At 40.2% G+C, this 144,179-nt stretch overlaps 1 protein-coding gene, 1 long non-coding RNA gene and 1 pseudogene across 7 annotated transcripts; 2 read left to right on the plus strand and 1 right to left on the minus strand.

Annotated features, from left to right (window-relative positions):
* Positions 1-30,291: 30,291 nt before the first annotated feature.
* Positions 30,292-48,536, minus strand: LOC133043879 (uncharacterized). Its single transcript, XR_009689778.1, has 3 exons — positions 48,394-48,536; positions 47,147-47,244; positions 30,292-30,388 (listed from the first exon to the last, which is right to left on the minus strand). It is a non-coding gene; the product is annotated as an uncharacterized LOC133043879 (long non-coding RNA).
* Positions 48,537-48,675: 139 nt separating this feature from the next.
* RESF1 (retroelement silencing factor 1) lies at positions 48,676-76,097 on the plus strand. 6 transcript variants are annotated; one of them, XM_061125240.1, is made up of 8 exons: positions 48,676-48,760; positions 50,380-50,471; positions 53,119-53,253; positions 57,974-58,111; positions 61,379-61,440; positions 66,923-71,939; positions 73,113-73,196; positions 75,362-76,097. In XM_061125240.1, exons 6-8 carry the CDS (start codon positions 66,980-66,982, stop codon positions 75,526-75,528), a joined length of 5,211 nt encoding a protein of 1,736 aa, XP_060981223.1. In that variant the 5' UTR covers positions 48,676-48,760; positions 50,380-50,471; positions 53,119-53,253; positions 57,974-58,111; positions 61,379-61,440; positions 66,923-66,979; the 3' UTR covers positions 75,529-76,097. The 6 variants fall into 6 exon arrangements, with proteins under 6 accessions (XP_060981223.1, XP_060981221.1, XP_060981226.1 ...); XM_061125241.1 differs by having other exon boundaries at positions 48,690-48,756; XM_061125238.1 differs by lacking the exon at positions 53,119-53,253.
* An 11,148-nt stretch (positions 76,098-87,245) lies between these two features.
* LOC133043319 (integrin beta-1-binding protein 1-like) lies at positions 87,246-87,849 on the plus strand (annotated as a pseudogene).
* The last annotated feature ends 56,330 nt before the right edge of the window (positions 87,850-144,179 follow it).

The raw sequence follows: 144,179 nt of genomic DNA on the forward strand, positions 1-144,179 counted from the left end.
GCAATGTTTTGGCCAAGTGAGTCTTAATAAAGCCATTAGTGTGTTCAACTAAACCAGAGGATGGAGGATGGTAAAAGAGGAAACTTCGTTCTTCCTGCTGATCTCTGCTATCACCCAAGGACATGAGAGCTCCTCCTTCTGGTCTCCCAGTTCTGTTTACTTGAAGTTTCTATTCATTAATTTTTTATCCATGGTCTGAGCAATTCTGTGACACCAGCTGGGTGTCCTACAACTTAATTCTGATAGTATACCTAGAGATAGCATTAGAACCTTTAAGAACTTAGTCTCACAAGACTCTTCCTTCACCTCCACTTCAGAGTCCAACTGCTAGTCCAGGGGGTCACCTGTGTTTCTGACAAACCAGCTGTAAATTAGAGTTTCTCATCACTTCCTCCTTGGGTTTGATTAATTTGCTAGAGAAGCTCATAGAACTCAGGAATACAGTTTACCAGTTTATTACAAGGATATTAAAGGATATGGATGAACAGTTAGATTGAAGAAGGAATTCATAGGGCCTGGACTCCATCTTAGACCTGTTCATGCTGATCATGCTCAGCCTTATCTCCAATGGACTCTGAATTTTGTGTTTAGTGTCTATTGAAACGACAACAGAAGGATAAGTCCCCCTCCGGACAGGGGAAACTTGAAGATCATACCCAGGTTACTCATCGCCTAAGAGAACACATACACTAATCACCCCTTCCTCCAGACAGGCCATAAATTTTTCTGTACCTATCGGAGTCAGGCTTATTGATTATTGGCTAATTGTTTAACTGTCTGAGCACATGGCACATGAATGATGGGGTTATTGGGATTGTATTTACCCTTCCTTTGCTTATGTAAGTCTCAAGGAATTTGGGGTGGTGGGTTCAGACACGTACACATGGGGTATAAAAGATTTTCACAAATGCTGGTAAGGGTCGTTGGCTAAGAGAAGAATCTGCCTTGGGCCCCCCGGTGTACTAAACTGCCCTCCAGTATCTGCATTGTCCTTCTGAGTGAGTTTGTTTCCCAGAACGCGTGGCTACAACAAGATGAACAGATACACGGGCAAGATTGGGGAGAAAGGTGGGAAAGTGTGTAGAGTTCCTATGCACTCTTACATGTGTCAACCTATCAGCATTTTCATGCATCCAGCCTGGAAGCTCTCCGAACCCTGTAGTTCATGCTTCATTACTTTGACATGACTGGTCAAATCACTGGTCACTGATGACTGATTCAACATTCAGTCCCTCTTCCCTCCCCAGAGATGGGTGGTGGGGTGAGACTGAAAGATCCAACTGTGTAAATCACCAGCTAGTTTCCCTGGCCACCAGCTCCACTTTAGGAGTTTACCAAAAGTTGTCTCATTAACATAAACTCCTGCTTGATTAAGAGAGGCTAGTGATGTGAAAAATAAAAGACACCCATCTTACCTTCCTCTAGAGTTATTTCAAGACCTGGGAACACAACTAAATGTTAAAACAAAAATTGGAAATCTTATATTGGAAATTACAAGGGTTTTGCCAGGAACAATGCACCAAGACTGAAAACTAATCAAAGGAAACCTCAAATAAAGTTAGAGTTGGGGAGCCCTGTAAAGAGGGCTCTCACACCCTACCACTCATCCTCAGTGACATGACAGGTGTGAAGGAGAGAGGCCTAGAGCCTAGGTTTCCATTCTGAATTCTTAACTTGTGTTTTTCTTAATTTTCTAACACATAGAGGAGATTTTCTAGTTATCATTTTATTTTTTTAAATTTGTGGCACAGCAGGTGGGATCTTAGTTCCCCAACCAGAAATCAAACCTATGCCCCTGCAGTGGAAGCTTAGAGTCCTAACAACTGAACCACCAGGAAAGTCCCTAGTTATCATGTTAACTTATGTTATATGTGATTGTAGTCTTGTGAGTTTTGTTAAGATTTGTATTATGGCCATATAAATGGTGTCATTTGTGCCAAAGGAGAAATTTATTTATTTATTTGCAGTGCAATACAGTGTTCTATGTTTCTATTACATCAAATTTTGTAAATCATAGAACTCAAATCATCTATGTTCTTTTTTCATAATATGAATATTTTACTGATTAACTGAAGTATTATTGATTGACAACATCAGTTTCTGGGACTTCCCTGGTGACCCAGTAGTTAAGAATCCATGCTTCCCATGCAGGGAATGTGGGTTCAATCCTTGGTGTGTGAATCTTATATGTCATACTGTGTAGTCAAAAAAAAAAAAAGATTATACTTCATTAAAAAATGGCTATATTTCCCAGTGCTGTACAAAAATCTTCTGTGTTCTTGCCAAACATTTTTTTTTGTCAATTACTAAACTCTTCCATGGTGATTATAGATTTATTTGTTTTTTTCTGGTAATTATGTTAGTCTTTCTTTTATATGTGTGTGTGTGTGTGTGTGTTTGTTTATTTTAAGGCTATGATTTTATTTTCTTGGGTTCCAAAATCACTGTGGACCGTGACTACAGCCGTGAAATTAAAAGACACTTGCTACTTGGAAGAAAAAAATAAGACAAACCTAGACAGTGTGTTAAAAAGCAGACAGTCTCTTGGCTGACAAAGGTCTGTATAGTCAAAAACACCGATTTCCCAGTAGTCATGTGCAGATGTAAGATTTGGACCATAAAGAAGGCTGAGTGCCAAAGAACTGATGCTTTTGAATTGTGGTGCCAAAGAATGAGAGGCCATGGAATTGCAAGGAGATCAAACCAGTCAGTCCTCAAGGAAATCAACACTGAATAGTCATTGAAAGAGCTGATGCTGAAGTTCCAAGACACTGGTCACCTGATTCTAAGAGCCAACTCATTAGGAAAGACCCTGATGTAGGGAAAGATTAAGGGAAAGAGGAGAAGGGGATGACAGAGGATGAGATGATTGGATGGCATCACCAACTCAGTGGACATGAGTCTGATTAAACTCCAGGAGATAGTGAAGGTAAAAAATATATGTCAATATTGGATAAATTAAACAAATGTCAACTACAAAATAATAATATACTAATAATTAAATTTAAAAGGAAAAATCCAAAATAAAATTAAAATATATAGCAGATTCATCTTTTGGAAGAAACAAAGGTATTAATTAACTTTAGACAATATAACTTAAGTAATCATATTGCAATGTATAGAATAAATACCATCAGAGAACAAAAACCACATTCTAAATACAAATATGATGTAAAACTTTCAAAGTAATAGGAAAATAATAAAATTATGCTAAAAGAAGGCAAAAGAGAATAGGGAGTAAAAGAGCATAAGCTAGGATAGGAAATTTTTAGGTGACTATTTCCTAAAAGATGAATGAACTTGATTCCTTAATAGTTAAAAATCAGCTCAGTTCAGTTCAGTCACTGTCATGTCCAACTCTTTGCAACCCCATGGATGACAGCATGCAGACTTCCCTGTCCATCACCAGCTCCCAAAGCTTATTCAAATTCATGTCCATCAAGTCGGTGATGCCATCCAATCATCTCATCCTCTGTCGAACCCTTCTCCTCCTGCCTTCAATCTTTCCCAGTATCAGGGTCTTTCCCAATGAGTCAATTCTTCACATCAGGTGGCCAAAGTATTGGAGTTTCAGCTTCAGCATCAGTCCTTCCAATGAATATTCAGGATTGATTTCCTTTAGGAGTGATTGGTTGGATCTCCTTGCAGTCCAAGAGACTCTCAAGAGTCTTCGCCAACACCACAGTTCAAAAGCATCAATTCTTCAGCGCTCAGCTTTCTTTCTATTCAAACTCTTACATCCATACATGACTACTGGAAAAACCACAGCTTTGACTAGACGGAACTTTGTTGGCAAAGTAAGGTCTCTGCTTTTTCATATGCTGTCTGGGTTGGTTATAGCTTTTCTTCCAAGTAGCAAGCATCTTTTAATTTCATGGTTGCAGTCACCATCTTCAGTGATTTTGGAGCCCCCCAAAATAAACTCAGGACAGGAAAACGTTAGTTTTCATTCCAATCCCAAAGAAAGGCAATGCCAAAGAATGTTCAAACTACCACATAATTGCACTCATCTCACACACTAGCAAAGTAATGCTCAAAATTCTCCAACCCAGGCTTCAGCAGTACCTGAACCATGAACTTCCAGATGTTCACACTGGATCTAGAAAAGGCAGAGAAACTAGAGATCAAATTGCCAACATCCACTGGATCAGCAAAAAAGCAAGAGAGTGCCAGAAAAACACCGACTTCTGCTTTATTGACTATGACAAAGCCTTTGACTGTGTGGATCACAATAAAGTGTGGAAAATTCTGAAAGAGATGGGAATACCAGACCACCTGACCTGCCTCCTGAGATATCTGTATGCAGGTCAAGAAGCAACAGTTAGAACCGGACATGTAACAACAGACTGATTCTAAATCGGGAAAGGAGTACGTCAAGACTGTATATAGTCAACCTGCTTATTTAATTTATATGCAGAGTGTATCACAAGAAACACTGGGCTGGATGAAGCACAAGATGGAATCAAGACTACCAGAAGAAATATCAATAACCTCAGATATGCAAATGACACCACCCTTATGGCAGAAAGTGAAGAAGAACTAAAGAGCCTCTTGATGAAAGTGAAAGAGGAGAGTGAAAAAGTTGGCTTAGAAGTCAACATTCAGAAGACTAAGATCATGGCATCTGGTCCCATCATTTCATGGCAAATAGATGGCGAAACAATGAAAACAGTGACAGACTTTATTTTGGTGGGCTCCAAAATCAGTACAGATGGTGACTGCAGCCATGAAATAAAAAGACGCTTGCCCCTTGGAAGAAAAATTATGAACAACCTAGGCAGCACATTAAAAACCAGAGACACTACTTTGCTAACAAAAGTCCGTCTAGTCAAAGCTATGATTTTTCCAGTAGTTATGTATGGATGTGACAGTTGGACTATAAAGAAAGCTGAGTGCCAAAGAATTGATGCTTTTGAACTGTGGTGTTGGAGAAGACTCTTTAGAGTCCCTTGGACTGCAAGGAGATCCAACCAGTCCATTCTAAAGGAAACCAGTTATGACTATTCACTGGAAGGACTGATGCTGAAGCTGAAACTCCAATACTTTGGCCACCTGATGTGAAGAACTGATTCACTGGAAAAGACTCTGATGCTGGGAAAGATTGAAGGCAGGAGGAGAAGGGGACAACAGAGGATGCAATGGTTGGATGGCATCTCCGACTCGATGGACATGAGTTTGAGTAAGCTCTGGGAGTTGGTGATATACAGGGAAACCTGGTGTGCTGCAGTCCATGGGTTCACAAAGAGTTGGGCATGACTGAGGGACTCAACTGAACTAAAAAGTAAAGTCTCTCATTGCTTCCATTGTTTCTGCATCTATTTGCTATGAAGTGATGGGACTGGTTGTCATAATCTTGGTTTTTTGAATGTTGAGTTTTAAGCCAGCTTTTTCACTCTCCTCTTTCACTTTCCTCAAAAGGCTCTTTAGTTCCTGTTCACTTTTTGCCATAAGGGTGGTGTTATCTGCATATCTGAGGTTATTGATATTTCTCCTGGCAATCTTGATTCCAGCTTGTGCTTCATCCATCCAGGCATTTCTCATGATGTACTCTGCATATAAGATAAATAAGCAGGGTGACAATATACAGCCTTGAAGTACTCCTTTCCAGTTTGGAACCACTCAGTTGTTCCATGTCTGGTTGTAACTGCTGCTTCTTGACCCGCATACAGATTTCTGAAGAGGCAAGTAAGGTGATCTGGTATTCCCATTTCTTGAGGGCTTTCCCACAGTTTGTTGTGATCTTCACAGTCAAAGGCTTTGTCGTAATCAATAGAGCAGAAGTAGATGTTTTTCTAGTATTCTGTTGCTTTTTTGCTGATCCAATGCATGATGGCAATTTGATCTCTGGTTCCTCTGCCTTTTCTAAATCCAACTTGATCGATCATCTAGAAGTTCATGGTTCACATACTGTTGAAGCCTGGTTCAGAGAATTTTGAGCATTACTTTGCTAATGTATGAGATAAGTGCAATTTTGCTGGGCTTTAAAGTCTATTCCAGAGTCTGCCTGCATAACTTTAGAAATGTTGAAAGAAAATAGTAATAGGAAAGAATAGAATAGAAATAAATAGATGTAAAACTTTTACCAGGCAAAATGAAGCCAGTATATACACATTAAAATCAGAAAACAATACAGTTCAATACAAGTAGAATTACTAGAAACAAATAGGTGCTAACACTGACTGAGATAAAAAGCATAAGGACTTCCTGGTGGTCCAGCGGTTAAGAATCTGCCTGCCAATCCAGGGGACACTGGTTTGATGCTTGGTCCTGGAGGACCTCACATGCCTTAGGGCAACTAGGCCCATGTGTCACAACTATTGGTCTGAGCTCCTAGAGTCTGTGCTCCGCAACATGAGAAACCACCACAATGAGAAGCCTGAATACCGCAACTAGAGAGTAACTCCCACTTGCTGCAACTAGAGAAAGCCAGTGCACAGCAATTAAGATTCAGCACAGCCAAAAATAAATAAATATATTTTTAAAAAAGATAAAAACATAAAATTGTTATTGGTTCACTAATTCTTGTCATTTTATAATTTGATCCAACATGGTGGTATGTCATACCTTCCATTATCAAAACAAAGATTTGTTCATAAAACTTTGTCTTTCTTCTTCAAATTTCTTATTCTCCCTCTCCCCCTCTCCCTTCTCTTCTTCATCCTCCAACCATCCTCCATTTTTATTTCAATAAACCACCAACATTAATCTTATAGGGAGAAAAGCATTTCAATATTTTACTTGGAATTTCTGCTATTACTTGTAAGGTTGAAAAAAAGTGACTGGGCAATTTTTTCTTTTTCTTTTTTAGTATTTATTTTTCTTTGGCTTCTCTGGTTTTCCCTCAGGATCCTAAATACTCACTGAAGCGTGTGAATGCCCAGCAGCAGTGTGTGGGATCCAGCTCCCTGACCAGGGATCAAACCCATGCCCCCTGCATTGCCAAAAGGGTGCCCTGGCCCTGGACCACCAGGGAAGTCCTGAACATATTATCTTTTTTTGGCATTTGGGTTTCCTCTTTTCTGTATTATTGTCTCACAGGCTTTGCATATGTATCTAATGGCATAATTACACATTTATATATAAATTATTGAAAAGGGGAGACTACCACTCTATACCTGTAACTAAACAGATGAATTTATGACTTAAGAAAGGCAGAACTGTTAAGAAACCACTGACTTGAAACAGTTCGCTTTGCCCAGGCAGGACGACAACTACCTGTCTGAGTTGTCTCACAACAAGAGGTTCTGATAAAGAAGGTGCAGCTGCCTCTTAAAACTAACGTGGAGAATTCAGGAGGGATCAAAAGGAGGAAGGAGGCACCAGCCTATTGTATGTCTTATAAAACTAACCTGAAAATTTGGGAGGGGCCAAAATGTGGAGGGAGGAGACAATATATCCTGCCAATCTATCAGAAGCCATGAAAATGGAATCCATCTTGACTGAGAGAGGGAAGGACTCTGAGTCAGATCAAATACAGGTACAAGAAACATGATCGGCCAGAGGCAATCTGGAAACTAACCCCACTGTCATAAAAACTGAAACTGAGAGTCACATGACAGAGTAGTTCTCCTGGGTTCTGTTACACTGAGGCTCTCTTCCTGAGTGTCCCCTTCCCAAAAAAGTCATTGGCATCAGTACATTTGTCTTTTCAGACAATTTATTTCAGAGTGTTAGACAAGGGTTAGAAAAAGAAATGCAAAAAGGCAAAATGGTTGTCTGAGGAGGCCTTACAAAGAACTGTGAAAAGAAGTGAAAGTCAAAAGAGAAAAGGAAATATATTCTCATTTGAATGAAGAGTTCCAAAGAATAGCAAGGAGAAAAAATAAAGCCTTCCTAAGTGAACAATGAAAAGAAATAGAGGACTAGAGGTCTCTTCAAGAAAATTAGAGACACCAAAGGAACATTTCATGCAAAGATGGGCACAGTAAAGGACAGAAATGGTATGGACCTAACATAAGCAGAAGATATTAAGAAGAGGTGTCAAGGATACACGAAAGAACTATACAAAAAAGATCTTAATGGCCCAGATAACCATGATGGGGTGGTCACTCACCTAGAGCCATACATCCTGAAGCTAGTGGACATGATGGAATTCCAGCTGAGCTATTTCAAATCCTAAAAGATGATTCTGTTAAAATGCTGGTACTCAATATTCCAGCAAGTTTGGAAAACTCAGCAGTGACCACAGGACTGGAAAAGATCAGTTTTCATTCCAATCTCAAAGAAAGGCAATGCCAAAGAATATTCAAACTACTGCACAATTGGACTCATTTCATATGCTAGCAAGGTAATGCTCAAAATCCTCCAAGTGAGGCTTCAACAGCAGTGAACCAAGAATTCCAGATGTACAAGCTGGAGTTCAGAAAGGCAGAAGAACCAGAGATCAAATTGCCAACATATGCTGGATCATAGAAAAAGCAACAGAAATCCATAAAAGCATCTACTTCTGCTTCATTGACTACACTAAAGCCTTTGAATATATGGATCATAACAAACTGGAAAATTCTGAAAGAGATGGGAATACCAGACCACCTTACCTACCTCCTCAGAAACCTGCATTCAAGTCAAGAAGCAACAGTTTGAACCAGATATAAAACAACAGACTGGTTCCAAATCGAGAAAGGAGTATGTCAAGCTTGTATATTGTTACCCTGCTTATCTAACTTCTTTGCAGAGTATATCATGCGAAATGTCAGGCTGGATAAAGCTTAAGCTTCAGTCAAGATTGCCCAGAGAAATATCAATAACCTCAGATATGCAGATGACACTACCCTTATGGCAGAAAGTGAAGAGGAACTAACAAGCCTCTTGATGAAGGCAAAAGAGGAGAGTGAAAAAGCTGGATTAAACTCAACATTCTAAAACAAAGACTGTTCCATGTGGTCCCATCGCTTCATGGCAAATAGGTGGAGGAACAGTGCAAACAGTGACAGGCTATTTTCTCGGGCTCCAAAATCACTGCGGTCGGTGACTGCAACAGAGGGAAAGACACTTGTTGCTTGGAAGCTATGACAAACCTAGACAGGGTATTGAAAAGCAGAGACTTTACTTTGCCAAATAATGTCTGGATAGTCAAAGCTATGGTTTTTCCAGTAGTCATGTATGGATGTGAGAGTTGGAGCATAAGGAAGACTGAATATTGAAGAACTGATGCTCTTGAGCTTTGGTGTTGGAGAAGACTCTTGAGAGTCCCTTAGACTGTGAGGAGATCAATCCAGTCAATCCTAAAAGAAATCAACACTGAGTATTCATTGGAAGAACTGATACTGAAGCTGAAGCTCCAATACTTTGGCCACCTGATGAGAAGAGCCCTCTCATCGGAAAAGACCCTGATGCTGGGAAAGACTGAAGGCAGGAGGAGAAGGGGATGCCAGAGGATGAGATGGTTGGATGGTATCACTAACTCAATGGACTTGAGTTTGAGCAAGCTCCAGGAGATAGTGAAGGACAGGGAAGCCTGGTGTGCTGCAGTCCATGGAGTCACAAAGAGTCAGGACCAGACTGAGCAACTGAACAACAGACCAGGGCTCACTCTTGGGCCCTGGAAGAAGTGCCCTTTCCTGCAACAAAACTGTTGTAGGAAAGGGGACCCCTTCCAGGGTCCAAAATTGGGCTCTTGTCTAACACTCAGAAATGAATTGTCTGAGGAGACACATGTGCTGGCAAAGCAAGAGATTTTATTGGGAAAGGCCGCCTGGATGGAAAGCAGGAGGATAAGGGAAACCAGGAGAACTGCTCTGTCACGTGGCTTGTAGCCTCAGGTTTTATGGTGATGAGATTAGTTTCCCGGTTGTCCTTAATCAATCATTCTGACTCAGAGTCCTTCCCAGTGGTACACGCCTTGTTCAGCCAAGATGGATGCCAGAGAGAAGGATTCCAGGAGATGGTCGGACAGGTGGTGTCTCCTTTGACCTTTCCCGAACTCTTCTGGTAGGTGCAGGCTTATTAGTTCCCTGTTCCTTACCAGGACCTCCTGTCGTAAAACAACTCATGCAAATAGTTACTATGGTGCCTGGCCAGGGTGGGCAGTTTCAATCAGCGTGCTTCCCCTAACAACTCCCCCCTGAGAGACTTTATACTCAAGATACTTCTTGGGAATTGGGGTGGAAGACTCTTTCTTCTGTAACTTCTTCCTGCTGTGCGTGGGCAGAGGCATGACTAGCAAAGCAGAAGTCTCTCTCAACCTGATCTAAGTCAAGGTATTTTTTGCCTGAAACCAGCATTCACCCTTGTAATAAGAGCAATTTAGTTTGAAACTGTTGGCTCCTCTCTGAAATGAAATAGAAAGGGGTCAAACAGGAGACCTAACAGGATGGTCATCACTGGTCCCCAGAAACGGGAGAAAACATTTGGGGTGAGGACTGCAGGGTTTGTGACTTTTTTTTTTTTTTTTTGATTGGTTGGTGGTGAAGCAACAGAGTTATGCCCCAGGAATCTTGTGTTTAGTCTGAAGTTACCATCTTCCACCTGGGTGGGGGCTTCGGTTCTGTAGAAGAACTCAAAGACATTGTTATGCATATTTTTTTCAATAGGAACCAGGACCCTGTCTCAAGGCTGTACCACCATCTGATTGTTTCTCCTCTTTCTGTATCCCCTCCCTTCCCTGATTAGCAATTGTTTGAATCCACCCGTTGGAACTCAGGGAAGGTCAAGGAGGCTGAATGAAGTCTATATCCTACAGATAAGAAATGGAGAATACACAACAGATCTGTACTCCAGAGCCCAACAGAGTCCTGCTCAGTTTTAATTTAGGGAACTGGGCAACTATGACTGTAATAACTTCCTATCAAAATGGGGCATAGGACTGCCTCAGCTTGGTGAATAGACACTGAATTGGAAGTAGTCCTAGATCTGAGCCTTGTATGATTAAAATCTCAATCCCTTGGTCTGCCATTTTGTTGTAACCAACCCAATTAGAAGTAGCTGGAGGAAGGATAACTGGAATTTTAATAGACAAAATAAATCTCATTTCTTTTTAGAAGAATAGGCCTGAAACCCAGTCTGGACCTGGCACTTCAGGGAGACTTGCAGCCGGATAGCCAGTTGCCTAGTTTTGTAAAAAGTAAGGTTGCAGTTACTAGCTTCCAGCAGACACTGTTTTGAGAATGGTGGCATCTAAACTTCCCTGGAGGCTCAGAGGTTAAAGCATCTGCCTGCGTCCACCTGCAATGCGGGAGACCTGGGTTCGACCCCTGGGTTGGGAAGATCCCCTGGAGAAGAAAATGGCAACCCACTCCAGTATACTTGCCTGGAGAATCCCATGGATGGAGGAGCCTGGTGGGCTACAGTCCGTGGGGTCGCAGTGAGTTGGACATGACTGAGCGACTTCACTTTCACTTTCAAGCCTGACACGACTGAGAAAACTCAAGTGTTTAGCAATACAACATCTAATCTGAAATTATACCCATAGTATCACCTAGTTATTTCCCTGGATGTCTGAACCATAGTTACTCTATTTTGACTTTTAATTGTAAAAAATTTCTTAATAGCCAAAGCAGATGTAACCATTAATGACGTCAGTGTTTTTCTAGGTATGAGAAGATGCAAGAAATGAAACTCATAAAATCTTCTCCTGAAAAGATCTAACTGCCAGAAGACCTGTTCTGCCAGTTTTTCCCAGAGCACAGAGTGCCTCATTCCTGATTTTCACCCCGAACTCCTTTCAGGGGCGTTGAAAGTCAGCAGTTGCTGTGGCCATGATTTAATCTTTGTAGATATAGATGGCAAGTTTCAGTCTTCAGTTGGTAGAACCCCCTTTTGCTCATAAATTTGACCATGATTTTGAGGGGGGCATTTCATGACCATTTTATCCCAAGGTGCTGAGAATGTCCATTCTCAGGTTTGGCAAAGATTTTGTTGACAGGCCACTCAATGTGCTGTTACTGGACTAGGCCATAAAATAGTATCCAAAATTCTCTGGACCCCCTGTCTTACTAGGCTCTTGGTCCAGGAAAATATTCCCTCTTGTTGCTTCTTCCCATATCTAGAGTTACACTGTTACCAACATTGATGTCATATGGGACTATATATTATGCTATTAGAGGCCTCAGACACACATTTGGCAGTGTAAGAAACAGCAATTTTGTAAAACAGGTGAAATACAAATAACATAGCCAGCAGTGTTAGTAAAGCCACAAGTAAGACTTAAGTTAAGAGCTTCCATTAGATGTAGCCCAGTATATCTCAGGTCATCTGACTTAGTCTACTCTGTAGAATCTTTATCTTCCAGGGAAATTATATATTGGCACCACCATGTATAAGGCACATAGCCCAGTTTTCTAGTGTTACTAGACTGATTATCCTTCAGTTCAGTTCAGTTCAGTTCAGTCGCTCAGTCATGTCCGACTCTTTGCGACCCCATGAATCGCAGCACGCCAGGCCTCCCTGTCCATCACCAACTTCCAGAGTTTACTCAGACTCATGCCCATCTGTGATGCCATCCAGTCATCTCATCCTCTGTCGTCCCCTTCTCCTCCTGCCCCAATCCCTCCCAGCATCAGGATCTTTTCCAATGAGTCAACTCTTCGCATGAGGTGGCCAAAATATTGGAGTTTCAGCTTCAGCATCAGTCCTTTCAATGAACATCCAGGACCGATCTCCGTTAGGATGGACTGGTTGGATCTCCTTGCAGTCCAAGGGACTCTGAAGAGTCTTCTCCAACACCATAGTTCAAAAGCATCAATTTTCCAGCGCTCAGCTTTCTTCACAGTCCAACTCTCACATCCATACATGACCACTGGAAAAACCCTAGCCTTGACTTACATGGACCTTTGTTGGCAAAGTAATGTCTCTGCTTTTAAAAATACTATTTTTCCTTAAAGGAGTAAGTGTCTTTTAATTTCATCGCTGCAATCACCATCTGCAGTGATTTTGGAGCCCAAAATAATAAAGTCTGACACCGTTTCCACAGTTTCCCCATCTATTTCCCATGAAGTGATGGGACCAGATGCCATGATTGTAGTTTTCTGAATGTTGAGCTTGAAGCCAACTTTTTTACTCTCCTCCTTCACTTTCATCAAGAGGCTTTTTAATTCCTCTTCACTTTCTGCCATAAGGGTGGTGTCATCCACATATCTGAGGTTATTGATATTTCTCCCAGCAATCTTGATTCCAGCTTGTGCTTCTTCCAGCCCAGCGTTTCTCATGATGTACTCTGCATATAAGTTAAATAAGCAGGGTGACAATATACAGCCTTGATGTACTCCTTTTCCTATTTGGAACCAGTCTGTTGTTCCATGTCTAGTTCACATGTGGTTTCCTGACCTGCATATAGGTTTCTCAAGAGGCAGGTCAGGTGGTCTGGTATTCCCATCTCTTTCAGAATTTTCCACAGTTTATTGTGATCCACACAGTTGAAGGCTTTGGCATAGTCAATAAAGCAGAAATACATGTTTTTCTGGAACTCCCTTGCTTTCTTGATGATCCAGTGGATGTTGGCAATTTGATCTCTGGTTCTTCTGCCTTTTCCAAAACCAGCTTGAACATCTGGAAGTTCTTGGTTCATGTAATGCTGAAGCCTGGCTTGGAGAATTTTGAGCATTACTTTACTAGCATGTGAGATGAGAGCAATTGTCTGGTAGTTTGAGCATTCTTTGGCATTGCCTTTGTTAGGGATTGGAATGAAAACTGGCCTTTTCCAGTCCTGTGGCCACTGCTGTGTTTTCCAAATTTGCTGGCATATTGAGTGCAACACGTTCACAGCATCATCTTTCAGGATATGAAAGAGCTCACCTGGAATTCCATCACCTCCACTAGCTTTGTTCGTAGTGATGCTTCCTAAGGCCCACCTGACTTGACTTCACATTCCAGGATGTCTGGCTCTAGATGAGTGATCACACCACTGTGATTATCTGGGTCATGAAGATCTTTTTTGTACAGTTCTTCCGTGTATTCTTGCCACCTCTTAATATCTTCTCCTTCTGTTAGGTCCATATCATTTCTGTCCTTTATGGAGTCCATCTTTGTATGAAATGTTCCCTTGGCATCTCTAATTTTCTTGAAGAGATCTCTAGTCTTTCCCATTCTGTTGGTTTCCTCTATTTCTTTGCATTGACCACTGAGGAAGGCTTTCTTATCTCTCCTTGCTTTTCTTTGGAACTCTGCATTGAAATGGGAATATCTTTCCTTTTCTCCTTTGCTTTTTGGTTCTCTTCTTTTCACAGCTATCTGTAAGGCCTCCTCAGACAACCATTTTGCCTTTTTGCATTTCTTTTCCTTGGGGAAATTGTTTTCACTATTTCTTTTAATTTAGAGGCTCTTCAAATGTACAAATCTATAGTTTGTCAAATGTCCTTTTTTTCACTTCTGGCCAAGACCTACCTGCACCTTTCAGGATCTTAGTATCTGACCAGGGATTGAACTCATGCCCCCTGCTGTGGAAGCCTGGAGTCCCAACCACTAGACTGCCAGGGAAGTCCCTTCTTATCTTTGTTATGTTTCCTATCTTTTTAGTTTAAAATCCGTCACCACTAATGGCATGAGATAAGTGTTTTCCACTTTAAATAATTAAAAAATAAATTATTAAATTTTAAATAATTTAAATAAAATAAATAATTTCCACTTTAAATAATTGAAATAAATAATTTCAAAGAACTCTTTATATTGATTTATAATAACTTCATGTCTCCATATCTTGCTTCCTCTAAAGTTCCAGGATCCATGAGATCAGGGTTTGTATTATATTTTCCCTCCCATAGTACATATTACGTGTATGTGAGGTATATGAGACTGCAGTGTGAAGCCTGGGATGATACAGAGTATGTAATTAACTGTAAATTGAAATGTTTTCTGCTCTATACTCTACCAGTAAACAAGCCTTTTCCAAATGCAAATTTCTGAGCCCAGGTGAAATAAAGCCAGCTATTTAAGCCATTAGCCACTTCCTCCTCAGTGAACACTGAGGAGTTGGGGGGAGGTGGCCATCCCCCATATTCACCATCTTTTACAGTAAACAAGGAATTAGTATGTGAACAATAAAGAAAGCAGGATTGGCCCCAGATAGCTAGATGCATATGAAAGTAATTATTTTGGCACACCTGGATGCTTGCTTCTTCCCATGCATAGAAGATAGCTAAATCTCTTCACGTGAGAGATTTAGTTTTCTCTTCATTAACAGTAATCTTTTAATATTCAGATTACCTGCCCCTTGCTCCAAACTTGCATATAGCCTGGCTCTTCCCTATTCTTCTTGGAGTCAGCTCTCTCCAGATCACCTGAGATACTGTCTCCCAGGCTCAAATGCTAACATTCCCACTAAATAAAGTCTAATTCCCAATATTTGTGTTGCATGTATTTTTTAATTGATATAAATTTGAGAGATAATAGACTATCAACTGGGATAAGAGTTAATAAGGACTGATGTAAAACAAGGATAAGTTGTGTTGCAGGAAGAGGGACCCCTTCCAGGGCCCGAAAGTGGGCTCTTGTCTAACACTCAGAAATGGATTGTCTGAGGAGACACATGTGCTGACAAAGCAAGAGATTTTATTGGGAGAGAGTGCCCAGGTGAAGAGCAGTAGGGTGATGGAACCCAGAACTGCCCTGTCTTGTGGCTTGGGTTTTATGGTGATGGGATTAGTTTCATGGTGGTCTTTGGCCAATCATTCTGACTGAGAACTTCCTGGTGGTGCACACATTGCTCAGCCAAGATGGATACCAGCATGAAGGATTCTGGGAGGTGGTTGGATACATGGTGTCACCTTTTGACCTTTCCTGAGCTCTTCTGGCTGTGGCTTATTAATTCTGTGTTCCTTACCAAGACCTCCTGTCTTAAAGTAAATCACACAAATGATTACTATGGTGCCTGGCCAGAGTGGGTGGTTTCAGTTCATGTGTGTCCCCTAACAGTTGAATGTGGGAAAAGATTCTGGAAGGGATAACTGAGGATGCAAACTTGATACAACTCAACAGGTCAACAAAACTTTTTCTTTTGGGCAACATAAATTTCTATCATATTTTTAAAAAAAAATTCTGCCCTTTATTTGGCATTAGTTCAGTAGATTGCAAATAGTGGAGTCCTCTTGTGGGATTTTAGTAAGGGAAGATGATTAAGCATAAAGACTGGTCTTGTAAAAAGAGCCCCTAACAACTGAACTTAATAAATCCTCAGGGAGGATTAGAAGACTCAGGACTCAGGTGGCAGCTTTATTTAAATGGCTATTCTAAACCTAAAAGTTTTAGGTTTAACCATGATTAGTGGTTAAAAAGTACCCATGATTAAAAGTAACCATGATTAGTGTGCTTACCCTGGGGTGATTCCCAAAGGTGTATAAATCCCTAAGTCACACCTAGGACATCCCTACAGATAAGTGAAATGAAAAGTTGCTTTCCATTCCCCAAAAAATTCTCAAAAAAATGTGTGAAATTGTATTATGTTAAAAGGCAGAAAGGCCTACATCTGGACCTCACATTACATGAGATTAAAAAATTTCTGCATGGTGATGAAAGAAGGGGAAAAAAGGAGGGAACAGAAGGGAGGGAGGGAGGGAAGAAAAGAGAAAGGGAAAGAAGCAAAGAAGGGAGAGAAAGGGGAAGGAAAGAAAGAGAAGCAAAAGGAAAAGCAAGCAGCTTAGAAATTAAAACTCACATCCAATTAATTGGTAGATGTGAAGGAGAGAGGCCTGGAATCTGGGTTTCCTTAAGAAAAGTGCTCTGCCTATTTTAGGCTAATTGTATAGTGCTGTTTTTTGACAGGCAAAGATATCTGGAAGCAACCTAGTTCAACTACCTGAATTTTTTAAATAAAAAAATCAAATGCTCAAAGGTTAAGTTACTTATGAAAGTTTAGTACCAAAGTTGGAGCTTTAATTGAGATCTTCTGATTTATAAACTAATAGCAGGTACTTTACAATATGCTTTACTACACCCCACAACCTCAACATCTAATGAGTAAGAGAGGACAAACTCAGCTAAACAAAGATGTTTAGCTATATCTTAAAGATTCTGCATAAGATTATCCCTTTGGATGAATTCCCAAGAATGTAAATTAATATTTCCCAGGAGTACTAAAGTCAAATTTTAAATTTCTTCCTTTTTTTTTTTTAATTTTTAATTTCTTATGCACCTCATATGGTCAAATTTTGCTAGGCCCTAGGAAGAAGATAAATCACTTATGATGATTCTAACAAATGTAGCCTTTTAGCCCGATAACTTGCAAAATAATTAATTCGGTTCATTTCAGTTCAGTTGTTCAGTCGTGTCCGACTCTTTGCAACCCCATGAACCGCAGCACACCAGGCCTCCCTGTCCATCACCGCCTCCCGGAGTTCACCCAAACCCATGTCCACTGAGTCAGTGATACCATCCAACCATCTCATCCTCTGTCGTCTTTGAGAATCCCATGAACAGTATGAAAAGGCAAAAACAACCCAAGAGATGACTCTACACATAGACATCGCCAAATAGTCAGTATAGAAATCAGATTGATTATGTTCTTTGCAGCCAAAGATGGAGAAGCTCTATATAGTCAGCAAAAATAAGACCTGGACCTGATTGTGGCTCAGATAATGAACTCCTTATTGCAAAATTTAGGCTTAAATTGAATAAAGTAGGGAAAACCACTAGGCCATTCAGGTATGATCTAACAAATGCCTTATGGTTATACAGTGGAAATGACAAATAGATTCGAGGGATTAGATCTGATAGACGTAGTACCCGAAGAACTGTGGATGGAGGTTTATAACATCATACAGGAGGCAATGACCAAAACCATCTCCAAGGAAAAGAAATGCAAGAAGGCAAAGTGGTTGTCTGAGGAGGCATTACAGACAGCTGAGGAAAGAAGAGAAGCAAAAGGCAAAGGAGAAAGGGGAAAGATATACCCAACTGAATGCAGAGTTCCAGAGGATAGCAAGAAGAGAAGAGAAGGCCTTCTAAAATGAACAATGCAAAGAAATAGAAGAAAATAATAGAATGGGAAGGACTAGAGCTCTCTTCAAGAAAATTAGAGATATCAAGAAAATATTTCATGCAAGAATGGACATGATAAAGGACAGAAACAGTAAGGACTTCACAGAAGCAAAAGAGATTAGAAGAGGTAACAAGAATACACAGAACTATACAAAAATGTTCCTTATGGTTAGATAACCATGATGGTGTGGTCGTTCACCTAAATCTGGACATTCTGGAGTGTGAAGTCAAGTGGGCTTTAAGAAGCATTACTTTGAACAAAGCTAGTGGAAGTGATGGAATTCCAGCAAACTGTTTCAAATGCTAAAATCTGATGCTGTGACAATGCTGCACTCAATATGTCAGCAAATTTGGAAAACTCAGCAGTGGCCACAATACTGGTAAGTGTCCCTTTTGACTCAAATCCCAAAGAAGGGCAATACCAAAGAATCTTCCAACTACCGTATAGTTGCACTCATTTCCCATGCTAGCAAGGTAATGCTCAAAATCCTTCAAGTTAGGCCTCAGCAGTACTTTAACCAAGAAATTCCAGATGAACAAGCTGGATTTAGGAAAAGCAGAGGAACCAGAGATCAATTTGCCAACGTTCGTTGGATCATGGAGAAAGCAAGGGAGTTCCAGAAAAATATCTACTTCTGTTTCATTGACTATGCTAAAGCCTTTGACTATGTAGATCATAACCAAAATTCTTAAAGAGAAGAAAATTCTTAAAGAGAAGAGAGTATCAAAACATTTTATCTGTCTCCTAAGAAACTTGTATGTAGGTCAAGAAGTAACAAAATCAGACATGAAACAACTGACTTGTTCAAAGTTGGAAAGGAAATATGACAAGGTTTTATATTGTCACCCTATTTATTTAACTTATATTACTTCATGGAAAATGCTGGGGTGGATGAATCACAAGCTGGAAACAAGGTTGCAGGAAGAAATATCAACAACCTCAGATATGCAGATGATACTACTCTAATGGCAGAAAGTGAAGAAGAATTAAGAGCCTCCTGATGAAAGTGAAGGAAGAGAGTGAAAAATCTGGCTTAAAGCTCAACATTCAAAAAACTAAGATCATGGCATCCAGTCTCATCACTTTAAGGCAAGTAGAAGGGGAAAAAGTGGAAGCAGTGACAGATTTTATATTGTTAGGCTCCAAAATCTCTGAGGACAGTGAATGCAGCCATTAAATTAAAAGATGCTTGCTCCTTGGAAGAAAAGCTATGACAAACCTATGTAGCATACTAAAAGCAGAGACATCACTTTGCTGACAAAGGTGGGCAACTAGAGAAGAGTGGGCATAACAATGAAGCCCCAGCACTGCCAAAAATTAATAAAACACTTAAGAATAAGAAACAGACAGGAAAGGAGATTGATTTTATTCAGATCGGAGTACCTCAGCAAGGTGGTCTTGCGTTAGACTTTTATAGGTAGGGAAAAGTAAGTATTATTGGGGGTGATTTACGGTTGATGTTGTTTGGCAAGCAAGGTAAATCTTAGTCCAATTGGTGGAACAAATATTTTCCTCTCTAGTTAGCTAGCTTCAGGGAGGCAAATAGTTCTAATCTTAGCTGAAAATCAGAAGACAAAGAATGAGAAGTTGGTTGGATACAAAGCAGGTTCAGACAGATGAGAAGAGACTGTGTCTGCCCTTGTTGCAGCCTTTTCCCAATCAACAATTATTGGATCGCTGATTTTTTTTTTTTCATTAAACTATATTCCTCAAGTAATCAAATCCTTTATTGCTTTGATTTAAGTTTGATGGAAAGCTCTCAGTTAAAAAATTAATTTATGGAAAATAGAACAATTTGCTGTGAATGCCTTTAAGTTTTTAGTTATCAATGTTTTTGCAAAGTGAAATTGTCTAAAAAGAGCTCTCAGAGTGGATAGACTTCAGTAATGTATGCAGGAATTACATAAATACAATATAGAAAAAAATCAGGTCCTCCCTGGTAACTCAGTGGTGAAGAATTTGTGGGTCAGTGCTGGAGACACTGGTTCTATCCCTGATCCAGGAAGATCTCATATGCTGCAGTGCAACTAAGCCTGTGTGCCACAACTACTGAGCCTTTGCTCTACAGCCCATGCTCTGAAACAAGCGAAGCCACCACAATGAAAAGCCAGTGAACACAAACTAGAAAGTTGCCCCTGCTTGCCACAACTACTGAAAAGCCCATACAGCAATAAAGACATTGCAGCGCCAAAAATAAATTTACAAATTTATTTTTAAAAAAGGAAAAATCAGAGGATAGTATGATGGTGATAGTTGTACATTGTGAATGTACTTAATGATACTAAATTGTACATTTAAAATGGTATATTTTTGTCACAGGTATTTTACCGCTGTTCTTTTAAGTATATAGAAAAAAAGATGAAATCGGAAAACATAATTGGAAAAATCTTTATAACAGCAAGAGAAACCAGACTATCTTCGAAGAAAATTATAACTGTATAAAAAGGCATAAAACATGAAGATAAAGAGAAAAGAAAAAATAAAGAATAAAAAAAAAAAAGAGAGAGAGAGAAAAGAATAACAAAACATGAAGACAAATGGAGAAATTTACTATGCTCCTGGATTAGAGGACTCAACGTTAAAAAAAAAAAAAAAAGGAAAACCTAGTCTAGTGGTTAAGTCTTCAGGCTTCTACTAGACAGGGAAGTTCCACGTGCTGTGAGGTATGGCTAAAAACTAAAACAAACGAACAAGCAAGGAAGTTCTCCAATATACCTATGCACTTTATGTAATGTAAAATGAAGTCTCTCAGTCACATCCGACTCTTTGCGACCCCATGGACTGTAGCCTACCAGGTTCCTCCATCCATGGGATTTTCCAGGCAAGAATACTGGAGTGGGTTGCCATTTCCTTCTTCAGGAGATCTTCCCGACCCAGGGATTGAACCCAGGTCTCCCTCAAGGTAGGCAGACGCTTTATCATCTGAGCCACCAGCGAGGCGTATGTAATGTAATGGAAGTCTTAATAGAATTTATATACACCCATTCCCACCAGAGACGCTCAGAGGGCTCAAACAAACCTTGTGCACACCAGGACCCAGGGATCCCACAGAGACTGAGATAGAACTGTGAGCATCTCCTGAGGAGGTATGGGTTGGCAGTGGTCTGCCACAGGGAGAGAGACTCTTGGTGTGGGTATGGCATAAGTCCTCTTGGAGGAGGTAAACATTAACCCCACCATAGAGCTGCCAGAACTTACACAGGACTGAGAATAGACTCTTGGAGGGCACAGCAGAACCTTGTGCACCAGGACCCAGAGAAAGGAACAGTGATCTCACAGGAGATTGTCCCTGACTTGCCTGTGGGTATCCAGCAGTCTCCGACGAAGGCGTGGGTCGGTGGTGGCCTGATGCAGGGTTGGGGGCATGGACTGTAGCAGTACATGCATGGGATCTTTTGAGGGAAGTCACCACTATCTTCATTACCTCCACCATAGTTTGGCCCCAGGTAAATAGCAGGGAGGGAACAGAGCTCCACCCATTAATAGAAAATTGGATTAAAGATTTACTGAGCATGGCCCCGCCCATCAGAACAAGACCCCTCAGTCAGTCTATACCATCAGGAAGCTTTCATACCCTCTTGTCCTTCTCCATCAGAGGGCAGACAGACTTAAAACCACAGTCACAGAAAACTAATCAATCTGATCACATAGACCACAACCTTGTCTAACTCAGTGAAACTATGATCCATGTCATGTAGGGCCACCCAAGATGGACTGGTCATGGTGGAGAGTTCCGACAAAATATGGTCCACTGGAGAAGGGAATGGCAAACCACTTCAGCATTCCTGCCTTGAGAACTCCATGAAGATTAAGAAAAGGCAAAAAGATAAGATACTGAGAGAGGAACTCCCCAGGTCAGTAGGTGTCCAATATGCTACTGGAGATCAGTGGAGAAATAACTCCAGAAAGAATGAAGAGACAGAGATAAAGCAAAAACAACACCCAGTTGTGGATGTGACTGGTGATGGAAGAAAGGTCTGATGTTGTAAAGAGCAATATTGCATAGGAAACCTAGAATGTTAGGTCCATGAATCAAGGCAAATTGGAAGTGAACAACAGGAGATGGCAAGAGTGAACATCAACATTTTAGGAATCAGTGAACTAAAATGGACTGGGATGGGTGAATTTAACTCAGATGACCATTATATCTACTACAGCAGGCAAGAATCCCTTAGAAGAAATGGAGTAGCCATCAGAGTCAACAAAAGAGTCTGAAATGTAGTACTTGGATGCAGTTTCAAAAACGACAGAATCATCTCTGTTTACTTCCAAGGCAAACCATTCAATATCACAGTAATCCAAGTCTATGCCCCAACCAGTAATGCTGAAGAAGCTGAAGTTGAATGGTTCTATGAAGATCTACAAGACCTTCTAGAAGTAACACCCCAAAAAGATGTCCTTTTCATTATAGGGGACTGAAATGCAAAAGTAGGAAGTCAAGAAACACCTGGAGTAACAGGCAAATCTGGCCTTGGAGTATAGAATGAAGTAGGGCAAAGGCTAATAGAGTTCTGCCAAGAGAATGCACTGGTCATAGCAAACACCCTCTTCCAACAACACAAGAGAAGACTCTACACATGGACATCACCAAATGGTCAACACCGAAATCAGATTGATTATATTCTTTGCAGCCAAAGATGGAGAAACTCTATACAGTCAGCAAAAACAAGGCCAGGAGCTGACTGTGGCTTAGTTCATAACCTCCTTATTGCCAAATTCAGACTTAAATTGAAGAAAGCAAGGAAACCCACTAGACCATTTAGGTACGACCTAAATCAAATCCCTTACGATTATACAGTGGAAGTGAGAAATAGATTTAAGAGACTAGATCTGAGAGACAGAGTGCCCGATGAACTATGGTCAGAGGTTCATGACACTGTACAGGAGACAGGGAGCAAGACCATTCCCAAGAAAAAGAAATGCAAAAAAGCAATATGGCTGTCTGAGGAGGCCATACAATAGCTGTGAAATGAAGAGAAGTAAAAAGCAAAGGAGAAAAGGAAAGATATACCCATTTGAATGCAGAGTTCCAAAGAATAGCAAGGAGAGATAAGAAAGCCTTCCTCAGTGATCAGTGCAAAGAAATAGAGGAAAACAATAGAATGGGAAAGACTAGATCTCTTCAAGAAAATTAGAGATACCAAGGGAATATTTCATACAAAGATAGGCTCAATAAAGGACAGAAATGATATGGACCTAACAGAAGGAGAAGATATTAAGAGGTGGCAAGAATACACAGAAGAACTGTACAAAAAAGATCTTCATGACCCAGATAATCACAGTGGTGTGATCACTCATCTAGAGCCAGACATCCTGGAATGTGAAGTCAAGTCAGGTGGGCCTTAGGAAGCATCACTACGAACAAAGCTAGTGGAGGTGATGGAATTCCAGTTGAACTATTTCAAATCCTAAAAGATGATGCTGTGAACGTGTTGCACTCAATATGCCAGCAAATTTGGAAAACTCAGCAGTGGCCACAGGACTGGGAAAGGTCAGTTTTCATTCCAATCCCTAAGAAAGGCAATGCCAAAGAATGCTCAAACTACTGCACAATTGCACTCATCTCACACACTAGTAAAGTAATGCTCAAAATTCTACATGCCAATCTTCAACAGTACATGAACCATGAACTTCCAGATGTTCAAGCTGGTTTTAGAAAAGGCAGAAGAACCACAGATCAAATTGCCAACATCCCCTGGTTAATTGAAAAAGCAAGAGAGTTCCAGAAAAACATGTATTTCTGCTTTATTGACTATGCCAAAGCCTTTGACTGTGTGGATCACAATAAACTGTGGAAAATTCTGAAAGAGATGGGAATACCAAATCATCTGACCTGCCTCTTAAGAAATCTGTATGCAAGTCAAGAAGCAACAGTTAGAACTGGGCATGGAACAACAGACTGGTTCCAAATAGGGAAAGGAGTACATCAAGGCCATATATTGTTACCCTGCTTATTTAACTTTTATGCAGAATACATCATGAGAAGCACTGGGCTGGAGGAATCACAAGCTGGAATCAAGATTGCCAGGAGAAATATCAATAACCTCAGATATGTGGATGACACCACCCTTATGGCAGAAAGTGAAGAAGAATAAAGAGCTTGATGAAAGTGAAGGGGGAGAGTGAAAAAGTTGGTTTAAAGCTCAACATTCTGAAAACTAAGATCATGGCATCTGGCTCCATCACTTCAAGGCAAGTAGATGGAGAAACAGTGGAAACAGTGGCAGACTTGATTTCCTTGGGCTCCAAAAGCAGTGCAGATGGTGGCTGTAGCTATGAAATAAAAAGACGCTTACTCCTTGGAAGAAAAGTTATGACCAACTTAGACAGCATATTAAAAATCAGAGACATTACTTTGCCAACAAAGGTCCGTCTAGTCAAAACTATGGTTTTTCCAGCAGTCATGTATGGATGTGAGAGTTGGACTATAAAGAAAGCTGAGTGCTGAAGAATTGATGCTTTTGAAGTGTGGTGTTGGAAAAGACTCTCGAGAATCCCTTGGACTGCAAGGACATCAAACCAGTCAATCCTAAAGGAAATCAGTCTTGAATATTCATTAGAAGAACTGATGTTGAAGCTGAAACTCCAATACACCAGATGTGAAGAGCTGACTCATTTGAAAAGACCCTGATGCTGGGAAAGATTGAAGGCAGGTGTAGAAGGGGACGACAGAGGATGAGATGGTTGGATGGCATCACCAACTCAATGAACATGAACTTGAGTAAACTCTGGGAGTTGGTGATGGATAGGGAGGCCTGGTGTGCTACAGTCCATGGGGTCGCAAAGAGTCAGACATGACTGAGTGACTGAACTGACTGACTGATTGACACTATTGATAGATAAGCATACATAAACATGTAAAAGTATTGATTCCATATTATCAATTATCTGGAATGAATGAGTAGTGTTATGAAAAATGACTAACTGGAAAGTGATAGTTGAACTCCTACAACTGAAACCGTGTAACCAGGGCTTGAACCAACTTGGCTGGGACTCGAACCTGGCCATACCCATGGTCTTCCAACTGAGATCACACACCTAGTTTTAGCAGTTAATGAAGCTCATGTTCTTGATGTCTCATCACAGAAAGAACTCAATGAGACACAACATGATAGGTAAGAAGTGGATTTATTGAGAGAGAAATACACTCCACAGACAGAATGTGCACCATTGCAAAAGGCTAGAGCAGCCTTGGTATGTGGTGTGGTTAGCTTTTATGGGCTGGGTAATTTCACAGGTTAGTGAGTGGGAGGATTAATCCAACTATTTTGGGGAAGGAGTGGAGATTTCCATGAATTCAGTCACCACCCACTTTGTAGTCTGTGATGGTTGGCCATGGAACTGTCATGGTGCCTGTGGGTGTGTCACTTAGCTTGCTGGTATATTACAGTGAGCTTGTATACTGAGGCTCAAGTCTATTGGAAGTCTGCCATCTTGAGCCCATTTAGTTCTAATCAGCTTATGTTGTGTCTTTGGTCTATGCTTTATTTTAAAGTTTGTGTCCTGCCCCCTTCCGTCCTGCTTCACAACTTACCTTACACAAAAATCAATTCCAGGATGATCAATAAAATCTAGATTTTTTTTTCTCCAAATGTACTAAAAGCTTAAACAGGCATCACATTGATGGTGAAATTTGGCCTCTGTACACTAGTGGGTGCTCAGTCGCATCCGACTCTTTGCAACCCCATGGACTGTAGCCTGCCAGGCTCCTCTATCCATGGGAATATCCCAGCAAGAATACTGAAGTGAGTTGCCATTTCTTACTCCAAAGGATCTTCCTGACCCAGGGATCAAACCCAAGTCTCCTGTATCTCCTGCATTGGCAGGCAGATTCTTTACGATTGTGCCACCTGAGATTGAATGTCAGATACAGAGTATTGGGTGAATTAGAAAAGAACAGCTTTATTGCTTTGCAGGCAAAGGGATCCCCTGTGTCCCAGTTCAGGTGCAGGGGTGGGGGGGAGGGATGAGTTGTGAGGAGTTTTATGGTCAAGGGGTGGAGTTGTTGATAAGGATCAAGGTGTGTCCAAGGCCTGCATTCCTTCTTCCTTTTGAAGATCTTCTGGTATCAGGTGGTCTCCAGATCTGTTGTTCCTGAGGTTATTGAATTGTGACCTTCTCTTGAATATCTTCCATTTGGTGGGGGTTTTAGTTTTTAGCTGCAGAAAAGCTCAAAGATACTAAGTATATCCCTTGAGGAGAAACCAAGACACTGCCCTAAGGCTGCCGTATTGTTTCTCCTCCCTGTCTCTGTGTCCCCTCCCTTCCCTGATTAGCAACTTCTTGAACCTGCTCTTTGGAACTCAAGGAAGGGGACACTGAAGGGCTTTTGTGCCCAGGAGCCTCAAAGGGTCCTGCCCAGTTTCAACATCAAATAGAAATTCCAGGAGGAGGAATGGAGTGGCAGGTTGCCTTAGCATATGTAAACTTTTATATATAGAATGAATAAACAGCAAGGCCCAACTGTATAGCATGTGTACTTGCTCAGTCACTAAGTCAAGTCTGACTCTTTGGGGTCACATGGCCTGTAACCTACCATGCTCCTCTATCCATAGGATTTTCCCAGCAAGAATACTGGAATGGGTAGCCATTTCCTCCTCCAGGCCTATTGTATAGCACAGAAAACTATATTCAATATCTTATGATAAATTATAATGGAAAGAATATAGAAAAAAATGTATAAATATGTATTACTGAATCACTTTGCTCTATAGCAGTAATTAACACAACATTGTACATTAGCTATACTTAAAAATAAATATAAATAAACAGAAATTCCAAACAGCAAATAGGTTAAGGTGCTCATCAATTCCCATAATAATTAGTAAAATCACAATAAGTTATGTCTATATATGCACCAGAATGATTTTCAAAAGACTGATTAAAAAAACCACATATTGGTAAAAAAAAAAAAAAAAAACATTGGCAATAGGAAACTTTATGCTCTGCTGTTGGGAGTGTAAACTGATACAGCTTCTTTGAAAAACAGTTTGAAATTGAACATACACAATAACTCTAAAATCCTTCTTCTATCACTTCAAAAGAATATGATTTGTTAATTAAAAAACAAAAACAAAAACACATTGGGAAGAGTAAGTTCACATAAAGGGAGACATACCAGGCTTCTGCCCCAAAAAACTATGTGTCCCCATCACAGAGGATTTGATGAAGGGTTTTATAACAGTGGTTCAAAGTGGGGTCTCTGACAAGATTAGGGTGTGAGAGGGACTTGTAGCCCCTTATTCTCTAGTGATTGGTCTCCTAATCTTGATGAATTTCTCTGGTCCCCTTAATCTTGCTTCAGGTGGTTTCTTGGCTACTCCTCCCTAGATCAGCAACTGTTGGAATCCATCTTTGAAACTAAAGAAAGATCAAGGATGCTGGAATTTTGCCTACAAGAAATGGAGGACAGAAAAGTGTCTTCATGCCTAGAAGCCCCACAGGGCCTCGTTTGGTTTCACTTCCCCAACAAGGGATTGAACATGTACCTTGTGCATTGTAAGTGGGTAGTCTTAACTACTTGCTCGCCAGGAAGTCCCCGAACAGTTTTTTTAAGAAAACAGCACTGGAGACTTCCCTGGTGATCCAGTGGCTAAGACTTCGTGCTCCCCATACAGGGGGCCTGGTTTGATCCTTGGTCAGGGAACTAGATTCCACATGCTTAGTTATGACTAAGAGCTCACATGCGACAACTAAAGATCCTGCATGCTACAACCAAGATCAAAGATTCTGCGTGCTGCAACTAAGACTCATAAATACATTTTTCAAATATATAGAAATAAAAACGATGCATAGTAGAGAAAATGTGAGAAGAAAAACTTCACATCAAAGAAAAATTAATGAATAGTTGATTTATGGGAGAAATAGAGAATTTTATTCAAGTCAATTTGAGGATTGTAACCCAGGTGACAGTCTTTTAGGAAACTCTGAGGACCTTTCCACTTGTTAGAAGTCAAAGGTAGAGTTTTATACATTTTGGACACAAAAGATGTCCACTGTCACTTTACATGAAGTTCACCAAAGATACTTAGTCTTGACCTACAGGCACCAAGAGTGTAGCAGGTCACCATGATTACTTACAGCATTAAGAAAAGAATGTTATCTTCTAATTGTTGTGGAATCAGGAGTCATGAAACACACCTCAGAGGACACTCAAGACAGTGGAGTACAGTTTATTACACCAGTGGGTCCAAGGGGAATCAGTTCCCTGTTACAAGGACCCTGATGTTTCTGAGAAGCCCAGTTTTATACCCCGCACTACATGACTGGTTACATGTTAACAACCTCTTTGTTATATATAATTGAGTTTTACAACAAGTAAGTGCTAGGAGAACAAACAATTAAGGTTAAAGAGGGGTAACAATGAGTATACATCAAGGGGATGTGTCTCCATGGTTAATCTAACAGGTGCAGCCTGACCTCAGCTACAATCTTGGTTTCCTCAGCTACAATCTCCGTTTGTCATCTGTAGGGAGGGAAGTCTTCAGGAGAAGTGGTTTTCACTAGCAACAGTTTCCTCACTCTTAGGCAGGGTTCAGGCCCAGTTCACATTCTGTCTTTAAGGTGGATGACAGGTTTCAAGATGGAGTCTCTCCTGTTTTCCTCACACTGGCCCCAACATAAGTAGTTATGTTTCTAGAGTCAGAAGAAGGGGAAAAAATTGATATATATGGATGTCTGGTTGAATGTATAATGCTGGTTGAATGTATAATGCTGATGCACTGATGAACTGGACCTTTAAGGATGTCTGGTTAATGTATAATGCTGATGCACACTGCACATTTAGGGAAGGCCCAATACAGACAGCTAATATGTTCTGCTTAATTTTCTTATCCCATCTTAAAACATGAATTTTACTTCATCAATCAGTATATGAATATATATATTTGAGAAATAGATTATTAATAATATTTTATTAAACAATTTTTTTCTCATTGTCTAATGAGCATTTATTATTTTTTAAATTATTTATTTTACTTTTGGCTGTGCTGGGTTTTCATTGCTGTGCACAGGCTTTCTCCAGCTGTGGTAAGTGGAGGCTTCTCTCTAGTTTTAGTTCATGGGCTTCTCATTGTGATGGCTTCCCTTGTTTTGAAGCATTGTCTCTAGGCACACAGGCTTCAGTAGTTGTGGCTCACTGGCTTAGCTGCCCCACTGCATGTGGAATCTTTCCACACCAGGGATCAGACACAGAAAGTCCTATTATTTTTGTAAGGAGGAAAATGGTGGTACAAACAAAACACAGCATGTTTCAGCATGTCCTGACTCTTCTTTTAAGATGTGTGATGCAATAAGCTGGTCTCTTGTGGCTTTTACAAAAACACGTAGTTTGTGTTCTTCCCCATACCTGAGAATTTTACCTCATATAATGAGCATTTGGTAGTTATGTCTGTAAAACAGGGCAAGTTAGTGCTTTAAACTGTGATTGAATTACACAGAAAGCAGGTCTTTTCCAAGTTTTGACTAGGAAGACATTTCTGTACTGTGTTGTTAATCAAAGCAACTTCTTTGGATGGTTTACTTGGAAAACAGTTAGTTTAACTTAAGGCAGTGAGAGGAAAAACCCTACTTGAAAAGGTTTATTGCCTGGAGGTGTGCTAATTAAACTAACAAAAGACAGATTAACAGGAGAAAAAAAAAAATTTTTTTTTTAATGTGAGTAGGAGTTCACAGAAAAGAAGTGAAACTCAAAGAAGCGGAGTTTCATCAAAAGAAAGGGGGGTTTGAGGGACTTCCCTGGTTATCCAATGGTTAAGATCCTGCACTTCCAGTGGGTATGGGTTTAATCCCTGGTCAGGGATCTAAGATTCTACATGCCACTAGGGTAGCCAAACAAACAAGCAAACAAAAAAAGTGGAGCCTGGGAAGGATTGAATTTCAAGGGACAAAAACTCCTAGGAAAGTGAAACTGATGAAAGAAAAAGGCTATTTTAGAAAGAATTTGTTTATGCAAATTGGCACTCTTTTCTCCCTGTTGGGGTGGGAGGGCGGGGGTAGGGGGTGGAAGTGTTTCTTAATGTCTTCAGCTCAAAATAGTCTTTATATCAATGTGGCATATTTAGAGGTGTCATATTCTGATCCGTTTCAAACCTTTATCCTACAAAATAAAACAACCAGTTATTTGACCAGTATAATGGGTTTATTCAAGAATAGGAGAGGAATTGCAATTAGAGACAAGAAATTTATAGCAAAAACCATAGATAAGCCCAATTAGCAAAGGAGAGCAAATTTTATTTTATAGAGAAAGACGAGGAAGTTGGGAGGTGTAGTTTTGAACAAAAGTCCGTTGGAAAAAAGTAAGAATCAGGGTGGCGAAGCTTTTCCCATCAGCTGGACTTAATTCCTGGGCAAGAAGAACTCTTCCTGTTTAGATCTGTAATTGACGGTTCCTGTTGGGATTTGTAATTGATGACAAGTGGTAGTGCAGAGGGCTCCCTATTCTGGCCCCTTAACTCCATTTAAAATGAGGTTTCCTTTATTCTGTTTCAAAAAACAAAAATGAATAAAGTCAAAATACCCATGAAGTAAAAAAAGAAATTATCATTCTGTGTCCAGAAATCACTGTGCAGAGTTTATGCCTCTTGGGGAGGCAGGATGACACAGTAGTTTTGAGTAGAAGCTCTCAATTGCCCAGCTTTTGATATTCTAGCAGTGTGCTCTTGGGCAAATTTATTAATCTCTTCGAGTTTAATTTCTTTATCTGGAAAATAGTGTTGTAGTAGAGATCAAAAGAGATAAGACACACTTAGTAAAATGTCTGGCGCATAGCACTCAATGAATGAACCAAATGTAATTTTATGTCCCTTCTTTGTTGTTGTTCAGTTGCTCAGTCATGTCCAACTCTTTGTGACCCCATGGACAGCACACCAGGCTTCCCTGTCCATCATTGCCCAGAGCTTGCTCAAACTCAAGTGCATTGTGTCGGTGATACCATCCAACTATCGAGTCCTCTGTCATCCCTTCTCCTCCCGCCTTCAATCTTTCCCAGCATCAGGGTCTTTTCCAATGAGTCAGCTCTTTGTATCAGGTGGCCAAAGTATTGGAGCTTCAGCTACAGCATCAGTCCTTCCAATGGATATTCAGGCCTGATTTCCTTTAGGATTGATCGGTTTGATCTTCTTGCAGCCCAAGGGACTCTCAAGAGTCTTCTCCAACACCACAGTTCAAAAGCATCAGTTCTTTGGCACTCAGCCTTCTTTATGCTCCAACTCTCACATCCACACAGGACTATTGGAAAAACTATAGCTTTGATTATCTGGACCTCTATTAGCAAGGTAATGTCTCTGCTTTTTAATATACTGTCTAGGTTTGCCTGGCATGCTGCAGTCCATGGGGTCTCAAAGAGTTGGACACAACTGAGTGACTGAACTGAACTGAACTGAGGTTTGTCATAGCTTTTCTTTCAAGGAGCAAACATCTTTTAAGATGTTTTTTGCATATGTGTACTGACCTCTTGTATCAGGCAGAGTTTGAAGACAGAAGCAGAAACACCATGGATAATTCAATAAGAAATTTATTATAGGTGTTAGACCTTAGACAATTAGTAGCTGATTGAAAAGTCTGTGCAAGGCTGTTGGCTCTGTATTGTGTAGGACTTGAAGTCATCCAGGCTAGTAACCAAGGGAGCTGGATATTAAAGTAGGGATGAGTAAGCAGTAGAATCTATAAGGATAAACTAGAAACCACAAGGGTAAATCATGATGTTGAGTGAACTGCAGGAGAAGCCAGTGCCCTTCACCATGAAACTACCTATGCATTTGACCCAGGATTAGGAAAAGTTGAATGAGGAGATATGGGTTTGCGTGAGGAACTGTGCGTTGGGTACCACTGTAACTCTCACAACGTGCATTAGCAGATCAGTGACAATATGTGCTCACTACGACAATGCCTGACACATTATACTGACTTTCAATGTGAACAAACATGACAGTTAATTCACTCAGGCCTTCCAAAAATTGCTCATGCGTCTCCTGTGGCCAGCTGTAACTCAGAATCATGCAGGGAAAGAAATTTAGGGAAAGTTGGTTTTAACTTAGCTAAGTTGACATACTACAAAGACATCATACTACTTATATTGTTTATGATCCTGTCTACTTTGGTCTGAAACTGAAAACTTGGAGGAAAAAACACAACATAACATTCAGCATTCTTTTATTTTGAAATCTGGGGCCTTAAAATAGCAAAAACCATTACCTTCTTTGTTCTATTTAATGAATTTTTAGTTAAGAAAACAAATATTATTTCTTCAAAAGATATAATTTTTGTTTTTTGGGGTCATGCCACATGATTTGTGGGATCAGGAACACCCTGATCAGGGTGTTGGGCCACTGGCCCCAACAGTGAAAGCCCAGAGTCCTAATTACTGAGCCTCCAGGGTACTTCAAAAATGTAATTTTTATCATATAACATAATTTGTTTCAGAAAAGACTGTCAAACTCTTGTGCAGATTTGGCCTCTGGTAGAGAGAGGTTTTGAGTGCATGCTAAGTCACTAAGACTTAAATGTTCAATTCTCTTCAACCCTATGGACTGTAGCCTGCCAGGCTCTTCTGTCCACGGGATTCTGCAGGCAAGAAGACTAGAGTGGGTTGCCATGCCCTCCTCCAGAGGATCTTCCTGACCCAAGGATCAAACCCATGCCTCCTGCAGCTCCTGCACTGCAGGCGGATTCTTTACCGCTGAGCCACTGGGAAAGCAAGCCTGAGTACGTTGTGCCAGCATGTCTAGCTTGACTGCATCCTTGAATACCAAAGGTACTCAACTAGTGCCCATCCACACAGATGTGGACGTTTAAAGGAGTTTCAAAGAAGTCAGAATGAGGCAGGTAAATTCCCAAATAAGCACATGACAGTTGTGAGGTCTGCCTTCCAGAGTGAGACAGAACAGCGGTGGAGCCTAGCGTATTTCTGCGACGGATGACATACGTGCAGGAGGAGAGGAGATGGTTTTTTAGGATGGCAATCTAGAGGCAGAAAAATGAAAGGTATTTTTGTCAAAAATAGGATCTGGGAATTTCCCTGATGGTCCAGTAAGAATCTGTCTTGCGGTGCATCAGATGTGAGTTCAATCACTAAGATCCCACATGTGTCAGGGCAGCTAAGCTGGTGCTGCAACTATTGCATTTACACACTCCGGGGCCCATGGGCTACAACTAGAGAATCTGTGCACTGCAATGAAAGATCCTGCATGATGCAACAAATATCCCTTATCCCATAATTAACTAATTAATTAAAAAAGCAGGGTCTGAACAAGAAAAGAAACAGACGAACAAAAAATATAATAAGGTCTGAACTGCATCAGGGACCATGAAGTTGAATGTAAGTACTAAAGTTTAGTTCCAGCTGCTGCCATTGCACCCAACATTGTTGGATGGGCTTTTGCTACAGGGTCAAAATAGGGGGATATAATAAACTGATCTCTGATTCCATTTTGCTATTGTTAAGAGCCCTAGAATTTGTCCTGGTATTTTATGTACAAATAGAAAGAAGGGCTTATGATAATTAGGGAGTCCGAGGGTGGTGAATCTATTCAGGGCAAGGATTCAGGTCTGTCTACTAATCAAGATCTTACAAAAAGGCAGCCAGTAGAGAAAGTTAGGAATCCATGTCTACCATGCCCCATGCATTAAGAACTCTTCCAAATGACGCTTTAGTAATTAGCTAGGTAAAGTTATGAAGAGTTTCCATTCTCTGAAGTGAAAAATACTTTCCATTTTATATGGTGATGTCATGACTAACACAAAGAACTTTGACTTGAAAATTGTAGTTTATCCATTGAGAACTTGCATCTCTCATGTGATAATACTATCAGCGAGTGGAGAGAATCAATTATTCAAGAACTTTCTATCTGGAGAGCATAACAGAAGGCCTACACATTATACTAGAGTTTCCCCATCTCTGGGTCTCATAAATAGATGAACTAATTGGTGGAGTTTAGACATTCCATAGAGGGCTTCCCTGGTGACTTAGTGGTAAAGAATTCCTTTGCTAATGCCAATGCAGTTCCATCCCTGGGTCGGGAAGATCCCCTAGAAAAGGAAACGGCAACCCACTCCAGCATTCTTGCCTGGGAAATCCCACGGACAGAGGAGCCTGGATAGCTACAGCCCATGGGGTCTCAAAGAGTCAGACCCAACTTAGCGACTAAATAGCAACAAGAGAAATTTCTCTCTTTCCTTAGGAGGATTTAGACAGTTCTTTTTTTTTTCTCTCAAACACTTACCATTTTGTTGTTTTAATAGCAAATATATATATATGTGTATATATATATATATATATATATATATTTTACATACATACAGTATTCATTTATATATTCAAAATAACCCCCACATGGTCCCGCAGAAGGTGCTGCAGGGTTTGTGGGGACCCAGCCCTGTGCTTGGCCAGACTCCTGACAGGGCCCCTACTCTCTCTGCAGGAGCCCCTCCCAGCTTCGGAGTGTGCTCACGGACCCGGTGTTTTTGTCATTGTTTAGTTTCAGCGACAGACAATAGAAAGGCCAACTCTGTTCTGGGGGAAATGGTGTTTAATGATGCTTGTCTGTTAGCCTTAAAAAATAGCCTTGGTGCGTTCATTCTTAGAAAACCTTTCCTTTCCATTACATGCAGACAGGTTGGTCCTAAAGCTGCTGGGGGCAGCACTCACGGAAGTGGGCGCTAGGGAAGCAGTCATGGGGGCGGGAGGAAGGCGGATGTGTGGCTCCATTTGCTCGTCTGCAATGTGGGTGAGAACTGCCTCCTGTCTCCTGGTCTGGCGGCTCCAAGGAGTTGAGCACACCACCCCTCCATTTCCGGGTACGTTCCAACAGACACAGGTGAATTTCAGGGGGAAAAAAAAAGGCAGATCACTCCTCGGGATGGTGGCTGAGCCAGCGGAGGGCCCCGGAGGGCACACAGCCTCTTCCGGGCTTGCTCACCGTGAGCGGCAGGAACACTGAGGCGCCTTCCTGAGCTGCTCGCCCAGCAAAGAGCACTGTCCACTCGCGGAGCGATAAGACAGTATCAGTCCTTAAAAGGGATGGGGATAGGGGGACAAAAGTGTGTCAAGCTGCCTCAAGGAGTAGCCACTCTGGTCCAGCCCTTGGAGCAGCTGTCCTGGGGCAGGATTTCCACTGCCCCACCTCTCTGTATAACTGAACTGGGCTGGGTGGGGGCGGCGCTGAGGTGCTTCTGTGCCCTAGGATTTATGCTCATCGCAAGCGCAGTGAAGCTCAATATTCCTCCTCGCTCATCGGTCAGGCCCTCATCGAGATCTCCAGCATCGGAAGCGTGCGCGACGCCCCTTGAGTGCTGCTGTGCCTAGTAAGGGGCGCGGGGCCCTCAGGGAGGCTGCTGCAATGCACAAGAGCAGGGCGAGGCCGGGGGCATCCCGCAGCACCGGGGAGGGGTGAGCAAATGGAGGGGACCTTGTCCCCAGACATCCGAGGGTCAAGCCACAGACTTGTCCGAGCGGTGGGCACAGTGTAAGGTGTCACATCCATAGCTCGCCATCCTCGCCCAGAACCTGGGGTAGGGGCAGCCAAGGTGGGATCTGGCGGAAGGCCTGACCACAGCCACTTCCAGCCACGTGGCTTTCCGCAAGTGACCTCACTCTCTGAGCCTCAACTTCCTCCAGTGGAAAGGGATAAAACTTTACCTTTTCAAGGTTATCTTGAGGGTTAGAGAAAAAGTGAGTAGCTGGCACAAGTAGAGTCCCAGTAAGCAAGAACTGGTATCATCAGAGGACACTGGCCTCTCTTTATACTCAGTTGGAAGAATCTAAACCTGACCCTGCCCTGGGCAGAGAACACAGTCAGAGCCCCCACACCATCCTCTACAGAACTGAAAGATTGTAAACCAAGCCAGGGAACAGTGACATGAAACTTGTTCCACCTTTCCATCTTGATAACCTAGAAGGCAGTTTTAATTAATTTAGAATTCTTAGCTTTCTTGGAGTTCTACCAGAAAGATGAGCCCCATCTGGGCCCTGTCTGGTACAGGGGGACTGCTCGCACTGCATCCGTTGTTGTTTAGTTTCTTAGTCACCTCGGACTCTTTGCGACCCTATGGACTGTAGCCTACCAGGCTCCTCTGTCCATGGGATTTCCCAGGCAAGGATCCTGTAATGGTTGCCATTTCCTTGTCCATAAAGTGAAAGTGAAAGTGAAGTCACTCAGTCATGTCTGACTCTTTGAGACCTGGTGGACTGTAGCCTACCGGGCTCCTCCGTCCATGGGATTTTCCAGGCAAGAGTACTGGAGTGGTTTGCCATTTCCTTCTCCAGGGGTCCTCCTGGAGGATCTTCCTGACCCAGGGATTGAACCCAGGTCTCCCACACTGTAGGTACACGCTTTACCGTCTGAACCACCAGGGAAGATCCTTCTTCTCCATAGATAGTTGTTAATGACATTATGCAAACCTGATCTTGACCAAGCTTAAAGCTGTGAGGTCAGCACACTTGGTCATCATCGTTACCTCTGATATAAGACATGAAGGGACATTGTTTGGTGAAAGGGATATGTTTAAAAAGGAGCAATGGAGAGAAGGGAAGAGAATCTAGGGAAGGTACAGGAAAATGAGGATGAGCAGAATGAGAGGTAGGAGGAAGAGGAGGTACAGGGGTCAAGGAGGAAAATCAATTTAGGTTTGGATCAGAAGAAAGAGAAGAGATTTTAATATTGGATTTTAGATCTCCCACATGTTTATTAGCCTTTCCTGAGGCATCATTAATGGCAGGAATTTTGGAATTTTCTTTTAGAGGGTTCTTCATACTGTTGCCAGACTCAGTGAGTCTGTGCCAACAAACACGCTAAGTACTTTCTGTCAAAGCAGATTTATTACTTGTGACAAGTAAAGAGGTGAGGAAATAGCTCTCAAAGCACTGTCTCTCCAAACAGCAGGATCAGGAAGTTCTAAGCTAAGGGCATCTGCATATTCAAGAAAGGATGAGTGTGATCTTCCACTAGAGGTGGAGTTCTAGAGGTGATTGTGCAGTGTGACAACAGGCTCAAACAGATGTTGCTGTTTAAAGCACAGCAGCTATCCCTGCCCTTGGGGTGGAGATTTTAACTTTAAAATGAGGCAAAGTTTACTCTAGGTTGACAAAATCCAGGCATCTAATTGAGAGAAGTCAAGAGGGTCAGCAAAGGTCAGCATCATCAATCCTTAGGCTCCACTTAGTCTGGTGGTTAAGTGCTCTGGGGGGTTTGGATCCTGCAAAACAGCTTGTGAATGTGCTTCAGACTGATCTTTGCCTTTGAAACAGAACTAGAAGTCTTTATGACTGATTTATTATCTTTGCTGTGGCTACTTCTCTTTCCTGCTAATAGTCATTTGCTCTTGTTCTTTGTTCCTTTTAAAATCATTAATTGCTGAGATCTATTCTTTGTTTCCACAGGAACACCAAGGAACCCATAGCTTATCTTTCCCCCAGTCATCAGCAAAGAGAACACAGAGTTCTGAAATAAGCTTGTCCAGTGCATGCTACTATGATATTTCTCTTATTACCTGTTATTCTACTTCTGCAAGATATGATACAATCTGGTTCAATCCCATCCCTTCCTTACTAACAATGCTCATTTGAAAATGCAAATGGTTAAATTTTTAGAATCTTTCAACCACTGTTTCTAAGGTAACAAGCAAATGAATTGTCTTATTGCCCCAGAATAACCGCTGAAGTTCTGAAGTGTCCTTGGTGAGGGACTTCCCTGGTGGTCCAGTGGTTAAGACTCCCCATTTCTACTGCAGAGGCATGAGTTCGATCCCTGATTAGGAAACTGAGATCCCAGATGCATGTGCTGCAACCAAAAGGAAAGAAAGAAAGTGTCCTTGGTAAGATCCTGCCAGAGCTTCCAATATTGAATACTTGTTGCCCCCACAATTTTGATCCCATTTTCAAATGACAAGAGCAAAAAAGAATAAGTGGGCCAGGAAGGTGTCTTGGAGCTATCAGCCCAGTTCATCTGTGAGAACCTGAAATAGTGAAAACAAATCAGGAGGCTTGCATCACAGATAATAAAAAGAATAAAGTTTTAGGTGGTGCTTCGATACAGACAGCAGATCAGGAGCAGGGCTCCTTGCAATGTGAAGGGAGGAAAAAGGGGTCTCAGGCATGTTCTTTTCTCCTTCTTGTGGCCGGGGTCTGAGTAGCAAAGAGTCCAGTCCTCATTGGAACTGAAGTGCCACAATTTTAGTGAAGGAGTCTTTTGGGCCTAGAAAAGAGAACAACAGTCTCAAAGGCCCCTTGCTGAATCATCTAACTTCGGAGAAAACAAAGCATAATTTTAGTTCCATCCTGATGCTCCAGGCCAGTTGCATCTATCTGGGACTTATCACCCCCTGTCCGGAAACCTACCACCCCCTACACCCACCAAGAAGACTTATCACCCCCTGCCCAACTACAAGCGTCATCTCAACAAAGAATATTCAAAATATCCCGCCTGATTGACGTTTCCCTTATCGCTTCCACAAACCTCCCTATAAGTATGAAGCCTCCCTGATCCCTTTCGGCGCTCAGCCTGGTCGTTAGGCCGACTGTCGCCCCTCCTTGCCTGAATAAAGGTAACCTACTTCTGTTGAGGTCGTCTTTCCTTTTCTGCCTCACCGGAACTGTACCTTACATTTTGAAAATGGGCCGGAACACTGTTTGCATAAACTTGTATTGAAGAATGCTGGGTGTGGGCAAGGATGGCATTTTAGTAAGAGGGGCCCATTGAAATTTAGCCAATTTGAGAAACAGATGGCCAAAGATGGGTCCTTGAGAAAAAGGAATGATTCTTAAGTATTGGTAGCCACTGTTTGGTCAAGAGGAATTGGGGGGCGGTGATAGGTAAGGGTTATGGTCATGTGCAAGAAGGGGTAAGGAGGAACCACTGTGGGGACAAGGACACGAGAAGGCCACTCACGTCCTTCAGTCTCACCTTGGATATCACCACTGACAGAATGGGGTTAAAGTAAGGTCTTTAACAACCAAGTTGAATTTATCCTCCTTAATCATGAATCTTTAAAGAATAGTAGCTTCAACAAAGAGTTAATTGATTAGCAGCATCAGTCTCCAAGACTCAAAGCTTTTAGCACCTGAATTGCTGGGCTAGTTTCCTTTTTGATTGCTGAATCCTGTGGCTACCTTCTCACGTTTTTGTTCTTTGTTTTCCAAATTAACCTTGAATTTTGTTTTCCAGTTGGTATTTCAACTCACCAGATCTTTTTGACTGTTCAAATACACACAACAATGAGATCACTTTACCTAGATTGAGACGTTAATACCTATTGTCAATCATAGGGAAAGAATAACTTTCTTGGCACGACTGAAAACTGTTCTAGCCTTTAAAGGAAGTAATCTGGCAATATCTGTTATATTGAAATTACAGTCCGTCCTAGCAATTCTCTTCCTGGGAATTGTTCTAGTACTTGTGGATTGTTCACAGGTGGCAAAAGTTGGAAACAAACAAGTTTCATTAGAATAATAATGAATTTTAGGTAATTATTAAAAATGACTTAGAGCTATTACTATAACCTGGAGGGATTGCTATGGCTTGTTGAATAAAGTAAGAATCAGAGAAAAGTGAACCATGTTCTATTTAATAAAATGGTAATATCTCTGTATATGTATATTAATATATGGTTAAATGAGCATGGATAAAAGTACTGATGTACACATGGATTAGGGGAAATTAGTGGTTTATACTTACACCAATACCACACTTCTTGGTTATTATATAGCATGTCTTTAAATCAGGTTGTGAAAGTCCTTTTTAACTGTTCTTCAGGACTGTTTTCATTGTTCTTGGTCCTTTGCATTTCCAGGCTCAGGTCTCCAATTATTCCACTTCTTGTCAAATCCAAAGAATATTTTCCAGTTTATTCTTAAATTGATCTTTAAGAGGACTGAAAGTTTTTTTTTTTTTACTTACGTGAACTGCTCTCTCTCTCGCCTCTGTGAGTATTCTTCTGGTTTTCCTTCTGTTTTTCTGGCTGTTCCCATTTCTCTTTAAGGTATATCTTCCTCCCTTTCTATTAAACACTAGAATTTTTCAAGACTTGGTCTGGACACTTTCTTCATTACACACTTCATGTAAACTAATATTGTTTCATAACCAGAACTTTAATCAACTTATAAATGAGAGAAATTTTTTTTTTCTCTGTAATAGTCCTTTCCTGGTGGCTGGCTTAGTGATAAAGAATCCACCTGCCAATGCAGGAGATGCCAGTTTGATCCCTGGAAATGGAAATGGCAATCCATTCAAGTATTCTTGCTTGGAAAATCCCATGGACAGAGGAGCCTGGTGGGTTACAGTCCATGGAGTTACAAAGGAGCTGAATACAACCGAGCAACTAAACAACAATAGTAATAGTGTAGCTGGTCCCCCAGCTGGTGGAAAGCTCTTCTTTACAGAACTTTCAGTACCTAGTTTACTTCTATTTTGTTCCTTAAAGATTCCCTTGGGCAGAGGTTATAACATGGAGTCCATTATATTGATTTTCTGTTGCTGACACAACAAATCACCACAATCTCAGCTGCTTTGAATAACACCTACTTGTTATCTCACAGTTTCATCTCCAAGCTTTTCAGGTTGTTGGCATAATTTGTTTCCTTCTCATGCTTTCCACTTGGCCCCTCCATATTTAACCAGCAACAGCTGAGCCCTCCTCATGCTTTCATTCTCACATACTCCCTGTGCCAGAGAAGGAAATGGCAACACACTCCAGCATTCCTGCCTGGAGAATCCCATGGACAGAGGAGCCTGGTGGGCTACAGTCCATGGCGTCACAAGAGTCGGACATGACTTAGCAAATAAACCACCCACCACCACAACCTGTGCCACCTCTCTCTGGCTTCCTCTCCTATCCTCACTGTTTGGGTTTTAAGGTTCAAATGATTATGCTGGGCTGGTGCACCTAGATCCAGATAACTTAAGCCAATCTGCCTATTTTAAGGTCAGCTGATTAGTGATTTTAGTCATATCGGCAAAGTCCCTTTTGAATGTAAGCAATCACTGCAGATGGTGATTGCAGCCATGAAATTAAAAGATGCTTACTCCTTGGAAGGAAAGTTATGACCAACCTAGATAGCATATTAAAAAGCAGAGACATTACATTGCCAACAAAGGTCCAGCTAGTCAAGGCTATGGTTTTTCCAGTGGTCACGTATGGATGTAAGAGTTGGACTGTGAAGAAAGCTGAGCAGCGAAAAATTGATGCTTTTGAACTGTGGTGTTGGAGCAGACTCTTGAGAGTCCCTTGGACTGCAAGGAGATCCAACCAATCCATCCTAAAGGAGATCAGTCCTGGGTGTTCCTTGGAAGGACTGATGCTGAAACTGAAACTCCAATACTTTGGCCACCTCATGCGAAGAGTTGACTCATTGGAAAAGACCCTGATACTGGGAGGGCTTGGGGGCAGGAGGAGAAGGGGACGACAGAGGATGAGATGGCTGGATGGCATCACTGACTCGATGGACATGAGTGTGAGTGAACTCCGGGAGTTGGTGATGGACAGGGAGGCCTGGCGTGCTGCGAAGATTCATAGGGTCTCAAGGAGTCGGACATGACTGAGTGACTGAACTGAACTGAATAATAACCAACCAGACTTAAATTGAAGCAAGTAAGGAAAACCACTACACCATTCAGTTTGCTATGACCAGTGCATTCTCTTGGCAGAACTCTATTAGCCTTTGCCCTGCTTCATTCTGTACTCCAAGGCCAGATTTGCCTGTTACTTCAGGTGTTTCTTGACTTCCTACTTTTGCATTCCAGTCCCCTATAATGAAAAGGACATCTTTTTGGGGTGTTACTTCTAGAAGGTCTTGTAGATCTTCATAGACCCATTCAACTTCAGCTTCTTCAGCATTACTGGTTGGGGCATAGACTTGGATTACTGTGATATTGAATGGTTTGCCTTGGAAATGAACAGAGATAATTCTGTCATTTTTGAAACTGCATCCAAGTGCTACATTTCAGACTCTTTTGTTGACTCTGATGGCTACTCCATTTCTTCTAAGGGATTCTTGCCTGCTGTAGTAGATATAATGGTCATCTGAGTTAAATTCACCCATCCCAGTCCATTTTAGTTCACTGATTCCTAAAATGTTGATGTTCACTCTTGCCATCTCCTGTTGTTCACTTCCAATTTGCCTTGATTCATGGACCTAACATTCTAGGTTTCCTATGCAATATTGCTCTTTACAACATCAGACCTTTCTTCCATCACCAGTCACATCCACAACTGGGTGTTCTTTTGCTTTGGCTCTATCTCTCCATCTTTCTGGAGTTATTTCTCCACTGATCTCCAGTAGCATATTGGGGCACCTACCGACCTGGCTGCGTGGTGCAGGAGCAGCGGCTGTGCGGCTTAGGATCAGAAGAAAGGAGATATCCCACATCCAAGGTCAGGAGTGGTGGCTGTGAGGAGCTACCCCATGTCCAAAGTAAAGACAAGTGGCTATGCTTTGCTGGAGCAGCCGTGAAGAGATACCCAACGTCCAAGATAAGAGAAACCCAAGTAGGATGGTAGGCGCTGAGAGAGGTCATCAGAGGGCAGACAGACTGAAACCACAATCACAGACAACTAGTCAGTCTGATCACATGGAGCACAGCCTTGTCTAACTCAGTGAAACTAAGCCAGGCCATGTGGGGTCACCCAACACAGACAAGTCACGGTGGAGAGGTCTGACAGAATGTGGTCCACTGGAGAAGGGAATGGCAAACCACTTTAGTATTCTTGCCTTAAGAACCCCATGAACAGTATGAAAAGACCATTCAGGTATGATCTAAATCAAATCCCGCTGCTCCTGCACCACGCAGCCAGGTCGGTAGGTGCCCCAATATGCTACTGGAGATCAGTGGAGAAATAACTCCAGAAAGATGAAGAGATAGAGCCAAAGCAAATACAGTGGAAGTGACAAATAGATTCAAGGGATTAGATCTGTTAGACAGAGTGCCTGAAGAACTATGGATGGAGGTTCATGACATTGTACAGGAGGCAGAGATCAAGACCATCCCCAAGAAAAAGAAATGCAAAAAGGCAAAATGGTTGTCTGAGGAAGCCTTAAAAATAGCTGTGAAAAGAAGAGAAGTGAAAGGCAAAGGAGAAAAGGAAAGATATACCCATTTGAATGCAGAGTTCCAAAGATAGCAAGCGGAGATAAGAAAGCCTTCTTCAGTGATCAGTGCAAATACATAGAGGAAAACAATAGAATGGGAAAGACTAGAGATCTTTTCAAGAAAATAAGAGATACCAAAGGAACATTTCATGCAAAAATGGGCACAATAAAGGACAGAAATGGTATGGACCTAACAGAAGCAAAAGATATTAAGAAGAGGCCTGGAAAACACCAGTTTTCATCCCAATCCCTAAGAAAGGCAATGCCAAAGAATGCTCAAACTACTGCACAATTGCACTCATCTCACACGCTAGTAATGATCAAAATTCTCCAAGCCAGGCTTCAGCAATATGTGACCTGCGAACTTCCAGAAGTTCAGGCTGGTTTTAGAAAAGGCAGAGGAACCAGAGATCAAATTGCCAACATCTGTTGGGTCATTGAAAAAGCAAGAGAGTTCCAGAAAAACATCTATTTCTGCTTTATTGACTATGTAAATCCTTGAACTATATGGACCACAATAAACTCTGGAAAATTCTTGAAAACACAGGAATACCAGACCACCTGACCTGCCTCCTGAGAAACCTGTATGCAGGAAGCAATAATTAGAACTGGACATGGAACAACAGACTGGTTCCAAATTGGGAAAGAAGTATGTCAAGGCTGTATATTGTCACCCTGCATATTTAACTTATATGCAGAGTTCATCATGTGAAATGCTGGGCTGGATGAAGCACAAGCTGGAATCAAGACTGCCAGGAGAAATATCAATAACCTCAGATATGCAGATGACACCACCCTTGTGGTGTCAGTGAAGAAGAACTAAAGAGCCTCTTGATGAAAGTGAAAGAGGAGAGTGAAAAAGTTGGCTTAAAAGTCAACGTTCAGAAAACTAAGATCATGGCATCTGGTCTCATCACTTCGTGGCCAATAGATGGGGAAAGAGTGGAAACAGTGACAGACTGTATTATTTTGGGCTTCAAAATCATTGCAGATGGTTACTGCAGCCATGAAATTAAAAGATGCTTGCTCCTTTGAGGAAAAGTTATGACCAACCTAGACAGCATATTAAAAAGCAGAGGCATTACTTTGCCAACATAGGTCCATCTAGACAAAACTATGGTTTTTCCAGTAGTCATGTATGGATTTGAGAGTTGGACTATAAATATAGCTGAGTACCAAAGAATTGATGCTTTTGAACTGTGGTGTTGAAGACTCTTGCGAGTCCCTTGGACTGCAAGGAGATTCAACCAGTCCATCCTAAAGGAAATCAGGTCTGAATATTCATTGGCAGGACTGATCTGAAGCTGAAACTCCAATACTTTGGTCACCTGATGCAAAGAACTGACTCATTGGAAAAGACCCTGATGATGGCAAAGATTGAAGGCAGGAGGAGAAGGGGACAACAGAGGATGAGGTGGTTGGATGGCATCACTGACTCAATGGACATGAATTTGAGTAAACTCCGGGAGTTGGTGATGGACAGGGAGGCCGGGCATGCTGCAGTCTATGGGGTTGCAAAGAGTCAGACACAACTGAGAGACTGAACTGAACTGAATAATAACCATGGAGTAACACCAGGAGGTGAAAGTCATATGGTCCAAACTTATGCTTACCACATCAATGGACAGAATTCAGGAATACCATGAATTTGGATGGCAGACAATTAACTTTATTTTCACTAAGCATTTTATGGAAAGATACCATTTCCTTCAGATGTAAATGTTGGCAACAAAGCCACAGAAATATAGCACTATTAATGTTTTTTCACCAGAGAAATCACAGGTATTCTTATGTTATTAGTGTTAATGCAGATAATCTTAAATGGCTTTTATGTCCATCACTTTCAAAATCACAGCTGCTATTAGGTCCGCTACTAGATCTCATTTATTTTGTTAATACAGAAACATTATCATATCACACATTTGTTTTTTAAAATATTTTGTTAAGTTTTTATACTCAATTCGTTTCTTTTGTAATTGTATATATTTTATTTTAAGCATTCCAAAACATTATTCTATGAAGGAGTCTATAGGCTCCACCAAACTGCCAGAGAAACTTATGGCACAAGAAAGGAAAAGAATTTTTGCCTTTAGGAACAGTTTTCCTTGGGGAGAGGAGCTAAGATGGTGGAGGAATAGGATGGGGAGACCACTTTCTCCCCTACAAATTCATTGAAAGAACATTTGAACGCTGAGCAAACTTCACAAAACAACTTCTGACCGCTAGCAGAAGACATCAGGTGCCCAGAAAAGCAGCCCATCGTCTTCGAAAGGAGGTAGGACAAAATATAAAAGATAAAAAGAGAGACAAAAGGAACAGTTTTCCTTTCTGAGGTTGAAATTAGGTTACTGCCATTTCTACATTCCAGCATAAACAAATTAGAGAGAGGAATTTCAAGGTAGACATTCCTTTGCACAGAAGTTGCATACAACATTTTTTGCTCATATGTCATTGTGAGATCTGAAATGTGGCAATATTTAGCTGCAAGGGAGGCTTGGGGAATGTATTCTGGAAAGTGACCTGGTACCTAAATACTACTAATGAGGAAGAACAGATTATTGGGGACAACCAGGGCTTCCCTGGTGGCAGTAAAGAATCTGCCTGCAGTGCAGGAGATCTGGGTTCAATCCCTGGGTGGGAAGATCTCTTGGAGGAGGGCATGGCAACCCACTCCAGTATTCTTGCCTGGAGAATCCCCATGGACAGAGGAGCCTGGTGGGCTACAGTCTGTTTGGTCGCAAAGAGTCAGACACAACTCAATGACTATTCACAAGAAAAGAAAATCAATGACCTCATTTATCTCTTAAATGAATAATAGGCATCTTTATTTTTTAGAAATTTCTTACTATAGACTTGCTAATGATGTCATGCACTTTTCCAAAACATGTTTTTTAAGTGAAGGCATTAACAAGCCTTGAGTCTAAGTATTATGTGCTTGAAAGACTGAGATAATATCTATAGCCAAAGTAATTTGACTCGAGAGACTTTCTTTTGAATATTGTAAAACACAGGGAGAGGATCTGTAATTTATGACAGGGCACACAGTATAGAAGAATCTAATCTTTTGAGGGATCTTTCCCCAGCCTGACCAGTCAGATAACAAAGTTATTCATTTGGCATACTGAGTTATAAATGTCTTAAAGAGAAGGCAACTTATAGTCTTGATTAAACAACTTTCAGGTCCTGGAGATTGTGTCCTCCCCATGCAAGTCTTCTTGCTGGTGACCCTTTAGGGCTGTGGTATTGACAAACGTCAGTTGTACTTCTAGGAGTGGTGGAAAAAGACTACACTTTGGAAAATCAGACAGGCTTTCATTGTCTAAAGGAGACAGGAGAAAGTCAGCACAAACACAGGCAAGGATACACAGCACAGAGATCAGTAACTCCATCTCAAATAGAGTTGTAGCTTCTTGGGCATTACATCTTGCTGGACTAATATCTTCCTTAGGCTTCCTTCCTTAGGCACTATAGGGGGCTTCCCTTGTAGCTCAGTCGGTAGAGAATCTCCCTGCAATGCAGGAGACGTGGGTTTAATTCCTGAGTCAGGAAGATCCCCCGGAGAAGAAAATGGTAACCCACTCCAGTTTTCTTGCTTGGAGAATCCCAAGGACAGAGGAGGCTGGCAGGTTACAGTCTACAGGGTCGCAAGAGTTGGACACAACTCATCAATAACAGAGAGATGGGCTCTATAGGAGTGGGATCTGTGTCAGACTTTCCTGAAACAAAACACCTTGTTTCTTGGGTTCATTTCTGTTTGCTGACTTGTGTGGCTTAGGTTCTAGAAAACCACTTATGTGACCCAAGTATACCACCCCATATTCCAGGAACTGCTTTTAGCCATATGTTAGTTGATGTAAGTATCCCAACAATCCTGAAGTAAATATTAATGTTATTCTCAATTACAGATGAGAAAACTGAGCAGAAACAGGTTAAGTAATTTCCCCAAAGCTGTATGTCTAGTGAGTGGTGGAGTCATGAGAGCAAAGGAATACCCTTTCTTGTATATTGCAAAAACTAAGCACCTCTGCCCTTTCTCATTCTTATTCACTCAGGTTGGATTTCTTGTTTACCTCGTTCACTTTAAAAATGAAAGTTATTTTCCCAGCTAAAAATGGGTCTATTCTAGAATATCAGGAGACTTGTAACACAGAAGAACAAACCTGACTCCATACTGGATCTGTTCCTTTAGCTCTGACCTTTTGCTGGTGCTTAGTCATGCTGGTTCTGCAGCTTTGTCCAAAAGAATGTTGCCTGTAGCCTGAAATGTACATGATAGTCCATTCTCAAGGCTCTGCCTCCAGGCTTAACCTTTAAATGTGTAACAGTTTTCATTTGTTGTTATTGTTGTTTGGTTACTAAGTGTTACCCTTTTATGACCCCATAGACTGTAGCCCACCAGGCTCTCTGTCCATGGGATTTCCCAGGCAAAAATACTGGAGTGGGTTACCATTTCCTTCTCCAGTGGATCTTCCTGACCCAGGGATCAAGTCTGGTTTTTCTGCATTGGCTGGCAAGTCTTTACCACTAAGCCACCAGGGAAGCCCAATTTTCTTTTATGCAGAGATAAAAAGTTGCATAACAGAATAACAATTGTCTTGTTTTATGTTTACAGGACCGTCATAACCAGACCTATGTGGATAGCTACAGGAGCAGAAGGTTATCACATCACCTTGGGGGTATGACCTGCACCAAGAAGGTCACACCTTCATACCTGCAACAGCCAACCACATTCCCTCCCCCTTTAGTACAAAAGAAGCCTGAATTCTAATTTAGATTTAAGATGTTTCTTTGGGACATTGGTCTGCCATCTTTTCTGTCTGCTGGCTTTCTGAATAAAGTCGCTATTCCTTGTTCCAACAACTGGCCCCTCGATTTATTGGCCAGTCATGCAGCAGGCAGTGTCAGTATGCATTTGGTAACTAAACTGCAATTTGGGTCAAGCAAACTATAGCAAAAGCCATAGTCCAACAAACAAAGCAAAGTTACTTTATGGAGAAAAAGGCGGAGTTTGGGAGCAGTTCTTTTGAAGGAAATTTCACTGGGGAAAAGTGAGGGTGACAGTTTCTCATTGGCTGAGTTGTGGGGTAGTCTATTTCTTTTATGAGCCGCAATGTATGGGTTGGTCAAAAAGTTTGTTGGACAGCTTACATCTTTTCCTGTTGGGCCCTGTAATTGACAATTCTTTCTGTAATTTACTGAGAGTGATACCGTGCTGCATGACAGCTCCCCCTTCTGGCCTCTCAACTCTATTTTGGTGAGGTTTCCCTTTACTGTATTAATTTTCACAACTTTGATCTATAGAAATCCTCAGGCAAAAAGAGTCTATTTCCTTTGAGAAAGTTTCTCTGTGTTAAAGGATGTTCCCCTTTGTTAGAAATATACATTTTCAGCCCGGAGTTAGACTTACTGAATGGGTAATTTTGTAGGCGGTGCTCTTCAGTCCCTTTTAAACAAATCCTTTAAAAGGTTCTGATGCAAGACAAAGAGCCACTGTTGGAGAAGTTTTCTTCTTCAGATACATGAGCTAGCTGTGCAAGCTTGGGAGATAACTGGAGGGGCGGGCTCCCCGGACTCTACTTCATCCGAGCGGCACTAGGACCCCGGTACCTGGTACCGGGTCTCGCTCCTGCCGTTGCGCCGGGGCGGGGTTGGCTTTCCGGGAGTGGGCCTCCACCTCGACCCGCCCCTGGGGGCGGACCCGAGTTGACTTAAACTCCGGGGCCGAAAGGCGCTGCGTTTTCCCGGCTCGCTCCGGTTGGGTCCAGCTCTGGTAGGTAAGTGGGGGGCTTGGTTCCCGCCGGCACTCGCACGTTTCGTAGGGTTCTCGGCTGGGCGGGGGTACCGGCAGCCCAAGTGCCCGCGGGCGGGGGCTGGGTGTGCGGCGGCGAGCGCTTTTGTTCTGTGGTGGGGACTGAGCGGCGGCTACGGGCGCTCCGGGGGCTCGGGGCTCGGGGCTCGGTCCAGCCGTGAGGGCTGGCCCGCCGGGCTCGGCTCGATGCCCGCCCGCAGCGCGGGGTGGGCCGGGAACCGGGGCGGATGCCGACCCCGAATCGGAGGGCGGCGCCTCGCCGGGTGTTTTCTGTAGAACGCCTTTCCTCTCCATAGAGGTCGCGAGTGGCGACTGCGAGGACGCTTTTTGTTAGACTGCAAGGCGATTGGTTAGACTGATGGATGTGAAAGTGGCTTATGTTTTTAATGATTTCCTGTCGCTGGCTTGAAAAAAAAAATCTTTGTTTTGAGTTTATTTTTCCAGTGTTCCTTTCCTCCCCACCCCCATTAGGCCGAACCTCCCAAAACAAAATTGCTCAGCTTGCGTCTCCAAGTGGCCCGCAAACACGTTTGTGCCGGAGTCGCTTTCCGTTCCTCAGCAGTAGTTAGTTCCTCGAGGCATTTTTAAATGCACAAATGCGTACGGATTTTAGCTGTTCTCGAGGGATACGAATTTCCTAAGCAGATGTCCTTTGGGAACATCAAGTTTTCAGAGAATGGTTTCAGTGAAAACAATTTATTTGTAATATTTTAGTGCCTGCCTTCAAAATGAAAAGAAGAGTAGGTGAAGGGGATGAGCTGCGGTGCATTTAAATAGACGGGTCGCAGAGCTTGTTTGGGGGATTTTTCTGATTAATGTGTTAACTGTAAATCAAACGAGTTCTATTCGGTGTTAACATGAGAGTTATGGTTTTATTTTTTCCTGTGCAGTTGGATTCTCATTTACTAATTCGACAAAGAATTGTTAAGTTGAAAGTGTTAAGAGTTACAGAAGGAGTGGATCAGGAGGCATGCACTTGGATTATCACTTAAGTGGTAATTTACGGCAGGCCCAGTTTCTATTTGTTATTTTGCCGCCTTAAGAATTCAGTAAGGGGCTTCCCTGCTGGTTCGGTGGTTAAGGATCTGCCTTGCAATGCAAGGGACACCGGTTCAATCCCCGGTCTGGGAAGATTCCACATGTCCTGGAGCAACTAAGCCTGTGCATCCAAACTACTAAGCCTCTGCTCTCCCGCCCATGTGCTACAACTACTGAGCCTCTGTGCTGCAACTAGTGAAGCCCATGAGCTCTAGAGCCTGTGCTCCGAAACCAGAGAAGCCACTGCAATGAGAAGCCCACGCACTGCTACTGCAGAGTAGCCCTGCTCACCACAACTAGGGAAAGCCCGTTCACAGCAAGACCCACCACAGCCCCTCCCAAAATGAAAAAAAAAAAAAAAGAATTCAGTAAGCTTAGTTTTCTTTTGATCCAGCCTTAACACGGTTTGAGCATCAATGTCATATCAAGTAAGCAAATTAGTATGTATCTTTATTATAAGCTAATGTGAATTTTATATAAAAAATACAATTACAAATTTTATATTGAATTTATTATCAATTATAAAGTGTATATTGCTGTCCCTAGGACCAAAGAAGTAAACACTGTGTGGAGTGGTACTGACAAGTTTGGAGGAAAATGGTAACATATACAGTAATAAAGGAGTGATATATTTAAAGGTAAGTGTGTCAGCTTTAAGTAGTCCACTCCAATTTATCTGTTGTGGAACAGAATGATTAAGCGGAACCAGTGTTGGTTCAATATTAAACTACAGTAGCTCAGACAGTAAAGAATCTACTTGCAATGCAGGAGACCTGGGTTCGATCCCTGGCTTGGAAAGATCCTCTGGAGAAGGGAATGGCTATCCACTCCAGTATTCTTGCCTGGAGAATTCCGTGGACAGAAGAACCTGGTGGGCTACAGTACCTGGGATCACAAATAGTTGGACACCACTGAGCGGCTAACACCACCGCCAGCTTACAATGGATTTGATAACAAAGTCTGAGGAGAAATAATACAGTTGACATAGCAAGCAATTCATTTGTTCATCTTTACTAGAAAAGGAATAGGAGATGATGGTCTAAATTACTGAGGAAGAGGTCTACTTAACATTATTCTCTACATTGTCTGTTTTCTTATTTTATTTTTCAAATTCATTACTTGTGGCACATGGGGTAAGGCAGCACAGAACAGAACTCTGAGAGTACCGATCCCTAAAATAGGGACCTATACAGCCAAAGTGGTCATTTCTGGGGCATCCATTCTGTAAACTCCAAGTAGTATTAGGAAACTTTCTGTAATGATTTGAGACCATGGTCCTTGCAGTCACACTGCTGAGCATCAGACCTTGGCTCCACCACTTAACATCTATGCAGCCTTGGGAGAATTATTAAACTTCTCTGTATCAATTTTCTCATCTTTTGTAAAATAGGGATAACAATAGTATCAACCTCATAGGATTGTTATGATAAGTTAATGAGTTTGGTAGATATAACACACTTGGAAGAGCTCCTGGTAAATGGTAAGTGCTTAATAAATTTTAGTGGTTGTCATGTTAGAGGAAATGTATTTTATGGCCTGTCTTATAGGAGATGGTTCACTCATTTAAACTCTGAAGTCAGTTTATCAGCTTTGTGTTGATTAAACCCTTCCCTGTAAATCCTGTAGGTTCTATTTTTGTAAGGAAGTACCAGACACAACTCTAGTTTTTACCTACAGGCATGTTTGATATCAGTAATGCTTCTACAGAATTTTCCAGCCAGGGCAGATTTGCCCAAAAGCCTTGTATAACCTGTTCTGGATATACAGGACTCTTCTTCCCTGATAGCTCAGTTGGTAAAGAATCCGCTTACAATGCAGGAGATTGCGGTTAGATTCCTGGGTCAGGAAGATCCCCTGGAGAAGGGATAGGCTACCCACTCCAGTATTCTTGGGCTTCCCTTGTGGCTCAGCTGGCAAAGAATCCGCCTGCAATATGGGAGACCTGGGTTCGATCCCTGGGTTGGCAAGATCCCCTGGAGAAGGGAAAGGCTACCCACTCCAGTATTCTGGCCTGGAGAATTCCATGGACTATATATAGTCCATGGGGTTGCAAAGAGTTGGACAGGACTGAGCGACTTTCACTTTCATTTTTGGAGAAGGGAGTGGCAACCCACTCCAGTATTCTTGCCTGGAGAATTCCATGGTCAGAGGAGCCCAGCAGGCTATAGTCCATGGACTCAAATGAGTCCAACACAACTTAGCGACCAAACCACCACCACTTCCCATTTAGATTAGCAATGTTTTAGATGTGATAAAAGTGCAAATGTTTAGTGCAAGTGATCCTATCTAATGTTTAAAAAGGATTTAGAAAGGTGAATTTCAAGAATTGCTTTTAATTTAAATCAGTCGTCTCTGCACTGCCACTCCTAACCCCACAAAGGCATATTCTGTGTGAAATAGGCTCAGAAAACATTCAATTTGAGACTTTTATTTAGTTCCTCTGTTCTGTATGACTCTGACCCATGCTCTGCAGCATGCCAGTCTTTCTTTTCATTCACTATCTCCTAGAGTTGGCTCAAATTCCTGTCCACTGAGTCCAGTGATGCCATCCCAACTGTCGCATCCTTTCTCACACCCTTAACCAGACAGTTTACCAACCCAATCTATTGAAATGCAAATTAAGATGTACTTTGTATTAAGCCTTGTAAAGAAGTATTTTATAGACCTTTGAAGAATTCTAAGTGCTTTGTTGTTGAGAGACAGCTCTGTGGTATGTCCATCCTTGATATCATAAGAGCGCTTATAAACTGAAGGGCAATGATAGAGGCTAGCCTGTTGTAAATGTCTTAAGTGAAACATACAGTTATATGTAATGATTGCAGAGATTTTGTGACAATCACCAAGATTCTCTTGAGATGTATTAAATTGCAAGGCTTCACTTGTAAATGAAAACTCTGTCTAGTACTTTGTCCACCTGATGTGAAGAACTGACTCATTGGAAAAGACGCTGATGCTGGGAGAGATTGAAGGCTGGAGATGGTTGGATGGCATCACCAACTCGATGGACATGAATTTGAGCAAGCTCTGGGAATTGGTGATGGACAGGGAAGCCTGGTGTGCTGCTTTCTATGGGGTCTCAAAAAGTCAGACACAACTGAGCAACTGAACTGAAATCACTTATAAATAAAATCTTGCCGTTAAAATTGCAGAGTATTACAAGAAATTACGTTGTCCAGTTAGGTTTTAAGAAACAAAAAGTCATAAGCAAGTTTTTAGTTTTTAAACTCCCAAAGATAATTTATTGGATCATATAACTTAAAGAGTTCCATGTGGCTTGACTTTCAGGTTTTACTGGATCCAACATATGAATCTGAAAGTTTTAAAGACTTGAAACACTGTCTTTGAGCTCTGCTGTCTGCTTTGGCATTGACTTCATTCTCAGGCACACATCCCTTCATTGGATAGCCCTAATATCTCCAGGTATATGATCAGTCAGCTTCAACTTGCACAGATCATGCCTTTTGTCTCTGTGCTCTGCCAGAAGCCTATAGTTCATCGTGTCATGCGCCCATGTCTGTGTTAATTGGGAAAAAAAATTTTTTAAGCTACAGTTTAGAGATATAATTCATATGTCATATTCATACAATTCAGTTTATCCATTTACCATGTACAGTGGTTTTGCATATACTCAATACTATGTAACCAATATCATAGTCACTTTTGGAACATTTTCTTGACCCAAGAATCTCTGTATTCATTAATGGTCACTCTCCATTCTGCCCATCTGCAGGCAACCATTTAATCTAATTTGTCTCTATAGATTTGTGTATTCTGAACATTTCTTAGAGATTAAGTCATAATATGTGGTCTCTTATGACCCTGAACACCTTGCATGATGTTTTCAAGATGCATTCATATTGAAGCATATGTGTCTTTCATTCCTTTCTATTGCAAAGTAGTAATTCCATTGTATGAGTAGACCACATTTTGTTTTCCTTTCATCAGTTCACACACATTAGGATTGTTTATGCTTTTTGGATTCTCTGAATGATATTGCTGTGAGCATTCATGTACAAGTGTTTGTATGGACATATATTTTCAGTTCTCCTAGGTATATACCTGGGAGTGGAACTGAGCTGTCTTATCATTTGGTAACTATATTTGGCCTTTTGAGAAATTGCCAGATTTTTTTGGCCACACTTTGGCATGCAGTATCAGGGATCAAACCTGTGCCCCCTGCAGTAGAAACGCAAAGTCTTAATCACTGGACTGCCAGGGAAGTCCCTGCCATACTATTTTTGATGAACCATGTACATTCTCAACAGCAACATGTAGGAATTTTAGTTTGTCCATATCCTTACCACACTTGTCTTTTTGGTTACAACTATTGTAGTGACCATTAAGTCGTATCCTGTGATTTTATTGCTTTCCCATGGTGGTTGGCAACCCGCTCCAGTATTCTTGCCTGGGAGTTCCATGGAAAGAGGAGCTACAATCCACAGACTACAGTCCATGAGGGTCACAAAGAGTTGGACATAACTGAGCAACTAACACTTTCACTAGTTCTTTGTGTATTCTGGATTCTAGTTTCTTCCTAGTGATCAAGTATGTGAGGACTTGTGTTTGGTTTCTGTTCCATTGATTAGTGTCTATCCTAATTCAGTCCTACATGGCTTTATTTACTGTAGTTTTAAAATTGGGAGGTGCGAGTCCTTCAAGACTGTGCTCTTTTTCAAAATGAATTTTAGGATCAGGTTCTCAATTTCTGCAAAGAAGACATATGGAACTTTGGTCAGAGTTGTCCTGAATCAGTAGATCAATTTGAGTAGTATTACCTGTCACCTTGAGAGTGTCTGAATGTGGGATACTTTTCACTCATTCATTTAGGTCTTTAGTTTCTTTTGAAATTATACAATTTCTGTATAATAATTTCTGTAAATTTTCCACATTTGTTAAATTTATTCCAGAGTGTTTCATTCTTTTGCTGTTAACTGTAATGGAATTGTTTTCTAGATTGTTGTATAGAAATACATTTGATTTTTGAATATTGAGCTTGTACTAGGCAACCTAGTCAAAGTAGTTCTGTTGGTTCTTAGTGGATTCCTTATAATTTTCGATATACAAGATGATGCCATATGCAAGTAAAGGTAGTTTTACTTCTTAATTTCTAATCTGGATGTCTTTTATTTCAAATGCCATGGCCAGAACCTCTTCTACAATGTTAAATAGAAATGGCAAGAGCAGATTATCCTTGTCTTGTTCCTGATTTTGTAGAGGGAAAACATTCAGGCTTTAAAGCTGTGGCTTTTTTTTAGATGTCTTATTAAATTGAGGAAGTTCCCCTTTGTTCTAGTTGTAGTGTTTTTATCTGAAAGGATGTTGGATTTTAGAATGCATTTAATTTCAGTCATGTTACATGCTTTTTATAGCTCCACTTCAGATGGTTATGTGGTTTGTCGCCTTTATTGTATTGATGTGTTACAGGATGTTGGTTCTACATTAAAAAAAGAAAAGTCAATCTTGTATTTCTGGGATAAGTCCCACTTCATTATGGCAAATAATTAATTTTATATGCTGTTATCTTTGTTTTGCTAGCATTTTGTTGAAGATTTTTCCATCTATATTCATAATAAATTGGTCTGTAGTTTTATTGTTTTGTTTTTTCCCCTTTTTCTGCTTTTGGTATCCTTAGTTTTCTTAGACATTAAGTCGCCATCCCTTGACCTTTTCTCATGACCCCCCGCCATTTTACAGTGGACCAGATGTATGGGCTAAAGATTAATGATCACCAGTTGTTTTTCCCTCAGGCATATGGAACAGAAGTTAATTACTACCCTTTCCTGGATCTGAGAGCTGATAATTTATCAGACCAAGGACACATTCCTCTGAGAGCCAGGAATTTGAGACAAAGGATATAGTTTTAGGTTAATGGAGTGGGCTGTTTGTTGAAACAGTCTGAGGTCTCAGTGTTCCTGTACTAACTCCCTAATGATTTCTACCTCAGTATTTTATAGGATGATGGAAATTGATCTCCAGTGGGTCACTGCTTCATTAGGTCCCTAAAGAGTAACTGCCACAAATTCTATCAGAGTTTACTTTTTCCTTCTATACAATCATGTTATTGGACAAAGTGTTGTGGCTCAGGTGCATGGGATTGTTCATTTTATACTTTCACATTCTTTCTCATCCAGCAGAATTTGAATGGCTCCCCTGTGCTTGGTTGGGGAAGGAAGACAGTAAGGATCACGGGGTTGGGGGTGCATAGAAGTCATTAGTTTACCCTAGACTATCACCATTCTCTTCAACATAGCTGTAGGCCAAATGAAAATCTTAATATCTTAATTATAAGGACACTTGGAAACTCAGCAGCTGCTGATTTGGGGAGTGGACGTCCTTGGAGCTGTGTCCTTGGGCAAAGGCCTGAAAACCTTATCCTATTAGTCATGATTTCTCATGGTTTTCTGATTAAGGGGAAGCAGAACTATCTTGTATACATTTTCTAGACTGTAGTTATGGCTCTGAATTTAACTGTTTGCTGGATCTGTCATCCTTTACTTGACCCTGCTGAAGATGTGGATTATGTCCTGGATGTCTCTTCTGATACTTGGGGTCTCTGCATCATTAATGTCAACCTCTGGTTTTATAAAATCTGGATCTTAACCCCATGACAACAAAATGCCTCTGTTGCAGTTCTTAGAATCCTGTCAACAACCTGAGATTACCAAAGCAATCACTATAATATGCCTGTAATGACAGGAATAACTAACAGAGTAAAAGAGTATATCAGTTGTCACTTTAGAGGCATTTCATCCTAAGTTTGTGGGAGCTAAATGGTGAACCGTAATGGCCTCTGGGACATATTGGGAGCCTGGTTATGGCCTGATCATCATCTTGCTGGGAGTTACTGTCTAGTCACCCTTACCCAGTGTTAACTAAGTGGAAATATACTTAAATAGGAGGTTGAGTGCCAAAGAATTGATGCTTTTGAACTGTAGTGTTGGAGAATCTTCTTGAGATTCCCTTGGACTGCAAGGAGATCAAACCAGTCAATCCTAAAGGAAATAACCCTGAATATTCATTGGAAGGACTGATGCCAAAGCTGAATGAAGCTCCAGTACTTTGGCCAGCTGATGCAAAGAGCCGACTCATTAGAAGAGACCCTGATGTTGGGAAAGATTGAAAGCAGGAGGACAAGGGGACGACAGAGGATGAGATGGTTGGATGGCATCACCAACTCAGTGGACATGAGTTTGTGCAAACTGTAGGAGATGGTGAAGGACAGGGAAGCCTGGCGTGCTGCAGTCCATGGGGTCGCAAAGAGTCAGACACCACTGAGTGACTGAACAGGGTACCAATTGAGTTACCTGTGCTTCTGAATCACATTTGGAGCTGGATACCTGAATGACTGGAGAGCAGAGCTGGAGGTGAACAGCTTCACCATGGTGCTCTGGTGACCTTGCTTTTGTAGGGCCTCATAGGAAAGGTTTGTTTAATCTCAGGTGACTGATACTTTGACAGGACACCCCACAGGTCCTCCTGGTACAAAGGTTGATAAGCAGCTTCCTGAAAAGTGGCACAAGGTGATTCTCTCTGCCTCCCTAGATTCAGTTGCACCAAAGACTTGACAGTCTCCTTCCCTTTGGGATATAGCTGCTGGCTATGAAATGACTGCAATTTAGAATTCTCAGTAGTCTGTTTTCTCATCCACCTCTATATTGCCTTATGGGACTAAGGACACTGATGTTGGTTTTGCTATTTGCATTAGAGAAAAAACTTCATAAGAATCCATTCGGTCTTAATCTGCTTGCTTTCTGCAGCAGTGTAGAGAGCCAGCCTAAAGGCTGGGACAGTGGGACTTCCAGCCCTGCCAGCCCCGGCCCTCCTGCTTAGGACTGCTTGGCTTCATGCATTTGTTGTAACCATTAAATGTGACAGTGCATTCAAAGCATTCTGTACAGTTCTTGACATAAATTTTCAAAGGTTAGCTCTTCCTATTTATAGAGTTGTATTATAAATGTAAAATTTAGGATAGTTTATTCTTGAAAGCCTAATTCAAGGGCAGGGACACAAAAAGCCAGACCTGGAATAGCTTGAGTAAATCTTGATACTTTGGAATTCCTCAGAAGTGGGTTTTATATTTGCTAGTATTTGTGGTTTCGTTGAGTTTTTTTAAAAGTATCTGTACCTTTTTCCATTGCAGATCAGTTTTTCAATGAAAAATACTAGTTTTCCTCAATTTAACCACATCAGGGGACTCTCCAAAGAAACAGAAGCAGAATGAAAGCCATAAGGAAAAGTTCCAATTTAAAATACCAGAACAGATACAAGTGTTTTTGAGGTAAGAGAAGAGTATCATATTTTTTAAGAAATCCTATATTTTTCAGGTACTGGAATGCTGACAGATGAAATCATGCGATGTTTACGGTTGACACAGATGTGAAGGAAGGGGTGGAGACTTTTTCCCATCTACAACATTAAATATGGACTTCTCTAACTTGGTCTGCAGCAGTTATAGATAATGTTTATTCATTTTACAAACAGTTATCAAAGCTTGCTAGACAACTACTATAGATATGCATCCTTTTTCAAAAATTTCTTGGCTATACAGCACTGCATGTGGGATGCTAGTTCCCTGACCAAGGATTCAGCCTGTGACTTCTGCCGTGGAAGCACGGAGTCTTAACAAGTGAACACCAGGGAAGTCCTTATATATGCATCTTTTAGGTTACCCTGAAACAGCCTTTTTAAAAACCCATCTCTCTTGATTTTAATAGCTTTATCTTTCACTATAATAATGTTCCAGTTTCTTTGATAAAGTAATGGTTACTCTTGCATAATAATTATTCATGTGGCCTGATTTGTCCTTTCATGTTCTGTTTCTTACTCTTGTCTGACCTAAAGTAGGCCTAGCCTTGGGAAACCATAAGAGGTCCATTTTAGTAGAGTTCTTTCTGTTGGCGGTTGTATGTGCTTGTGCATTTGTGGGTAAGATAGGTATTAATATGATTATTTAAAGGTATGATTTTTAGGGTATTTTTTGGTTTGTAATTTTCTGTGATAAGACTGATTTTAAAATAAAGGAGGCTTTCCAGTTAAACCATATTCTTTGCATTGTATGGATATAGCATATTTTTTAAAAATTCACAAGTCTTGATGTTAGTGAGGTCTTCATGAAAATTTTATGTGAAAATCCACAGGCATTGTTACGTTTAGTCTACTGCAGCCATTGGCTTCTCTTTTTTTTCCTGCTTCACAAATTGATCTTAATTTTGCAGTTTACAGCTTGCTATTCACTACTTCCTTGGCCATGGATTTTAGTGACTTGCTTTTTTCCCCACTTTTTCTCACAGCAAGTAATATTAATAATATGTAAGATTTAAACGTAGGGATCGTCAAACCTCTAAAGATAAATTTTTGTCTATTTTCAGGATAAAAGTTTTTTTATTATTAATTAAGACTTTTGATTGTTTTTGTGATGACACACAGGAAGTGTCCGTGGATTCTCTTTGAAATGGGAGTATATGAAATATGACTGAGCCCCCCCCCCCCCCCAACTCCCTAGTGTAGACCTTAGCACTTTATCAGTATCAACACACCCGGGCTGCTTGCCTCCCCTCCTGGTGAGGGCCACCTCGCCTTATCAGCATCAACAGATTAATATTGCCTCTTCTCCAAACTGTAAAACTGAAATTCAGGTGGGTGGGTTAGTAGAGCCAAACTTTGTGCCAGCTATATCAAGAATCATTATTTAGGGCTTGCTAATTTACCTATAGCTATTCATAGCTAGGAGCATTCCCCACAACAGAATATAAAAATCTAGAGCTTGATGGCTTGCTGGCGTGTGCACCCGTCACTAGCCTGCTTGGTGACCCTTTTACCACTTGACAAAAGTACATGAACTGTTGGATCCAATGTACAGTAACTGCCAGAAGCAGACAACCTTAAAACTCTACAAGGCATCCAATGGACAGTTGTGTACTAACCTACAACCTGAGGTACTATAGGTTTTCAATTTTTTTTAAATCTCCACTGTAAACTAGAAAGGTGGGTATGTATAGTATGTTCGAAACTCCTATTTCCTTGTGTTTTTTTTTCTGCCAATTCTGTTCATTATCAAAAGTGGGGAGTTGAAGTCTTTGACTTTTGATGAGTTGTCTGTTTTTGACTTGTCTGTGTTTTATTTATATTTTAATGCTCTCAAGTGCATATATATAGTTGTTATATATTGGTGAATTGACCCTTCTATGGTTATAAAATGTCCCTCTTTATGTAGAGAAAAATTTTTTGTTTTAGTCTTTTTTTCTGATAACGTATATAGTTATTCTGCCTTTCTTGTTTCTGTTGGTATATCTTTTTATCCTTTTGTTTTCAAGGGTTTTTATCTTTGAATCAAAGGTATGCCTATTTAAGTACATAGTTGGCTAGCCCTTTTAAATAAGTAATCTGACATTCTGTCATTTGAATTGTTTGATCCACTCACTTTTAGTGTAATTGTTAATATAGTTGCATTTATATCTGCTGTTAATACTTTTTATTTTCTGTCTCATGTCTTTTTGTCTCTCACTATTTTCTTTTGCATTAAGTGAATATTTTCTAATGTATCATTTTAGCTGCTTTAATAATTTTTTCAATGTATATTTTAGAAGTTATTTTATAAAAGCACAAATTACTTCTGAAAGTCATTTGGGGGCTTCCCTGGTGACTCAGTGATAAAGAATCCACCTGCCAATGCAGGAGATGTGGATTCAGTCCCTGGTCTGGGAAGAACCCACATGCTACAGAGCAACACATGAGGAAGTTTCCATATGGGCCATGGAAAACATCTTCCACAAATTCTAGAAGTCCTGAGACTGGCCTCTGTGCATCACAGCTTTTGAGCCTGTGCTCTGAAGCCCAGGAGCAGCGACTGCTTAGTCCGTGTGCTGCAGGTGCTGAAGCTTGCATGCCCTGGAGCCCATGCTGCAGAAGAGAAGCCACCACAATGAGAAACCCAGGCACTGCAACTAGAGTAGCCCCCTCTCACCACAAAGAGAGAAAAGCTCTTGCAGCAACAAAGATGTAGCACAGCCAAAAACAATAAATAAAATTATCTTGAAAAATCATTTTTGTTTCTATCTTTAGGGGGGTTAAGTAAGCATCCTAAAATCTGATTTGTTGTATTTGTGATTTTATATTATTTTAATGCCATAGCTCAAGGCAAGCATGTGGGATCTTATTTCCCTGACCAGGTATCACACCCAGGCCCAAAACAGTGAAAGTGCTGTCCTAAAATCTGGACCACAGGGAATTCCCAGAGGTAGGATTTTAAATAAAGAGATTTGATACTGTAAATACAGATTACATGTACAAGGCTGTGATTTATAGATTCGGTGATAGTAGGGTGGCAGATAGTGCTATTTTTTTTTCCCTCTGAAATACAAGCCCCTGAGTAGGGGGAGCATGTTTATGGGTTGATGTCTCTGGGGACCAGGGAGGAGAGCAGAGTGGGAAAATAAAAATACTTTAAAGTTTCAGCAAAATAAAGTAGAATTGTTGTACACCTGTTGATGTTTGTGTAAACTCAATCTGTTAGCTTATGTGATTTTTTTTTTTTTTTCTCCCCCAGATAACTTTGGCTACTCCTGTGCAGAGAAGTTCTTAAGTTCAGCCTTTGTTGGAATTTGTTAGGTAAGTACCATGGCTGTCACAAGTTGGGGGTGACCAGAGGGTATGGAGATTTGGGGGTAAAAGTTTTTTCCCAAGAAAAAGTTAAATGATACACCATGGAAATCCTGATTCTGGTAATCTCCATTAAAATATAGTTTTGAAATATCTAAGAATATATTATATCCAGAAGTAGAAACTGTAATCAGAAAAAAGATCAGAAAACTTTTAACTCCCTCCTTTTTGTCGGGGGTGGGTGGCACACCAAGCAGTGTGTGGAATCTTGGTTCCCAGAAGAGGGATGGAGCTTGCACCCCTGCAGTGGAAGTGCAGAGTCTTAACCTTCGGACCCCCAGGAAAGTCCCTTAACTCCTTCTAATTTAGTTAGTTCACTGTTGAGTTTTTCTGTGCCAGCTCAAGAGGTGGAGGGAGTTGGGGGAAATCCAACAACCCCAAATTACTGGTAAAGAGCATTTTTCTTCCTACCGATAGGCTCTTTTGGAGAAGGGAATGGCAATCTACTCCAGTATTCTTGCCTGGAGAATCCCATGGACAGAGGAGCCTAGTGGATCATAGTCCATGGGGTTGCAAAGAGTTGGACATGACTGAGCAACTAACAGTACACTACTATAGGCTCTCTTATTAGTCTGCCAGGACTGCTCTGACAAAATGAGCACAGCTTGGGTAGCTTAAACAATAAATTTCTTACAGTTCTAGAGTCTAGAAGTCTAAGATCAAAGTTTCTGGTTTCTTCTGAGGTCTCTCTTCTTGGTTTGCAGACAGCTATCTGTTTATGTCTCCTTACATGGTCTTTTCCTGTGTGTGCCATATACCTGGTGTCTTTCTTGTAAGGTCACTAATTCTATTGGATTAAGGTCCTAACCCTTTTGACCTCATTTAACCTTAATTGCCTTCCTGAAAGCCCTATCTCCAGATAGAATCACACTGGAGGATAAGACTTCAATATGTGAATTTTGGGGGGACAAAATTCAGCCTGTAACAGTGTCCCACCCCACCAAGCTCACATAAGAAATAGGGAATTATTGGGAATTCACCATCAACATTTTCAGTACTGCTGTTTGTTTATGGCTGCACTGGGTCTTCTGGCTGTGCATGGGATTTCTCTAGTTGTGGTGTGTGGCCTTCTCATCATGGTGGATTCTCTTATTGCAGACCATGGACTCTGGGTATGCACGGGCTCAGAAGTTACAGCGAATGGGCTTAGTTCCCCTGTGGCATGTGGAATTTTCCTACACCAGGGATCAAACTGCTTTCCCTGCATTGGCAAGTGGATTTTTAACCACTGGACCACCAGGGAAGTCTTATAGTTAAAGCTTTTTACTTTGTATTATACTTCTCCCTGGTCACTTGTCTTATTCAAGGAGCTTTCCTGAGAGAAGGCCTATGAGGAAAATACAGCTGTTTCTTCTTGGCACCTGTTTTTAAACCACAAAATATATGCTTTCATGATGGGTACGGATGATCTGGTTCCCTGACAAATTAAAATCTCAAAGAGAGGAGGTTTCTTCAGTGCCTTGATCAAATGACAGGTCAGGACAAACAGATTTCACAAGGCCTTGAAAGGCTCCTTCAATTATTACATTATGTGTGTGAGTGAGTCAGTCGTGTCCGACTCTTTGTGACCCAATGAACTGTAGCCCACCAGTCTGCTCTGTCCATGAAGTTCTCCAGGCAAGAATACTGGAATGGGTTGCCATTCCCTTCTCTAGGGTATCTTCCCAACCCAGGGATTGAACCTGGGTCTCCTGCATTTCATGCAGATTCTTTACCCTCTGAACCATCAGGAAAGACTGTTAAATTAGTTACGAGCAAATACAAGAGTAAACATGTATATTCCCAAGAATCATACACGTAAAACCAAAACTCGTGCCTTCTTCAACCTAGTTTGAGTGCACTATGATCCATAATGTAATAGATCTAAAAGATATACAGATTGTTTTAGATATTCTGCATAACTGATACAAATAGTTTGTTGTATATTTTCCTTCTCAACTCTTAACACATTTTACGATCTTCAGTGCAACAATGAACAGAAGTGGGTGATAGTGACGCCTTTATTTAAATTGTTTTATTACTAATAATATTACTGTTTGCTAGTCTAAATTTGTTTAAAGTTACCATTTATCAAAATTAATAAAACTTCTGTTCTTTGTTTCATACAATTGTCCTTTTAATCAATTTTATCAACTGTTCTTAGTCAGTTCAGTTGCCCAGTTGTTTCCAACTGTTTGCAACCCCATAGACTGCACGCCAGGCTTCCCTGTCCATCACTAATTCCCGAAGCTTGCTCAAACTCATGTCCGTCAAGTTGGTGATGCCAGCCAGCCATCTCATCCTCTGTCGCCCCCTTCTCCTTCTGCCTTCAATCTTTCCCAGCATGAGGGTCTTTTCCAATGAGTCAGTTCTTCGTATCAGGTGTCTAGGTTGGTCATAGCTTTTTTTTTTCCCAAAGAGCAAGTGTCTTTTAGTTTCGTGGCTGCAGTCACCATCTGCAGTGATTTTGGAGCCCACGAAAATACAGTCTGTCACTGTGTCCTGAGCTCACATTTTGCTTAGGACTGTTGTGTTTGTTTCTGAGTGATTGACATCTTAATTATCTTTCTTTTCAGCTTTGGTATCAGAGGCTCAGTAAATAAGTTATGAAGTGTCCTTTCTTTTATCCTTTGAAGAGGTTATATTGGATTATCTCTTCCATAAATGGTAGAATACTCCAGAAAAGCTACACGGGTGTTTTCTTTGTGAAAAGATATTTAATTATAGGTGTAATTTCTTTAAAGAGATAGTATTTTTATTATGTCAACTCTGGTTAGGGTATGTATTTTCCAAGGAATTTCTCTATTCCATGTAAATTTTAAATGTTTTGAAAATAGTTAATAACTACACTATCATTTTAATGTCTATAGGGTCTAGTGATACTCTCATTTCCCAATATAGGGTTTTTTTTTTTTTTAATGACCAGTGTTGACAGAGGCTTATTAGTTTTTATTCTTTGCCAACTTGTAACTTGTTTAATCTATGTTCTTGTTTAATGAAATCTTGTTTTTATTATTTATTTCACTCTGGCTTTTCCTTGGATTAATTTGTCATTCTTAAATTTGTATGATAAATGCAGAGATTATCTCCCAGTCTTTTTTTTTAAACATACATCAGCCCATTTTATTTCTCCTTTTTTGACTTCTCTCTTTGTCTCACATGTCCTAGTGGATCTGTCAGCAAATTCTGTGACTTCCTCCTTGACAGCATATACAGATTCTAATCATTCCTCACTACCTCCTCCACAGTCTCCCAATCTTCTATTAAATAAGTCAAGTCTTATGTTAATATGAGGATGGGACCTGTTATGGACTGAACTGTGTCTTGTCCTCCATTCCTACCCTCCCACCAAATGTATATATTGAAGCTCTAACCTCAGTGAAACTATTTAGAGATGGGGCCTTTAAGGGAGATAATTAAGGTTTAATGAGGTCATAAGGTGTTGCGATCTTTTACAGACCAGGACCCAGGGACTGGAGTTGACGAAAAGAAAGAGCAATATCCCTTGGGTTACGGGGAAAACCAATAAAGCCCATACACAGGACTTGTACCGCTCACGAAGGTACAGGGCGTCCTCTCAAGGAGGTCTTAGCCCGGGCAAGAAAGTGAGCTCGGTAGGCTTCCACGATCCGAAGAACTAGCCAGAGACGGAAAGAAGGACACGGGGGACCCAAGTCTCTAGTGTTACAAGGGTATTTTATTAGCAGAAATGCATGCTTATATATCTTCAGTAAAATGATTACTCAGCTGTTAAAAAGAATGAAATTGCACCAGTTGAAACAAAATGGATAGTCTGTTAAGTACAAGGTCGCTGAAGGTAGTCACTGAAGGGAATCCAAGCAGGTGCTCTTTCCCATTATCTCAGTCCTGAGAACTGCGTGCAGCTCTACTCGTTCCTATATTCCAGGAACTGATAAGAAACAGAGTTTTCTTGAGGAATGGCACACAAAGAAAGAAAATGCAACACATTGGATCCCTTAAAGTTGACCGTCCCCTGACAATTAGGGTGGAATCTTCAGTAGGACTGATATCCTATTGGATATTTAGAGGAAGAGACACCAGAGCCCACTGCATTCTTTATTTCTGAATTATTGGCAGTTTCCCAGTTCCTTCTACAATTTCTAGATTAATTCCACTGTGAATTAATCTGAATTATTTATCCTTCAAAAATGAGATCTGTTTATGGCCTAGCAATATGGTCAATGCTGGTAAAAATTCCCTGTGCTCTTGGAAAGAATGTGTATTCTGCAGTTGTTTGGCATTATGTTTATATGTTTCAGTCAAATTTGTTTACCCTGTCATTTAATATGGTTGTGTGTGTGTGTACACACATGCACTCATTCATGTCTGACTTTGTGACCTCATGGACTGTAGCTCACCAGGCTCCTCTGTCGATGGAATTTTCCAAGCAAGAACACTGGAGCAGGTTGCCATTTCCTTCTTCAGGGGATCTTCCCAACCTAAGGATTTCATGTCTCTTGCGTCTCCTATATTGGCAGGCTGGTTTTTTTTTTTTTTTTTTTTTACCAGCTGAGCCATCAGGGAAGCCCATTATGGTTACAGATTTGTCCATTTTTTAGATATGTCCATGTAAGTGTTGGTAAGAGTATATTTATTTCAATCTGTTTGAAAGGCAGTTTGTCACTGATTATGAAAACAATTTTAAGGTCTTTTGACATATGGATTTCACTTGTAGAAATTTCTAGGAACATTTAGCACAAATATAAAAGCATAAATACATGCTTTAGTATAGGATCATTTATAAGTGCAAAAACCTAAGAAAACCAAATATTCATCAACAGAGAAATGGTTAAATATTGATATAAAGTGGAGTGTTTATGCAGACAGTGAGATAGGTATATGTGTAGTGGAATGATAAGATGTCCTAGTTAAAGGGATGAAAATCAGGCAAACTGTAGGCGGCATGTTTGGTAGAATTTTGTTTTAAAAGAATCAGATTTTATGTGTTGGTGATTTTTGTGTATAGAAATTTTTTGAAAGAAAAGTTAACAGTAGTAGATAGCTCTAGGGAGTTAGACACTGGAGATGAACAGTAGTAGTAAAGGCTTTTTAGTATATGCCTGATTATTTTTTAAAATTTTTTACAGTGAGTATGGGTATCTTAGAATAAAGAGCTGGTTAAAATAAATACAGGAAGTAGTTGTCTCTTAAGTGTAGCCAAAAAAAAAAAAAAAATTGCTAATTATATTGAGTAGAATGAGTTTCTGTTAAACACCACTGAAAATTTTATTGAGATTTTCCATATTTATTGTTACATCTTCCTTTGCTCTTTCTCTTACCTGAATTGAAGATGAGGTTTTGTCTAGTGTGAGGTTTCAGGAATTTTGATTGACACGGTCAGAATTAGTAATAAAGGTAAGCTGAGAAAATTATCTTAAAAATTCTGACCAGTCCAAACAGCTTTTTGATAAAAGATATTTATTTCCTACAGATTCCTGGCATTCAAAACAGTTGGCTTTTAACACACTGATACTGCATCAACTTGACAATGAATTGGAATGCAAAACCAGAGAGTGTCACCTTACCACCACAGTATCCTAAAAAACAGGCATCTTTTTTGGAGCAAGGTTTAGTAAATACACTTACCACAACATCTCAAAGTTCTTTCCATCCTGGAAGTAACCAAGAACCATGCCTATTTCTCAGTAATACACATCCAGTTTCACAGCCGCTGCTCAACATCAGGAATCATAAGACTCCTCCACAAATCCCTATTTCTGATTTCCATAGTGGGACCATTGTGACCTCACAAACTTCAGTAGAAAGAATAACATATGCAAATGTTAAAGGACCCAAACAACTAAGTCACGATTTGCAGATTTCTTCAGGAGTTACACAAGATGTATGGTTGAACTCACCAGTGGGGAATTCTACGCTTTCTCATACAGGGGGAACTGTATCTCATCAAACTGGTTTTGGAACGAATATACCCAATGTGCATGCACTACAGAATCAGTTTCTAACATCAGATAGCTATTCTATGCAACTACATGTGATCCCTTCTAATTCTGGAAGAGTTCCTATAACTTATCAAGGAAACCCCAGACTTAACCTACCTTTGTCAGAGCAACAGGTTGATTGGGCACCTCAGCGTGCATCCAGTGGACTGACTTACCAAGATTACAGACCACTTCCAAAGCAGTACAATTACTCATCACGAAGCTTTTTGCAGGACACTACTGTTCAGAAACAAAACCCTATGTCATCTGTATCATTCCAAGTTAAAAATAATCAATCTCCAAATCCTGCACTGACATTTAAGTCAAAGCAGATTGCAGCTGTACCATCATATCAATATGCAGTTACTCAAACTGACAAAAGACCTCCTCCTCCTCATGACTGTAGATATGCAAGCCAGTCTTTGCAAAGTACTCCATGTGTTGTTAAACAATCCTCAATGGAAGTTCCTCAGAGTCAAGAAATGCACTTACCTGAAATGAGGAAAGACTTTTGCAGAGACTTTCAACAGCAGTGGCAAAACCTTAATGGAAATTTCAGTATGATGGGAAGTTCCTGTAACTTGAAAGTAAATACCAGTGTCACTCATCCTTTTAATGAACCTGTTAGATCATCTGTGACTGGTGCTCAGGCTCTTGCTCAAAATAATCAGGAGAGAAGAGTGGATTCTCAAAATCTAACTTCAAGTCAAGTACTGGACACAAGTGCCACAAAAGAAAAGTTAGTGAGGGATATTAAAACATTAGTAGAAATAAAAAAGAAGTTTTCAGACCTTGCAAGGAAAATTAAAATTAATAAAAATCTCTTGATGGCAGCAGGTTGTATTAAAACACCTAATACCTCTTATAGTGAATCAGCTCAAAATTCTGGATTGTCTCTGAAACAAACTGCCAAAATCCAGTCTGGACCACAACTAACCCTAGTCACACCAGAGACTGTGGAGGATAAACCACCAACAGTAATGGAATCTGCAGAAGAAACTAATAGAAAACATAGCGTGTTGAGTTCCAGCCTTCAGGACAGAAATTTTAACCAAGTCAGTTCTGTTTTACTAAATTCTGCCTGTTCAGAAAAGTTGCCAATACCAGAACAAGTCCATGATTTGGAAGTTGTGACTCCTTTAAAAACATCAACTGTTGAGGTAACTCAGGCACCATTAAAGAACACGCAGTTTTCATCAGGAAATTTTGCCAGCATTGCACAAAATGTGCCAACAAATTCTGAAATAAACTTTCTTCCTCATTCTACATCATCTGAGGAATATATTTCAAAATACCCAAATAAAAATAGGCTAATTCTCAGTTTACTTACTTCTGGAGATAAATCTCAGAAGAAATTATTAAAAGATACTAGTGAACGTATTCATGATTCTAAACAGCATAATTTTGAAATGAATCCAAATACTGAAAACATTGGTAACCAACTGAAAACCATGGAAATTGTAAATCCTCCAGGGACTTGTAATACAAATGCCAAAATTGCAGACACTTCTTGCTTTGAGTGTAAATCCTTTAATGGGGTGTCTTCTAACAGTGACTCTAACTTTTCCATGGAGTTGCTAGCAACATGTCTGTCTTTGTGGAAAAAGCAACCTTCAGAACCTAACAAAGAAAAACAGGGTAATGAGTCAAAAACAAACACAACAGCCATTGCAGTTTCAAAGCCCGCGCCCATATGTGAGAGTAGTCCATTTTCACCTGTGGGAAATTCTCAGAATAAGATAATAAACAGCTCACAAGAAACTGTTTCATCAGTAGTAGCACAAAATTATGAGTCTTCAGGAACAACTACTACAAAAGGGATTGCTGTAGTATCACCCTTAATTCTTTCAGATGTCAATACACTGTCTGTCAAAGATACAGCATCTGAAGCTTTACCTGAAACAGCATATCCAGTTATTAAAGAAGGCAGTGTTTGTAGCTTACAAAATAAATTGACGGAAAATACTGCTGCTTTGAAGATTAATGAACCAGTAACAAGTACTACAGGCATCACGATTTTCCCACTAATTGAGGACAAGCAAAGTGAGTCAACTAATGCTAGTTCAGAAGGCATACCTAATACCAATCAAGGAAAGCACAATGAATCAGAACCAGATATCCAGTGTCCTGTGAGTGATCAGCAAGCCTCATATATATCAAAGGACAGTAGTAGTGTGGACAGTGATGTATTACAGATTGGCAGTATTTGTTCTCTTGTTGAAGGTGATACCTCTTATGATTCCCAAATAGCAGAAATATTCAACTTGCTCCCTTTGCAAAAAGTTGAGCCACAGAAACCTCTACCCAATCACCAAATGATGAATAGTGGACAACAAAATGAACGTTTAGACAGCATCACTGAAAATAAAGACTTTGACTTTAAAAAAGATGAATTTGTGCAGTGCACAGATGTTTCAAATAAAATAACAGATCAGTCGGAATCACTGCAACCTCCAGCACTGGCACGTTTGAAGTGTGTTGAAGTAAAGAGTGGAATTCTAGAGGAAAGCCGTTTAGAGCATATCACTGAAAATGAAAGCATGGCAAATGATACGTGTTCATCAGCTGCTATTCAGCAGGATAGTTACCCTCAGGAAGCTGATTTGTCCTGCAGTTACACTGAACAGGATCCTACAACAGATGAAAGTCTCCGTGATAAGACATCTATCTTATACCTACATGATCAGCTGTCAGAACTTTTAAAAGAGTTTCCCTATGGTATCGAACCTGTGAACATGCATGAAAGTTCTGTGGTACAGCAGATGGCAGACCAAATCTCAGAAGCTCAAACTTGTGGTAAAACTGATTGTAACTCCAGAGGTTCAACAGACCAGATACAGATTACAGTATTAAACACAGATCAGATGAAAGAATTGTTTCCTGAACAGGATGATCAAGCCAGTGAGGTAGACAAATTGACAGAACCTCAGAAAGAAAAGCCTATAACAAAGGAAGAGAAACAGTGTGACCCACAGGCATGCAGAATTGAAGAACATTGTGATTCTGTACCATTGGATTCGGAAAAAGATGATGTCCGCTGCTGTGCGTTGGGGTGGCTCTCTATGGTCTATGAGGGAGTACCTCAATGTCAGTGTAATTCCATTAAGAAGTCAACTTCAAAAGAAAAAAAACAGACAAATCCATGTTCTCCTTCAGAGGCCAAGAGTTATAAACAAGGAGAGAGAACCTCGGACAGAGATGTTCCTGTTGCATTTAACAGTCCTCCAAATAATCCTCCAAAGATTCCTCTGACTTGTCCAGTTGAGAAAAAACATTTTCCTGAAACAAAGCAAAGCAGCAATATAAAAGATAAATCCAAAACAGAATGTAACAGTTCACTAAGGACAGAGCAAGAATTATCTGGTCAACCTTTATGTAAAGGTGATAAAAAAATGGATTCTTTGCAGAGTCACAAAAGAAAGAGAAAGCTGCAATTTCATGAGGTAGCTTTTCATTCTGCTAATAAAATTGCAAAATTTTCTCAGGAGAGCCTGCAGAGGAAGTTTATGGCACAAAATGTACGGCCACTAAAACCAAAGATGAGTGTTTTGACAAGCAAAACTAAAGATTTGAATATGAAGAATGGTTCTTTGGTACAATCAGTATCACCAGAAAAGAGAAAATTGAAATCAGGTGGCTCTAAACAAAAGTCTTTGGAAGAAAGGAAGTTAGATGAACGGATCGTACTTGATTCAGAGATAAAGAGGAAGAAACATGATAAACAAGAGCAGAATAAAAATGTGGCAGGTGGTGCATTTAAATTCTGTAATTTTTCAACTCCAAGTGAAAGAGCTTGGATTAAAGAAAAGACAGTATCAAATGTTAAATCCTCGGGCTCTAAGGATAGCTCATCTAAAATTAACAGAGTTCTATCACCAAAGGAGTATTTATCAAGGCAGAAGCATAAGGAAGCATTAAAGAAAAACTATCTGAAAAACAGTGATTCTCAGCATATGAGGCCCAGTAAACTTTCTGTGCAGGTGGAAAGTTGTGGGAAATCAAGTGAGAGACCCCATGGCAGTGTACAGACCTGTAAGGAATCATTAAATATTGGTTCAGGCCATGGTAAAAGCATCAAAACCCATCATTCCAAAGAGTCTAAAACATATATTTCAAGTAATATTAAAGGAACAGTTGGTGGAAAGCAGTCTGATAAAATGTGGATTGATAGAACCAAGCTAGACAAAAATTTAAATAATGAAGGTGAATTAAGCCAAATGTCTTCCCAAACAAAGGATCAAAGGAAGCTGTATCTGAACAGAGTTGCATTTAAATGCACTGAACGTGAGCGCATTTGTCTCACAAAATTAGACAATTCACCCAGGAAGCTTAAAGAAAAGAGACCAGAAAGTAAATCTAAGAACCTATTACCTGTGAAAGATAGCACAGAAAAACTAAGCATGCTGGAGTTTAAATTATGTCCAGATGGAGTGTTTAAGAATACAAACACTGTTGAAGACCAGAAGGATCTGCAGCACACATCCAGGAAGGAGCAAGCCCCTCTGCAAGGTCCAGTATGATTGTTTTTTGCTGGTGTCTGCAACAATGTAATGCATTGTAGGTCAACAAGTGGCAGAGCACCTCTCTTGACCTCTGCGTTTACTGAGGTTTTCTCAGTATGTTGATAGTTCACTGGTCAATATTTGTTTTAAAAGTTTTTGCCCCACTTGTTGTAAATTATATTACATTCACATTAATGACAAGGTTTATAAAATTTGCAAGGTTTTCCAAATACAAAAGATCTCCCTTTTCACTAAGGAGTGAAGAACATTCCTTGAGCAGTTATAAAAGTATCATGTATACATTATCTTAAGTCTTGCTTTTTGTTTAGTTGTTTGGGCTTAAAATTTCAGACCCCCAGTGATTTTGAAGTTTTGGTCTAAATATTAATAGATGTAATTGTTAATGAAATCTTTTTGTATATACAGAAGTAGTTCAACTTCTTGCCATCTTTGAGTCAGTTGATGACTATTATATCACTAAAGTTAAAGTGGTACCTTCTCTTATACCCTAGAATGGCAATCATGACTGTTCGTTAGCTGAAGGATAGAATTCTCAACATAGTGCTAGATGGAAGGAGAAAATAGGGGACTCAGTATTTGTGGTAGTAAGGAAATATGGAAGGGTTGTGGTTAGTATATGCAAAACATTGTGTTGAGAAAACCCAGATTGGAAAACTAAAGGATTTGAATGGAAATCTTAGTTTCTCTTGCACTGTTCAGACAGTATCTGTTGGGGTGTATAATGTTACAATGAATTAGTTACTTTTTCTTGGAAGGTGTATGGATATGTGAGTATAGAGAGTATAAATTTGTATTGATTACACTTGGTTCTTAAAAACTAGATTATTAGAATCTGAGGACCTGATTGTAACAGAAACGTTGGATATGGGTGCAGCAGTATGAGGTATGTTCTGTGTCATGTCTTTAAGTACATTGACATGTGTTGGTGTTCAGTCCAGGTGAGAGAAACATAATTACATTATGAAGATAAACTTTTTAATTGTGAGATTCAGTCACCTCATATGGAGAAAGCATTTTTTCAGGCCCTTTTTAGAGTTAATGTGTGAGTATAGCTAATGCCTTCTAAAATCTGTTTTAGGCTTACGTGGTTTTCCTTCATTATAGTACTAAAAGAGATGAGTAGCACAGTCTAGAGATCTGAAAATGAATATTTAAATAGTTTCAGGAATAAAAAGTACAAAAGAAGACTGGTTAAAACGTGTGACTGAGGAGAAAAGGATGCCGGAAGCCAACCAAGAAATAGGTAAAACTGTCTATATTTTAAGTTTTTATTTTACTTACCTGACACTCATAGGTAAGCTGGATTATAGTTCTGAAACTATTGGGATGCTTGGTTTCTATCCATATTCTTTTAAAAAATGATTCAGTGTTTGAATGAGTAGTAGGAAGACATTCTCCTATGTTTTCTGTCATGCTTTGGACAGAAAAGTAATGATCTGTTTCCTTTTAAGAAGAAATTTCTCCCCTTGAGTTAGACAAGGGGGTGGCATACTTTTCCTGTGTAGACATGCCCAATAAATATTAGGTTTTGCAAATCATGTCTCCTAAATACAAGACTTTAATGTTACAATAACATGAAGAAATGGCTGTAAAATAACAAGTGAGTATGGGCTATGTTCCAATTGAAGTTTACTAAAACTTATAGAGGCTGGGCTTGACCCACAGGCCTGTTAGCCTACCCTTAGTTAGATTATTTGCAAGTTAATTTAATTTTCAAAACCAAGTAGACAAAGATGTTCGTTTTTATCAGTGAGAAGTTAGATTATTTGATTAAAGTTACATAGCAGCAATAAAGAGAAGCGAGAGAGGAAGTGTGACAAAGGTTTATTATGTCTTCTGCATTGGCAGGTGGATTCTTTACTGCCAAGCCATCAGGGATACCCACAGAAGAGTTAAAAAATATGTATGAACAGGCATGTATGTATCTTCTATGTCGAAGATATATACAGGAAAAAAATTCAGCTGAATTGAATCAAAATAAAAAGGAATGAAGTCTTAATTAGAATAGGAAGACAATGCAAAGTGCAAAAAATGAATTGGTGAGAAAGTAGAAAACACACTCCTAAAGTTGGAACACAGAAAGTAAGACATGAGAAAGATGTAAATGGGTGTGGCGACTAGGGCAAGAAAGGTCTTTGGAAGTGGGAGGGGACATAACTTGCCTCAGAGATGAGAGGCATAACTGGAACCTGAGTCCAAAAATACTCAGAAGACGGACACATTCGCAGAGTGACCAGAGGCTCAGGAAACGTCATGAGCTAAACGACAGACCTGAAGACAACTGCAGACAGGATGAGCAATAAACAGTGAAGGTGGGACATGAGTGCTCAGGTTCATGATGAAAAAGACACAAACCAGGGCCCAGATGAGAGCTGCAGCAGGGTGAGAGGAAAGCCAAGAAACAAGTTTGGAGCTCTGTCAAAAGTCTAATGAGACTCGAGGAAATCATGAAAAAGCATACCAAGATGAAGAGACTAGGGAACTAGAGCAAGCTTAAAATGAGACAAAAACAAAGGTCGTCAACTCTTAGATGGCTATAAAAAATACATTTTAGATAAGTGACAGTAAATTTGGTGGCAGAGGTTGGAATGTAAATGGAGCAAGTGGTGAAACTGTCAGGCTGAGGTAGATGAGGAGGTGACAATCCAGTGGAAAACTGCTCAGAGCCCACCTCGGGGATCAGCATTCAGGATAGAAAGCTGACGTGGTCAGAGAAGAACTTATTAATTTAACAGTAACCATACTCTGTTACCAAAAAATGAATAATAATTAAGATGACAGAGTACTTGACCCATCCAAGCTGAAAGAAGTAAAACAGGAATTTTAATCCAGAAAGGAATGGCTAGAGCAGAAATGCTGAGTATAGGAACTCGGAATAGCTTCTCAGATAAAAAGGTACATTTAAAAATGCACAGAAAGAGGAATAGCTGGCTGGGCCCATCAAAAAAAGGATAGTGAGACTAACCATAGCACTATGGTTGAAAGAAACAGAAATACAGATATTTCTTAGAATACCTCGTGCATGGTAAGGCCAGAATATGCAAACTGTACTTCCATGTGCTCTTCGGAACTGGCTTGCCTTGGTGCATTTTATATTGCTAGTTTAGATGGTTGTTACGAAAGTCACATTCTTAATAGTATGCAAATAATAAGAGATTTTACTGGGTAGGAGTACAGGTAAAGGAGAATAGCCGTGGTCAGTGAAGATGGGGATGGGGTAGTAAATGGCCCGAAAGGAGAGGCTAGATGTCCTGTTTATATACTTTATAATTCTGTAGGTAAAGAGCCATTGTTTGTTACACTTAACTCTTTATTGCAAATAAGAATGCATGTTTTTCCTCTCAATTTATATTGATTGTACTGATCACTAACATTAAGAGTAACAAAGTAAAATTTTTGTTTCCTTAGATGATAATGTTTTGGCTAATTCAAGGCTCTCCAAGAGAAACTGCAGTGCAGATGGATTTGACATACTACAAAACCCAGTAAAAGATTCAAAAGCAATGTTTCAAACCTACAAAAAGCTGTACATGGAGAAGCGAAGCAGAAGTCTGGGTAGCAGTCCTGTAGAATAATTTTGAGACTTCAATTCTTCTGGTGGTTCTGTCTAATTACCACCAGAAAGTTTCTGTTAAATATTTTTCTGGAGAGGCTCAAGATTGCCATGATAAAATTTCTGAGTCTGGTTACCCCTAAGGTTATACATATCATTGAAATTAATTAAATTGGCTTAAGAACCTTATTTTGTGGGTAGCAGACATAAGAAATAGGGTATTTGTCAAGGAAACCATAAGCTGTTGAATTCTGACATTGAACCAAGTGTACCATTATTTTAAAAGAAATTTTTATACAGATCTTGTTTTGAAATGCTAACTATCCATCGTAAGGGAGATTTGTTCCTTATTTAAGGACTAGTTTATTTCCTCTGGGACTGTATTTTTGTTTCTAAAACTTTTTAGCAAAAGTTATTTTTTCAGAAATGCTCACTGTGAATGTCGAAGTATATTCTTTAGTGTTTTATACTGAATTGTTAACTTTTTGTCAGAAGTCTCGTTTTATACTTGTTAAACGGAATACAGTTTTTGGAATAATGTTTAAACATTACTTTTCATACTTGAAATAAACATTTATTTTTTAAAAACTAGGTTGGAAATGGTTTGATTTTAATTTTGTTGCCTATCCCCACAACAGCACATTTTAGAAAGGTGTTTTTAAAGAAACATGTTTTCAGGTTTATTCAGAAGAGGGGCAAAAATTTTTCTAGGTTCAGGAAATTTCACAGAAGGCAAAATAAAATTCTTCAAATGTTTCTGGGCTTTACTCTATGACAACTAGAAGTACAAATTTGTTGTTTTCATAAAACCTTAATGTTACAAGGTTTTAAAAATACATTTTAAAATTTCTTCTGGGAGTAGGGAGAAATGGAATATTCATTGGAAGTAATGATGGGGCTGCAGAGTCAAAAACGACTGAGCAACTGGAAAACAAGGGAAAAATGGGGAGTGAGTTAATGGAGGTATAGTTTCAGTTTTGCTAGTGTCAGTATTCTTAGCACTACAGAAATACGCACTTTAATAAACATCTTTGAGGTGGCAACTCATTTTTCACAAGTTTTAAAACTACTTTCTGAAGAGTAAAGATGGGGCTTATCAAAATATTAAGCAGCATGCTTCCATAGGAAAAGTCACAGTGCTCATCCTGAGTATTTGATGGTTTAAATGTCAATAGAAGTTTCAGTTAGAAAAGCAAAGTTGTAAAATGGCATCAGTTGAGGCAATGCAATAGTTCCAGACTAATAGTGGTCATTGGTCGTTGTGCTCTTTACTGCTGGGATCTCAAAAAAAAAAAAGTCTCCCTTAAGAATGTCTGATAAAGTCGTGCAAGTTGTTAAGTCTCAACCCCTGAATATACATCTTTTAAATATCCTAGGTGATGAAATAGCAAGCACATACAATGAACTATATGCATTCCAGAATGATGTAAAGCAAGAGAAGTAGAAAATCAATGGTGATGTTATGGTCATTGAGAAGAAGTAGTCCCATGGAACATCATTTTTACTTGAAGTCATTTGACATGTTTGTCTCAAACTACATCATCCTGATAATTCAAGGTGAATAAAAGTATTTGTTGCCAGTGATAAAATTTAAGCCTTCAAAGAAAAATTGGGGTTTTGGGGAATTTTTAATCCAAGACCATGCAATTGATAGCACCCCACTACCTGGACCCATAATCAACTCAATGAGAATATTAATGAACATAATTATTTTTGATATTGTACACCAAAGTGCCAGTATTTGGAACATCTATATAGCTTAGTGGACCAATATTTCTGATGACCAACGCAAAGAGATAAGAGATCCAGTCATAATGCCAGGTAGACCAATGGATTTTAATAAAACAGTGTGAAAATTTCTTTGTGGTATCAGCTTCTTGCCAGCTAGAAGTAAAGCTAAATTCATTGCCACTAAGTCTTTATGGAACAGTTGCTTGTCAACTTTTGATACAGTATCAGGAATGATGCATGATTATCTGAAAAGGCTGTGAACACACTATATAAAAAACTGTGTATTTGAGATTGGATTTTGTTGACATCAAGACAATATATCTCAGCAACAGAAGGTGCAAGTAAATTAGAGAATTCAGTTGTCTGCTATACAAAGTTAGATTTGCAAAAATGTAAAACAATGCTTTTCTCAAATTTGTTTAGATAATTATTTATCATAACTTTTTTTCTTTTGGCTGTGCCACTCAGCATGTGGATCTTAGTTCCCCAACCGAGGGAGCGTGGAGTCCTAATCTCTGGACTTCCAGGGAAGTTCCAAAATTTATTTAACCGTGTAATGGGGTTACTTTTAAATGAAAAATGCTTTAAAAATGTGTTTCAGTTTCTCAGGTTAAATTTTGAAAAAAGTCTATTGAGTTTCCTAAGTTTTTAAGATTGTAAAAAAAAAAAAAAAAAAAACTCTGGTTAAACTAGTGATTCTGGAACAAGCACAATTAGATGGATAAGTTTGGTCTCGCCTCTATCAAATAACTTGCAAATACTTTTCTCAAATCAGGTAAGATATTTAGAGTTGCACATGTGTACTTAACAGTGTTGAGGGACTTCCCTGGTGGTTCTGTGGCTAAGGCTCCTTGCTCCCAAAATAGGGGTTCTGGGTTCAATCTCTGGTCAGGGAACTAGATCCCACACACTGCAACTAATTTCACATGCCTCAGCTAAAAATCCTGCAAGCTTCAACTAAGGCCTGGCAAATAAGTAAATATTTTTTTTTTAATGTTCAATTGGCTCCTGTCACTATTTTGTTTAGAATTGACTGGCTTGATCTTGCTGTCCAAGGGACTCTCAGGAGTTTTCTCCAGTACCACATTGACAAGTACCAATGAATAATTAATAACATTGAATTTCAGCAGAGAATGAAGACTGCACTGACTTAGTAAAAAGAAATTGAATCTTTTAAGTGTTGTGAGGTTCAGGGCGATTGTGTATAGAATATTACTTTATGCATAATACAAAGAAAAGCCCCCAGGGAAAGAAAGGATGAAGAAGAGGTCCTTCAGGAAGAACGGAATTAAAAAATAGTAGAAAGTAGGGTGCAAAAGTGAAAGATAAATCAATAAATACCCACCTAAAGAATTGAGTGCAGAAAGTAAACTGTAATAAATAAAGACTAATTTTAGAGGAGAAATACAGAGTAAAAATATCTATCTGAATGGTGACGTTCTGGAGGGAGACCCAATAAGACTTGATAGGAGGTAGACAGGGTAAGGGAGAAAAGGGAGGAATCTTGTTTCTGGGTTGTGCCAGAGTGGGTGCTACTGAGTGAGTGGAGACATCACCTTGCCTGTGTGGGACCAGATATCTTGGGACTGGGGATTGATTGTCTTGAGCAAGTGGCCAGCTTTAATGGAGGTTTTGCAGTGACCAACTTCTTTTCCTGGAGGACAAGCTGTAAGGCCACAGTCTTAAACAAGAAAACCCACACTTCTTAGTGGTTGAGTCAGGGGTTGATTGTCTTAAGCAAGTGGCCAGCTTTAATGGAGGTTTTGCATTTGAGATATTTTAAATCCTGAAAGATGATGCTGTGAAAGTGCTGCACTCAATATGCCAGCAAATTTGGAAAACTTGGCAGTGGCCACAGGACTGGAAAAGATCAGTGTTAATTCCAATCCCAAAGAAAGGCAATGCCAAAGAATGCTCAAACTACTGCAGAATTGCACTCATCTCACAGGCTAGTAAAGTAATGTTCAAAATTCTCCAAGCCAGGCTTCAACAGTACATGAACTGTGAACTTCTGGATGTTCAAGCTGGATTTAGAAAAGGCAGAGGAACCAGAGATCAAATTGCCAACATCTGTTAGACATCGAAAAAGCAAGAGAGTTCCAGAAAAACATCTGCTTTATTGACTATGCCAAAGTCTTTGTGTGGATCACAACAAACTGAAAAATTCAGTTAGAAATACCACACCACCTGACCTGCCTCTTGAGAAATCTATGCAGGTCAGGAAACAACTGTTAGAACTAGACATGGAACAACACCAAGGCTGTATATTGTCACCCTGCTTATTTAACTTATATGCAGAGTACATCATGAGAAATGCTGGGCTGGAGGAAGCACAAGCTGGAATCAAGATTGCGGGAAAAATACCAATAACCTCAGATATGCAGATGACACCACCCTCATGGCAGAAAGTGAAGAACTAAAGAGCCTCTTGATCAAAGTGAAGAGGAGAGTGAAAAAGTTGGCTTAAAACAGAACATTCAGAAAACTAAGATCATGGCATTTGGTCCCATCACTTCATGACAAATAGATGGGGAAAGAGTGGAAACAGTGACAGACTTTATTTTGGGGGGTTCCAAAATCACTGCAGATGGTGATTGCAGCCATGAAGTAAAGACACGCTCCTTGAAAAGAAAGTTATGACCAACCAACCTAGATAGCATATTAAAAATCAGAGACATTACTTTGCCAACAAAGATCCATCTAGTCAAAGCTATGGTTTTTCCAGTATTCGTGTATGGATGTGAGAGTTGGACTATAAAGAAAGCCTAGCGCCAAAGAATTGATGCCTTTGAGCTGTGGTGTTGGAGAAGACTCTTTAATGTCCCTTGGACTGTGAGGAGATCAAACCAGTCAATCCTAAAGGAAACCAGACCTGAATATTCATTGGAAGGACTGATGCTGAAGCTGAAACTCCAATACTTTGGCCACCTGATGCAAAGAACTGACTCATTAGAAAAGACCCTCATTCTGGGAAAGATTAAAGGCCAGTGGAGAAGGGGATGACAGAGGATGATATGGTTGGATGGCATCACGGACACAATGGACATGAGTTTGAGAACTTCAGGAGTTGGTGATGGACAGGGAGGCCTGGCGTGCTACATTCCATGGGGTTGCAAAGAGTCGGACACAACTGAGCGACTGAACTGAACTTGCAGTGGCCAACTCCTTTCCTGGAGGACAGGCTGTAAGGCAACAGTCTTAAACAAGTAAACCCACACTTCTTAGTGTTGAGTCAACCCAGTATAGATTTTAGAGAGGAGTGGAGCTATGAACTTGGACCCAGGGCACCATATTCCCCGATAGCATTATTTTCTTGGATGGTATTTTAGGATAAATTTTAATAGAATGTCTGAGGTTTAATATAGGACCTTTATAATTTGTCCTACCATTTGCTTTGTCTAATTAGGATAGATTTATCTATGAGATAAATGGATTTTTTTTTTTTAAAGGTAGCCAGAAACCTAAACTCTTAACCTGAATTTAAAGAGAAGGGCAGGAAAGGAAATTTAGCCTTTCCTGTTTTAAGTCCTTTAGTTGCTTCCTTCCAATCTTTTATTCTCTTCTCCCTCTGTAACTCCAAGTTGGTGATTTGCTTGAGATTCCAGGCAATTGTGGAAATCCAGTGATCAGGAAACTGCTATATTTTAGTTATGTTGCATTTCATTGGTCACTGGAATGGCATGCTCTGATTGCTATGATTATACAGTGGAAGTGAGAAATAGATTTAAGGGACTAGAACTGATAGACAGAGTGCCTGATGAACTATGGACGGAGGTTCATGACATTTTACAGGAGACAGGGATCAAGATCATCCCCAAGAAAAAGAAATGGAAAAAAGCAATATGGCCGTCTGAGGAGACTGTACAAATAGCTGTGAAATGAAGAGAAGCAAAAAGCAAAGGAGGAAAGGAAAGCTATTCCCATTTGAATGCAGAGTTCCAAAGAATAGCAAGGAGAGATAAGAAAGCCTTCCTCAGTGATCAGTGCAAAGAAATAGAGGAAAACAAGAGAATGGGAAAGACTAGAGATCTCTTCAAGAAAATTGGAGATACCAAGGGAACATTTCAGGCAAAGATGGACTCAATAAAGGACAGAAATGGTATGGACCTAACAGAAGCAGAAGAAATTACGAAGAGGTGGCAAGAATACACAGAAGAATTGTACAAAAAAGATCTTCATGACCCAGATAATCACGATGGTGTGATCACTCACCTAGAGCCAGACATCCTGGAATGTGAAGTCAAGTGGGCCTTAGGCAGTATCATTACGAACAAAGCTAGTGGAGATGATGGAATTCCAGTTGAGCTATTTCAAATCCTGAAAGATGATGCTGTGACTGTGCTGTACTCAATATGCCAGCAAATTTGGAAAACTCAGCAGTGGCCACAGGACTGGGAAAGGTCCATTTTCATTCCAATCCCAAAGAAAGGCAATGCCAAAGAATGCTCATACTACCACACAATTGCATTCATCTCACATGCTAGTAAAGTAATGTTCAAAATTTTCCAAGCCAGGCTTCAACAATACGTGAACCGTGAAATTCCAGATGTTCAAGTTGGTTTTAGAAAAGGCAGAGGAACCAGAGATCACATTGCCAACATCTGCTGGATCATCGAAAAAGCAAGAGAGTTCCAGAAAAACATCTATTTCTGCTTTATTGACTGCCAAGGCCTTGACTGTGTGGATCACAATAAACTGGAAAATTCTGAAAGAGATGGGAATACCAGACCATCTGACCTGCCTCTTGAGAAACCTATATTCAGGTCATGAAGCAACAGTTAGAACTGGACATGGAACAACAGGCTAGTTCCAAATTGGGAAAGGAGCATGTCAAGGCTGTTTATTGCCACCCTGCTTATTTAATTTATATGCAGAGTACATCATGAGAAACGCTGGGCTGGAGGAAACACAAGCTGGAATCAAGATTGCCGGGAAAAATATCAATAACCTCAGATATGCAGATGACATCACCCTTAAGGCAGAAAGTAAAGAACTAAAAAGCCTCTTGATGAAAGTGAAAGAGGAGAGTGAAAAAGTTGGCTTAAAACTCAACATTCAGAAAACTAAGAACATGGCATCCAGTCCTGTCACTTCATGGCAAATGGATGGGGAAACAGTGTAAACACTGGCTGACTTTATTTTTTTGGACTCCAAAATCACTGCAGATGGCAATTGCAGCCATGAAATAAAAAGACGCTTACTCCTTGGAAGGAAAGTTATGACCAACCTTGACAGCATATTAAAAAGAAGAGACATTACTTCGTCAACAAAGGTCCATTTAGTCAGGGCTATGGTTTTTCCAGTAGTCATGTACAGATGTGAGAGTTGGACCATAAAGAAAGTTGAGCACTGAAGAATTGATGCTTTTAAACTGTGGTGTTGGAGAAGACTGTTTAGAGTCCCTTGGACTGTGAAGAGATCAAACCAGTCAATCCTAAAGGAAATCAGGCCTGAATATTAATTGGAAGGACTGATGTTGAAGCTGAAACTCCAATACTTTGGCCACCTGATGCAAAGAGCTGACTCATTGGAAAAGACCCTGATGCTGGGAAAGATTGAGGGCAGGAGGAGAAGGGGACGACAGAGGATAAGATGGTTGGATGGCATCACTGACTCAATGGACATGAGTTTGTGTAGACTCCTGGAGTTGGTGATGGACAGGGAGGCCTGGCGTGCTGTGGTTCATGGGGTTACAAAGAGTTGGACACAACTGAGCGACTGAACTGAACATATCCAAAATGTGGTTCCTACCTTGTGATACTGTTGGGTTAGGAAAAGATAATTCCAATATTGGGCCATGAATTTTAAATAATTATAAGTAGGCTCAAGCTCTTCTTTATTAGTCAAAATAGAAACCATTACATTCAACACATTTTTGGCAATGAGAATTAACTTTATTTATTCCTGTAGTGTAAAAATCTGTGCTTGGGATTCAACAAACTCTTGGAAAGCATCCTGCTGGTTGTAGAAGTGTTTTCCCTGCAAAAAAGTTGTCAAGATGCTTAAGAAGTGGTAGTTGTGTGAGGTCAGGTGAATATGGCAGATGAAGCAAAACTTTGTAGACCGATTCACTCAACTTTTGAAGCATTGGTTGTGTGACATGTGGTTGGACTTTGTCATGTATAAGAATTGGGCCCTTTCTGTTCACCAAAGCTGGCTGCAGGCATTGCAGTTTCCAGTGCGTCTCATCAATTTGCTGGGCGTAATTCTCAAATATAATGATTTCACTGGGATTCAGAAAGCTGTAATGGAACAGATGGGCAGCAGACCACCAAACAATGACCACTGCCTTTTTTTAGGGCAAATTTGACTTGGGGAAGTGCTTTGGAGCTGCTTCTCTGTCCAATCATTGAGCTGGTCATTGCTGGTTCATATATAAAGTTCACTTTTCATCACACATCACAATCCGAAATCATTTGTTGTTGTTGCATAGAATAAGAGAAGATGATACTTCAAAACAACAATATTTGGGTTTGTGGTCAACTCATAAGGCAGCAACATATCAAGCTTTTTCACCTTTCCAATTTACTTCAAATTGTTGACTGTAGAATAGTCAACATTCAGTTCTTAGGCAACTTCTTATGTAGTTGTAAGAGAATCAACTTCATTGATTTTTCTCAATTGATTGTTGTCAACTTCTGATGGCCGGCCACTACCCTGCTCATCCTCAAGGCTCTCGTCTCCTTTGCAAAACTTCTAGAACCACCACTGGACTGTATGTTCTTTAGCAGTTTCTGGGCCAGTTGTGTTGATGTTGCAAGTTGTCTTCAATGCTTTACAATCCATTTTGACCTCGAATAAAAAAAATCACTCTAATTTGCTTTTTGTTGAACATCATCTCCATAGTCTAAAATAAATATAAAATAAGCAGCAAGTAATAAGTCATTAAAAATATAAAGCAGGAAATGCATATTAAAGTGATATACAACATAACCACATTATTTAAGAGTGTATTCCAATATCAAATGGCAATTTTAACAATACAAAGCCACAGTTACTGCACCAACCTAATATATTTTCCAAACTCTATTTTTAAGATATCAAATCACTTACTTACTCATGACTGTATGGCCTGAGTAAAATATCAAGTTGTTTGGCTTGGGGAGAGTTACCACAACTCAGTTCTTTTTATTTTTTGTTTTTTAAAATTGATCTATAAATTCAAAGTCCTCCCAATCATAATCAAAACAAGTTATTTGTGAATATCAACAAACTGATTCTAAAAAAGACAGGCAAAAGACCCAGAATACTCAATGCAATACTGAAGGAGAATGGAGTTGAAAAACTGACATTCCCTGACTTGAAGATTTACTATAAAGTCACAATAATCAAAATAGTGTGATATTAAAGAATAAATAGTAGATCGGTGAAGCAGAGTAGAGAGACCAGTTGTTTCTCAGTCGCTCAGTCGTGTCCGAATCTTCACAACCCCATGGACTGCAAAACACCAGGCTTCCCTGTCCTACAGTGTCTCCCAGAGTTTGCTCAAACTCATGTCCATTGAGTTATGCCATCCAATGAGTTCATATCTCCTCCTGCCCTCAATCTTTCCCAGCATCAGGGTCTTTCCCAATGAGTTAGCTCTTCACATGAGGTGGCCAGAGCATTGGAGCTTCAGCTTCAGCATCAGTCCTTCCAACGAATATTCAGCATTGATTTCCTTTAAGATTGACTGGTTTGATCTCCTTGTAGTCCAAGGTACTCTCAAGAGTCTTCTCTAACACCACAGTTTAAAAACATCAATTCTTTGGCGTCAGTGTTCTTTATGGTCCATCTTTCACATCCACGCATGACTCCTGGAAAAACCATAGGTTTGATTATATGGACCTTTGTTGGCAAAGTGATGTCTCTGCTTTTTAATATGCTGTCTAGGTTTGTCATAGCTTTCCTTCTAAGGAGCAACCGTCTTTTAATTTCATGGCTGTAGTCATCATCAACAGTGATTTTAGAGCTCAAGAAAATTAAATTTGTCAACTGACAGAGGATGAGATGGTTGGATGGCATCACCGATTCAATGGACGTGAGTGAGCAAACTCTGGGAGATAGTGAAGGACAGGGAAGCCTGGAATGCTGCTGTCCATGGGGTCACAATAGTCTGACATGACTGAGCGACTGAATAACAGCAATACATCTATTAAAGGGGACAAAATTCAAAATACAAAACCAAATGCTAGAGAGGCTTTGGAGCAACCGGAGGTCTCATACATTGCTGGTCAGAATGCAATGCATTTCACCCACTTTGGAAAAGAGTTTGTGGTTTCTTACAGAAATAAACTCTTTTACCATATAATCCAGCAATCATGTTGCTTGGTATTTAGCCAAAGGAGTTGAAAACTTGCACACAGATGTTTATAACAGACTCTTTGCAACCCCATGGATTGTACCCCACCAGGCTTCTCTGTCCATGGAATTCTCCAGGCAAGAATACTGGTGTGGGTTGCCATTCCCTTCTCCAGGGGATCTTCCCGACCCAGGTATTGAACCTGGGTCTCCCGCATTGCAGGCAGATTCTTTACCATCTGATCCACCAGGGAAGCCTTATAACAGCTTTATTCATGTGAAAACTTACAAGCAAAAACGTTGTCTTCAGTAGGTGAATAGATAAAGAATGGTACATCTAGACAATGGGATATGATTCAATGCAAAAAAGAACAAATAACGAGCTACCAAGCCATGAAAAGCCATGGGGGAATCTTAAAAGCATATTACTTAGTGAATAAGAAGCCAACCTGAAAAACCTACCTCCATACTGTACAATTCCAACTAAGATATTCTGGAAAAGACAATGAAAATTCTATATATGATACTATAATAATAGGTACATGTCATTATTTCTTTGTCCAAATCCATAGAATATACAACACTAAGAGTGAACTCTAAGGTAAAATGTGGATTTTGGATCACTACAGATTCATCAGTTGTAACAAATGTACCACTCTGGTGGGGATATTGGTAATGGGAGAACCTATGCATGTGTGGGGTAGGGGTTACATGGGGTTCCTTCCTCAATTTTGTTGTGATCTTAAGTCTACTAAAAAATAAAGTCTTGGAGTGACATCAGCATTATAGTGGCATGATACCCTCCTTTTGTCTCTCCCCTTCAATTTACAATCAGTAAAACATCCATAACTCAACCAAGGTTCCTCTGACCAACACACCAAGACACCAGAGCTCTACATATCAGTACCTCAAGAGGGTGTACATTGGAACACATGGTAGAGGCAGAACTAGGGGAAAAGTGGAGGCCGTGCTTGCAATCCTAGCCACCAACCACCTGAAAGCAAAAGTACACAAAACTTTGAATAAGGTGATAAATATAATTTCAGAATCAGAAAATTACAACTCTATATCAGTATAGGTTGTTAAACAATTATAACATAAAGGTTAAGGGTAGGGGGGGAGCAGTAAAAATAACTATTTTACTGTCGTTTGGTCGCTAAGTCACATCTGACTCTTTTCCGACCCCATGAACTGTAACCCAACCTGCTCCTCTGTTCATGGAATTCTCCAGGCAAGAATACTGGAGTGGGTAGCCATTTCCTTCTCCAGGGGATCTTCCAGACCCAGGACTATAGCTACTTCAATTTGGTGGCAAACTTATAACATAAAATGAGACAACTTGCTACAACAAAAATATAAAAAGGTAAGAGGAAAAGGACAGAACTCACATAGCCAAGTAAAGAGAACATGTTATTGACAGAAAAAGGGCTATTTGAGACCTTTTATAGAAACCTCATGTTAACTACAAGTCTAGAGCAGAGACACAAAGCCTATTAAAAGAGGAAACTGAGTAGAACAGGAGTTGCAACAGCGGCTCAGGCTGCCCAGGCGGTGGGTCTATGACCCTGAGTGCAGGCAGTGGCAAGGTACCTTGTTTTTCTGACGAGTAATGACCATGCTGGAATGAAAGGAAACTATCTGTGCAGACCACTGTCTGTGAAATCTTTGAAGATGATAAAATAATGTTGGATTCTGCAGCGAGAGCCTCTGGATCAGCTATGTTGTAAGATGTTTCAGAAAGACAAGAAGCAACACAATAGTAGCAATTCCCAGAGCAGAAAAATCAGTACTAAGGGCAAGTCTGTAGATTCCAGCCTTGGGGGGCTTTCATGGTCCAGCAAGGTGGCAAACCTTGACACTAATTCCACCAAGACCTCAGGACAAAGCAACAATAATTCAGATACCTGTGCAGGATTTATGAAAAATATACATTGATGCAATTGAGAAACTGAAACACTCTGAAGGGAAAAGTCTTGAAGAGCCACTAGAACTGATAAATTATACAGATGTCACTCAGAAAGATAAAAAATTGCCTTTCATCCCTTTGGAGGAAGAATTTACTATGTAGGTTACCAAGTTTGGTATAGACGTATCCACATCAGATCAGTATGGTGTTTTACATGGGTATGATCTGTATTTAACCATCCAAATGGTACGTTATGATGATGATCTGGGTGCAGGAAAAAGCTTATTGGCTTTGAAGACTACAGATGCGAACAATGAAGAATACAGCCAGCGGGTTTACTAGTGCAATAGCCTGGAACAAGCACAAGCAATCTGTAAAGTTTTATCCACTACTTTGAACACTGTATTGACATCTGAGAAACCTTGAATTTTGCAGTCAACGGGAAGTTGACTTCAAGTGCAAGCTCAGCTGTTTTCTCACTAATTCTGTTTTCAATCTGTGGTGTTGAACTATTATGGAAATATAAGTGATCCTTTGCTCTAGATTTTCTGAAGAAAATGCAATGTACAAAATATCAATCATTTGTTTTTCTATTGTGTCTTATTTAGCAGTGAAAAAGAAGAGGAAACTGAGAAAAACAAAATAGAAAGCCATGGAACTAAAATGGCAGACAGAAATACAAACAAACAGAGAAACAATGGAGATATAGAGCAACTAGAAAATAAAAGATAAATGGCAGTACTAAGTTCTCATTTATCAAAAATCTTCCTGGAAATTGAATCCATGAATTAAAAGACAGAAATGGCTGATGAATTAAAAAACAAGACCCAACTAAATGCAGCCTCCAGAAGACTTAGTTCTAAAGACAAATTTAAGCTCAAAAGTGAAGGGATGAAAGAGGATACTCCAAGTAAATGAGAGCCCAATAAAGCAAATGTAGCCATACTTATTATATCCAACAAAAATAAACTTCAAGCCAAAAAACATAACAAGAGACAAAGATGGACAATATATGATAAAGGGGACAACTCATCAAGAAAACATAATGATTATTCACATATATGCATCTAACATAGGAGCACCAAAATATATAAGCTAATTATTAACAGATTTAAAGGGAGAAATTGATAGCAACACAATATAGTGGAGTATTTTAATACCCTACTTATATCAATGGATAGATTATTCAGGCAGAAAGTCAACAAGGAAACAGTGGCTTTAAAATAAAAAATTTATATCAGATGGGCTTAATAGAATCACAGAGAACATGCCAACCAAAAGCAGCAGATTACACATTCTTCTGAAGTGCATATGGAAAATTCTCCTGGATAGACCATAATTCGGAAAACAAAACAAGTCTCAATACATTTAAGAAAATCAAAACCATATCAGGCCTTTTTTTTTGCCACAATGATTATAATCTAGAAGAAAGCTGGAAAAATCACAAATACGTGGAAACTAAACAGCACGTTATTTAACAGCTATTGGATTTAACATAGAACTCAAAAGAGAAATAAAAACATATCTGAAGACAAACTAAAATGAAAACATGATATATAAAATCTAAGGAATGCAACAAAAGTGGTACTAAAAGGGGAGTTTATAGCAATGCAGGTCTACCTCAAGAAACAAGTAATAATTCAAATAAGCACTCTACCCTTACACCTAACGGAACTAGATAATGAAGAGCAAACAAGGCCCAAAGTCAACAGAGAGAAGGAAATAATAAAGATGTGAGCAGAAGTAAATACAATAGAGACTAAAAAAACAACAAAACAGATCAATGAAACTAAGAGCTGGTTCTCTGAAAAGAGAAATCAAATGAACAAAGTTTTAGCTAGACTCACTAAAAAAAGAATAAAGTCAGGAAAAAAGTGGGGAAATTACAATTGATACCACAGAAAGAAAAAGAAGTAGAATACCATGAACACCCATATGACAACAAATTAACAACCTAGAAAAATGGACAAATTCTTAGAAGCACACAATCTTCCAAGTCTGAATCACGAAGAAATAGAAAATCTGAACAAGCCAATCACTAGCAAAGAGATTGAAACAGTAATCAAAAACTTCCCAAAAAACAAAGTCCAGGACCAGACAGCTTCACTGGTGAGTTATCTCCCCAATTCAGAAAGGATATAAGACCTATATTCTTCTCAAACTTTTCCAAAAATTGAAGAGGAGGGAACAATTCCAAAATTTTACAAGACTAACATTACCAAAAGTGAGGACAATAAGAAAAGAAATTTACAGGCCAATATCCCTGATGTACATAGATGCAAAAATCCTGAACAAATTATTAGAAAACTGAGTATTAACGATACATCAGAAGGATTATATACTATGATTAAGTGGTATTTATTCCAGTGGTGCAAGAATTGGTTCAATAGTCACAAATTAATGTAATACACCACGTTAACAAAATGAAGTATAAAAATTATGCTATATCAATAGGTGTAGAAAAGGCATTTGACAAATTAAACCTGTTTTTCAAAGATTTCAATCTCATCCATGCACTATAAAGCTACTAGCCCTCACAGTGACCTGTGAGCCCAACTTTAGCAGGAGCTAAAGTATCTAGGATTTAGAGTCAGAGAGTAGTGATTTCATCCTGACTTTCTTTTTTTTTTTTTTTTTTTTTTTATTATTATTTTTTTTTCCCAGTGGGTTTTGTCATACATTGATATGAATCAGCCATGGATTTACATGTATTCCCAATCCCGATCCCCCCTCCCACCTCCCTCTCCACCCGATTCCTCTGGGTCTTCCCAGTGCACCAGGCCCGAGCACTTGTCTCGTGCATCCCACCTGGGCTGGTGATCTGTTTCACCATAGATAGTATACATGCTGTTCTTTTCAAATATCCCACCCTCACATTCTCCCACAAAGTTCAAAAGTCTGTTCTGTGTTTCTGTGTCTCTTTTTCTGTTCTGCATATAGGGTTATCGTTATCACCTTTCTAAATTCCATATACATGTGTCATCCTGACTTTCCAATGAGCTGATAGTGAGGCTGTGACTGGTAAGCACTGAGATACAGAATTCAAAGATGTAGTATCTGCCTTTATTCCTGGCAGAACAAGAATTTAATGTTTTTGCCTCATTGTGAAAGAATTCAGAGATGAAGCAGGGAGTTTAAAAAGTAAAGTGAATTTATTTAAGCAAGAATACTCAGAGGGAGAGCAGGTAGACAGGTAAGGAGCTGCTGTCCTGTGTTTCTTTGGCCAGCTGGTTATGAGCACCATGCAAATGAAGGGGCAAAATATTCATTGGGGAAGGAAGAGTTTGGGGGTCATATTCCTGATTTTCATCCCCACTCTATCTTCCTGAGGGGAGAAGGGATTTTTTTCTTACTGAGCTTAGATCGGAAGTGTCACAGCATAGGTGCATGATGGTGGCTTCTTATCTGCAAAGCTAGTTTTATTGCAATGAGAGCATATTAAGCAACAATTTACATTCACATACAGGAGATTCCTGCCTTCATCTTTCTTGATCTGCTTCCAGGACACTTACTGCCCAAAAGGTGTGGTTTCCTGTCAGTCTGCATGTTCCTGATTTCCTCTGTCTCCTTGAACCCCCGCTGTTTACAAGATGCATGATTTCCTGCCACCTGGCTCCTGCCCCCATTTCTCTGCTCTTATCTAACTACCTACCTGCTGTAAAACCTTAAAATTAAACACTAGCTGGCAACCCGGGCAAAGAAAGATTACAGAAAAACACTTTTTTATCAAGTAGCATTCACTGAGCACCTACCATGTGCCAGACACTATTCTTCACAGCACGGATGGTCGAAAGTACAGACTCTGGAATCAGCCTCCCTGAGTTCAAATCCTAGCTCTGCCATTTACTAGCTGTGCTACCTTGGACAACGTATTCAATACTTTACTGCAGGGAGCCGGCCTGAACGTACAGGCCCCTTACGGCCCTAAGAGAGAACAAAGGGTCTCTCTTTGTCCTGCCACCCCTTCTTGTTAAAGTATAGACTGGCATTTGTCTCCTTCAGGGAAAAACACCCCGGTGACCTTTTGCCTGTTTTCCTGGTGCTGATAAACTCGTCATGCTTGAAGCCTGTTTTCTATCTAGTTAATATTCTATTGATCTTAATCATGTTGGGCGCTATGGTAATGCTTTACTGATCTTAAGTGTAGGAATTTAAAACATCTGTGCCTGTAGCTCTGCACGTATGCAAACCTTTGATCTATTTTTAGTAACTCCTGTTAGCATATATATAGGTGTGGTATTCTTCAATAAAGTTGTCGGAATCAGACGCAAGCTGACTCCGTCCCTCTCAACCCCATCTTTCTGAGTCTTATTTCCTAGGTACTCTGGTGATTGCGTTCTCGACCAGTTGGTTTGCCGGCAGGCTGCGGCACTTTACCTCTCTCTGCTTTACTTTCCTCATCTATAAAAGGGCAATAATAGGAATTCCCTGTCAGTCCAGTGGTGAAGACTCTGTGCTTTCACTGTCAAGGGCAGAGGTTCCATCCCTGGTCGGGGAACTAAGATCCTCCAAGCTGGGTGGAGGATTTATTTTAAAAATTAAATAAAGGGGCAATAATAGCAATACATACCTCAGAGCATTATGATAAAATGAATTCCTAACTGTAAAGGCCCCATCCTTGATGGCTCAGATGGTAAAGAATATGCCTGCAATGCATGAGACCTGGGTTTGATCCCTGTATTGGGAAGATCCCCTGGAGAAGGGAATAGCTACCCACTCCAGTATTCTAGCCTGGAATATTCCATGGACAGTATGGTCCTTGGGGTTGAAAAGAGTCAGACATGACTGTGACTTTCACTTTCACTAAGACAATGCCTAGCACATCAGAAATTATATATAAAGTTTTGTTATATAATTAGTCTTAAAATCTGTCTATCAGGACCTTGGTGTCATGGTCCAGGCATGGGTTGGAAAAGAATTTCCAGATATGAGAGAGAATGAGAGGTAAATAAAGTTTATTAGAGTGGGAGATGCTGTTAGAACAGTGGGCCAGTTCAAGGGAGAACCGACTTTGAATGGGGTCCTTAGTCCATGTTTATACCCAGAGTACAAGGAGTAGGATAGGGGTCTTGCAGGTCATTTGCTGATTAAATGAAGCACATGTACTGGGTGGGGGAAGAGTAAGGCAAATACCTTCTCACTGTGTGGGGTAGGAAGGTAGACAGGTTATACTGCTCAGGAGGACCTGAAATCCATTAATAGTTACAGCATGGGGGAGGGAAGGATGATAAGGGTCTGATTTTTCCATTCCTGAATTCCAAGACCTTCCTTCTTTTTATCTGTTCTTTAGTCTTTGGGTCACCACACTTGGCATGGAAAAGGAACAATTTATTTTATTTAACACACTTTTCCTATTTTGAGAGGAAGATTATGAAATAAAGCACTAATTTAAATGTCAGTTTTAGAAATTCTTTCATCTGCTCCACAAATATCTATAGAATCCTCCTCTGAGACAGGCACTGTCCTGTCCAGTAAACAAAGTGTCAAAGAATTTAGAGCCCAGTGGGAAAGATAGCATGGAATAAGCATGCAAATAACCAGAAACTTAACAACTGAGGTTTGTGCCAGGAGGGAGAAGGCAGAGTGCCAAGAAAACTATAGAAAGAAGACAACCTAAACTGGGAAGCCTGGGGAAAAGTCCTAGGAAGTGATATTTAAGGTGAAATCTAAAGGATAAGGCTTAGAGGAGCAAAAAGGAGTGTAGAAGGGAAGTGGGGAAACATTCCAGGAAAGGGCACTGCAAATGTGAAGGCCTTGAATGTCAGAGGAATTTGGGGGTGCTTGAAGAAATGCCACAGGAATTTGGGGCATTGGGAAACAGTGAGAGAAGAGCAAACTGAGACATGAAAACTGACACTTAGGCAGGAGTCACAGAAGGCAGGGCCTTTTACCCATACTAAGGATGATGACAGATTACCTTTGGAGCAATAGGAAGGCGTTAGAAACCATGCACAGAAGTGCTGACAAGATCATATTTGTACTCTAAAACATCCCTCTGAATAAATGAAGAAGCAAAGTGTAGCAGACCTACCTACCATATTCTATTTTCTATAAATTCTCGCATTCAGTTAAAGTAACTAGGGATATTGTAGATGTAAAACAGTTAAAATTAATTGTTCAGCTTCTCCCTTCAAAGATGCAAGTCCTAATCTTGACTAAATATGTTTACTTGTTATATTGAGAAAGTGAAAGCAAAAGTCACCTAGCCGTGTCCGACTCTTTGTGGCCCCATGGACTATACAGTCCATGGAATTCTCCAGGCTAGAATACTGGAGTGGGTAGCCTTTCCCTTCTCCAGGGGATCTTCCCAACACAGGGATTGAACCCAGGTCTCCCACATTGCAGCCAGATTCTTTACCAGCTGAGAGCATACTAGTAATTATATGGGGAAAAAAAAAAAAACCTGACCTTGAGAATGTTAACAAATTTGTACTATTTGGCCTCAAAAGGCCAAGTGTTGTCATTTTATTTATCTGTGAAATTTTTTTCTGGCTGAACCATTTGTGGAATCTTACTTCCCCAACCAAGGAATGAACCCTGACACTTAGCAGTGAAAGTGTGGAATTCTAACCACTAGACCACCAGGGAATTACCAAAGTATTGTTATTTTAATTTGATTTTGATAAGTGATAGGAAAAAATGAGAGTAGGATATAAAAGAATAGATTGTACAAAACTACAATGAGGTATCATTTTATACTGGTCAGAATGGCCATCATCAAAAAGTCTACTACCAATAAATACTGGAGAGGGTGTGGAAAAAAGGGAACCCTTCAATACTGTTGGGGGGAATGTAAATTGATACAGTCACTATTACGCAGGTTCTTTAGAAAAACAAAAATACTATATGACCCAGCAATTCCACTCATGGGCATATACTCAGAGAAAACCATAATTCAAAAAGATACATGCACCCCGATGTTCATTGCAGCCCTGTTTACCATATCCAGGACATGGAAGCAACCTAAATGTCCATCAGTGGAGGGATGGATGAAGAAGATGTGGTACATGTATATAGTGGAATACTACCCAGCCATAAAAAAGAACAAAACAATGCTGTTTGCAGCAACATGGATGGACTGAAAGTCTGTCATATTAAGTGAAGTAAGTCAGACACAAGACAAATATCATATGATATCACTTATATGTGGAATCTTAGAAAAAGGGTACAAAGGAACTTATTCACAAAACAGAAGCAGAGTCACAGATATAGGGGAAATAACTTCTGGTTACTAGGGGATAGGAGGGAGGAGGGATAAATAGGGAATTGGGATTGACATACACACACTATAGTAAGAACCTGCTGTATAACACAGAAAACATGGCTCAATATTCTGTAATGGCCTATATGGAAAAAGAATTTTAAAAAATGGTGGCTATATGTATATGTATAACTGATTTGCTTTGCTGTATACCTGAATCTAACATGATATTGTAAATCATGTGTCCAATAAAATTTTTGGAAAAAAAAGATTATATTATTATTTTATATTATTACATTATTATTATTCTCTATTTGACAGAGAATTTTATTTACCTAAAAATTGTGAAAAAAAAATATCCATTTTATTGTCAAAATTTTTTCAGCTTCCCATAAGACCTACCAAAGAAATCTATTCAATCAAGCTGAGTTCACTGATGTTACTGCAGCATAGAAGAGACCACCTTGATTCAACTGTGACCTGGGAGTGAGGCTGCTGATTAGGGTAGGATTGAGGATTAAGAGTTTGAAGGCCTAGACCTGTGGTTTAAAGATGGTCCTTCAAGGCAGGGACTTGTTTGGAGCTAGGCAAAGTTTATGACTGCAAAGTGAAGATTTTAAAATAATTTTTGATAAGCAAACTGGTATCAGAGAAGCAAGCTCTTTGTCCAGGTGACCAAGCTGTTATTTAAATAAGAGAGCTATTCCTGTGGGTGATCTGCACAAACACACTGCTTGGCAGACATATCCTGAGGTAAGCAGTAAAGTTATTCATTCCTCTCAGTCCTATCTCCCTGGGTAAAAATTTCCTGGAACAAGAATTAAGACATGTAGTCTCTATTTTCACTTTCCTTTCAAAATCCACTAACAGGGATTAGTGGCAATCCAGTGTTAAGACACCGTGATTCCAATGTATGGGGGCACGGGTTCGATCACTGGTAGGGGAAATAAGATCCCACATGCTATGTGGTGTGGCCAAAAGTTAAATAAATAAAATCCACTAATACAAGAGATTGATGAGATGTAGTTCAGGAAAGTAGTTGCAACAAGTATAGTAAAGGATTAATATCTTCATGTATAAGAAATGATATTAATATTAAATATATATATGCTGCCATATATTGTTCATACAATCTTTAAATATGAAGACTCAAATAGGTTAAAATTAAAAGCATGAAAAAGTTATACCATGCAAACTCTAGTCTTAAGAAAACTGGAGTTGCTGTGTGTGTCGGACAGGCGGATTTCGGGACAAGGAATGTTAGCAGAGATAGAGATACATTTCATGATGATAAAAGGATCATCAAGACAACATAACAATGAAAATATGCAAAATATATGTGCACTTAATAACAGAGTTTCAAAACAGACTGTTATGTGGGAATGAAAGTGACAAAACTGAGAATTTTATTTTCTCAGTTATTGTTAGCAATGGTTTTCAATTATTTTTTCACCCCTCTCCCAATAACTAATAGAAAAATAGAAAGCAAAAAACAGAAAGAAATAAAGAAAACTTAAAGAAGGAATGGCAAAGTCAAGAGTCCTTCCTTGTCCTCGATCCGTACACCTCATCAGTCACAAAGTCTTGGAAATATAGTCTCCTCTACATTTCTTAAATCTGTTCTGTCATCCCCATTTCCATGAATTGCAGACATGAGCTGATCTCCTTCCCTCATTAGCTAGCAGCAATCTTATTTTCCTTTGGTAATCAGGATCAATTTTCCAGCCATTTGAGTGACACCCTTTCCTCTGCTTGTTATTTAAGTAACCTGAGTAACTTAAAATGGTAGGAAGAAATATCAGCTTTCAAACAAACAGAACTAGGTCAGTGCTCATATTCTTCTCACTGGATGCTGGGACCTCTAAGCCCTCTGAGTCCAATGATTATAAAATGGAAAGAAAACTTTCCTTAAGCAGATAATTATGTTTAAAAGTAAAAGGGCATACGAAGGAACGAAGTATTGGTACATGCTATAATATGGATGAACTTTGAAAACATGATGCTAAATGAAAGGAACAAAGCTAGTGGAGGTAATGAAATTTCCAGTTGAGCTATTTCAAACTTAAAAGACGCTGTGAAAGTGCCACACTCAATATGCCAGCAAATTTAGAAAACGCAGCAGTGGCCACAGGACTGGAAAAGGTCAGTTTTTATTCCAATCCCAAAGAAAGGCAATGCCAAAGAATGTTCAAACTACTGCACAATTGCACTCATCTCATATGCTAGCAAAGTAATGCTGAAAATTTTCCTAGTTAGGCTTCAACAGTTCATGAACTAAGAACTTCCAGATGTTCAAACTGGATTTAAAAAAGGCAGAGGAACCAAAGATCAAATTGCCAACATCTGCTGGATCATCGAAAAAGCAAGAGAGTTCCAGAAAAACATCTATTTCTGCTTCTTTGACTATGCTTCCAAGCCAGGCTTTAGCAATACATGAACCGAGAACCTCCAGATGTTCTATGCTTCCAAGCCAGGCTTCAGCAATACGTGAACCAAGAACTTCCAGATGTTCAATCTGGTTTTAGAAAAGGCAGAAGAACCAGAGATCAAATTGTCAATATCCGCTGGATCATCGAAAAAGCAAGAGAGTTCCAGAAGAACATCTATTTCTGCTTTATTGACTACGCCAAAGCCTTCGACTGTGTGGATCAAAATAAACTGTGGAAAATTCTGAAAGAGATGGGAATACCAGACCACCTGACCTGCCTCTTGAGAAACCTGTATGCAGGTCAGGAAGCAATAGTTAGAACTGGACATGGAACAACAGACTGGTTCCAAATAGGAAAAGGAGTACATCAAGGCTGTATATTGTCACCCTACTTATTTAAGTTATATGCAGAGTACATCATGAGAAATGCTGGGCTGGAGGATGCACAAGCTGGAATCAAGATTGCCAGGAGAAATATCAATAACCTCAGATATGCAGATGACACCACCCTTATGGCAGAGAGTGAAGAGGAACTAAAAAGCCTCTTGATGAAAGTGAAAGAAGAGAGTGAAAAAGTTGGCTTAAAGCTCAACATTCAGAAAACTGAGATCATGGCATCTGGTCCCATCACCTCATGGGAAATAGATGGGGAGACAGTGGAAACAGTGTCAGACTTCATTTTTTTGGGCTCCAAAATCACTGCAGATGGTGATTGCAGCCATGAAATTAAAAGACGCTTACTCCTTGGAAGGAAAGTTATGACCAACCTAGATAGCATATTAAAAAGCAGAGACATTACTTTGCCAACAAAGGTCCATCTGGTCAAGGCTATGGTTTTTCCAGTTGTCATGTATGAATGTGAGAGTTGGACTGTGAAGAAAGCTGAGCACCAAAGAATTGATGCTTTTGAACTGTGGTGTTGGAGAAGACTCTTGAGAGTCCCTTGGACTGCAAGGAGATCCAACCAGTCCATCCTAAAGGAGATCAGTCCTGGGTGTTCATTGGAAGGACTGATGCTGAAGCTGAAACTCCAATACTTTGGCCACCTCATGAGAAGTGTTGACTCATTGGAAAAGACCCTGATGCTGGGAGGGATTAGGGGCAGGAGGAGAAGGGGACGACAGAGGATGAGATGGCTGGATGGCATCACCGACTGGGTGGGCATGAGTTTGAGTAAACTCCCGGAGTTGGTGATGGACAGGGAGGCCTGGTGTGCTGTGATTCGTGGGGTTGCAAAGAGTCGGACACGACTGAGTGACTGAACTGAAGCCTTTAACTGTGTGGATCACAACAGACTATGGAAAACTCTTGAAGAGATGGGAATAGCAGACCACCTTACCTGTCTCCCAGGAAAACTGTATTCAGGTCAAGAAGCAACAGTTAGAGCTGGACATGGAACAGATTGGTTCAAAATTGGGAAAGGAGTACATCGAGGCTGTATATTGTGACACTACTTATTTCACTTATATGCAGAGTACATCATGATAAATGCTGGGCTGGATGAAGCACAGCCTGGAATCAAGATTGCTGGGAGAAATAGCAACAACCTCAAATACACAGATGACACCACACTTATTACAGAAAACAAAGAGGAACTGAAGAGCCCCTTGATGAAGGTGAAAGAGGAGAGTGAAAAACTGGTTTAAAAGTCAACATTCAAAAAACGATGGTCATGGCATCCAGTCCCATCACTTCATGGCAGATAGGATGAGGAAACAATGGAAACAGTGACAGACTTTATTTTCTTGTGCTCCGAAATCACTGCAGATAGTGACTGCCGCCATGAAATTCAAAGATGTTTGCTCCTTAGAAGAAAAGCTATGACCAACCTAGACAGCATATTAAAAAGCAGTGACATTACTTTGCCAAAAAAGGAACAGATAGTCAAAGCTGTGGTTTTTCTAGTGATCATGTATGGATGTGAGAGTTGGACCATAAAGAAGGCTGAGCACAGAAGAATTGATGCTTTTGCACTGTGGTTTTGGAGAAGACTCTTGAGAGTCCCTTGGACTGCGAGGAGATCAAACCAGTTAACTCTAAAGGAAATCAGTCCTGAATATTCATTGGAAGGACTGATGTTGAAGCTGAAGCTCCAGTACTTTGGCCACCTGATGTGAAGAACTGACTCATTGGAAAAGACCCTGATGCTGGGAAAGATTGAAAGCAGTAGGAGAAGGGGATGACAGAGGATGAGATAATTGGATGGCATCACCGGATGGCATCACGGCTCAAACTCATGTTTGACATGAGTTTGAGCAAGCTTTGGGAGTTGTGATGGACAGGGAAGCCTGGTGTGCTGCAGTCCATGGGGTTGCAAAAATTTGGAAATGACTGAGTGACTGAACTGAAATGAAAGGAACCAGTTGCAAAAGGTCACCTATTACATGATTTCATTCATATGAAATATCCATAATAGGCAAGTAAATCCACAGAGAGAAAGTAGATTAGTTGTTACTTAGGACTAGGGGAGGAGGAATGGAGGTCACTGCTGAGGGTACAGGATTTATTTTGGAGATGATGACAGTATTCTGGAATTAGATAGTGGTTATGGTCACAAACTTTGTGAAAATACTGAATCACTGAATTTTACACTTTATATGTATTGTGAATTATATCTCAATTTTTAAAAAGCAAGGGGAAAAATCACTTCATGGCAAATAGATGGGGAAACAGTGGAAACAGTGGCTGACTTTATTTTTCTGGGCTCCAAAATCACTGCAGATAGTGATTGCAGCCATGAAATTAAAAGATGTTTACTCCTAGGAAGGAAAGTTATGACCAACCTAGACAGCATATTAAAAAGCAGAGACATTGCTTTGTCAACAAAGGTCTGTCTAGTCAAGGCTATGGTTTTTCCAGTGGTCATGTATGGATGTGAGAGTTGGGCTATAAAGAAAACTGAGCGCCGAAGAATTGATGCTTTTGAACTGTGGTGTTGGAGAAGACTCTTGAGAGTCCCTTGGACTGCAAGGAGATCCAACCAGTCCATCCTAAAGGAGATCAGTCCTGGGTGTTCATTGGTAGGACTGATGTTGAAGCTGAAACTCTAATACTTTGGCCACCTCATGTGAAGAGCTGACTCATTTGAAAAGACCCTGATGCTGGGAAAGATTGAGGGCAGGAGAAGAAGGGGATGACAGAGGATGAGATGTTTGGATGGTATCACTGACTCAATAGACATGGGTTTGGGTGAACTCTGGGAGTTGGTGATGGACAGGGAGGCCTGGCGTGCTGCAGTTCATGGTGTCGCAAAGAGTCAGATGTGACTGAGCGACTGAACTGAACTGAGGGGGAAAAATGAATAGAAACTTTGTGAACCTCCATTCCTTGGCTCCTTGGCTCATGTATTTGGCTATGAGGGAGAGGTTGCCATGTAATTCCACTGGTTTAAGTCACACATTCATCTTGTATAACAATCCTGTGAGGTAATTTTCTTTTAGCTGATGTGGTCACTGAGCCATTCTACCACGTTGTCAAGCCAGAAGCTTCTGGGTTGCTGGGGCTTGTGATAATGCTAATGAATTCTGTAAGTATAATTTCAATCTATTATGTCCTTCTCTGCAAACAGATTCCTTGGTCTGAGGTGGTTTGAATGGAATATGAATGGCAATGAATGAGGCCTTCTGTTTAGTGCCAGTAGAAGCATTTTACACAGAAAAGGCAAATTCGTATCTGGAAAATGTTTCTATTCCCAAGAAGACAATATCTGCTCCTTGTATGATGGAAAGTGTCCAACACATCAGTTTGCCTCCAAATGGCTCACTGGTTCCTGGGAGAATGGTGTGTTCAATCAGGGGCTCAGCATGGCCTTGGCTTTTATCACATGGGGACTTAGAATAGGCAGAAGCCAGATCAACCTCAGTGAAGAAAAGCTCAAGCACAGCCTCCTTTCCTGTTGCCGTGTCACTTCATAAATTCACCTGTGAAGTAAGTACTAGGCAGCTGGAGAAAGAGGTTGACTGACATCCATAGGACAGAATGTACTGTCTATCTGATTATTAAGAGCTTTTCTGCCATAAATGTCCTCTGATGAGCATCGATATGGGTGATGGATTTGTCATACATGCCCATTCTGAGAGGTCCTCCACATAACTTTTCCTCTAGACTTCACCAATCTTCCAATTTTGTTTTTCTTAAGGTTCCATCCTGGAGGTCAACCCATTAGTCACTGTCCATGAATTAACATTTTCAAAATAGGATAAATAGCCATCCATTTCCAAAGTTAATAACCAAATACACTGGCTCTTCAGGCACTCTGGTACTTGCTTAATAGGTTTATCAAACCATATACTCTGGCATTTTGTATGGATTTCTGATAGTTGTTAGTTTTGATCTGTCTGGACTAGTCTGTAGATGCTACACAGATAAGTGAAGCAGTACTTTCTGTCTCTGCTCCACATTTAATCCCAACCAAGAATTTGCTCTTGTAGAGGCTGTGGGGTATTGGAGTATAAGTAACTAGAAATGATTTAGAGTATTGATTCTTCTCTGTTCTTGGTGGGCAGGCTATGATGACTTTGGCTTCATTACTGTCTTTTAGTATCATCTCTGAGAAGAGCTATAAAATACTTCTCTTGGAGTCAGCATACTGTACAAACCATATTTGGGTGTACCCAAATACTGTAGGGTACACCAGGACGCTACTTTCTTTCCTCACTCCTCATGAGGCCGTACATGCAGTCTGAAGGAAAGCTAGTACAGAAGGAGCGGTTATGACAGAATTCTGGGCTTCACGTTTATGTTTTAATTATGCCTTTAAGACCTGTCTGAGCTGGTAATGTACATACTATTTTCATTTAACAGTGAAATTCTGCTGCACTGGTTCAATTATAGAGCTTTGTGAATCAGATAACACTGCATTCCTGGGCAGTTGAGTCTGCATAGTCAATTCATGTCCTAAGAACAGGGCACAGTAGCAACCTAGGAGAGTCTCCTCAAATGGAGAAAACATGCTAACAAAAGAGGACATGGTGCTAAGGATTTTGCTAGGATTCTCCTAAAAGATGCTTGTGAGAGGTTTCAGACAGCACTGAAACTCCTTGTACCAATGGGCTTGTGGGGCCACTAGACCTGAGGAGCAGGGCAGGTTGCATCACAGCCTGGGCCTGCTGGGGAACTTTCTCTTATCTGAGGCCCCACAGAAATCTGGAGTCCTGCGAGTTACTTGATAAACTGCTTAGGGCAACACATCCAGAGGCCCATCAAATACTATGCCTCTTTGTGGTAGTGTTACTGAGTCCAAGCTCAAATTGAGAGACAAGGTATTGGGGCAAGGAATAGCAATGGAGAAGATAGCAGGTGAGTATCCCAACCATCTTACATGAGTTAGAATTCAGACTTCTTTTATATTAATAAGAGAGGTTAGTTGTTGCAGACTTCTTGGTGTAGGTTATACCCCAAAGAAGATGTGATAATCCTTTATTCTTGCAGCTATCCACATAGGTCTTGTATATTATTCCTGTAAGCCTCTGATAAGACAACTGTTATTCGGTTCTGCAACATTTTATCTCTATTTGAATGGAAAATGTTATACCTTTAAAGGTCAAGCCTGGGAGACAGAGTCTTGAGAATGGGCTATCATGCACATTTCATGCTGTAGGCAACATTCTTTTAGACCTAGGTGCAGAGCCAGCATGACTAAGCACCAGCAACAGAATACAAAGGTTACAGCTAAAGAAACAGATCCAATATGGAGTCAGTTTTGTTTTTCTCTAGAAGTGGTACAATTTGCACCAGACTACTTTCAGACACCCAAAACATAATTAATGTACCCAGCCCTTGAATTTTTTACAAGGTTTATTTCATATCCTCTGGCATACGTGTGCTTTTTTAAGTCTTTGGAGTGGGTAGCCATTCCCTTCTCCAGTGGATCTTCCCAACCCAGAGGCTGAAATTGGGTCTCCTGCATTGCAGGCAGATTCTTTACCATCTGAGCTACCAGAGGAACCCTTATTAAGTCTTATAGAATGGTCATTAGTTTCTGCTTATCAGGTCCAATTAGCATATCATCAAAGAAATGGACCAATGTTCTGTAGGATGTCAATATGACAAATTTCACTCTATAACAGAAAGCAAAGTGCTTGAAGGCAGATGTGTAAGTTACAACCAGGTACATGTGCTGTTATGGGTCCACATCCTAGTGCTGCTGAAGCCGTCTGTTGAGAAACCAAGTACTGCTCCTGGAGAGTTTGAGAACTCAGGTTTATTACTCCAGCAGGCCCTGAGAAGCTAACACTTCCAGCTCTGTACCCTGAACAAAGGAGTTACAGACTTTTTATAGACAGTACATAACACCAGACTTTAGTGGGCAGTGCTGACTTTTAATCAGTTCAGTTCAGTTCAGTCCCTCAGTCGTGTCCGAATAGACCAGTTCAAACTAGGAGTTCCGCTCAGGAGGGAACAGCAGTTAGGACACAGCAGAGGGGATGCCTGACCTTTACAGAAACAAACATGGCTAAGCAGGATTACAGGGGCTGGGTAATTGACAAGGGTGAGTGAGGCAAGTTTCTGTCTTCCCAAAACTATGTAACCTACATGATTTTCAAGGAGCTAGCCGAGTGCAGAAGCAGAATATGAGATTATTTCTAGCTGGGTACAAGTTTTTAAATTTTCCACTTCAATCTCCCCTCTTGATGACCCCTAAAGCTTATAAGGCATCAACCTCTTGATCTTCTTGGCTCAATGGCTGATAACTTTTCAGTGCTAGGAAGAGTGTGGTGGCCCTCCTGTTTGCAACGGAAATTGTCCTCAATAATAATGGCAAGAGACAAGGAAAGAGGAGGAGGTTTGTTTTGAATCCTCCTAGATAAGAAAACCACCCCCCAGATAACTCTCTAAGATTCCATCCCTTCCAGTCTGGACTGGAACATGAGCTATGATAGTCATCTTTCTGGTTATTTCTTCTATAACCTTACCGTTATCATCTATCTGTAGGCCACAGTTACTAAGATTGAACTTTCCACACACACCCCCTTCTGCAGTCAATAAGTAATCTAGGGCCAGGCAATTTTGATAAATAGCATCCTGGTTTGTTGCCACATCCTGGTTTGTTGTTCTGCCAGTAAATTAAGAGCTTTGGCCATTTCATTAGTAATAATTTCAGTCACCACCTGGAGCCAGATAATTCTGTTAAGCATGTAAATTGGGGTTCAGTAGTCCCAAAACCCATCTTCTGCCCATGTGGCTGGCCTGTAGTATTGGATTATGCATTTAGGAGGTCATACGTCATCTTTCCAGTCTCCAATCAGTAGAGACCTGTGCTTTTTGGTGGGGCCTCTCTCTTTATAAACTGGGACTCCCAATGATTCACCTTGGGCTAGGGGGAATAGGAAAAAGGAGAGATGGATAGTCCCCAGTACACATGACCCTGACCAGCTGGCTGGCAAAACTGAATATGCGTTAGTTCCACAAATCCAATATAATCTTTCTGGAGCAGGCCAATGGCCTTCAGTGGATAAGTCATCCCATTGAGTCTTTAAATTGGGGAAGCTTGCTAGAGGTTGAAGATTAGGCTCTGTATAACTTGGGCTTCCCCACCAACTAGAAATATGAGTAGTTGTATTTGGCCAAGACAAATGAGGTTTTCTACCAGATCATTGAATGATGGGCCCCACCGTGTCAGACAGTTTTGGGTTTTGTTTTTTTTTTTTGCCAATTATGGAAGTCTTTAAATGCCAAATTCTGACCCTGGTCTTCTTGAATTTCTGAATTGTTGAAGGGTCTTTGTGGATCTAATTCTTTAGTTCCCAGGGCCATTGGTCTCCCATATCAGTTCCTCCACACATAAAAAGAAGTAACCATCAAAGTCTGGGCTATGGTCTCTGCTAGGGCTAGAAACAGATTTTTAGTCTTGGCTGAAATAGGAGGGGGGCCACTTTCCATCTCTTCATAAAAGGAATGGAAGAGCCTATGTGTGGAAATCTGGAGTGGAACAGAAACGCTCTGAATATCAATACAGTTCTTGAGTCACTACCTCTCCCATTAATACAGATGTTGATTTGATGACCCTTTTTCCATTTTGGGTCTCTGAGGTTGAAAATAGTGAAATTGACTGGGTTACATGTCCCCAACTTACATTTGGGATCAACATTTCTTTTGGAGGAGGGCTACTTTGTCCTTATTCTCCCAAGTTGCTTCTATATTTTTCAAGTTTGTCCATCTGACACAGGCCCAGGTCCAACAGAAATACCAGGTATCTTCATAACACCCGGTGTTATGGCATGCCAGGTTACACATATATTTGTCATTGAATGCATATTCTTGTTCCCATGAGAAACCCCTGCAATTTAGAATTAGGGTTTTTGTCAGCAGCAGTGCATACATCAAAGTACACCAATGCCAGGTGTTCTAAATTTGTAATTTATGTTCAGTTAATCAGGAACCTTCCTTCTAGGTGGCAAACTTCTAACCAATTTTCATTGAGGGGGAAACCAGGGGTCAAAACAAATATATTGGTCTTCTTGTTGACAAATAGAACAGGTTGTTTTGTTATGTACATAAGTTTCCTTTACCTCTCCTTGGCAAGAGAAGTGAGTATGGTAAAGCAAGGTCCAAGTGACCCCCTGACCTGATCTATTCATGTGAATGCATAAAAGACATGTGGGGCCTGTTTTACTCTCTAATACACTACAGCTCAGCTAATACACTGCAGCTCAGCAGGATATGGGCTTCCCTGGTGACTTAGACAGTAAAGTGTCTGCCTGCAGTGCAGTGCGGGAGACCTGGGTTCAATCCCTGGGTTGGGAAGATCCCCTGGAGAAGGAAATGGCAACCCACTCCAGTATCCTTGCCTGGAAAATTCCCTGGACAGAGGAGCCTGGCAGGCTACAGTTCATGAGGTCGCAAAGAGTCGGATATGACTGACAGACTTCACTTTCACTTTCAGCAGGATATAAACCGCTATTATACAAAACATTTGATTCCACTTAACAATCCCACTACCTTTAGGTAGACTGTAGTCAAGGCAACCTTTTGTATCTGACTCACAGAAAGCATCAAGGCCAGTGGAATAACCAGCCCCATTTCAGCAGGGTGTCATCGTAACCCTGACTCTCTGATGTCCCTAGTCAAAGAAGGGAAGGCGGGGAGTGGGGTAGAGGGATGGGATATCTGACCAGGGAGTGATTACAACAGGCCCCTAATAGGGATGATACTCCCAACTACGACGAGATAGCAGACAGCTAATAGCAGCTTCTGACCCAAATTCCAGTCCTGGGGTGTGGCTGAAACTAGTTCTGTAGCAAAGAGAACAGCAGTAATGCCGATCAGGGAAGGGGCCAGGGTGACAATGGAAGCCCGTTCATATCCTGATAACTGGATCCTCAAGCTTCCACCATACATCGACCAGCCAGTTGACAGGATGTGGCTGGAGCAGGGCTGAAGAATCCTCAAGCTTCTGCCATGCATTGACTAGTCAGCTCCCGGAGTGACTACAGCAGAGCTGTTGATTTTGGATCCAGACCTTGAGTGGGTTCTTGGAGTCTTGAACATCTTCCAGATGTCCTTATCGTGGGGAGCTGCTGCTGTCTTGACTCTGGTGTGGTGGATCCAAGGGGTGACACCTGTAACTTTAACAGCAGTAGGGGTTGCCAGGACGACCATATGGGGGCCTGTCCAAACTGGTTGAAGTGGTTCCTTTTTCCAGTCTTTAACCCATACCTCATCTCCTGACTGATAGGGATGAATGCAATTGCAAAAAGGAATGGGAGTCCTTTCTAATGTTTCTCAGGTGATATGGCATAAGACTTCTCCCAGGGTCAGGAGATGTCAGGACATCTCCAGGTCATCTAGTTGCTGGTGGTCTCTCTTGAGCTTTCCTATCACTGGGGGTGGTCTCCCATATAAGATCTCAAAGGGAGAATAGCCTGAGGACCTCGGGGTGCATCAGGCTCAGAGTAAGGCTAGGGGTAGCATGTTGACCCAAGGTAACTGGATCTCCTAACAGAGTGTAGCTAATGTAGTCTTGAGGGTCCAATTCATGCACTCAACTTGCCCAAAGCTTTGTGGCTCTTAAGCAGTATGGAGCTTCCATTTGACTCCTAGTATCTTGGACAAGGTCTGCATTATCTCAGACACAAAGGTTGGCCCATTGTCAGACCCTATGAAGAGAGGTAGCCCATATCTCTGGATTATGTCTCTTAGTAGGGCCTTGGCCACCTGTCATGCCCCTTCAGTGCACATGGGGTAGGCCTCAGCCCATCCCAAATAGGAGCAGACTACCACAAGTAAATACTTATAGCCCCTGTAGGGCTTGACTTTAGTAAAGTCCACTTCTAAATCTTTAAAGGGCAGTGTTCCAACTATCTGCACCCCTAGGCTGGGTCTTGGTCTTTGAGTGGCATTGTTTTGCACACAAGTCACACATCTAGCATTGATCTGGGCACACAAGGATGGGAACTTAGGAACAAAATAGTAATGACTGAGTAAACTTTTCAGCACAGTTTTCCCTAAGTGAGTTGTCTCATGGTGCTGTTTCACCAGTTGGACTGTATATTGCTGGGGACAAAGAGTCTTTGGTCTGGAAGCTTCTACCAGCTCTCTTTTCCTTTTGTTCCTCCCTTATCTAAAGCCCTTTGATCTTCTTCCTTGGTATATCTCAGGGACAGAGGCAACTCTGGTGCCAAGAGGACCTTAGAGATTGGTTTAGGGCCCACTGTGGGACTCGGTTGGGTTGCCACCTCCTTGGTTGCCTGGTTGGCCAACTGATTCCCTTTGCTGACTAGATTGGTTCCTCTTTGATGGCCTTTGCAATGGATGACTGCCCCTTGGGAAGGCTTCCAGACTGCCTCTAACAGCTGAAGAATTTCTTCTTTGTTTTTGATCTCCTTTCCCCTGCTGTTAATAGTCCCTTTTCTTCATAAATGGCTCCATGAACATGTAACACAGCAAAGGTGTACCTTGAGACAGTGTAGATGTTACCTTGCTTTCCTTCAGTGTGCCTTAGCGCCTGGTTGAGTGCCCACAGCTCAGCCCCTTGTGCAAACCATTCTGTGGCAAGGCCTCAGTCTTTACTATCTCATCTGTTGTCATTATTGCATAGCCTGCCTTGCATTGTCCATCCTGGACGAAACTTCTTCTGTCAGTAAATAGTTCCAGTACCAGGTTCTGGAGGGGAGTGTCCATCAGTTCTGGCCTGCTCGAAAAAATTTCATCTATGACCACCTCGCAGTTATGATCGAGGGTTCCCACCTCTGTAGGTAAGTAGGTGGTGGGACTCAGCATCCGCATAATCTCGAGGTGGACCTGTGGGTTTTCACAAGGCAGTCCCTGATAGTGAGTCATCTTGGTGTTGGGTCAGTTACTTGTGCCCTTGGCTGTTCGTCAGCACAGTAACAGAGTGGGGAAATTTTACATTTATATTTTGTCCCACCATAAGCTTATCTGCTTCTCTGACCAGGACCACAGTGGCAGCCAATGCCCAGAGCCATGGCAGCCATCCCATGGCCACACAGTCAGTTGTTTGGACAGGCACATGACCAGGTGCTGCCATGGTCCAACTGTTTGTGTGAGGACCCCTAGTGCCATGTGATTTTTCTCATGCATGAAGAGGTTAAAGTCCTGTGTCACATCTGGCAGCCCTAATGCTGCCTCCTTACTTGTCTCGGAGTTCCTCCCTCTGGCCTGGTCAAGCCACTGGTCTGGCAGCTCAAGGGGCCAGCATGGTTGGAATCTCACTGGTGCCTCCAGAAACGTTGCAGAAGTCGGTCTGTGGAGAAACCAAGTACCCCACTCAGAGAATTGGAGAACTCAGGTTTATCATGCCGGCGCGGGGGCCCAGAGGAGTTAACACTTCTAGCTCTGAGCCCCAAAGAAAGAAGTTAAAGATTTTTTATAGACAGTGCATAACACCAGACTTTAGTGGGCAGTGCTGACTGTTGATAGGTCAGTTCAAACTAGGGGTTCTGCTCACTCTGGAACAAGGTTAGAACACAGCGGGGGTGGGGGGGGGGAGTGGGGATGCCTGACCTATATACAAACATGGTTAAATAGGATTACAGGGGCTGAGTAATTGACAAGGGTGAATGAGGTAAGTTTCAGCTCTTAGCACTGTTGCAAGCTTCTGTCTTCCCAAAACTATGTAACCTACATGACTTTGCAAGGAGCTAGCTAAGTTGCAGAAGCAGAACAAGCATGAGGTTATTTCTAGCTGGGTGCAAGTTTTCAAATTTTCATCTTCACTAGAAGTTGAAAAAATTAAGATCAGGAGGCAGGAGGGCTTCCTGGTCCTAGATAGGACCCACAAGGGACCTGGGACCCATAAGGGACCTAGATAAGTCATCTGACAGGCTTTGCCTGGTCTTAATCCTATCTGGCAAAAACCTGTGGGAATCCTAGTGACTGAGAGATCCACTTGTGGGAATTTCCCACCCATCTTATTAATTCTATACCATCTAGTAAGAAACATATAGCCAAATAGCCACATGAAGTATTTAGGTTTAAATTAATTAAAATTAAATAAAATTAAATTTAATTAAAATTAAAGTTAAAAATTCTGTTCTTCAATAGACACATGTGCCTAGCAGCTACACTGTTAGCCAGATATAGAACTACTGGGCAGTGCTACTATGAAGTCAGAGTGGAAGTAGCCAATGATATCCCCCTACTTAACCAACAAACAAGATTCCCAAAGGCCTATCAAACCAACCCATACACTTATGGTCACTCAATCTATGACAAAGGAGGCAAGAATATACAATAGAGAAAAGACAACGTCTTCAGTAAGTGGTGCTGGGAAAACAGGACAGCTACTTGTAAAGGAATGAAATTAGAACATCCTCTAGCACCACACACAAAAATAAACTCAAAAATGAATCAGAGACTTAAATATAAGGCAAGAGACTATAAAACTCTTAGAGGAAAACAGGCAGAAAACTCCTTGACATAAATCTCAGCATTGTCCTCTTTGATCCACTTCCTGGAGTAATGAAAATAAAAACAAAAATAAATGGGACCTAATTAAACTTAAAAGCTTCTGCACAGTAAGGAAGCCATAAACAAAATGAAAAGATAACCTATAGAATGGGAGAAAATATTTGCAAATGAAATGACCAACAAGGGATTAACCTCTAAAATATACAAACAGCTCATGCAGCTCTTCATTAAAAACAAACAAAAAAACCCCAAAGCAAAAGAACAAATCAATCAAAAAATGGGCAGAAGATCTAAACAGATACTTCTCCAAAGAGGAAATACAGGTGGCCAAAAAGCACATGAAAGATGCTCAGTATCACTGGTTATCAAATAAATGCAAATTATAGCTAAAACGAGCTAAATTACCTCACACTGGTCAGAAGGGCCCTCATCAAAAAGTCTATAAACAATAAATGCTAGTGACAGTGTGGAAAAAAGGGAACCCCCCTTACACTACTGGTGAGAATGTAAATTGTTACAGTCACTATGGAGAACAGATTGTAGGGTCCTTGAAAAAGTAAAGATAAAATTACCATATGATCTGCAATTCCACTCCTGGGAATATACCTGAAGAAAATTCAAAAAGATCCATGGACCCCAATGTTCATTGCAGCACTAGTTACAATAGACAAGACATGGAAGCAACTTAAATGTCCATTGACAAAGTAATAGATAAAGAAGATGTGGCACCTATGTAAATAGACTATTACTCAGCTATAAAAAAGAACAAAATAATGGCATTTGCAGCAACATAGATGGACGTAGAGATTTTTTTTTCTTTTCTTTTTTTTTTTTTTTGAGATTTTCATACTGAATGAAATAAGTCAGATAGAGAAAGACAAATGATATCACTCATATGTGGAACCTAATTTTAAAAAGCAGTAAATGAATTTATTTACAAAACAGAAACAGACTCAAAAGACTTTGAAAACAAACTAATGATTACCCAAGGGGAAACTTGGTGGGGCGGGATAAATTAGGAACTTGGGCCTAACATACACACACTCCTATATATAAAATAAATAACCAACAAGGACTACTGTACAGCACAGGAAACTCTACTCAATATTCTATAATAACTTGTATAGGAAAGAGTCTGAAAAAGAATGGATATATGGATATATATAACTGAATCATTTTGTACATCTGAAACTAACACAAAATTGTAAATCAACTATACTCAATACAATTATTTTTTTCTAAATGTTGAAAAAGCAGACATCCCTGGTGGTCCAGTGGTTAAGAATCCACCTGCCAATGCAGGGGACATGAGTTCAGTCCCTGGTCTGGGAACTAGGATCCCTCATGCTGGGAAACTAAGCCTGTGCAACACAACTACTGAGCCCACACATTCTAGAGCCATTCATTCACAAGAAGAGAAGCCACCACAATGAGAAGCCCACCCACTGCAACTAGAGAGTAGAGTTCCCTCACTGCAATTGGAAAAAAGCCCACGTGCAGCAACAAGGAGCCTGTGCATGGCAAGGAAGACCCAACACAGCTTTGTTGTTGTTCAACCTCTAAGTCATGTCCAACTTTCTGCAACCTCATGGACTCTAGCATGCCAGGCTCCTCTATCCTCCACTGTCTCCCAGAAATTGCTCAAATTCATGTCCATTGAGTCAGTGATGCTGTCTAGTCACCTCATCTTCTGCCACCCCATTTTCCTTTTGTCTTCCATCTTTCCCAGCATCAGGATCTTTTCCAATGAGTTGACTCTTTGCATCAGACGGCCAAGTATTGGAGTTTCAGCTTCAGCATCAGTACTTCCAATGAATATTCAGTGTTGATTCCCTTATAGGATTTACTGGTTTGATCGCCTTGCTATCCAAGGGACTCTCAAGAGTCTTCTCCAGCACTGCAATTTGAAAGCAACATTTCTTCAGTGCTCAACCTTCTTCATGGTCCAACTCTCACATCTGTACATGACTACTGGAAAAACCATAGCTTTGATGATAGGGACCTTTGTCAGCAAAATGATGTCTCTGCTTTTTCATATGCTGCCTAGGTTTGTCATAGCTTTCCTTCCAAGGAGGAAGGGTTTTTCAATTTCCTGGTTGCAGTCACTGTCCACAGTGATTTTGGAGAACAATAAAATAAATAAAATCTCTCACTGCTTCCACTTTTCCCACTTCTGTTTGCCATGAAATGATGGGACTGGATGCCATGATCTTAGTTTTTTTAATGTTGAGGTTCAAGTCAACTTTTCACTCTCCTATCATCCTCATCAGGAAGAGTCTTGGGAATAAACACCAGGACTAAACAGAGTAACGATATATAGTCTTGATGTACTCCTTTCCCAATTTTGAATCAGCCATTGTTCCATGCCCAGTTCTAACTGTTGCTCCTTGACCTACCTACAGGTTTCTCAGAAGGCAGATAAGGTGGTTTGGTATTCCCATCTCTTCAAGAATTTTCCACAGTTTGTTGTGATCCACATAGTCCAGAGCTTTTGTGTAGTCAACATGTAGATGTTTTTCTAGACCTCCTTTGCTTTCTCCATGATCTAATGAATGTTGGCAATTTGGTCTCTGATTCCTTTGCCTCTTTGAAAGCCAGCTTGTGCATCTGAAAGTTCTCAGTTCATGTACCACTGAAGCCTGGCTTGAAGGATTTTGAGCACAACCTTGCTGACATGTGAAATGAGCACAATTGTGTGGTAGTTTGAACTTTCTTTGACTTGCCCTTTTTTGGGATTGTAATGAAAACTGACTTTTCCAGTTCTGTGGCCACTGCTAAGTTTTCCAAACTTGCTGACATGTTGAGTGTAGTACTTTTACAACATCATCTTTTAGGATTTGAAATAGCTCAGTTGGAATTACATCACCTCCACTAGCTTTGTCCATAGTAATGCGTCCTAAGGCCCATTTGACTTCATACCCCAGGATGTCTGGCTCTAAATGAATGACCACACCATCATAATTATCCAGGTCATTAAGACCTTTTTTGTGCAGTACTTCTGTGTATTCTTGCCACTTCTTAATCTTTTCTGCTTCTGTTAGGTCCTTACCATTTCTGCCTTTCATCATGCCCATCCTTGCATGAAATGTTCCCTTGATATCTCCAATTTTCTCAAAGAGATATCTAGTCTTTCCCATTCTATTGTTCTCCTTGATTTCTTTGCACTGTTCACTTAAGGAGGACTTATCTCTCCTTGCTATTCACTGGAACTCTTCATTCAGTTGGGTATATCTTTCCCTTTCTCTCTTGCCTTTCGCTTTTCTTCTTTCCTCAGCTATTTTAAAGCCTCCTCTGACAACCACTTTGCCTTCTTGCATTTCTTTTTCTTTTGATCACTGCCTCCTGTACAATGTTACAATTAGACCTGATCCTTTGAATCTACTTGTTACCTCTACTATATAATCATAAAGGATTTGATTCAGGTCATACATGAATGGCCTAATGGTTTTCTCTACTTTCTTCAACTTATGACTGAATTTTGCAATAAGCAGCTCATGATCTGAGCCATGCTTAGGTCCAGATTTTGTTTTACTGACTGTATAGAGCTTCTCCATCTTTGGCTGCAAAGAACATAGACAATCTGATTTCAATATTGACCATCTGGTGATGTCCATGTGTAGAGTCATCTCTTGTGTTATTGCAAAAGGGTGTTTGTTATGACCAGCATGTTTTCTTGACAATATTTTGTTAGACTTTGCCCTGCTTCATTTTGTACCCCAAGGCCAAACTTGCCTGTTACTCCAGGTATCTCTTGACTTCCTACTTTTGCATTCCAATGTCATGTGAGGAAAAGGACATCTTTTTTGTGTGTTAGTTCTAGAAGGTCTTGTAAAATCTGTCAACTTCAGCTTCTTCAGCAACTGCTCCTCCCATGCCCCCAAAAAGTTTAAAGTAAAAGTCTGTCAAACCACATAGGAAATCTTTATACAGATTCTGCTGGTCACTTAGTCTTGGTTTTGGCTGTCAAGATCATGCCTGCTTGTAGTTGCTACACAGGTAAATGAACCAGTCCTCTCTCTCTGCTTCAAATTTAATTACATCCAAGAATTTATTTTGCTCAAGGCTGTGGGATGTTGCAATCTAAGAAATTCCAGGGCTGTTTAAAAGAGTTATTTTCTTTCTAGTGATAGATATAATGATGTTGGTTGCAATTAGGATTCACTTTTTATTGGTCACATGACACCCACATGTCCTGGTATGTCTTAATATTTATTTTTTAATAATCCCACTTTTAAAAATTTTCTGATCCACTAATGCTTCACATAAGTGATACATGATGGATTCTTATATTTTTGGTTAGGTTTCATGTTCTTATCAATGTGATAGTTATTAACATATCAGTTCTTTCATCTATAGAGGAGGCATCAAGAAGAGTGAGGAGCTCTGGAGTCAAGTCAGAGAACTGGATTTGAAACTTGGCCTCTATTACTCACTTAACACAAGTTATCTAACCTTTTTAAGCCCAAATATTCACTCTTTAATAGTCATTCACTTATTCATAAAATAAATAGCTTTAAAAAATAAACTAGGAATTGGGTAAATAATGGTGAGGAAAACAAGTGCTTTTTCTGTTTCACACTGGGGATAAAGATCCCTGAATCTCAAGGTGGTGTGTGCATTAAACGAGATAATATGTGTCAAGTGTTGAACAATAAATTGGCATAGCACTTGACAAATCTTCTAAAAATGAGGACATTTCATGCACTTACAGATACTTGAGCACCTTTCATGTGTTAGCCTGTGCTGTCTACTTCAGTGGCCACAAGTCACATATGGCTATTAAGTATTTGAATTTCATACAATTTAGGATGAGCTGTACAGGGAAGATATATACACTAGAATTCAAAAGAAAAGAAAAAGATAAAAAATATAATAATTTTTATATTAATTACATGTTGATAATACATTTTAAATATATTGAGTTAGATGAAATATATTGTTAATTTCACCAGTTTCTTTTTACTTTTTTTTAACACAACAACTAGAAAACTTAACATTGTATATGTAGTGCACATTTCTTTTTTTTGTTTTGTTTGTTTTTTTTCATTTATTTTTATTAGTTGGAGGCTAATTACTTCACAACATTGCAGTGGGTTTTGTCATACATTGACATGAATCAGCCATGGAGTTACATGTATTCCCCATCCCGATCTCCCCTCCCACCTCCCTCTCCACCAGATTTGCACATTTCATTTCTATTTGACAGCACTGTGCTAGACAATAGGCACTGTGAATACAAATATAACTAACTCAGGGTTCCTGCACTCAAGGAGCAGCTAGAAATTGAGAGTAATTGTAATATAATGCAATAAGCACTCCTATGGTATTTCCAGTGGTCATGTATGGATGTGAGAGTTGCACTGTGAAGAAAGCTGAGCCCCGAAGAATTGATGCTTTTAAACTGTGTTGTTGGAGAAGACGCTTGAGAGTCCCTCGGACTGCAAGGAGATCCAACCAGTCCATCCTAAAGGAGATCAGTCCTGGGTGTTCATTGGAAGGACTGATGCTGAAGCTGAAACTCCAATACTTTGGCCACCTCATGCGAAGAGTTGATTCATTGGAAAAGACCCTGATGCTGGGAGGGGTTGGGGGCAGGAGGAGAAGGGGACGACAGAGGATGAGATGGCTGGATGGCATCACCGACTCCATGGACATGAGCTTGGGTAAACTCTGGGAGTTGGTGATGGACAGGGAGGCCTGGCGTGCTGCGATTCATGGGGTCGCAAAGAGTCAGACACGACTGAACAACTGAACTGACTGACTGACAGCAGTAGAAAACTCAGAAGGGTAATCTACAAAGAGAGAAACAGAGAAAATATCGTGAAGCGCAGTGCAGAAAGAAGTCTAACTCTAAGAGAAAAATTGATTCTAAGGAAAGGCATTTCATGAGGTTCTTTGCAGATGATTTGAGTGATGCTAACAGAGTTTCCAAAGCCCCTTGAATACCAGTGGAATTTAGACATAGTAGTGATATCTCAAGTGCACATAGTTCTGCCCAACTGAAGCAATTCTGTGGGACTGGATCATTGAAAGAGTTCCTGTGACTTTGCAGGATATACTTAGGTAATTTTTAAAAAGAAGTATGTATGTAGTACAGCAGAGATAAAAAAAAGTGCAGGCATCCAGAGAGAGCTGAGTCTTCTGGGTACAGCTCCCAGGGCCCTTTCTTAGGCTATGGACTACGAACTACCAAGACAGGAGCAAGATGCAGCAATCTCAGGGATGCAGAGGAACAGGTCTACCCAGGGGTCTTTTATCCTCTGCACTAGGTAACTAAAACCAGTCTATGCAGCTGGTTAACCAAGTGTATCACTGTCTATCCTTATCTAGGCCAATGAGCCACACTTCCAGGCTTCCCTGGACTAAGCATCAGTTCAGTCCAGTTCACTCAGTTTTGTCTGACTTTTTGAGACACCATGAATCGCAGCATGCCAGGCCTCCCTGTCCATCACCAACTCCTGGAATTAACCCAAACTCAAGTTCATCGAGTTGGTGATGCCATCCAGCCATCTCATCCTCTGTCGTCCCCTTCTCCTCCTGACCCCAACCCCTCCCAACATCAGGGTCTTTTCCAAAGAGTTAACTCTTCACATGAGGTGGCCAAAGTATTGGAGTTTCAGCTTCAGCATCAGTCCTTCCAAGGAACACCCAGGACTGATCTCCTTCAGGATGGACTGGTTGGATCTCTTTGCAGTCCAAGGGACTCTCAAGAGTCTTCTCCAACACCACAGTTCAAAAGCATCAATTTTTCAGCACTCAGCTTTCTTCACAGTCCAACTGTCACATCCATATATGACCACTGGAAAAACCATAGCCTTGACTAGACGGACCTTTGTTGGCAAAGTAATGTCTCTGCTTTTAAATATGCTATCTAGGTTGGTCATAACTTTCCTTCCAAGGAGTAAGCATCTTTTAATTTCATGGCTGCAATCACCATCTGCAGTGATTTTTGGAGCCCCCCAAAATAAAGTCTGACACTGTTTCCACTGTTTCCCCATCTATTTCCCATGAAGTGATGGGACGAGATGCCATGATCTTAGTTTTCTGAATGTTCAGCTTTAAGCCAACTTTTTCACTCTCCTCTTTCACTTTCATTAGGCTTTTTAGTTTCTCTTCACTCTCTGCCATAAGGGTGGTGTCATCTGCATATCTGAGGTTATTGATATTTCTCCCGGCAATCTTGATTCCAGCTTGTGCAATCTCCAGCCCAGCGTTTCCCATGATGTACTCTGCATATAAGTTAAATAAACGGGATGACCATATACAGCCTTGATGTACTCCATTTCCTATTTGGAACCAGTCTATTGTTCCATGTCCATAAGCATAGAGTTACTCCAATTACACAGAAAGTTCTTGTGTCCATTTAGCCTTCCATCCCCAAAGAATAAAGAACGTAGGATTTCATTTAGGAAAAGACTCTTAGGTAGCCTCTAAGATTGTCCATAGTGATCCCTCCACCTTCTTTAAAAAAAAAAAAAAAATTATTTATTTGCCTGTATCAGGTCTTAGTTGTGGCATGGATGATCTTTCATTGAGGTGCACAGACTCTCTAGATGTGGCACATGGACTCTTTACATATTAATACTTGAGGTGTTGCAGGAAAGTGGACCCTTCCAGGGCCCAAATAGGGCTCTTGTCTAACACTCAGAAATGAATTGTCTGAGGAGACATATGTGCTGACAAAGCAAGAGATTTTATTGGGAAGGAGTGCTCAGGCGGAGAGCAGGAGGGTGAGGGAACCCAGGAGAACTGCTCTGCCATGTGGCTCGCAGTCTCAGGTTTTATGGTGATGGGAGTAGTTTCCGGGTTGTCTTTGGCCAATCCTTCTGACTCGGAGTCCTTCCTGGTGGTGCATGCATTCCTCAGCCAAGATGGATGCCAGTGAGCAGGATTCTGGGAGGTGGTTGGACACGTGTGTCCTTTTGACCTTTCCCAAACTCTTCTGGTTGGTGGTGGTTTACTAGTTCCTAGTTACTTACGAGGACCTCCTGTCATAAAGTAACTCATGAAAATGGTTACTATGGTGCCTGGCCAGGGTGGGCAGTTTCAGTCAGTGTGCTTTCCCTAACAGTGGCACTTGGCATGCAGGATCTTAGTTCCCTGACCAGGGATCAAACCTGCATCCCTTGCATTGCAAAGGCAGATTTTTAACCATTGGGCTTCCAGGGAAGTCGCCCTTATTTATACCCTTGGATAGCCCCCTCACCTTGAGTGCACCTTGGATCTTGGCAACCTACTCCTAACACATAAAACAGCAAAAATGATAGGATGTCACTTCTGAGAATAAGTTACAAAAAGATTATGACTTTCATCCTGCCTGCTCTTTCTCACATCCATGTTCTATTGTTTTGACAAAAGTTAGCTGCCATTTTGTGTTGCCAGAGAAGAGTCAATTCTGAATCCATGTTGGAACTGTTTCTTTGACTTGCTTTATATTGTTTTTCTTATTATAATCATGCATAATGGCTTGCCTCAGAGGACCCTGCGCCAAGAAGAGATGGCAAGAATACACAGAAGAACTAGACAAAAAAGATCTAATGACACAAATAATCACAGTGGTGTGCTCACTCACCTAGAGCCAGACATCCTGGAGTGCAAAGTCAAGTGGGCCTTAGGAAGCATCCCTAAAAACAAAACTAATGGAGGTGATGGAATTCCAGCTGAACTATTTCAAATCCTAAAATATGATGCTGTGAAAGTGCTACACTCAATATGCCAGCAAATATGGAAAACTCAGCAGTGGCCACAGGACTGGAAAAGGTCAGTTTTCATTCCACTCCCAAAGAAAGGCAATGCCAAAGAATGTTCAAACTACTGAACAATTGCACTCATTTCACATGCTAGCAAAGTAATGCTCAAAATTCTCCAAACAAGGCTTCAATATTACATGAACTGAGAATTCCAGCTCTTCAAGCTGGGTTTAGAAAAAGCAGAGGAACCAATATCAAATTGCCAACATCCATTGAGTCATAGAAAAAGCAAGAGAATTCCAGAAAAACATCTACTTCTGCTTCATTGACTATGCTAAAGCCTTTGACTCTGTGGATTACAGCAAACTGTAGAAAATTCTTGAAGAGATGGGAATATCAGACCACCTTACCTGCCTCCTGAGAAATCTGTATGCAGGTCAAGAAGCAACACTTAGAACTGGATATGAAACAATAGACTGGTTCCAAATTGGGAAAGGAGTACGTCAAGGCTGTATATTGTTATCCTGCTTATTTAACTTATATGCAGAGTACATCATGCAAAATGATGGGCTGGATGAAGCACAATCTGGGATCAAGATTGCCAGGAGAAATATCGATAACCTCAGATATGCAGATGACATCACCCTAATGGCAGAAAGCGAAGAGGAGCTAAAGAACCTCTGAATGAAAGTGTAGGAGGAGAGTGAATAAGCTGGCTTCAAACTCAGCATTCAAAAAACAAAGATCATGGCTTCTGGTCCCATCACTTCATGGCAAATGGATGGGGAAAAAATGGAAACAATGAGGAACTTTATTTTGGGGGGTCTCCAAAATCACTGCAGATGGTGACTATAGCCATGAAATTAAAAGACACTTACTCGTTGCAAGAAAAGCTATGACAAACCTAGACAGCATATTAAAAAGCAGAGACATTTACTTTGCCAACAAAGTTTCATTTAGCCAGTGCTATGGTTTTTCCTGTAGTCATGTATGGACAGGAAAGTTGGACCATAACATAGGCTAAACACTGAAGAATTGATGCTTTTGAGCTGTGGTATTGGAGAAGACTCTTGAGAGTCCCTTGGACTGCAAGGAGATCAAACCAGTCAATTCTAAAGGAAATTAACCCTGAATATTCCTTAGAAGGACTGATGCTGAAGTTTCAATACTTTGGCTGCCTGATGTGAAGAGATGGCTCATTGTAAAAAACCATGATGCTGGGAAAGATTTAAGGCAAAGAAGAGGGCAGCAGAGAATGAGATGGTTAGATAGCATCACTGACTCAACAGACATGAATTTGAGTGAACTCTGGGAGATAGTGAAGGACAGGGAAGTCTGGCATGCTTCGGTCCATGGGGTTGCAAAGAGCTGGACATGACTGAGAGACTGAAACATCAATGCTTCACTGTTAAATTAAAGTGACTTTGTTTAGCTAACAGAGAGATATTCTAACCCTGCCCACCTGAATGGCTGCAAGAAAGAAAAGATGAAAACATCCCTTCCAGAAGCTGGTCATTCCCAGAGGTGTTTTGCAAGACTGATGGCCCTTTTCATTTTACTTCCTCATTGTCTCTCTCTCTCTCTATTCTGCCTTCGACTTTAGCTCTTCAACACTTCTCTCTGTGGTTCTATAAAAAACCTGGCATCCAGGCTCCGATAAGATGGCTATTTGGTGGCTCAGCTGGTAAAGAATCCACCTGCAATGCAGGAGACCCGGGTTCAATCCCTGGGTTGGGAAGATCCCCTGGAGAAGGGAAAGGCTACCCACTCCAGTGTCCTGACCTGGAGGATTCCATGTAGTTAATAGTTATAGTCCATGGGGTTGCAAAGAGTCAGGCATGACTGAGTGACTTTCACTTTCATTTTTAGACATTAGTGTGCCATCTCCTTGGTCAGATGGCTTTCTGAATAAAGTCATATTCTTTGCCTCATTAGCTCATCTCTTGGAATTATTTTCCTGTTGTGTGGCAAGCAAAGTGAGCTTGGACTTGGTAACTGTTGTAGAGAATGAAGAGACCTGCATGGCAAAGAACTGAAAGAGGTTCCAGGCCAATGCCTATAAGGAACTGAGGCTCTCAGCCAATCTAACAGCTTGAGAAGCCTGAATCCTGCCAAAAATCACATGAATGAACTTAGAAGTGGATCTTTTCAGTCAAGCCTTCAGGTGAGACTACAAGCTCAGCCAACACTTGACTGCAGCCTTATGACAGACCTTGAGGAGCACCCAGTTATGCCACTTCCAGACCTCTTACCCACAGAACTGTGGCATAGTAAATGCTTATTGTTTTGAGCCCTGCACAATGACAATAATGTATGCTAGGATCTAACAATGAACTGATAGTACATTCCAAATATCCAAAGTTGGTAGGTTGTACTGAGTCATAAATGAAGAAAGAGAGGCAGGAAGCAAAGTTAAGGTCACACTGACACAGGAAAAGGTTAAGGCAGAAAAACACAAGGCCATAGAAATTTTAAGTGCAAAGCCAAATACAGGTGGAAACTGAAGGACAGTCTGAGTACTATGGTAGAATTATTTAGAAGGCATATTCTGGCCAATTCAGTTCAGTTCAGTTCAGTGGCTCAGTCGTGTCTGACTCTTTGCGACACCATGAGTCGCAGCGTGCCAGGCCTCCCTGTCCATCACCAACTCCCGGAGTCCACCCAAACCCATGTCCATCGAGTCAGTGATGTCATCCAGCCATCTCATGCTCTGTCGTCCCCTTCTCCTCCTACCCCCAATCCCTCTCAGCATTAGGATCTTTTCCAATGAGTCAGCTCTTCGCATGAGGTGGCCAAAGTATTGGAGTTTCAGCTTCAACATCAGTCCCTCCAATGAACACCCAGGACTGACCTCCTTAGGAGGGACTGGTTGGATCTCCTTGCAGTCCAAGGGACTCTCAAGAGTCTTCTCCAACACCACAGTTCAAAAGCATCTTCGGGGCTCAGCTTTCTTCATCGTCCAACTCTCACATCCATACATGACTACGGGAAAAACCATAGCCTTGACTAGATGGACCTTTGTTGGCAAAGTAATGTCTCTGCTTTTAAATATGCTATCCAGGTTGGTCACAACTTTCCTTCCAAGGAGTAAGCGTCTTTTAATTTCATGGCTGCAATCACCATCTGCAGTGGTTTTGGAGCCCCCAAAAATAAAGTCTGACACTGTTTCCCCATCTATTTCCCATGAAGTGATGGGACCAGAAGCCACGATCTTAGTTTTCTGAATGTTCAGCTTTAAGCCAACTTTTTCACTCTTAATTAGTCCCGTACTTATATTCATAGGCTTATATTATAGGGTTTCCCTGGTGGCTCAGAGGTTAAAGTGTCTGCCTGCACTGTGGGAAACCTGAGTTCGATCCCTGGGTAGGGAAGATCCCCTGGAGAAGAAAACGGCAACCCACTCCAGTATTCTTGCCTGGAGAATCCCATGGACAGAGGAGCCTGGTGGGCTACAGTCCATGGGGTCGCAAAGGGTCGGACGCGACTGAGCAACTTCACTTTCACTTTCACTTTATATTCATGGAGAAAGGGTAAGTGATGATGATATTCACCATGGAACAGAAATGCTTCTTGGTAACTGTAGGCAATTGTTGATTTTAGTATTTGGGGTCAAATTAGAAGATTTTTGATGGTTATATTCTTAGATGTTATTTTATTAGCTTAAAAGCTGTTTAATCTTAAATTAATTTTCTATAGTTCATTTTTCTCATATGTATAAACAAAGACAATGTAACTTCCTGGTTTACGGTGAATATTAACTTTTCATTAATGAGAGACAATGAGTATGGGTTAATTAATAAACAGTGCACTTGAATCTGACCAGAAAAATTAACTATCCATACATTTTGTTTTCTCTGATATTCTTTGAAACATCTAAAAAGAACTGAGAGATTTCCTTGATGGTTCAGTGGTTAAGACTCCAGGCTCCCAATGGAGGGGGCATGGGTCAATCCCTGGATGTGGAAATAAAATACTGCAAGAGGTACGGCACAGCCAAAAAAAAAAAAAAAACAAAAAAAAAACTACAATCTGAAAGTGTTAAGGAACACAGGTTCATGTGCTTCCTGCACAGTAAGGCCAAACAAACCAAAACATTGAAGTTGGGAGCTAAGAAAGATTTATTGCAAGGTCATCCAAAAAGATGAGTGGCTCCTGCTCCAAAAAACCCAAACTCCCACAAGGGTTTCAGCAAAGCAATTTTGAAGGCAAGTGAGGCAGGGGTGAGGTTGGTTGTTGCAGACTTCTTGGTGCAGGAATTCTTTGTTCTTGCAGGGGTCCAGGAAGGTCAGTTCATGAAGTTTCCATAAATCTCCAAAAGACAATGTTATTCTCTGTTTTGCAAACTTTTACCTCTATATGAATGGAATCTTAAAGATCACAGCCTTGAGAATAAGATGTCCTGTATATTTCAGGCTGTACACAACATTATTAACTCAAAGCAAAAGCAATAGAAAATAAAAGTTAAAGTAAAAAAAAAAAACGAAACAAAACAGATATGATATGGAGTCAGATTTGTTCTCTATAACAAAAGGCCTGGGGTTTCCTTGGTAACTTAGCAGAAAAGAATCTGCCTGCATTGCAGAAGCCAAAGAAGACAGGGGTTCGATCCCTGGGTGAGGCAGACACGCTGGAGGAGGGCGTGGCAACCCACTCCAGTGTTCTTGCCTGGAGAATCCTGTGGGCATAGGAGCCTGGTGGGCTACAGTCCATAGGGTCGCAATGAACAGGACATGACTGAAGCGACTTAGCATGCACACACGCATAACAAAAGGCCTAGTGAAAATCTAGAAAACTTTCTACTATTTTTCATCATAATTCATTTTCCATTGTTCAGTGAATACAATCTTAATTCATAGTATTATTATTATTTTAATTATGAAAATATTCCCACCACCAAGTCTTTAAAACATTCATAATCTCACCTTTCTTTTTATGATCTGAAGGTTTTTACTTATTTATTTTTATTGAAGTATAGTTGATTTGATGCTTTTCAACTGTGATGTTGGAGAAGACTCTTGAGAGTGCCTTCGACTCCAAGGAGATTCAACCAGTCGATCCTAAAGGAAATCAGGCCAGAATATTCATTGGAAAGACCAATGCTGAAGCTGAAACTCCAGTACTTTGGCCACCTGATGGAAAGAACTGATTCATTGGAAGAGACCCTGATGCTGGGAAAGATTGAAGGCAGAAGGAGAAAGGGAAGACAGAGGATGAAATGATTAGATGGCATCACTGACTCAATGGACATGCATTTGAGCAGGCTCCTGGAGTTGGTGATGGACAGGGAGGCCTGGCGTGCTACAGTCCATGGGGTCTCAAAGAGTCAGACACAACTGAGCAACTGAACTGAACTGATAGTTGATTTACTACGTTGTGTTAATTTCAGGTGTTACAGCAAAGTGATTTAGTCATATATATATATATATTGACATATATATTTTTGCCAGATTTTTTTCCCATTACAGGATTCCCTGATAGCTCAGCAGGTAAAGAATCTGCCTGCAATGCAGGGGACCCAGGTTCAATTCCTGGGTTGGGAAGATCTGCTGGAGAAGGGATAGGCTACCCACTCCAGTGTCCTTGAGCTTCCCTGGTGGCTCAGCTGGTAAAGAATCCACGTGCAATGTGAGAAACCTGGGTTCAATGCCTGGGTTGGGAAGATCCCCTGGAGAAGGGAAAGGCTACCCACCCCAGTATTCTGGCCTGGAGAATTCCATGGGCTTATAGTCCATGGGGTTGCAAAGGGTCAGACACGACTAAGCAACTTTCACTTTCACTAAAGTGATATCACATGATGTTTGCCTTTTTCTGTCTGATCTACTTCACTTAATATGATAAACTCTAGGTCCATCCATATTGTGGCAGATGGAATTATTTCATTCTTTTTAATGGCTGAGTAACATTCTATTGCATATACATGCTATCCATATCTTCTTCACCCATTCATCTGTCAACAGGCATTCAGGTTGCTTTCATGTCTTGGCTATTGTAAGTAGTGCTGAGGAGGTTGTCTGAGGAGGCCTTACAGAGAGTTGAGAAAAGAGAAGGAAAAGACATTAGAGGAAAGGAAAGATATACCCACCTGAATGCAGAGTTCCAAAGAATAGCAAGGAGAGATAAAGCCTTCTTAAGGGAGCAATGCAAAGATAGAGGAAAACAATAGAATGGGAAAGATTAGCCATTTCTTCAAGAAAATTAAATATGAAGGAAACATTTCATGTAAAGATAGGCACAATAATGGACAGAAATGGTATGGACCTAGCAGAAGCAGAAGATACTAAGAAGAGGTGGCAACAATATACAGAAGAACTGTACAAAAAATCTTAATGACCCTGATAACCACAACGGTGTGATCACTCACCTAGAGCCAGACATCCTGGAGTGTGAAGTCAAAGGGGGGGTCCTAGGAAACATCACTACAAACAAAGTTAGTGGAGGTGATGGAATTCTAGCTGAGTTATTTCAAATCCCAGAAGTTAAAGTGCTACACTCAATATTTCAGCAGACTTGGAAAGCTCAGCAATGACTACAGGACTGGAAAAGGTCAGTTTTCATTCCAATCTCAGAGAAAGGCAGTGCCAAAGAATGTGCAAACTACTCTACCGTTGTGTTCATTTCACGTGCTTGTAAGGTAATGCTCAAAATCCTTCAAGGTAGGCTTTAGCAGTACGTGAATGAAAAACTTACAGATGTACAGCTGGGTTTGGAAAAGGCAGAGGAACCAGAGATCAAATTGCCAACATTTTTTGGATCATAGAGAAAACAAAGGAATTCCAGAAAAACATCTACTTCTACTTCATTGTCTATGGTAAAGCCTTTGATGTGTGGAATCACAACAAACTACGGAAAATTCTTGAAGAGATGGGAATATCAGACCACCTTACCTGCCTCCTGAGAAACTTGTATGCAGGTCAAGGAGCAACAGTTAGGATGGGACATGGAACAATGAACTGGTTCAAAATTGGGAAAGGAGTATGTCAAGGCTGTATATTGTCATCCTGTTTATTTAACGTATATGTAGAGTACATCATGTGAAATGCCAGGCTGGATGAAGCTCAAGCTGGAATCAAGATTGCCGGGAAAAATATCAATAACCTCAGATATGCAGATAACACCACCCTAATGGCAGAAAATGAAGAGGAACTAAAGAGCCTTTCCATGAAGGTGGAAAAGGAGAGTGGAAAAAAAAAATTGGCTTAAAACTCAACATTCAAAAAACTAAGATCATGACATCCAGTCCCATCATTTCATGGCAAATAGATGGGGGGAAAATGGAAACAGTGAAGGGCTTTGTTTTCTTGGGCTTCAAAATCACTGTGGACAGTGATGCACCCATGAAATTAAAAGACAGTTGTTCCTTGGAAGAAGAGCTATAACAAATCAATACAGCATATTAAAAAGCAGACATTACTTTGCTGACAAAGGTCTGCATAGTCAAAGCTATGTAGTCATGTACAGATGTGAGGGTTGAACCATAAAGAAGGCTGAGCCCTGAAGAACTGATGCTTTCAAATTGTGGTGCTGGAGAAGACTCTTGAGAGTCCCTTGGACAGCAAAGAGATCAAACCAATCACAAAGGAAATCAACCCTGAATACTTTTTGGAAAGGCTGATGCTGAAGTTGAAGCTATGATATTTTGGCCACCTGATGTGAAAAGCCACCTCATTGGAAAAGATCCTGATGCTGGGAAAGATTGAGGGCAGGAGGAGAAGAGTCAACAGAGGATGAGATAGTTGGATGGTATCACTGACTCAAAGGACATGACTTTGAGCAAGCTCCAGGAGATGGTGAAGGACAGGAAAGCCTTTTGTGCTGTAGTCCATGGGGTTGCAGAGTCGGACACAGCTGAACGACTGAACAACAGTAACAGGAACATTAAGATGCATGTGTCTTTTCAAATTAGCGTTTTTGTGTTTCCTGGATATATACCTAGGAGTGGGATTGCTGGATCACACGGTGACTCTGTTTTTAGTTTTCGGAGGAACCTCTATGCTGTTGTCTTTGTTGTCTGCACCAATTTATTAATATATTCCCACTAACAGTGGGCTTCCTGGTGGTTCAGACGGTAAAGCATCTGTCTGCAATGCTGGAGACCAGGGTTCGATCTCTGGGTCAGGAAGATCCCCTGGAGAAGGAAATGGCAACCCACTCCAATACTCTTGCCTGGAAAACCCCATGGACAGAGGAGCCTGGTAGGCTACAGTCCATGGGGTCACAAAGAGTCAGACACGACTGAGCGACTTTACTTTAAACGGTGTGGGAGGATTCCCTTTTCTGTATACCCTCTCCAGACATCTTTTCATGTGCCCGTTGGCCATCTGTTTATCTTCTTTGGAGAAGTGTCTATTTAGATCTTCTGCCCATTTTTTGATTGGGTTGTTTGCTTTCTTTATATTGAGCTGTATGGGCTGTTTGTGTATTTTGGAAATTAATCACTTGTCAGTTGCATCATTTGCAAATATTTTCTCCCATTCTGGAGGGCCTGTTTTCATTTTATTTATGGTTTCCTTTGCTGTGCAAAAGCTTTTAAGTTGAATTAGGTCCATTTGTTTATTTTTGCTTTTATTTCCATTATTATAGGAGACAGAGTCAAAAAAATATTATTGCAATTTACGTCAAAGAATTTTCTACCTATATTTTCTTCCAGGAGTTTTATAGTTCACATTTAGGTCTTTAATCCATTCTATTTTTATATGTGGTGATAGAGAATGTGCTATTCTCATTCTTTTACATGTAGCTGACCTTTTCCCCTACAACCACTTATCTAAAAGACTTTCTTTTCTCTATTGTATATTCTTGCCTCCCACCACGTACTGAATTAGTACATCCATCACCTCAAATATTTGTCTTCTTTTTTGTTAAACCATTTAAATGCTACTCTTTTAGCAAATTTCAATTATATAATACAATTTCAATTACTGTTTAATGTAGTGTTATCAACATAGTCACCATGTTTTACATTAGATCTTCTATCTTATCTATTTTATAGCTGAAAGTTTGTGTTTTTATCAAATTTTCCCTATCCCTCCTCCTCCCAGTCCCTGGTAAAACTTATCTACTCTGTTTCTATGAATCTACCTTTTTTTTTTGTTTAGATTTTGCATATAAGTGATACTATGCCAAATGTGTCTTTCCTCTGTCTTTCATGTTTCACTTAATATAATACTGCCATGTTTCATCCAAGTTGTTGCAAATGAGAGGATTTTCTTCTTCCTCCTAGCTGAATAATGTTCCATGTAAGTATCTTCTTTATACATTCATCTGTTGGACACAAGTAATTTCCGTATTTTGGCTGTTGTGAATAATGCTGCAATGAACATGCAAGTGCAGATATCTCTTAGATATTCTGTTTTCATTACCTTTGAATATATAGCCAAAAGTCAGGTTACCGGATGATGTTGTAGTTCTATTTTTTTATTTTTGAGAAACCTCCATACTGTTTCTATAGGGACTATACCCTATACATTCCCACTGACAGGGCACAGTGGTTCCCTTTTCCCTCTATCCTTGCCAACACTTGTCATCTCTGGTCTTCTTGATGATAGCCATTCTAATAGACATGAAGTGATAGATATCTCATTGTCATTTTGACTTGCAACAGGGAAATCCCCAATGATTAGTGATGCTGAGCACCTTTTCATGCACTTGTTGGCCATTTGTGTGTATCCTTTGGAAAAATCTCTATTCATATCCTCTATTCATTTTAAAATTCAATTAATAAATATATAATGATTTTATAAATAAATCCCAGTTCATTGAAAAATGTAAATGCACATTGTTTCCATACTCCTTTTCTTTGACCCAGATCAAAGTTTTTCTAAATTTCTCTTTACAGTTAATGTCTGTGTAGCATGATGGGATGAGGTCCAGATTCCAATTCTTATGTCTAGTCCAATATAAAGTTTTCAGGCAGCCTGTGTCAAAATCCAGAAACTGTTAAAAATAAAACCAAATCAATAAAGCTGTATCCAGTAAGAGTTTATTGTGCATAGAAGAATAGTTTTAAAACTGGGAGTTTTCAAGTGAATGGTGGCATTAAGCACAGAGACATGTTATAGGATGGCTTATATATTGAAAACACAAAAACTATTTAATCTTTATAATCATTGGTTATAGTAGTGGGGTTTTTCCAAATGACAAGGGATTGGTTAAAAGTGATCTTCATATGCCATTTTAGGCAACCTAAAACAATTTAGATCAATTTAGGTTTAGTTTATGATTTTCAGGGGCATTTACAATCCAAGTTAAGTTTCGCTTACTCTGCAGAATAAGCTATACTAGGTTTTTGCTTATGTGGCTTAACTGGTTCTGTCTGCTCAGGAAATTTTCAAGTGTGATCTCAATTTTGTATTTTAACACCTTTATTCTTGTTCACTCCAGAAATTAACTTAAATGCTTTCTCTTAAACAATGAGCAATTAAGGAAGGATACAAAACACCTGCCCACCAAAAGCATAAGCAGACAAGTTCAAAATTAAAAGTTAAATTTGAACCATGTGATGCTGAAGCAAAATCATCTCATACAGCATCTCATCCAACCTTCATTTAAGGATGAAACTTTTAGTTAAAGAAAGAGCCTGAATGAGAACTCAAGTTGCCTCATTATACTCATTGGTCATTGAATTACCATATATTTATTAAGCACAACATTGTGCCAAACACTAGTGAGTGCTCATTAGACAAAAAGAATAAGATAGATAAGGTTTCAGCCCTTGCCAAGCTTACAATCCAGTGGGAAACAACTACAAAAATTGAATAAGGAAACTGTATCATAATAAATTGCATTAAATGCTATAAAGATAAAACTAAGACTGCTTTATAAAAGAAAAAAAGAGGGGGAATAACTAAAACAGATCAGATGGCTAAGTTTCTCTTAAAAGAGATAACATTTAAGTAGAAAACTAAAGGATGCTAGAGAGCCTACTATGGTTGTTTCAGGGAAAATCTTCAGGAAGAGGGAAGACCATGTGAAAGCCCGGGATAGGAAAGAACCTGTGTATTCCAGAACTAGAGAAAATGCCTGGATATTAGGAGCTCAGTGAGTAAAGGGTGCAGCTTGTTTTGTCTTTAGCATCCTTAAAAAAAAACAAAAAAACAAAAAAAAACTTGTGCTGCAACCCAGTAAGTAAAATACTTGAGAATACCCTCTTTTCTGGGGCTTCCCTGGTGGCTCAGTGGTAAGGAATCTGCCTGCCAATGCAGGAGATGTGGGTTTGATCCCTGGGTCAGGAAGATCCCCTGGAGAAGGAAATGGCAACCCACTCCAATATTTTTGCCTGGGAAATCCCATGGACAGAAAGCCTGGTGGGCTACAGTCAATAGTGTCACAAAGAGTCCAGTGTGACAAAGCAACAGCTTCTATGATGGAAAAGCTGAGCAGAATCCAACCTAAATGAATGCATTAGCATGTGAAGGGACCAGAACTATACCTGACTCATAATAGGTACTCAACAAATGTTGGCTTCAAAAAAGACAATAATAAGAAGCCTTATTCTTCCTCCCTCAACTTTCCAGGTGTCCCCTCAGGAGATTCAGAGAAATACCTCAGCTTCCAAAGAACAGAACTTGATAATCACTGCACTGTTGCTGCTGCTTCACAGAGGAATATGAATTTCTGAAACTATTGCTCCTAAAATCAACTAAATACAAGGGGTATGAAGGAACCTTGATTAATGAGAAATTCTGATTAAAAGTTGCCTATGGGTCTTGATTTATGGAGAATCTTGAACAACACATAATGGTAAGAGAGAAGGAGCAGTGTGAAGAATCTCAGATAAGGCCCAACTGGTGCAGTAAACAAAGTAAAAATGAGAGCAACCAAGAAAAGATAGATAGATGGCAAAATGCATCTGGTCCAGTGCTTTTCAAACATTCAGGCATGAGGATCACCTGAAAAAGCAAAAACAGCCCCAGAGCTTCTGATTTAGCAGATCCGAGCTGGGTCTTGAGAATTTTTACTTCTAACAAATTCCTAGATGATGCTGGTACTGCTAGCCTAGGGACCGCACTTTGAGAACCACTGGTCTAGATCCTAGAAACCTGAAAAAATTAAAAAGAAGCAAATGGAGGGACAGGTCATACTCAACTATGAGGTCCTTTTGACTGAATCTCACATAGTTACAGGTGGGTAAGGGTCAGCCACTCACGTGCACTCTCCCTACCAGGTTACAGTGAAAGCATGTCTGTGAAGCCCTGCTCAGTAAATTCAATATACTCTCTGTCACTTTAGATGCTCAGAGCACACTTAGCCAACAAGTTCTTTCAGTTAATCAAGATAAGAGTCAGGCTCACAGACCCCAGATCCTCTGAGCTGATGGCTGGATGCAGGTTGTTTAGGGATCAAGATTTGGGTGCTGTCCTTTAGGTCCACAGGCTTCCAGAGCTCTGTTCACGAAAGCATGGGAACATTCCTAAAATATTTCAGCCAATCCACTTTTCTTGAATATCACTAATTACACTAATAAAAATCAATTTTTAAAACTCACTATGATAATTTGTAAAGATGCTGGGCTTTTAGAAGCAGAGAACTCAAGTTTATAGTGCCAACTTCTAGATTATAGCCTTCCTAGTAAAATGCTAGATACCCCCATTGGTGCGCTACCCTATAGGACACTTACTCTGCTTATCCTAATGTGTTTGATGACAATTACTTTGTAAGGGTCACAAGACATTGTAAGGCGAGCACGAGAAAAAGAGAGCGAGCCGGGCAGTCAGGCAGAGAAAGATTTACTACAGGAAGAAAAAAAGTGAGTAGCTTTAGAGAGAAATCAGTGCTCCCCCTTTTACAGCCAATCTTTCTTATACCCTAGTGATGGGAAATTGTGCCCTGAAGGAAAGGACCCTTAGCTTATCTTTAGTTTGCTGCTGGGGTCTTGTGATCACATAGTCGGAGGGGTCTCATGGTCGGGTGGTCTTGTAGTCTTGAGAAACTGGCACCAGCAGGGAAAACCAGGATGTCTCCTTAAGGAAAAACCAGGATGCCACCAGGGCAATGTGGCCACTGTGACTTCATCCCTTGTTTGTCGGATCATCACAATGGGCCATAATTTTAACAATACACTATGAGTCCGTTGCGGATCCTAATAGATACAGTAAAATTTCAAAAGTGAAAAATGATTTTTGATAAAGTTGAGGAAAGATAATATTCACAGATATAATGGAAAGTGGGGTATACTCTATTTTGGGGGGCCATGTGGCTCATGGAATCCTAGTTCCCTGACCAGAGATCAAACCTCCGAAGTGAAAGCACATAGTCCTCACCACTGGGCCACCAGGGAAGTCCCAGGGTATATTCTGATTTAGCTTAGCATGTTGTTGGTGGACTAAGAATGATCTGGGGAAGAGAAGATCTTAAAATTCTTTAAGTTCTGATTGCAACAGTGCCTGCGCCTGCTCTCCCTTCTTCCTTTCTCACCTTCCCAGCTCCTTCATGAGACACCTTCTTTAAATAACTTGTGCTGCAATGTGTCAGTGTGCTATTTATGGTGATTTATCCTGAGTCAGATAGAGTGGAGGACAGAGCACGAATCTGTGAGTAGGGAGGTTCACCACGTGTATTGTCTTCCAAACAGTACCATTTTGAGATTAAAAGGAGGTGTGAAAAATAATTTATGGATACTTCCAAGATTTTTGAAATATATGTGTATTGATCAACAAATTAGTTATATTATTTTGGTGGATCTATGAAAGAAAATTTAATTCCAAACTACTTTCAAAATAGTATTCTAAGAAATAAAAAATAAGATCTATCTGTATATGTTAGACCAGAAATTAAAAATTTATGTTGATTATACAAATATTAAAAATACATGAGCAAAATAATTATCTTAGGTACATATTCACATATCTTAATCAAGTTTTCTTCTATTTTTCAGCTTTATTGAGGAATAATAGATAAATAAAATTGCTCACATTTAAAGTACAATATGATGATTTGACATACATATATACTTTGTGAAATGATCACCACAATCAGTTTAACTAATACATCCATCCACTCATATAGCTATCTGTGTGTGTGTGTGTGTGTGTGTGTGGTAAAAATACTTAAGGTCTACTTGTGGCAAATTTCAAACACACAACAAAGTAATATTTACTACAATCACCATGTGGTACATTAGCTCCCCAGAACTTATCCTTCTGACAAATGAATCCTTTGACTAGCATTTCCCATCTTCCCACATCCACCTTTCCCCTCAACTCTCTGGCCCTGGTAAACATCATTCTGTTCTATTTATATGAATCAACTTAAAAAAAAAAAAAGGATTCCACAAATAAGCAGAATCACACAGTTTTTGTCTTTCATTGGCTAATTCCACTTAGCATTATGTCCTCTGGATTCATTCCTTTTTTGCAAATAGCAGAGTTTCCTTTCTTCTTCACTGTGTGTGTGTGTGTGAGAGAGAGAGAGAGAGATAAATCACATCTTTATCCACTCATCTGTTGACAGACACATAGTTTGTTTCCATATCTTGGCTACTGTGAGCAATGCTGCAACGAACATGGGAGTGCAGCTACCTCTTGCAGATGACGACTGTTTCTTTCAGATACAGGTATACCTCAAAGATATTGCGAATGCAGTTGCAGACCACTGAACTAAAAAGTTGCAATAAAGCGAATCCATGATTTTTATTTTGGTTTCCCAGTGTATATAAAAGTTATCTTTACACTATATTGTATACTCTTAAGTACACATGTCTTTAAAAACAATGGGCATACCTTAATTTAAAAATACTTTATTGCTAAAAAATGCCAACCATCATCCGAGTCTTCAGGAAGTCATAGTCACATTTGGACAAGTGGAGGGGCTTGCCCAAGTGTGATGATGGTTGCTGACTGATCAGGGTAGTAGCTGTGACAATTTCTTTTATTTATTTATTTATTTTACTCTTTTTTCCCCCCCATTTATTTTTATTAGTTGGAGGCTAATTACTTTACAATATTGTAGTGGATTTTGTCATACATTGACATGAATCAGTCATGGATTTACATGTATTCCCCATCCCGATCCCCCCTCCCACCTTCTTCTCCATTGGATTCCTCTGGGTCTTCCCAGAGCACCAGGCCCGAGCACTTGTCTCATGCATCCAGCCTGGGCTGGTGATCTGTTTCACCCTAGATAATATACATGTTTTGATGCTGTTCTCTCGAAACATCCCACCCTCGCCTTCTCCCACAGAGTCCAAAATTCTGTTCTGTACATCTGTGTCTCTTTTTCTGTTTTGCATATAGGGTTATTGTTACCATCTTTCTAAATTCCATATATATGCATTAGTATACTGTATTGGGCTTTATCTTTCTGGCTTACTTCACTCTCTATAATGGGCTCCAGTTTCATCCATCTCATTAGAATTGACCCAAATGTATTCTTTTTAATGGCTGAGTAATATTCCATTGTGTATATGTACCATAGCTTTCTTATCCATTCTTATGCTGATGGGCATCTAGGTTGCTTCCATGTCCTGGCTATTATAAACAGTGCTGCGATGAACATTGGGGTGCACGTGTCTCTTTCAGATCTGGTTTCCTCAGAGTGTATGCCCCGAAGTGGGATTGCTGGGTCATATGGCAGTTCTATTTCCAGTTTTTTAAGAAATCTCCACACTGTTCTCCATAGCGGCTATACTAGTTTACATTCCCACCAACAGTGTAAGAGGGTTCCCTTTTCTCCACACCCTCTCCAGCATTTATTGCTTGTAGACTTTTGGATAGCAGCCATCCTGACTGGTGTGTAATGGTACCTCATTGTGGTTTTGATTTGCATTTCTTTGATAATGAGTGATGTTGAGCATCTTTTCATGTGTTTGTTAGCCATCTGTATGTCTTCTTTGGAGAAATGTCTGTTTAGTTCTTTGGCCCATTTTTTGATTGGGTCATTTATTTTTCTGGAATTGAGCTGCAGGAGTTGCTTGTATATTTTTGAGATTAATCCTTTGTCTGTTGCTTCATTTGCTATTATTTTCTCCCAATCTGAGGGCTGTCTTTTCACCTTGCTTATAGTTTCCTTTGTTGTGCAAAAGCTTTTAAGTTTCATTAGGTCCCATTTGTTTATTTTTGCTTTTATTTCCAATATTCTGGGAGGTGGGTCATAGAGGACCCTGCTGTGATTTATGCCGGAGAGTGTTTTGCCTATGTTCTCCTCTAGGAGTTTCACAGTCTCTGGTCTTACATTTAGATCTTTAATCCATTTTGAGTTTATTTTTGTGTATGGTGTTAGAAAGTGTTCTAGTTTCATTCTTTTACAAGTGGTTGACCAGTTTTCCCAGCACCACTTGTTAAAGGGGTTGTCTTTTTTCCATTGTATATCCTTCCCTCCCTTGTCGAAGATAAGGTGTCCATAGGTTCGTGGATTTGTCTCTGGGCTTTCTATTCTGTTCCATTGATCTATATTTCTGTCTTTGTGCCAGTACCATACTGTCTTGATGACTGTGGCTTTGTAGTAGAGTCTGAAGTCAGGCAGGTTGATTCCTCCAGTTCCATTCTTCTTTCTCAAGATTACTTGGCTATTCGAGGTTTTTTGTATTTCCATACAAATTGTGAAATTCTTTGGTCTAGTTCTGTGAAGAATACCGTTGGTAGCTTGATAGGGATTGCATTGAATCTATAGATTGCTTTGGGTAGTATAGCCATTTTGACAATATTGATTCTTCCAATCCATGAACACGGTATATTTCTCCATCTGTTTGTGTCTTCTTTGATTTCTTTCATCAGTGTTTTATAGTTTTCTATGTATAGGTCTTTTGTTTCTTTAGGTAGATATACTCCTAAGTATTTTATTCTTTTTGTTGCAATGGTGAGTGGTATTGTTTCCTTAATTTCTCTTTCTGTTTTTTCATTGTTAGTGTATAGGAATGCAAGGGATTTCTCTGTGTTAATTTTATATCCTGCAACTTTACTATATTCATTGATTAGCTCTAGTAATTTTCTGGTAGAGTCTTTAGGGTTTTCTATGGAGAGGATCATGTCATCTGCAAACAACGAGAGTTTCACTTCTTCTTTTCCTATCTGGATTCCTTTTACTTCTTTTTCTACTCTGATATCTGTGGCTAAAACTCCAAAACTATGTTGAATAGTAGTGGTGAGAGTGGGCACCCTTGTCTTGTTCCTGATTTTAGGGGAAATGCTTTCAATTTTTCACCACTGAGGGTAATGCTCGCTGTGGATTTGTCATATATAGCTTTTATCATGTTGAGGCATGTTCCTTCTACTCCTGCTTTCTGGAGAGTTTTAATCATAAAAGGATGTTTAATTTTGTCAAAGGCTTTCTCTGCATCTATTGAGGTAATCATATGGTTTTTATCTTTCAATTTATTAATGTGGTGTATTACTTTGATTGATTTGCAGATATTAAAGAATCCTTGCATTCCTGGGATAAAGCCCATTTGGTCATGATGTATGATTTTTTTAAATATGTTGTTGGATTCTGTTTGCTAGAATTTTGTTAAGGATTTTTGCATCTATGTTCATCAGAGATATTGGCCTGTAGTTTTCTTTTTGTGTGGCATCTTTGTCTGGATTTTGAATTAGGGTGATGGTGGCCTCATAGAATGAGTTTGGAAGTTTACCTTCTTCTGCAATTTTCTGGAAGAGTTTGAGTAAGATAGGTGTTAGCTCTTCTCTAAATTTTTGGTAGAATTCAGCTGTGAAGCCATCTGTTCCTGGGCTTTTGTTTGCTGGAAGATTTCTGATTACAGTTTCGATTTCCTTGCTTGTGACGGGTCTGTTAAGATCTTCTATTTCTTTGTGGCTCAGTTTTGGAAAGTTATACTTTTCTAAGAATTTTTCCATTTCTTCCAAGTTGTCCATTTTATTGGCATAGAGCTGCTGGTAGTAGTCTCTTATGATCCTTTGTATTTCAGTGTTGTCTGTCGTAACCTCTCCATTTTCATTTCTGATTTTGTTAATTTGGTTCTTCTCCCTTTGTTTCTTAATGAGTCTTGCTAAGGGTTTGTCAATTTTGTTTATTTTTTCAAAAAACCAGCTTTTAGCTTTGTTGATTTTTGCTATGGTCTCTTTAGTTTCTTTTGCATTTATTTCTGCCCTAATTTTTAAGATTTCTTTCCTTCTACTAACCCTGGGATTCTTCATTTCTTCCTTCTCTAGTTGCTTTAGGTGTAGAATTAGGTTATTTATTTGACTTTTTTCTTGTTTCTTGAGGTAAGCCTGTAATGCTGACAATTTCTTCAAACAAGACAACAATGAAGTTTTCCACATTGATTGATTCTTCCTTTTATGAACAATTTCTCTATAGCATACAATGCTGTTAGATGACATGTTACTCACAGTAGAAATGCTTTCAAAATTGAAGTCAATTCTCTCAAAACCTGCCACTGCTTTATTAACTAAATATATGTACTGTTCCAAATTCTTTGTTGTCATTTCAATGGTCTTCACATCATCTTCACCAGGAAAGATTCTATCTCAAGAAACCACTTTCTTCATTCATAAGAAGTAACTCCTCATCCATTGGAGTTTTGTCACAAGTTGTAGCATTCAGCCACATCTTTAGGCTCCACTTCTAATTCTAGAATCTAGGATAGTGAATATTTTCCAGAAGGTTTTCAATTTACTTTGCCCAGATTCCATCAGAGGAATAACCATCTATGGTAAGTTATAGCATCATAAAATGTGCTTCTTAAATAATAAATTTGGAAAATTGAAATTACTCCGTGATCCATGGGTTGTAGAATGGCTGTTATGTTAGCAGACATGAAAACATTAATCTGGCTGTACATTTCCAGCACAGCTTTTGGATAATGAGCTCCATTTTATATGCCAGGAAGAATATTTGTGATTCATGGAAAGACGGCAAAATATCAATATTGATAGGAGTTTGGAGGCAAGTAATTCCAGCCCTCATGGATGACTTTCAGAGGTTTAAGACTTCAGTGAAGGAAGTAACTGTAGATGTAATGCAAATAGCAAAGGAATTAAAATTAGAGGTATTTTTAAACTGAGGTATGCACAATTTTTTTTAAGACATAATATGGTCATACACTTAATAGACTACAAGTATCAGTTTAGTTCAATTCAGCCTCTCAGTCATGTCCGACTCTTCGACCCCATGGGCAGCATCATGCCAGGACTCCCTATCCATCACCAGTTCCCAGAACTTGCTCAAACTCATATCCATCGAGTCGGTGATGCCATCCAACCATCTCATCCTCTGCCATCCCCTTTTCCTGCTTTCAATCTTTCCCAGAATCAGGGTCTTTTCCAATGAGTCAGTTCTTCGCATCAGCTGGCCAAAGTATTGGATTTTCAGCCTCAGCATCAGTCCTTCCAATGAATATTCAGGACTGATTTCCTTTAGGATTGACTAGTTTGATTTCCTTGCTGTCGAAGGGACTCTCAAGAATCTTCTCCAACACCACAGTTCAAAAGCATTAATTCTTCAGTGATCAGCTTTCTTCATGGTCCAACTCTCACATCCATACATGACTACTGGAAAAACCATAGCTTGACTAGACAGACCTTTGTTGGCAAAGCAATGTCTTTGCTTTTTAAGATGCTGTCTAGGTTGGTCATGGCTTTTCTTCCAAGGAGCAAGTGTCTTTTAATTTCATGGCTGCAGTCACCATCTGCAGTGATTTCGGAGCCCAAGAAAATACAGCCTGTCACTGTTTCCATTGTTTCCCCATCTTTTTGCCACGAAGTGTTGGGACTGCAAGCCATGATCTTAGTTTTTTGAATGCTGAGTTTTGTTTTTTTCTTTTTTCACTTTTTTTTTTTTCCATTTATTTTTATTAGTTGGAGGCTAACTACTTTACAATATTGTAGTGGTTTTTGTCATACATTGACATGAATCAGCCATGGATTTACATGTGTTCCCCATCCCGATCCCCCCTCCCACCTCCCTCTCCACCTGATCCCTCTGGGTCTGCCCAGTGCACCAGGCCCAAGCACTTGTCTCATGCATCCAACCTGGGCTGGTGATCTGTTTCATCCTAGATAATAAACATGTTTTGATGCAGTTCTCTCTAAACATCCCACCCTTGTCTTCTCCCACAAAGTCCAAAAGTCTGTTCTGTACATCTGTAAGCCAGCTTTTTCACTCTCCTCTTTCACTTTCATCAAGAGGCTCTTCAGTTCCTCTTCACTTTCTGCCATAAAGCTTGTATCATCTGCATATCGGAGGTTATTGATATTTCTCTGTGCAATCTTGATTCCAGCTTGTACTTTATCCAGCCTGGCAATTTGCATGATGTACTTTGCATATAAGTTAAATAAGCAGGGTGACAATATACAGTCCTGACGTACTCCTTTTCACTTTCACTTTATCAGTTGAAGAAGCAGTAAAATAATTTTATAGATAGGGGAGACATACAACATGAGCAAAGATGTTCCTACATGCCAGAGACTTATATGTTTATTTGGAGAAAGTGAGAAGTTTAATATGGCTGGCACACACACAAAAGCCATAATGTTGGAGCATGGGGTGAAAGTAAAAATAGTTTGTGAAAATAAAGACTAACTGAATGAGAACAAGCAAAAGTTATTCAGAGCTTGCTATAGCAAGGGAATCAGTCACCATCACTTGTGTTTGGCAGAGACTCCAAGGCAGGCAGATGAGTGGGAAAATTTTATAGTGGAAAAAAGAGAAGACTTTGGTTAGTAACTGCCAGCTTCCCTAATTTTTGCCGTGGATTCCGACTAGGAACCAACCAGAGAAAGCCAATTATGCTCTTCTAATCAATCACACAGGATGTTTCGTTTCTAGTTAGTTGGTCACCAGCTTTTCCATGCCAAAAACCTTTGATCATAACATACCTGGAGGCATCCCTTTTTCCACTATAAAGATTTCCCTCTACCTCTACCTGCCTTGTCTTTATTAAATTGCGAGTAATTGTGGCTGACTCCACAATAGCAAACTCTGCATAAAGAGCCTTTTCTTTTTCTCATTTGGGTGGTCTTTGTTTATTTCCACACAGTCAAGTTTAAGCTACTATATGGACCTTCTTAGATCTCCTCTTCAACTCTTGCCTCCTCCAATAATATAGTGAAGACGCTTAGTCATGTCCAACTCTTTGCGACCCCATGGACTGTAGCCTACCGGGCTCCTCTGTCCGTGGGATTGTCCAGGCAAGAATCCTGGGGTTGGTTACCATTTCCTTCTCCAGGGGATCTTCCCAACCCAGGGATCGAACCCAGGTCTCCTGCATTGTAGGCAGACGCTTTTACCATCTGAGCCACCAGGGTGATACCAGTTACCTGGTGCTAGTGGTAAAGAACCCATCCGCCAGTGCAGAAGATGTAAGAGATGCGGGTTCAATCCCTAGACCCCCTGGAGGAGGGCATGGCAACCCACTGCAGTATTCTTTCCTGCAAAATCCCATGGACAGAGGGGCCTGGTGGGCTACAGTCCATGGGGTCACAAAAAGTTGGACATGACTGAAGCGACTTAGCATGCACTCATGCACATATCTAAATCTTCTAAAACATACAAAATAATACAGTGTTGCATTACTTGTAGCTGCCACTATTGGTGTCCCTATCCATGTTCCTGACACTATAGTATATCCTTGGCTGATTTCCAATGGTCTGAGCGTTTTCTCTGATGGCCTGCATTTAAACATCCGCCCAGGAGTCCTGACCACTTACTGAAGGCAATTGGTGTATAAATACCTCAGCTTTCTCATCACTCTGGTGAGATGAATGAGAGGCCTGCTTTCTACACAAATTCCCAGAGTTCCCCAGCAGGATTAAGCTGCAGTTGCTCACAATAGCAGCTGACTTGATAACTCATCCTTTCTTTAATTGCCTTCCTTTTCATCTTTGTCTCACTTCTCCGTTCCTCTAACCTAAGATCACATCCCAAATAAATTACTTGCTTTCAAATCTTTTCTTTAACATCTGCTTCAGTGGAAACCCAAGTGAATATAGTGTTTGAATTAAGAATAACCCAAATCACCTTTATTCTAATAACTAACAACTGGAGAAAGAAGAGGAGGGCCACCCCTCAATAAGTTTTCACTGTGATATATGTCATGAAAAAATAAAGAAAAGAAAAAGGAGAGATTTGGTAATGCCATAATAATTCAAAGTATAACATGTATCTTACTCATTAAACAATTTTCTAATGAGAATAAGTTGCATTTCTTTAATGCAGTTTTTTGAATTAACACAAAATTAAATGTAGAAGATTTCAATGCAAATGGTTAAAGACAGAATCAATAGCAAAAATAATGTTTTGGAAGAGTTTAATTTCTTCATGGAATGGAAGAAAACTCGACCAGAAATCTATCATTTATGGTAAACGGGGAGTTTCACCAATAGTTAAATAAAGAAGTCAATGTTTTAGCAGTGGTTCTCAAATGTTTTTGACTCAGAACATATTAATACTTTTAAAAATTATTGAGAACTTTAATGAAACTTTATTTACACAGTTTATATTTATCAATATTTATTGTATTACAAATTAAACTAAGAACTTAAAAGGTTTATTAATAATCCATCTTATTTTTTTGTTTTACAGCATTTTTATTTTATTTTTTAAGTATATATTTTATTTATTTTATTTAAATTATTTATTTATTTTACTTTACAACATTGTATTGGTTTTGCCATACATTGACTTGAATCCGCCTTGGGTGTACATGTGTTCCCCATCCTGAACCCCCCTCTCTCCCCATCCCATCCCTCTGGGTCATCCTAGTGCACCAGCCCCGAGCATCCTGTATCATGCCTCGAACCTGGACTGGTGATTCATTTCACATATGATAATTTACATGTTTCAATGCCACTCTCCCATATCATCCTGCCCTCGTCCTCTCCCACAGAGTCCAATAGACTGTTCAATACATCTGTGTCTCTCTTGCTGTCTCTCATACAGGGTTATCATTACCATCTTTCTAAATTCCATATATATGCATTAATATACTGCATTGGTGTTTCTCTTTCTGACTTACTTCACTCTGTATAATGGGTTCCAGTTTCATCCACCTCATTAGAACTGATTCAAATGTATTCTTTTTAATGGCTGAGTAATATTCCATTGTGTATATGAACCACAGCTTTCTTATCCATTCGTCTGCTGATGGGCATCTAGGTTGCTTCCATGTCCTGGCTATAATAAACAGTGCTGTGATGAACATTGGGGTGCACGTGTCTCTTTCAGATCTGGTTTCCTCAGTGTGTATGCCCAACAGCGGGATTGCTGGGTCATATGGCAGTTCTATTTCCAGTTTTTTAAGGAATCTCCACACTGTTCTCCATAGTGGCTGAACTAGTTTGCATTCCCATCAAGAGGGTTCCCTTTTCTCCACACCCTCTCCAGCATTTATTGCTTGTAGACTTTTGGATAGAATAATCCATCTTAAATTGCAATAAATAATTGTGAAAAACACAATTTATTATTGAAAAATAATAAACCTCCCAAAACAATTTTCCCTGAGAATGGAGGCATTGTTTTACATTTTTACAAATCTCTTTGATGTTTAGCCAACCAGAAGACAGCTTGATTCTCATATCTGCCATAGATTCATTCTGTTATACCAATGTCATGCAGCCTCTGGTACACTTCTTTCTACATTCATAAGAGAAAGAAAGTTAAAAACAACAACAACAACAACAAATAATGGCATAGCATTATTTTGAAAATAGTTTTGACCTTCTGGAACCCCTGTAAAGATTTGAGAGTTCCTCAGGGTCTCTGAACTACACTGGAAGAACTGTTGATTAAAGGATACATAAATCAGGGCGCACACATTCCAATGAATATTGTTACACCATAGGAGGTAGAAGTTGAGATACCCAGTCTTTCTTATCTTGGCCTTTGGTACCTTTCTAACCGCTGGAGCTACTTCATTATCTCCTTATAAGGAAGTAACACCCTCTTGCTAACTGACAAGTCTCCAACATCTGTTGCTCATATTCTTCCTATTGCTATTTATTGCTGATGCACATGCACCCTGTGCATAAGGATAAGGACTTTCCAGCTTCTGAAGCACAGAGGCTTGGAGGAATGGAGCAGGGGAAATATGCCAGCCACTGGTAGAAATCTGACAGGTCCAGCTTTTGGAGCATGACTAATCTTCACATGACTTGACCACATTTCTTTGGTTGAATCATGGAGGGAGAGTCAAGCTTCTTTCTCTTATAGCAAAGTGATTCAGTTATACATGTGTGTCTGTATATATATATACATTCTTTTTTAATATTCTTTTCCACTATGGTTTATCTCAGAATATTGTATATAGTTCCCTGTGTTATGCAGTAGAACCTTGTTGCTTACCCATATTGTTCCCTTCTTAATACAAGCTAGGCAGCAGGGAAGTTATATCATTTATATTACATATTTTTCATTACAAAAGAGAGACATTATCTTTCATTTTTCAATTAAAATTGATATGATGTACATATATGTAGCAAAAATATTCCTGCATGCTAAAGTCACTTCAGTCATGTCAGACTCTTTGTGACCTTATGGACTGTAGCTCCTCTCTCCATGGGATTCTCCAGGCAAGAGTACTGAAGTGGGTTGCCATGCTCTCCTCCAGGGGACCTTCCCAACCTAGAGATTAAACCTGCATCTCTTACCTCTCCTGCATTGCCAGGTGGATTCTTTACCACTAGCACCACCTGGGAAGCTCAAAGTATCTTTCCAACAAGCTAATTCATCCTATAGACTACAACTTTGTATCCTTTAATCAACATCTCCCCATTTCCCCCACCTCTCTCTCCCACCAAAAACTAAAAATAGAACCATATGACCCAACAATGTATCACTGTATATATATTCAAAAGAAATAAAATCAGTACCTCAAAGAGACATCTGCACACCCAGGTACATTGCAGTATTATTCACAATAGCCAAGAGATGAAAAAAGAAATAAATACCCAAGTATCTGTTGAGAGATGGATAAAGAAAACTGCAGTGTGATATACACAGGTACACACATGCACATATACAGTGGAATGCTATTCAGCTTTGAAAATGAAGGAAATCTTGCCATTTGCAAAAACCTGGAGACAGTATGCTAAGTGAAAGACGCCAGACACAGAAAGAAAAAAAAAAAAAAAAAAAACGTGTAATCTCATGAGTATGTGAAATCTAAAAAAGTCAAACAGAAGTGGAGAGTAGAAGAGAGACATTCCGTAAGTCCAAAATTGTAAGAGTAAACAAAACATACAACTGCAATTGGAACTGTTGACTTAAAAAAATGCACAACTTGAGAGCTGTGAGTTAAGTTTCATGGGGGGCAAAATGAGGACTGCAGTCTAGGAGACAGCACCTCAGAGAGCTCTGAGAAACTGTTCCAAAGAGCTAGGGGGGAAAGATCAGTATATATGTGATTTTGGTGAAGGGGGAATAGATGCAATTAAGTAAATATTTTCCCAGAAATTTTCTGCTGGTCTTGTGAAGCTTTGCTAGTCATGAGAAACAGTAGTCACCTTGAAGGATTTTAGTGCCTTTCTAGATATGGGAGATAACAAGAATTGGGCTCATAACATCGGCGCCTAAAAATATCCAACTAACTGAAGACCTGCCCTGCTAGTTGTTCTCTGAGCAGAGTGCCTCATTTCTGCTTTGCACCCTGAGCTGCTTTCAGGGGTTGTTGAAGGTCAGC

The sequence above is a fragment of the Dama dama genome, chromosome 22 (genome assembly GCF_033118175.1).
Source record: "Dama dama isolate Ldn47 chromosome 22, ASM3311817v1, whole genome shotgun sequence".
NCBI classification, from domain to species: Eukaryota; Metazoa; Chordata; class Mammalia; order Artiodactyla; family Cervidae; genus Dama; species Dama dama.

Coding starts and splice junctions, on each gene's coding strand:
- RESF1 (XM_061125240.1), top strand. CDS start 66,980: ATGAATTGGAATGCAAAACCAGAGAGTGTCACCTTACCACCACAGTAT. Junction 71,940..73,112: donor GGAGCAAGCCCCTCTGCAAG/GTCCAGTATGAT, acceptor ATATTTAAATAG/TTTCAGGAATAAAAAGTACA. Junction 73,197..75,361: donor GGAAGCCAACCAAGAAATAG/GTAAAACTGTCT, acceptor TTGTTTCCTTAG/ATGATAATGTTTTGGCTAAT.